Here is a 144,179-nt window from a genome sequence, read left to right on the forward strand (position 1 = left end):
CTGGATGGATGAAGAACTTCAAATTGGGAAAAAGCCAAATAAGGGTGTCGTATCCAGCAAATTGTTCATTTAGATAAAATAACTCAAAGTAAATCGCTAAAAGTATGTGTTCTTCCCAGTGACATCGAGTAGACTCAAGTTACCTGATATTAAAGGGGATAGGGACGTAGGGATATATGTGTTAGAGAAGAGAAATAGAACACTCTAAAAAAGCATATTTATTATAAAGAACTGCAGATATGGATACTGGTGCATACAGCTGATTGAAATCAAATAGAGAGCAAGTCTATTAAGTTTGGGGTAGTCTTACTGCCAGAGGAAGCAGGGCAACAAAAGGTGGATAAAACTGCATGGCCCACAAGGAGGTTCTATTGCCCTCGTTTTCCGATGAGACCAAGAAGAATGATACAAAAGGAAGAACTTTCCAGAAGGTAGAGTCAGGGCCACAGCGAACAATGGAAAAAGAAGTCCTTTCACTCTCTAGAGTAGACTTAATCAGGAGATATTTCCCACCCCAAAGAGGGAGGGCCTTAACCATATGTGCCCACCAGAATTTCAAAACTGCTACGGACCAGTGATTGCTATGTTTCATGGAATTTTTCTTTTCCAAATGGGGGTACTTTTCTCTTTATGCTGTGCTTATTTCATCATTGTATACTGGGAGCATGTAACAAACCCAATTTTTCTTTTTGAATTTAAAAAAAAAAAGTTTATTTATTTTTGAGACAGAGAGAGGCAGAGCATGAGCAGAGGAGGGGTAGAGAGAGAGGGAGACACAGAATCCGAAGCAGGCTCCAGGCTCTGAGCTGCCAGCACCGGGCCGGGCCCAACGTGGGGCTCGAACTCACAAGCTGTGAGATCATGACCTGAGCCAAAGTCAGATGCTTAACCTACTGAGCCACCCAGGGGCCCCCCAATTTTTCTTTTTGGCTCAAAGGCCTTGCATCAAGAGCAAGTATATCAAGATCTGTTGTAGAGATTGCTATGTATCCATCCTACCCTACAATACAGAGGAAACCTGATCCTGAGCTAACCTTTCTCATAGATGGGAATTTGGGGTGGCTCTCCTTTGACATGGGAGTAAGCTTAACCTACATTTGGTGAGCAAAAGGGCAAACTGTGGCAGACATTACATCTCTTCACCAGTATTTCAAGTTTTCCTTTCCTTCTACTCACACGAGAGGAGTGCATTTCCCTGCTCCCACTAATTTGGGTGTGGTCCCGTGACTTGTGTCCAATGAAATATGAGAAGTGATCCAAGGAGACGTATTTAAGCACCGCTACAAACTGTCCATTCTCTGATCTTCCTCCTACAACTGATGCTCCCAAATGGTCAATCTTCCATCAGCCTACGGTGCAGAGGGGGCATGGAAACCTTTACAGTTGTAAGCCACTAAGAATTTGGGACGGTTTATTCCCAGTGCATAATACAGTCTATCCTAGTGGATACTGGTATACAAGTTAAAATGTAAAGAGAAATAAAAGAATATAGAATATAACTCCAAACTGTTAGGGGAGAACAGGAATGGAAAATTAAAAATAAATCAAGAAGTCTCAGAATAAAGAACAGTCCTCTACACTGAAGAAATAAAATCTTAGGAAAAGCTTGCTACATTGCCCTTCTCTTACTTCGCAATAGACCATTAGAAACTGTCAATAACAATCAATCAAGAAGAAAGTACATTAGAATAAAAAAAGGAAAACAGAGAGAGAGCAACAGAGGGCAGCAAATAATATGGTAGAAATCAATTTAGATGTACAGTTGAACTTTAAACAACATGGGCCTGAACTGCGTGTGTCCACTTATATTTCTTACAGTACAGTACTGTAAATGTATTTTCCCTTCCTTATGATTTTAGTAACATTTTTTTCTTCAGCTTACTTTATTGTAAGACTATAGTATGTAATATATATAACACACAAAATATGTATTAATTGACTGTTGATGTTATCGGTAAGGCTTCCAATCAACAGTAGACTATTAGTAGTTAAATTCTGGAGGAGTCAAAGTTACATGTGGATTTTTGACCACGTGGGGGTCAGCACCCCCAACCCGTGTTGTTCAAGGGTCAACTGCATTAATCGTATCTTGGAAGGTTTCTGCATTAATAATCTCCAAATCTCAGTGACTTACGGAATCTGTTTGTTTTTCACACACATTGCATTCCAGTCTTTGGTTGGCCTTAGCTATTCAATCTGGAACCTAGACTGAAGGAATGGCTTCAGTCTGCCACAGGTATGGTGGCAGAAAACAGCTCGTTAGAACAACAATGACTCTGTATATACAAGCTTCTACTGAGAAGTAGTACATTTATTTCTACTCACTTCTAATTAGTAAAAAACAAAAACAAAACAAAAACACAAAAGAAATCATTAAGGCCAAGCATCTTAATAGACTTAGATGTCAATGGGGTTATAATACTTTAGTAGGGACAGGCTTAGAAGAGACAGGGATTGTAAGGAGGGGCTGTTAGGAAGGGTCAGGGACAATTTTGATAATAATCTACTATACCAAATATAAAACTGATCCCAATAAATGGAAATTGTCTAGACTATCCAATTTGAAGTCAGTGATTATCACACTGGATTAAAAATAATCCAACCCTCTGCTCTTTATAAGTGCCTCACAAAACACAAGGACAGAAAAAGTGTGAAAGTCAAAGCATGGGAAAAAGAGACTAGGAAAATATTAAAGAAACTTGGGGTAGCTATACTAATGCCATACGAAATAGACTTTAAAGCAAAAAGCATTTCTAGAGATAAAGATGATCACCACATAATGATAAAGGTCTCATCAGAAAAATATAACAATTCTAAACTTTATGGCTTAATAACATAGTCTCAAAATATATAGACAATTTCACTATCTTAGAGGAGGATTTTAACTAATTTCTTATAATAAATTAAATAGAGCAAAAAATACGGATATAAAGAATCTGAGCAACACAATTAACAAGTTAAATGGAAAGCAGAGAGAGAGAGAGAGAGAGAGAGAATACTGCACTCAACAGCTGTAGAATATATTCTTTCCAAGCACAAAATATTTATGATCATGCATACAAATGTCAGTAAATTTTCAAAAATTAGTATCACACAGAACACTTACTTAACAACAATAAAATGAAGTCACAAACCAATAACAGATGAGTAAAACTATTTGCACGTGTTTAGAAATGTTAACATTCATTTGTGGGTCAAAAAATGTGGTAATAGAAATCAGAAAATTCTCAGAACCAAATAATGAAGAATGTCATATTCAATATTTGCGAGTAGTCAATATTTGCCAGATGCTGCTAAAGTCTTAGTTTGGGAAAAATGGATAATTGTATGTTCCTAAGTAAACACAAAAGGCTCAAAAGTAACGAACTAATAAGCATTCCAACCTTAGACATTATGGGAAAAATACAGAACAAACTTTACAAGGCACAAAAGATATAATCAAGTATTTTATTAAGAGAGAAATTACATAATTACATAAGAAATTTGGGGCCAAACACATGCCCCTGGATGCCTGTTTCAGACGAATCCGCATATCAACAGTATCTTTTAAGGTCCAAATTTATAACTGTGCAAGAGAAGAAAAAGGGAAAACCTGTAAGGAAGGAGGGGCAGCAGCAGAAGCGAACGGAAGAAGCAAAGCAAGACTGTGGTTTCAGCTGGGTCTAGCCTCAGCCCCACATCTCCAGGAGCTCTGATGCACACAGCACACCACAGTCTTTCCCACCTTAGCAGGGGAGTGAGGTTTCTGTATCTCCATAACAGGCATTAGGCAGTCACTGTTTGCAGGCTGTAACAGGGATAAGTAATGCATAACTTCCAGACACCTCCTGGTGATGTTGTTCCAATCTACCAAAGGCAAGCCTCTTGAAAATGTTGCAAGTGCATTAGTAGCGTCGCATGAAGCAGCTGGAGGAGAATGCGTACACCAAGCCAACGAAAGCAAACTCAGGACGTCTGGACACAGCACCAACATTGTCTGCTGTGCTCCACCCCTTGAACCACTCAGGTCCACTTGCTTTACACATTAGGTTCACTCCATTCTTTGGCAACTTCTCCAGGATTCTGGTTGATTACAATTTCTATGAAAACTTAAAAGAGAAGTTAGTGGGATAAACTATAGCCTCCACAGCTGCCGTCAGTCCTGAGGTCAGAACTGACAAGGATGATTCCTTTCTTTACTAGCCAGTCTACATTCCCCTCGCCCTGTGCTTGCATTTCTGCTGGTCTAGGTGGCTTCCTGTGTGGTACTGTTACCTGAGGGGTCTGAGACTTTGGTTACCATGCTGTTGTCTGGCCACAGTTAAGCTCTGCTTGCCAATTTACAAGGTCTGGATTACCAAGAGTGGCTCACATGAGTGCTACATATAAATCTTCCCTGCTACCAGTATGTAGCAGTAACCTTGCCTTCCCATGAATATCAAATTCAATTACCCCTTCAAGTATGGTAACTCTTTTCTCCTCTTGCTGGTCTACTGGCACAATGAGCATAAAATGACCAGTGGCAGCCAATACCTTAAGTTTAGTGGAACTATTAATGTTTCCCTTATTGGAAGTGTTCCCTTTCTAGAAACCAGGACCTCTAGTTCTTCAACTGAAGAGCCCTAAAGTTTCAGAAACTGGAAGCAAAAGTTTCCCAAGTGGGTTGCTGGAACAGAGCGATCCTTCCCAGTCCTTGGTTCCCAGCAGTAACACAGAACCATACAGCTATCACTGATTTAAGGGGAAAATGGCAAACCTTTTCTTTAAAGTGCCAGTCGGTACATATTTTAGACTTTGTGGACCATACAGTCTCTGACCTGACTACTTAACTCTGCCGACGTAGCTTAACAGAAGCCACAGACAATATATAAATGATGAGTGTGCTTGTGTCCCAATGACATCATGTTTGTAAAACAGTAGCAAGCCCGATTTGGCCTCTGAACCAGTTCGCCAACCTCTGCTTTAACATATACGTATACTGTATCCTGAAGGAATACCTTTGTAAGACATCACCTTCAAACGGTTGCTTCGGCTGTGTCTCTTTGAGGCCATTCCATTGCTCTTTCAGGCTAGCAGCTTAGCAATGATGTGGGATGTAGCGGGATCAGTGAATCACAGAGACATGTACCCACTGCAGAACCACATTTTTTTCATAAATCCAGCCCTTTGATCTGAAGTGCCAGTATGTGGGAGATCCCATGTCAGTAAATCAGATACTCTGTGAGTCCTTGAATCAATAGAGGCGCTGACCAAGTTGGTAACAGGCAGGAAAGGTAAACGCACACTTAGAAAACATCTCAATCTTAGTCAAAATGAATTGCTGCCCTCTCCAGGGTGGAAAGGGTCTCACGTAATCACTAAGTGACTCCTCAAAGATTCACACACTAAAAGGGTCCGGAATCCGTCTCCGTGGCTGACAGGGAGGGTGGGAGCAGTAGCAAGGTCAGCTTTGATGAGGGACGCCATGCTTCTCTGTCCAGGCGGAGCCTTCATCTGTCCACCATGGCTACTCCATTCATGAATCCATCACATCGGCACTGTGGTGGCCCAAGACCAGGGCAGACTGATATCTGCACTGCAATCTGGGTAGATGGCAGCTGTTCAGTGATCTGTTTGCAATGATCTCCTGCCCCTTTACTATCCTCTTTCCAGGCAAGCATCAGAGCAGCCTCGCATGCAGGGAATAATCGGTCAGGACCTAGACACCAAGTGGTCTAGGTTTAGGTGCCAGTCAGTCAGATTACTGTCAGCTGCTTTATTGTTTGTTTTTTTAAGCAGCCTCACTGAGATGTAATTCACATGCCATAAAAGTCACTCATTTTCAATGTATAATTAATTTTATTATATTTCCAGTTGCAAAACCATCATCACAACCTCATTTTAGAACATTTTCATTACCCTAAAAAAACCCTCATGGTCCATTTATACCCATTCTCCATTATCATTCCCAGCACTAGAGAGCCACCAATTTATTTTCTCTCTCTTTAGATTTGCCTTTTTTGGATATTTAACATAAATGGATTCATACAATATGTGTTCTTTTGTGACTGGCTTTTTTCACTGAGTATGATTTTGTAGCTCATCCACATTGTAGTATGCATCAGTACGTCATTCCTTTTTATTGCCAAATTATATTCCATCATATGACTCTACCATATTTTGTTTATCCATTTACCAGTTGAGGGATATTTAGATTCCTTCCACTTTTCAGCTACTATGAGAAATGCTGCTATGAATATTCACGTTCAAGTCTTTGTATCAAGGTTATATGTTTTCATTTCTACTGATGATCTTAAGGAAACTGGATTCAGGCACCTTGAGGAAGGAAAGCCTCCAGTCCTATGTGAAGTTAGGCTTAGGTTTGTCCCCTGCTGCTGAGCTGAAGAGGCAGTATCCCCAAGTCCCAACTATTTCATTTTTAGGCAACTAAGGAGCACTCCCAGGATCACCATCATCAGTCAGGGCAGGGCATCTACAAACAGCCTACATACTTCCTTAATGGTGACACCTTCCTTTTTACAATCAGGAACAAGACATTTCTATATAACATTGCGCTGGAGGTTCTAGCCAGTTAAAGGCAAGAAAAAGAGTTAAAAATTACAAGAACTGGAAAGGAAGAATCAGGAGTGTTATTCAGAGATGCGGGGAAAAATCAAAATAATTTACAGATAAATAACTGGAATGAGAGGTGACTGTATTTGGAATCAAAACCAAAACATACAACTCAAGTTTTTTTATATATGCCATCAAAACCCAGCTTTTAAAAGATAAAGCCTAATTTAGCGAGAAGACTACATCTACAATAGTATATAAAAATGAGGTAGCTAGGAATAAATCTAACCAAAAAGGTGTGTGCCCTTCCAGAGGAAAACTGTACTACCTTCTTGAAGGACATTGAAAAAGGCTTCACCCGGTAGGAAGATGTGCTATGTTTATGTGTATGTGTGTGTGTGTGTGTGTGTGTGTGTGTGTGTGTATATATATATATATACACACACACACACACACCCAATATTGCAAACAAGTCAGTTTTCAAATTGACTTATAGATTCAATTCAATCTAGTTTTGGTTTTTGTTTATTTTGTTTTCTTGGTTGGTGGCTCAATAAACTGTTTCTAAAATTTCTATGAAAAAACAAAGGGCCAAGAATAGTTAGGACATTCATGAAGAAAAAGAATAAAGTAGGAATCTTGTATTAAATATCAAGGCTTATAACTAAGCTATATTCATGAGCCCAAATGGTACCTGTACAGAAACAGACAAAAACAGACTGACAAATGGGAACAGAGAACTTAGAAACAGACCACATATATATGCAAGCTTGATTTATGTCAGAAGTGATAAAAATGGATCAGTGGGTTAAGAGCCTTTTGATAAATGGTGCTGAAAAAACTGTTCATCCAAATAGTTAGATATGGAGCCTGGCTGGCGCAGTCTGTATAGCATGCAATTTTTTTTAATGTTTATTTATTTTTGAGAGAGAGACAGAGACAGAGAGCAAGCGGGGAGGGGCAGAGAGAGAGGGAGACACAGAATCCGAAGCAGGCTCCAGGCTCTGAATTATCAGCACATAGCCTGACGCGGGGCTTGAACCCACGAACCGTGAGATCATGACCTGAGCTGAAGTCGGATGCTTAACTGGCTGAGCCACCCAGGCGCCCCTGTATAGCATTCAACTCTTAATCTTGAGGCTGTGAGTTCGAGCTCGACATTGGGTATAGAGATTACTTTAAAATATATTTTTAAAAAAACCAAATAGATATGAAATTGGAAATCAATTTGTCTTCATCAGCCACAGCTAAAACTGTGGATATTGTATGATGCAGAAATTCCACTCCTAGGTACACCTGCTGAAAAGATTTGCACATTTTCACCAGAGTTTATGTAGAAGAATGTTCACAGCATTTTATACATAAGGAAAAGATAAGGGGGAAAATCCAAATGTCCACTAAGAAGAGAATCCACAAGTTACTTGTAATATATTCACACTATAGACATACACTAGAGAAAATTAATGCATGCAGCTCTATGAATCAAAACTTCTAAACATTAACCGGAAAAAGTACCCAAATAGTTTATACAACATGATTTCATCTATATTGAGTTAATAAACACATAAAACAATATATAATTTAGGAAAACTTACATCTGTGCTTAAAATATAAAAATAAGGGGAGTGATAAATCATCAAATATCTCAAATGCTGTGATGAGTGGAGGTAGGGGACTGGTTTATGCAGGGTAAGTCATGAAATCAGGTAAAGCACTTCAAATACAGTGGTGATACTCTGTTTCTTGGTTGGGTGGTAGGTCTAGAACTTTTTTAAATTGTTGCTTCTATACTTTAAACATATTAACATTCCTTCACATGCATTAAATTCAATATTTAATAAAACTGTTGCATACACATTATAGGGTCAGGATGGACCCCAATTCAAATCTGATTGAAACGTGGACACAGACACCAAGAAGGTATGAAAAGATTTATTAATCATATAATAAGGCTTTCTGGGGAGAACAGGGTGGTTCCCAAGCAGGCCCAAAAATGGCTTGAGAGAGCAGGAAAAGATCGGTGTAAGGCTTTTATGGTGACTAGGAAAGGTGACTAGAACAAGGGTTCCCATGCCTGCTGTGACGTTCCACAGGCACAAAGGAAAGACCACTTTGGCTTTCTTATCAGTTTGTTCATGTGTGGGACAGGTGGTGAAGAAGGAGAGGGGAGGTTTAAAAGATGTCAGTTAAACATTAAAAAATGGAGTTACACTCTTTATAACAAAAATATTTTAAACAAAACTGTAACCAAAGGAAACAAAAGGGAGATTTGCAACTGTAACAAAGGAAACAAAAGGGATATTTGCCATTTTGGAAGTAATAGATCTGTGTTGGAAGGAATATTACCTCTCCCAGAAACCACTTCTCCCATTCTTCTCCCAGGAATATTCCACTAGAGGAATAACTATGGTCAAACAAACTTTGTAGAAAATTTAAATTCTTTACTATTCCACAGAAGAAACTCAGTAGCAAGAGGAATTATTATAATAACATAAACTTAGATATCAAGTCTTGTGGAGTGAAAAGAATGAGAATTGCTCATGATGTTTAAAAGTTCTTGAGATTATGCAGTATTATAAGTATCAGCTGGGCCTCTCTGGTACCTGAGCTGAGCCCAAAAGGAATCATTTGCTTTACCACCATGGTAGTGAAGAAATTCTGCAACTCTTAACCCACTAATTGCAAACGAGTACCAAGCCTGAAGCCTTCTCCCCAAGTAAAGTATTTCCTTCCTACTGAAAAGATATAGACAATGAATTATAAGTACGTCAATTTTTGAGACACCTACTGGGTACAGCTGCAGACATAAAGATGAAAAAGATGTAATCTATGCTCTTTAGGGGCTCACAGTTTCTTGTATTACTTTTGTACCCTAAGGTGTGAAAATGTAGACTTACAGAAAACCTACGGCCAGATTGATGGCTCAAATGATAAAATAATTCATCAGATTGCTTTCAACGTACTTCAATACTAAGGAATACACGAGAACCATTACAAATTGTATCTACTGCATGATGAATGCTCGCAGAAGGAAATATACATGCTGAAGAAAATTCTTAATAAACAGGTTGGGAGTGAATGATAAGACCCTGAGAACACAGGTCAGTGGAGCTAAAGGTGAAGGAACAGATAGCTAAATTTCTCTGCATTTATAACGATGAAAAATGTGGGATGGGCAGAGAACAAGAGGAGAGTAAATTTAAACAGGAAATGTTTGAGAAGCTTTCAGGAACAGAACTGTATACCCTGAAATTGTAAGCTGTGGGCACAAATGAAATGCAAATCCCTCCATTTCCCCCATCTTTAGTACAGCGTTCTACACACCTACACACACCCATAAAACTTTTGAGTAGGGTTCTGTTGGGCAGAAAGAAAGAAGGGCCAAACATCTGGTTTCATCTACAGTATCAGGTGAGCACAATTATAATATTGTAAAAATACTTATGGGCCAAGTGGTATCCTAAGCTCTCTACATACACTAATATATTTAAGAGTTCTATAGTAACTTATTTAATAATGCTCAAGGCAAACCTATAAGGTAAGCAGTGATATTTTTACCATTTCCTAAGTGAGACATCAAAAGCACAGAGAAGTTAAGTAATTTGCCCAAGGTCGTAGCAGCAGCTAAGAGACAAAACTGGCTCTGGGTGGCAGCAATATGGAGAGCAGGTATCCAAATCCTAACCAGAGTTGGAGCATAACAAGCCAGCTCCCCCGCAACAGGAATGTTGGGAGAGTTGGCCGACTGAGGACCACAGATGTGCAGAGGAAGGTGAGAGGAGACAGACTCAAGATGACCACCGGACAGAAGTGCAGAGCAAAGGCCCCATGAGACCAGCAGTCTACACTGATGTCCCCCAGAACAGAGGGCCAGTTCTGACAATGTGTACCATGGCCCTGTCCTTTTGGGAACACCTGAGGGGCATGACTGAGGAAAGCCTAAGGTCCTACCATTTACCAGATGGGGCTGTTGAAGACCAAGAAGCAAACCGAACAAACTTCTCAGACGATCTCTACCCAGGACCCTTAACCACGGTGTCCTCCAGTACACTATATGCTCCCGGTGCATAAATGTATAAATATATGTGCGTACATTTAATATCATTTCTTTCCATGTAAGACATATGCCTTAACTCCTTTCTTGGGTGTTAGTTTCCTTTTAGATTCCTTTCATGTCCACACTTTTGTCTCCAAGCAAGTGACTTGGGTATTTTGCTGAAAATCTTTCCGCAAAGATCACCATTTTTCTAAGACAGCTTTCATTCCTGTTTGTTAATTTCTATCCTGGTGGCCACCACCCAGGTTCATATCCTTATCCCCTTATTCCTGGACCATCTGCTCATTGGTCTCTCAACTTCACCTTCTCCAACTTATTACTGCCCCTTTTGCCCTACACGTTTAGTGAATTTTCTGATTCTGAAATCTTCAAGGGTTTCCACTGCCAATGTGAAAAAGGTTTATGACCTTAACCAACTTAGTCTTCTCTAATTACCACTCCATTCTCTACCTCCCTTAACTGCAAAATACTTCTCAGAAGTTTTCCACATTAGCTGTTTCACTTCCTTACTTCCCATTCTCTCTTCAATCCACTCTAACTCACCCTTATCTCTATTCCTCCTCGGAAATGACTTTCATAAACCCTGACAACCTTCACATGGCCAAACTCAATAATCAGTTCTCTATTCTCTTCTCACATAAAGTCCCAAGCATCTGGCACAGGTGGATACTGTCTTCTGAAAAATTTTCTTCCCTTACGTTCTATGTATGATGCCATTTCGGGATAAAACCTGTATGGGTTTTGGTTTTACTCTGATTTTTTTACCAAGCCTCCTTTGAAGCATATACTCATTTGTCTTCTATCCTCTTCATACTTCCACCTTCTTAAGAATATTGATCTTGCCTTATATTTCAACATAATCAGCTGCTTACTAATACAAACATGCAAATACCAAGACCTCAGAAAGTTTCCTCTAACACAACAGACTATGGTGGCTCTGTGGCTTAGTTAGACCTGTTATCTTTCCTGAGTATCTGCTCAGTTGTCCTGAAAGTAACACTACACCTTTTCAAGGTTAAATTCCCAGAACTGATCACTTCCTCCTCTGTGCTGCCTATGTCATGCCCCTATGACTCTCAAAGCCCCCAAACCCTCCATTTCACTCACTGGCCTATAGATCTGCCTTTATCCACAGATTAGAATTTGAGAGTTCCTTGAAGGCATACAATGTGTCTGGGTGTGTGTGTGTGTGTGTGTGTGCGCGTTTCTGATAATTTGCTCAGTGCCCACGACTCAACAGCCATCCAAATAATTGATGGAAAACACTTGGATGAAATGAACCAGGCCAGGAGGAGCAATAAGAGAAGTTGATGGTTGCTACAGAAGCCTGAGAAACAGGAGAGCTGGCTGGTCACCCTGCCCTGGCTTGCCTCCAGTGAACATAAGCCTGTTCATGAGCTTTGAGTATCTGGCTGTTACAAGCACCTCTGGGGTGGGGAAATGTGCTCCTCAGAGGCCTCACACACTGTTCCCATCCACATCCTCTCCTCATTTGGCTGAAGAAAAAGCGCTGAGGCAAAAAGGCTTGAGTTGAATCTCAGATTCACCATCAACTAGGAGGACATTTCAGAGCCACAAAAGCCCATCTGTCAGATGTAAATGACTGTCTGGATTCAAAAGGCCATTGTAAAGCTCAAATGGAGACTCAGCTGACCTAGCAGACTGCCTAGGATATAAATGGTGCTCAGTAATGTTTGTTAAACCAACAAAATGAGATCAACCTGTTCTGTCTTCTATTTCCCCCATACTGGTGACCAGCACAACTCAGAAATCTTGGAACCTCACTCACTGAAGTTTCACGCTCTTTGTCAATGCCACTTCTAATCTGTCATCCTATCTGGTTAGTTTCATGTTCTACTCCAGCTCTATATGCCTCAGTTAGCATCCTCACCCTTCCTCATGTGTTTTTCATTCTACTGATAACAGAGTTTTTGGCTGATGCTAGTTTTTTACTGCTATGAAGTATGCGGCGATGAACAATCTCATTCACGTATCTTGATGCACAGGCACATGTTTCTGTTTCCAAATTGATTGTGCCAATTTATACCCCATCAGCAGTGTGTGAGATTTTTAGTTATTCCACATCCTTGCCAATTCCTACCATTTTCCTCTTTTAAAAAAATATTTTAGCGATTCTGCTACATGTGTAGTGGTACCTCATTGTGGTTTCAATTTGCATTTCTTTCTCTGATTAAAAGGGCTCAGCCCTTTTCACATTTGTATTGGCAATTTGGATATCCTCCTTTGTGAAAGCTTTGTCCTTCTACTTTTGATTCATAATTCATAAGTCCATTTTATATTATGGACACAAGCCCTTTATTGACTTTATGTGTAGCAAATATCTTCTCCCAGTTTAAAGCTTGTCTTTTTTCTTTCTTAAAGTTATCTTTTGATGAACCTAAGTTCTTCATTTTGGTATTACCCAATTTATCAATATTTTCCTTTATAGTAAACTGTTTTATATATATATCCTATTTAATAATTATATTATTTATAACTATTTATATATATATCCTATTTAATAATTATTTTTCTAGGGGCACCTAGGTGTTTCAGCCAGTTAAGCATCGGACTCTTGATTTCAGCTCAGGTCTCGATCTCACGGTTTGTGGGTTCAAGCCCCATGTAGGGCTCTGTGCTGACAGTGCAAAGCTTGCTTGGGATTCTCTCTCTCTCTGCCTCTCCCCACCTCACAGATGCGCTGACTCTCTCTCAAAAATAAATACACTTAAAACATTATTTTTCTGCTCTTAACTAATATATTATCTAATATTACCTAAAGTTTTAATAATCCCTTACATGGAGATGTATAGCTAATGAAATACTGATTTTATGTGGTAATAGGATAGGAATCATTTTTTTTTTTTTTTTGGCACATGCACATTTCTTTGTCCTAGCACTATATACCTAGAAGTTCTTCCTTTACCTTGTGCTCTATGTTTTTAATTGTTTTCATAAATCAGGTATTGATATGTATGGGTCTTCTCCCTGTAATCTGCATTATATTTTGACCTTGGCTATTTGTCTATCCTTGCACATATACCTTAATTACCATCTTGGGCAAATCTCAGCCCTTTGAATTTCCATCATAAACTTTAGACTTATCTTCTCAAATTTCACAAAATAGTTGCTGGGAATGTCACCAGTGTACATTGAATTTATAGATCATGCTGGATTGAGATACCTATATGATTTCGAATCCTATAATCCATGAAATGGTAGGTACATCATACATTTATTTTAGGTCACTTTTTAGCCTCAATAATATTTTCTATTTTAGTTCTTGAATGCCTTTTATTTGATGCAAAATACTGGGTATTTTTATGCTAATATATATGGTATTGTTTCTAAAACTAACTTTCTTTTTTTTACCCTGGTATATAGAAATACAATTGGGGGCGCCTGGGTGGCGCAGTCGGTTAAGCGTCCGACTTCAGCCAGGTCACTATCTCGCAGTCCGGGAGTTCGCGCCCCGCGTCAGGCTCTGGGGCTGATGGCTCAGAGCCTGGAGCCTGTTTCCGATTCTGTGTCTCCCTCTCTCTCTGCCTCTCCCCCGTTCATGCTCTGTCTCTCTCTGTCCCAAAAATAAAAAAAAGGTTGAAAAAAAAAATTAAAAAAAAAAAAAGAAATACAATTGATTTTTGTCTTTTGATCTTGAAATGCAAACTTGTTAAACTCATTAATTCTAAAAACTCATTTGTGGAGCTTTTTGGATTTTTCACACAATCACATTCAAATAATGACATTTAAAATTTTCTTTCCGATCTTTTAACAATTATTTTCATTTTCTTGCTTTACTGGATTGGCTAGGACTTCCAGTACATTGTTGAATATAAGTGGTAGGGATAGTGTGGGAATCCTTGATCTAATCTCAAAGGGAATGACTGCAACATTTCGCCATTAAGCCTGACATTTGTTGTAGGTTTTCTTATAATCTGGCATCAGAAGAAAAATTTTCCCCTCCATTTTTAGTACTATTGGTAGCCAGACAACCTAAAGATATTCCCTCACTGTTTTTATAGTTATTTTCCTTATCATTGGTTTTCAGCAAATTGTTTGTGATATGCACTTATGACTATTACTGCTATTACTATTCTGTATGTAGTTTGTAACAATTCTTGAATTTGCCGCTTGAGGTCTTTCATGAGATTTGGCAAATTCTTAACCATTAGTTTTTTCAAACGTAGCTTCTGCCCCATTCATTTTGGACTTGCTTTCCAGAACTTCGCTTATGAATAGGGAAAGGGTTAACATTAGGCGAGGAGAGATAAGGGAGCCTCAGGGAGGCAGACTGCAGGTGCAAGTGGGAGGCTGAAGAAGCGGCATATTCCAGACCTGCCTGGGCTAGGCACCATGAGTGGAGCCTCACAAACTCTCTGATAAGGTCAGGGACAAAAATCCTTGACGGCTACCGAGTCAGGACCTCTCTCACTCTCGAGAGCTTTATACTTTCCCTAGATAAACTCTTATCGCTTTGTTCACTCTCTGTTGTCTGCGAGACTCATTCTTCCACTCCTTCCACTCGCCTTTAACAGTTATATGTAGATTAGACATTCTCGTGGCATCCTCTTTGTATTTTACCTTCTCACCACTATTTTTCATCATTTTGGGTCTCCATGTTTTATTCAGGATATTTTTTTCAGAACTTTCTTTCAGTTCGGTAATTCTCTGCTCAGTTGTGCTTTGTTTCTCATTATTTTACCCACTAAGTTTTAAGTATTTGTTATTATTTTTTCATATTACAGTATCTTTTGGCTCTTTTTCAAATCTACTATGTCTTTGATAGTTCCAGTTCTCTGCCAAAATTAAAAATCTTGACTTTTATCATCTTAAACCTATTAACACAGCTTTCTAAGTCTCTGGCTGGTAACTCCAACAGCTACAGTACTCGTGAACCTAATACTTGTTGTTTCTGCTGGTTCTTGTTTATGTTACATGTTACCTTGTCTCTTTGTGTGCCTAGTTATTTCTTTTCAAATTTTATCTAACATTACATTTCCAAAATTAGATTTAATCTGTGACCTAACAGTGTTAACATTCTCCAGAAAGAATTTCACTTTTTCTTTTCCTGCCAGTGGCTAGAGGCAACAGTAATCCAAAATACCTTGATCCAAATTCAGGGACTGAGATAATGTGTGTGTGTGTGTGTGTGTGTGTGTGTGTGTGTGTGTGTGTGTGTGTGTGTAAGTTTATTTATTTTTGAAAGAGAAAGCGTGAGCGACGGGCAGAGAAAGAGGGAGACAGAGAATCCCAAGCAGGCTCTGTGCTGTCAGCGTAGAGTCAGATGCTTAGCTGACTGAGCCACCCAGGCACCCTGAGATAATGTTTTTTAAATTTTTTATTTAATTTTTTTAACGTATATTTATTATTTATGAGAGAGAGAGAGAGTATGAGCGGGAGAGGGGCAGAGAGAGACAGAAAGAGAGAGACACACACACAGAATCTGAAGCAGGCTCCAGGCTCTGAACTGTTCATACAGAACCCAACCCAGGGCTCGAACCCACCAACTGCGAGATCATGGCCTGAGCCAAAGTCGGACGCTTAACCGACTGAGCCACCCAGGCGCCCCTGTGGGGCTTTTATAAGGGCACTGATCCCATTCATGAGGGCTCCACCCTCATGACCTAAACACCTCCCAAAGGCCCCACCTCCAAAGACCATGATCACGTGAGGATTAGGTTTCAACGTGAATTTGGGGGGGAGATACGAACATTCAGCCTATGGCAGAAATACTCCCAGGGGAAAAACAACACCAAATTCCATACTCAGCTCTCTGGATTCCTTTCTTTTCTCCATTCACAGCCTTTATCTTTATCTTTATCCTTTATCTTATTATATCTTGTATGCCTCAAGTAGATTTTCTATTGTAAAATCGACCTAGATTTTCTGGTTTTCTCAGAGTTTGATCTGAATTACCTGGTCTATCACTATTGACTGTGGAAGCCCTGTAGTTATTTCTTTAGTTGTCGGTTTTCCCCCACTCCACTGTAAATTCCTTGGTCATTTCTGCAGCACCAGATCCTGTCAGCTAGCAGATGCTTTATAAACGTTTATATCAGTCTAGGTTACTGCTTTCAAGTGTGAAACAGATTCTTAGTGATCTAAGCTGCTCGCACAATCTGGGAAGGTCAGAGAGCCAACCACAGTCACTCTGAGGCCAGAACAAACCTGGCTCCACAGATGGTCCAGGGCAGATATGGGCGTTGCTGCTGACAGGCCCAGGCACTGCAGACTGTATCACAGATCTCACTCACCAACACTGGATTCTGGGCACTGGTATTACAGTGTTGCTGCTGCTAAACAGGAAGACCCGCAGGGAAATGGATGGAAATAGAGAGCGCGGAAAGCTGAGGAAGGGAGGGCAAGACAAGGGCATGACGTTTTGGAGAAACCTGGCTTTGTCAAGGAATTGACAAGGAATTCGATCTCTTTTCAAACACTGAGCTAGAAATCCTGTAGAACTGGAAAGTAGAGGTTTACTGATGCCAAAGTGAATTATACCATTTCCAAAGACTGAGCAGATGATACAAATGAATAAAAGGACCCAGAAAGATAGATTCCACTGTGACCACCCCAGCCCTCCTCTTCCTTGCCCTGTAATGCCCTGCTTGAGAAGACCATGATCTGTTTCACATATTCTTCTTTTCCAAAGTCCCCATACCCCTTACCATGGTCTGAGCAATTTAAATTCCACTGCTTTTCAAAAGGATTTCTTCAAAAAATAAAAATAAAAATAAGTAATAATAAAAGGATTTCTTCAGAAACTGCTATGTGAGCCAAGGGTCCCAACAACCTCTATGTCAGTGCCTTTCAAGTAGATTAGACTTGTTAATAAAAATTATTATATTTCTCACCTGCTTCGATACAGCTTTCATAATAAGAGTGTTTCTTCAGAAGCAGAGGACTCTGCAGGGACTATCCTCTGGTTTTCAGCCATCCTGCCCACAGGGCATTCATTCCAAAAAGGAAGGAGTAACTCTCAAGAGGCCTAGGATGGTCTGACTTCGCCATAAAGAACTCCTTTTTGTTGTTGTTGCTGAGAGACAAAGAGAGAGAGAGAATATGAATCTCATGGAGTCGGAGGCTCCATGCTTAGGGAGGCCCGACATGGGGCTTGACCCTGAGATCATGGCCTGAGCCAAAAGCAAGAGTAAGACACTCAACCGACTGAACCACCCAGGCACCCCAAGGACTTTTTTTTTTTTTTTAATACACTTCACTATTTGCCAAAAGATCTGTCAGCAATAAGAAATGAGGGAAATATCCGTTATCCCAAAGCCAGGAGACCACTTCATCTCATTGCTTAACTGAGTTTTATGAGGTTCCTAGGCAGTCTGGCATCTTCTTTTCCCATTTAAAATCCTTCTATAATTGTCTGCTATATTATGTCCGGGGATTTTAGTTGTTCAGAGGGAGTACCAGGGGGCACTCACGCTCCGTCTTGGTCAGAACTAGAAGTCCTCTCCCCATATATTTTTAAAGTGATATCATCCTAACACATAAATAAACAAAGGCCAAACCTTTCTTTTAGATAAATAAACTACCTCCTTTTTTCGTTTCTTCAAAATTACAAATAACACTGTAAAGAACATCTGATAAATATTAACTTTGCAGAGGTGGAAATGTGAGGTCAAAAGGCATACCCATTTTAAATTTTGATAAATGTATCAAATTCACCTCAAACTTATTAATACCAACAGTGAATGCTCATATTTGTAGACATCTTCACTAATCATTTCACTAATTATACATTATCAAATGTTTTAATCTTTGACAATCCAACACATAGAAAATACTATTTAAATTCTCACTGACTCATATTTCATTAAGTTTGAAAAGAATTTAAGTGTCCAGTGGTACCTTGTGGATAAGTTTTATCTCATTATTTAACAATTTAAAAAGGTTTTTTTTAAATGTTTATTTATTTTTGAGAGAGAGAGAGAGAGCGCGCGAGCAGGGGAGGGGCAGAGAGAGAGAGGGGGGGAGACACAGAATCGGAAGTAGGCTCAAGGCTCTGAGCTGTCAGCACAGAGCCCAACATGGGACTCGAACCCATTAACTGCTCGTTCATGACCTGAGCGGAAGTCAGACCCTCAACCGACTGAGCCACCCAGGTGCTCCTTAACCATTTTAGTGAGATGATGTATATAATGATGTATATGTAAAAGCTTATCATTTGCTTTTCAAACATATTTAAGATGTCTCATTTTTTTAATGGAAGATTATGATGATAATGTTGATCCTTATTTGTGAGATATTTCTACCTTTTTTCCTGTCACACTTAGATACGACTTCCCCAAAACAATAAAAATATTCTTGTGGTAAGAAGGATGATCCCCCACCACTCCCAAAGATATCCACATTCTAATCACTGGAAATTGTGCATATATTTTCCCACACAGCAAAAAGGGATTAAGGTTGCAGATAGAACTAATGCAGCTAACAGGTTGGCTACAGATGAGAAAATACTAGATTTAGAAAGTAGCAGGTCACTGATGATCTCAGCAAGGGAAACTGAGGAACAGAGAAGAAGCTGAAGCACCAAAATCCGTATGTTTTCAACAGCATTATCTGAGAAGGAAAGGAGAAAATTATTAGTGTGTCCCTGGTACTTTAAAACCCTCTTCTGAATGTTGTTCCATAAAGATTAGCAACATTTATCAGAGGATATAATCTACCTTGAAGATGTTATAGTAATTATGGGCTTTATGTAATAACATGCTGCTCTTTACATAATATTGCTACAAGGAAAAGTGGATGCATGACTTGAGTTCATTCCAGTAATTTTGCTACACTTATGAGCACTCAATCTAATATTTTCTGTCTGCCTGACTCCAACTATGCCAACAGGTTAATTAGTATATTTGACACACGACCAAAGATTTTATAATTTTATAATCCTTCCCAAACGCACACCATGTTGTGTTTACAATTAAATGGCCTTTGTCCACGGCCTAATTAGTGTAATTGGACTTAACTCCGATTGGAAGGCCTACCTCGCCGCCCACAGCTTTATCCAAATTATTGTGTTTATGGACAAGGCGGCCACGAAAAACAACCTGCACAAGGTCACGCAGCAAATCAAAGGAGTGGTGTGGATTCCAACTGAGGTCTAACTGGTTCCAAGGCCTAATCGTTCGTTATACCAATGTCAACTTGCACTCCCTGGAGCAATGGAACAAAGTCCTCATTCTCAGGGCACTCGGTGTAGAAGGGAACACAGAACACAAAAGAGTATCATGTGAGCAGTACTGACACAAAGAACAACACAGCCATCGCTTTGGGAATCCCTACCATTTGGCAGACGTTGGGCTGAATGCTTCATACATCCTTTGGTCAGCTACGTGAAATACGAATCAAATCCATTTCACAAACCAGGAGACTGACGCAGGGAGAGGCCGAAAATTGCACGATTATTAAGCAACCGCATCGAGTCCCCCGTGACCGCAGTCCGCAGGCTTGGCAAGTACCCACACCGGGGTTAAAATCTGGCTCTGACGTACGTTAATTTTGTTACCTCCGGCAAGGGTCACCCTCGACGCGGGCTGCCTTAAAACTCCCACTCCCCGGACCATCCCTCGAGCGCCACGGTCCGGCTCTTCCGCCCGCTGCGACACCCGTTCCCTGCATCCGCCCGCCCACCTCTTCCTCACGTCTCTCTGCTCTCACCTCGCCACCTCCATCACCAACAAGGGGCCTCGCACCAGCGCGTGTGCAAACACGACCGAGCCGTCCGACGCGGGCTCAGCGCGCCTACCGGATCTCAGCAGCTCGGGCTCCTCCGCGACGAGGACGCCGTACACCGTCAGGCCGGCCCGCAGCCGCCGAGCTCGCCGTCTTCTCCGGACCGACCCCCGCCAGGCGAAAGCAATCGATCCCTCGCCACAAACTGGCGCCTCCGCCCGGAAATGAAGCGGCAACGCTTTGGTTCCGGCGCCTTGGCCCGCAATTGGGATTTAGAGACCTGAATTGGGTTCGCTGTCGCGTTCAAACTGATCTGGAAAGGATACTTAACATACCCCAGGCTAATTCTTAGAACACTCCCTTGCACATAGCCTCCGTGGATACTTGTGGGATGGAGAGCTTGCCGGCTTCATTTAAAAAGTAAAAATTTTTAAGTGCTATGAAAGGTTAGATCGAATGGTAATCCGTGTAGTATCTTGCTATCATTGAGCTTTCGGTGGTAGTGCTTTTACTGCCAGATGGCTGTAATCCAGTCACCTATGAGTGTCTGTTTTCTCCTTCAGTAACCCTCCCGCACACCTTTCTGTGGGTCATCGGAAGGCCAACGGAACAGCGATGAGAAGATACCAAGGCTGGCAGTCCAACAGGCACACGAACATGTGCTTTCGGTAGCTTAGGAAGCAGCCCCCACGTGTCCCATTTGCCAGGGTGTCAGAGAAAGCCTCACCTATCAAGTACTGTTTGAGATGACATAATAGAGCGCAAGTGGCACGGAATAACATTTCCCAGGCTATCCCTGAAATCTTCCCTCTGTCCTTGCTTCTGTTTTGCCACTGAAAGGTCCCTGGTTTAACCCTTTATCTTCCCACCTATTAAAGTAGCCCTTAAGTGGTCACCAGAGGAGAAAGTCCTGAACTCCTGCTTTTAGGGCTGCTCCAGTAACACTCATGTTCACAGGACTACAGGGTCAAATATGGGGTGGGGGAGAGGAAAGAAACTTCATTGTGATTTTCAAGTCCATCTTTGACAATGCTGAACGTTATTTAAGATACAAAAGATGGTGGGATTCTTCTGCCCTTGCCTGCAGTGTTCATTCTGATTTTCTTAGCAAGAAATATCAATCAAGCCTTTTGTACTACAACTTTGAGGTCAAAGGCTGCCTTCCTGCCTGTATCTCCTATTTACTCCATACTCCGTCTAGAGGAGACAGCATTCCCTGAGTATTCTGTGAACTTCCACAACTACAAAGTGCACCTCCAGGGAAACCAGGTTCAGGAAGCCTCTAGACGCCACAGGCAGTGTTGAATTAATCCCTCCTCAGCACCTGGGACTCATATATATCACAAAGTACTCATCACAGTCTATTATTTTTAATGTATAAAGAGTGCCTTCACTATGCAGCTGACCTTTGAACAACACGGGGGCTAGGGGTGCTGACCCCATGTAGTTGAAAATCTGCATGTAACTTTTGCCACCCCTCCCCCACAAAAAAACTGAACTATCAATAGCCTACTGTTGACTGGAAGCCTTACCAATAACATAAAGTCAATTAACGCATATTTTATATGTGTATTATACACTGCATTCTTACAATAAAGAAAATGTTAAGAAAGTCATGAGAAAATATTTACAGTACTGTACTGTAAAAAATCAGCATAGAAGTGGACCCACACAGTTCAAACCCATATTGTTCAAGGATCAACGCATGTAAGGATATAAGCAACATGAAAAGAGGAGAGTACTACTGTTTGAATCTCCAACATCTATACAAGTCTCTAGTGTATGGCAAGTGCTTCATAAGTGTTCAATGAACGAATGATGATGTAAGTGATTTTAATAAAAGTCTTCTCTGCCGGTCCCTTTATCAAGTTGGTGCTGTGAAGGAGTTCTGTGGCACACTTCGTTCGTTCAAAAACACTTTCTCCCTTGGTTTGGAAGAAGCAGCAGCTGGACTGAGCCAAAGAACTGAGCTGTTTTAAAGCTTCTGGCTCTGTGCTGCCCACTAGAGGAGCCTGAACTATACCAAGTGGAGCCTGTTTTAACATTCTTCATTGAATAAACAATTTTTAGCATGTGTTCACCTAGCACTGTTACAAATGTCAAAAACAGTGTCCCTGCTCTCAGGAGCTTGTATCCTCACACATAGTCACAAATGGAGATATGCAGGCTTTATGACCTTTAGAAAAAAATAATGGTCCCTACCCGACCCTTTGAACTGCGAGTGAACAGGAGGGTTTGTTCAATTGGTAGTCAGGATAACTAAAGTTCAGCCCAGAATCATCTACTAAATCACCTGGGTGACCTTGGGCAACTCGTCTCTTTTCCTCTGGCTTCATATTCCTCTTCTGTAAAATAAGGATCTTATTCAAAGATGGGTGATCTTTTGAGAAAATTTCACATTCTCTTATTCTGACACCTTAATAAATGCAGGCCCTACATCAATTGTAGGAGAAACGGAGGCTTTTAGCTGGCATAAACTGATGAAGCGTCTAGATTTTTTTCTAGCAAAGAGCAGATGTTATTTTCTGGGGCCAACTGTGGCCTGAGTGCATGGATTGGCACTTGGCTATCTATGGGCTTCTCTGATCTTTACATACCAGAACTTAAGAGAAAGATCATGGTAAAAGCAATAAGCAAAGGAAAAGGGGGAAAGAGGGAACAAGACAACTGTGGTGCTTCTTGATTTCCTTAATGGGAAAGGAAGGAAGCAGATAGGGGACAGAAGGCTGCCCTTGGGGCCTTCACAATATTGTAAAGTCCAAGGACCTGCTTAGGAGTGGACACCTTTACACCACTTTTTCAAGATGTTTTCCCTGTGTGCTTCCCAATATACTTAGTCTGCTCGCCCAGGCCCTTCCCACAAAAATCACCAAACAAGCCTGAAGAACCTCCCTGCTGGGCCTTTGTTGGTGAAGAGCTGGGATTTCCGAAAGTGGGGTTTTCTCACACACGGTGTCCAGTGTAGGATTTGGGAGTTTCTTTTCTTGTTCCTCAATGCCTGAGGAAAACTTGATTTGCCCAGAAGAAATTCTCTAGATCAAGGAAAAGGTGATGTGCAAGGACATCATCCCTTTATGGCACAGGACTAAACATGCTCCTCGGCGATGACATGGACTGGTGACTCATGCTGCTGAGGGCAGACCTCAGAGCTACCTGCCAGGGCCACTGTCCCAGATGGTCCTTCCCCACTCAGGTGCCCACCATGTATGTCTGGGTATGTGTACATGTGTCTGTGGGGAGCAGGATGTTTGTGAAGCAGCAGGTGCAACGGCCCAGCAGGAAGCTTTGATTATTACTGCCTGCAGGCATCTGATGCTCAGGAGCCCTGGTTTCTGGTGTCAAGGTTTACGTTGGCAAGAAAAGGGAGGTGAGAAAAAAATAGGAGAAAGCGGAGCACAAAGCATGAAGGCAGAGGGAATAGCTGTAGAAAGGGAGTAGAGCCCAGCTGGTTGGCAGCTCCTCAGAACACCAGATGTGGAAGATTTTCTCATCTGTGCTTTGTTAGGACTCCTGGTTGTGGAGTGCAGGGTTTACGTGGTTCTGATGCGGTGAAGGCGTCCGCAGGTCCTTGGGGAGCCAACTCTGCACACAGAGGACACAAGTAGCTGAGGCGGCCGAGGCGATTCGCCCAGCCTGGAATCTCCTGGCCTCACGGGATCTAAAGGGAGAATGCAGAGGGAGAACAGTCAGGATTCAGGATTATGGGACCCCTGTAGAGAGAGCAGCCCTACGCTGGGGCTGGGCTTCACTGAGTCAGAGCTGCCAAATTCAGTCTTGTGTGGTCTTAGCACGCCCTCTGCTGGCGTTAGGCAGTGACTCTAAGGCTTTCTCACACCGGGATGCTGGATGGGAGCATCACAGACGTCTCATGCCTCTCAACCCTGTCGTCCTCGAATCTAGTCTCCACTCTCACAGTCTAAAAAATCCCACTGCAGAAATCTGTCGTCCACTTTCCCCCTATCATTTGCTGAGGCATCTAGAAGGTTTAAACATTGTTTAAGGGTCAAAAGGCAGAAAACCAGTTTAAAAAAAAAGTTTTTAATGAATTATTTGAAGCCATGACTTCAGACAGAATGTCTATCATCTGTAAGCAAACCATTTTTCATCTACTGGCCAATGATAGTACCAACCACTCCTTTATCACCTATCTTCTCTGCCTGTTTCTCTACTGAGTGCCTCGCATACTTCACCAGGTTAACTGGCTGAGACAACTACAAAACTCCCAATTCACAGGCAAGTTAACGGAGACTGAAGTGGGTTATGTAATCTGTGTAAGATTTGTAATCTGTTTGTCATGTTTGTAATCTGACAAACTGACAAGATTCCAGTTCAAGTCTATCAGTTTGTGTATTTTCCCACTGAACTTTGCTGTGTGCAGAAGGGACACAGATCATGCAGATCTTTCCATACAGGACTGTTACTGATAGATGTCTGTGCAATGTTATTAAAATACTGTTTTAGATGTGACGTTTTGTGAAGAACTTCGTTATTACTAACAATTGTTACCTATTTAATAGCTAACATCTGTCGAGTACTTTCTCTATGCCATTGTTCTAAGCTTTACATAACTAACTCACATCAACTCTATGATGTTGCTACTGTTATTCCCATTTTCCACATGAGGAAACAGGGCCACCAAGTAGTTAAATATTTTTCCCAAGACTATACATGTATATTTAAATTATAGAATGTAACGTTCCTCACTATGGCTCCTCACTAGTTCCCTGTGGCAGAAAAGAGCTTATTTTCTGTCAAGTGGTTTTCTGCATCTTGATAGGATTATGTGGTTTTTACTCTTAATTCTAGTGATGTGGTATTACGTACTAATTTTTTAATGTTGTCAATCTTGCATTCCTGAGATAAACCTCACTTGATCATGATGTATAACTCTGTGTTATTGGATTCGCGTGCTCATATTTTGTTGAGAGTTTTTACATCTACATTCACAGGAGGTACCAGTCAGTTAACTTTCTCGTTATGTCTTTGCCTGGTATTTTTATCAGGATACTAGTTTCATAAAATGAGTTAGGAAATGTTCCATTCTCTTCTACTTTTTTGGAAACATTTGTAAAGAATTGGCATTTGTTCTTCTTTTTAATATTTGGTAGAATTCTCAACAAAGCCATCCGGGTCTGGGTTTCTCTTTGTGGGTATTTTTTTTTTTAAACCAATTCAGTACCTTGTTATAGGTCTATTCAGATTTATATTCCTTCTTGAATCAGTTTTGGTAGTTTGTGTCTTTCTAGGAATTTGTTTATTTAACCTAAATTACCTAACTCATTGGCAGAGAATTGCTTATAGCATTCCCTTAAAGTTTTTTTAACTTTTAATTTCTGTAAGGTTGCTAGTAATGTCCCCCTTACATTCCTGACTCTAATAATTTGAGTCTTGTTTCTTTTTTTATTTTAATCAATCTAAAGCCTTGTCAATTTTGTTGCTCTTAAAAAAAAAAAAGAACCTTTGGTTTCATGGATTTCTCTATTGTGTTTCTGTTCTCTTCTGTTTACTTCTTTCTAATCTTTATTTACTTTCTGTTTGTTTTAGGTTTTGTTCTCTCTTCTTTTTCAAGTGTGTTAAGGTGAAAGGCTAAGTCACTAATTTGAGATCTTTTCTTGACATAGGTGTCTATAGCTACACATTTCAATCTAAGTGCTGTTTTGAAGCATCCCATAGTTTTGGTATGTTGTATCTTCATTTGGATTCACCTCAAAGTATTTATTATTTCCGTTTTGATTTCTTCTCCAACCAGTTGGGACATTCAATTACACTTCATTTTCATATACATGTAAATTTCCAAAATTTTCTCTATAGTTGATTTCTTACAGTCCTAGAACATGTTTGAAATTAGTATGATTGAAATCCTTTTAAATTTATTGAGGCTTGTTTTATGGCAAAAAGTTTATCCTGGAGAATGTTTCATGCGCACCTGAAAAGAATGTCTCCTTCTCTTGTTGGGTAATTCACAGATGTCAGGTCAAGTTGGTTTACAGTGTTGTTCAAGTTTTCTATTAACGTAGATAGATGGTCTTCTGCCTAGTTATTCTATCCATTATTAAAGGTGGAGTACTTAGGTCTCCCACTGTAATTATAAAATTGCCTTTTTCTACATTTTTGCTTCTTATATTATTGGATGTGTTGTTAGTTGTATATATGTTTTATAATCGTTATATCTTGACTATTGACCATTTATCATTATAAAATGTTCTTCTTTGTCTCTTGGAATAATTTTTGCCTCAAAGTATACTTTTCCTGATATTAGACAGCCAAAGCAGCTCTCTTTGGTTACTATTTGCATGGTATACATTTTTCCATCCTTATACTCTGAACTTAGAGTTTCTTTGAATCTAAAGTGAGCCTCTTGTAGACAGCATACAACTGGATCATGTTTTTTAATCCATTCTGTCAATCTCTGCTTTTAAATTTGTGAATATAATTCTTTTATACTTAATGTAAATTGATAGGGGCACCTGGATGGCTCAGTCAGTTAAGCATCCAACTTCAGCTCAGGTCATGATCTCACGGTTTGTGGGTTCGAGCCCCACATCAGGCTCTGTGCTGACAACTCAGAGCCTGGAACCTGCTTCGGACTGTGTGTCTCCCTCTCTATCTGCCCCCTCTCCCCCCCCACCCATGCTCTCTCTCTCTCAAAAATAAACATTAAAAAAAATTTCATTAATGTAAATTGATAAGTACCCTTTCGTCTATTTTTACTATTTTCTACCTGTCTTTTGTATTTGTTTCTTTTGCTTTCTTTTGTATTAGGAAGATATTTTCTAGTGTAACATTTAATACCTTTTATGATTTTTAACTACATTTTTGAGTGATTTTCTTAAAGCTTACTCTAGGGCTTACAATATACATATTACTTACCAGAATCTACTTCAGATTTATACTAATTTAATTCCAGTAAGATATAAAAACTTTCTTCCTATTTACCCTGATCTTTCCCTACTTTCTTGGTGCTATTATTTTTATACATATTATAGCTATGCATTTCACAAACCCAACAAACGTTATAATTATTGACTTATGCTCTTCTATGTATTTGGAAGAAGTTTCAAAAAATTATTTATAAACTTAAATACTAGCCTTCTTATTTATCATGTTTGGTTCTCTTCTTTGCTTCCTGTGGATTCAGTTATCTGGTATCATTTCCTTGCCCCAATAAAGCTTCATTCCCACTCCATTCTTTTACTGTATTATTGCCTAATATATTACATTTCTATATGTAGACCTCAAAATACATTTTATAGAAAGGGTTCTACTTGTTCTTAAACAAATTAAGAAGGGGAAAAATTGTAATTGTACTTTTTTTAAAAGTTTATTTATTTATTTATTTTGAGAGGTGGGAGGGGCAGAGAGAAAGGAAGAGAGAGAATCCCAAGCAGGCTCCATGCTGTCAGTGCAGAGTCTGATGTGGGGCTCGGACTCACAAACCGTGAGATCATGACCTGAGCCAAAACCAACAGTCAGATACTTAAGCAACTGAGCCACCCAGGTGCCCCTGTAGTTTTACTTCGTAAAAAATAATTACCCAATTACCTTTATCAGTGCTCTTTTGTCATTTCTTATGGATTTAATTACTTTCTGGTATCATTTCCCTCTCTCTTTCCTCAGTCATGTCTATTCTTTTTTTTTTTTTCTTTAGTCATGTCTATTCTATTGATGACCCCATCAAAGGCATTTCTGCTACACGGTTTTTGATTTCTAGAATTTCCCTTTAATTCTTAAAACTTCCATCTCACTGCTTACATTACCCATCTGTTCTTGCATGTTGTGTATTTTTTCCATCAGAACTCTAAACATCTTAATTATAGTTATTTTAAAGTATCGACATGATAAATCCAATATTCCTACCATATATGAATCTGATTATAATGCTTGGCCTTTTCAAACTGTGCCTTTTGTATTTTAGTATGCCTTGTAGTTTCTTTGTTCAAAGTTGGACATGATATCCAGTTGGACTGGGTAAAAAAAACTACAGTGAAGAGCCTTTAGGGATGTGGTGGTAATGTGAAGGGGGAGGGGAACATTCTATAATCTTATGATTAGGTCTCAGTCTTCTAGTCATCATGGTCCCACATGACCTTCACGACTACTTTTCAGTCTTCCTCCCCACATCCTCACCCCACATCCTCTACCCTTCTAGGAAGGCTAGAAGGGGCTGATGTCGGGTATTTCCCTTACCCCAGAGTTGGTTAGACTCTGGTAAAATCCAGTGTGATTAGTCTCTAGCAAAAGTCTCCTTTGAGGCCAGGCTTTTGTTAAAGAGAACAAAATTTAGGGGACATATTTCAGAATAGTTAATTTTTCCTCCCCCTACTGAAACCACAAGATTTTCCTCTAATATTCACTGCAAGAACCTGGTGGGGCCCCAGGAAGTAAACCTCATAAAAGTGTGCCCCTGGCCTGGTCTCTAGGAGTTTTTAACTCAAATTAGTCCATGCTCAGTCTCCAGTAATTAGGCAATTGCCCTTTAAGCATTCCTACCTGATGTGGCTTCCAGGTGGTTTCTCCTCCAGGTAACCTGTGATCCTCTGTATTTGCGTGTCTCAAATTTTCCAGTGGTGGTTTTGTTCTGTGTCCTCAATTCTCTCATGGATCAAAGAATAGTTGTTGATTTTCAGTTTTTTCAGCTTATCCTTTGTGTGAGGATGGGAGGTGTGACTTCCAAGGTTGCTATCTGTTGGACCGGAAACTGAAGTCCCCTATGCAGTTTTTAAAGAAACTGCCAAAGAATTTTCCAGACCACTTGTACCATTTTACATTATACCAGCAATGTGTTTGAGACCTAGTTTCTCCACATCTTTGCCAGCATTTGGAATTGTCCCTTTTTTATTTTAGCTGTTCTAATAAATGTGTAGTGATTTCTCAGTGTAGTCTAAATTTGTATTTCCCTAATGACTAGTGATGTCAATCATTCTTTTCAGGTGCCTGTTTGCCATTCATATACCCTCTTCAGTGAAATGTCACTTTATGTCTTTTGACCATTTTCTGATTGGATTGTTTGCTTTTTTACAATTGAGTTTTTGGAGCTCTTTATATATTCTAGATATGAGTCTTTTAGCAGATATGTGGTCGACAAATATTTTCTCTCAGTCTGGAGAGGTATTTTCTTAACATGTTCTAATGGTATCAATGCAATCATCAGGTTAAGACTTTGGAGACTGATTAGTAGTATTATAAGCAAAACCAAAACTCTTATCAGGCTGTGATCAGTATTATTTTTCTACATAGGTTTGACATAAAATCACTGTGTGATGTTACTTTGACTTTTATCAAAAGTATCTGTCATCACATTGCTCGCATCCAGGCTTCTGCAGGTCTTAGATTTTCTTCCCACTGAATATGTAGCAAGAATTCCAGTGGATGGCATTTTTGTCAAAAAGAAAAAAAGAAAGAAAGAATCCACTTAGGTTGTCTTAGTCTTAGTCTTAAGGATTTCTGGATTTCGTCCTTGGAGGAGGTCAGGATCTTCCCAAGGCCTGGGTCCTCGAATATTCTTCCAGTCATCAAAAGTGGAATCCTTTATTTTCTATACAGCCACAAAAATTAAAGCATATATATTAGTGTAGGAGGCATGTAGCTTTGATTAGGACATCACTGATTCACCAATGAATAAATGAGTGGAAAAAATCCAATTTTAGCAAATAAATCAACTGCATATCACGCATAATAATTGAAGAAATGGCATATCTCTTAGGGTTTGGAAGTTTTCTCGCTTGCTAGTCATGTTAATTAGACTATCTTTCCCCCCCATCAGAATAAAATTATCAAATTATAGAGGGTCTACATGCTTTATTTCCGAGAATACAAAGAAAGGGAAGAAGCTGGGAAAACAAAAATCCAACTCCGAAGGTTAAACGAACATAATAATGACTAGCATGGGTTAGCATGGGTAATGGTAGTAAGTAAGAGGGGAAAAACAAAGGTAGAGACCCTAGTGCCTGCTAGAAGGAAGAAAAAAGGCCAAGATGATTTGCCCTGCACATGAGAAATGAGCCTGAGCCAGAGAATGAAAAGACATTCCCCAGAGCTGCCATGAGCCAATCCCTTTCAGTCAGTAAAACCTAGTTTCAACCAGTCTGGATCACTGTACCTTCAGTGAGTGTGAAGTATCTCTCAGCACAGAGGTAGGATAAAGGGAAGAATATAAAGGTTTCTTCACCCTTCAACACCACTCTGACAACAAGTTTTCTACAACTGCTTTATCTGTTCTCGAATTACTGCTGAAATAATATAGAAAAAGAGACTCACAGAACACAGAATAGCTTATATCCAAAGATAGGAAAATGACGTAAATTTACATGGACCCTTGTAACAAAAATAAAAAGGAGCATTTCTCTTTTACTAAGAAGCTGTGTAACCTTGGGGCACCTGGGTGGCTCAGTCAGTCAAGCATCCGACTTTGGCTCAGGTCACGATCTTGCAGTTCACGATTTCGAGCCCCGCATCAGGCTCTGTGCTGACAGCTCAGAGCCTGGAGTCTGCTTTGGATTCTGCGTTTCCCTCCTTCTCTCTGCCCGTCCCCCACTCACACTGTCTCTCTCTCTCTCTCTGTCAAAAATAAACATTAAAAAAAAAAAAGAAGCGGGGCGCCTGGGTGGCTCAGTCGGTTAAGCGTCCGACTTCGGCTCAGGTCACGATCTCACGGTCCGTGAGTTCGAGCCCTACGTCGGGCTCTGGGCTGATGGCCCAGAGCCTGGAGCCTGCTTCCGATTCTGTGTCTCCCTCTCTCTCTGCTCCTCCCCGTTCATGCTCTGTCTCTCTCTGTCTCAAAAATAAATAAACGTTAAAAAATATATATATATTTAAAAAAAAAAAAAAAAGAAGACGCTGTATAACCTTGGGCAAGTGATTTAAGCTGTCTGGGCACTATTCCCTCCTAAGTAATAATAAAAAGGCTTGACCAAATGGTCTACATGGTTTCTTCAGTTCTCAAATTCTATGATTTCCAAAATAAGTAAAGGAAAATTTATCCCCAGACAAACCCTCCAGAGCCATCACTACTGACATAGTGCTTATAGACCAAGAAGGAGCAAGTTACAGGCTTTGAAAAACTAGTGGGGAAGCAGAGAACTGAACCACTCTCTAAATTCCACTTATAGGATGTCTGTATTAAATACATGTGGATGAACAAGATTGTACTAATTTAAGGTGCAGGAGAGTAAATTATTTTAAAGTTTAGTTATGAAATGATTCAGTTACAAAAAGGTCTGAAGAAAGAATAATGGCCTCTACCCAGGTAACGTAAGATATATGCTCAAGAGAACTGAAGAATAATTCTTCGATGGGATGCAAATTGGTAGAACAACTTCATGCGAGAGGGTTCCAAGTCTTCAAAGATCTTTGGTGAATGAAAGAGTCTCTGTGGAATTCTGCAAAACATGTACGGTCACTGAAGACTACACCGTACACGTGGTGGGCAAGACCACTTACGGCTTACCACTTAACCAACTGCTACAGAACTGAGTACGAAACGGAACCAAGAAGAAAGCAGTGTCAATACTGATTTTCAGCCCTGCTGGTGTGGGACCTCTCTTTAACACCCAGTTGCTCCTTTGGCATACAGCTGAGGCACCAAAAGCTAGTCTTTAGAAATAAGGATCATGCCAAGAGGAAGACCCGCGTTAGACTCAGTCCAACAGAGCTTAAGGCCAAGCTCTGACAAGATCCTCTGGGGAGGCAATTTGGAGAATGAGTCTCATAGGGTTACAGCAGTTTAGGGAACGCCAAAGTCTTTCCACAGATCCTCCCTCAAAAAGACAAAACCGAGCTCAAAATGATCAGCCAATAATTGAAGGGCCTGCTAAAATGAGAGTCAACGTTCTTCAATGTATTATTTATAATGTTCACCTTTCAAGCAAAAATGATCAAACATACAAAGAAATGGGAAAATATGACCCACAGTCAAAAAAACGAACGGACTCCAAGAAATGGAGCACACCCTCCTCGCCACATCCTATATTAAACACTTTGGTTTCTGATCAGATGGGTGGAAAATGACACCTCATTATAACTTTAACTAACATTCCTGTAAGTTTAATACCTCTTTATATGTCTAAGAATGATATTTATTTCCTTTTCTCTGTAGTCTTTACACGCTTTGCCCATGTTCCTACTGCCCACCTAAATTGTTAAACTTTTCCGTATTGATCTGCAGACGTTCTTCATATTTAAATTAATTCATCATGATAAGATAAACAACAGTTTTAGGATGTCTCATTTAACCAGTGACTTTATATACATTTTTTAAGCCTGAACTTTTGAATTTTTATATATAAACTCATCAATCTTTCCCTGTAAAGCTTTGGAATTTTGTATCACATTTAAATCAGCTTTTCTGACTCAAGACCACAGAAAAGAATCTCCGTTTTTTTTTCTCCTAGTATTTTTAGCATTGCTTTTTTACTTTTAAATTCTTGTTCCATCTAGAATTCATCCATTTATAGTATATGAAATATAGATCCATCCTTATTTTCTTTCCAAATGACTACATAGTTAGTTGCCCCGATACCGTACTGTTTAAGGTAAATAATTTTCTTCTGCACTGGTAATCATTTCCGTTAACCTTAAGAGAGAGCGAATCAGTCACTGACTGGGAAGACGGTTACAAAAGAGAGGCTGTATTAACATACAATACATATTAACGTATGTACCTCATACTCTGATTCCAATGACACTTTATTCATTTTCAGCTTTTTTTCTAATTCAGGATCAATCTGTAGAAAAGAAAGAGGAGCCGTAAGTTGTTCAAGTCTCTTACATTCAACTGTGAATGTAAAAAGTTATATAAGGGATGGCTGGGGTGGTGTGGCAGATGACAAACACGCGACAAAATCTCTCCCACCCGATCGCGTAATGACAGCTAATGTACTACCACCACTACTATAATTATCAGCAGCCTGTATTCGCCAGCACTCTTCATATGCTAGGCATTCTGACATACATTATCTCTTGTAATCCTCACTGAAACTTATGAGATAATTATTATGATGAAGATCACAAGTGAAGATAATGGGACACAAGGAGTTCGAATCACTTGTTGAAGAGGAAGAAACTGGCTTTGAAACTTGGCCCTCTGCCTCCAGAGTCCATGCTGTTAACAACCACCCTAAATGATAAGTAACATAAAATACAAACAAAATAACATAAAAATACTAATAAATATAGTGCTGCTCTTGAAAACAAAAAATAAGACCTTCAATACACCTGAAATAAAGAAGCATCGAAGAAAAAATTCAACAGGAGTCCACAGTAGTAAACAGGAGCTGATGCCATGTTACCTATGCGTGGCAAAGTGTTGAGGAAAGAAGAATGTGATCACTGAAATTGATAAACAAACAACAGAACCCAAATTAAAATAAATGGAATAGCAGAATAGTAACTGAACACAGCTTAAGACCATTAATACACTAGGGTGCCTGAGTGGCTCAGTTGATTGAGTGTCCGACTTCAGCTCAGGTCATGATCCCAAGGTCATGAGATCGAGCCCTGTGTCAGGCTCCACACTGAAGGTGGAGCCTGCTTGGGATTCTCTGTCCCCCTCTCTGTCTCTCTGCCTTTTCCCCCACTCATGCTCTCTCTTTCTCAAAATAAATAAACTTAATTAAAAAAAAAAAAAAGACCATTAATACACTAGAAATACCACTAGAATAATGCACAAGAATTGGGATGAAGGAAAGAAAAGGCCTATGATGAAAGCTACATCTAAAAGCCCCAATATAGTTCTGCTAGGGATTTCAGAATTAGAGAACAGAGAGAATGGAGGAAGGGATGTAATTAAATAATTGACCAGTCATTAACTGAGTAATATTTAGAAAAGCATGAGTCCTCAGCCTGAAACAACACAAGAAAAAATAACCACAACAAAACAAAAACAGCTATTCTTAATTGAGTAATAGTAAAGTGTTAGAATATTAAGAATAGGGGCGCCTGGGCGGCTCAGTCTGACTGTCTGACTTCAGCTCAGGTCATGATCTCGCGTTCAGTGGACTTCAAGCCCTATGCCAGGCTTTGTGCTGAGAGCTCAGAGCCTGGAGCCTGCTTCGGATTCTGTGTCTCCTTCTCTCTCTGCCCCTCCCTAACTTTTGCTCTCTCTCTCAAAAATAAATAAACATTAAAAAAAATAACACAGTCATTTGGCTTTCTCTTTCAGTGATGTTTGGACCATGCTGGCATTGGTATTGTAATTGTTCTCATTCTCATTATCTAAATCTTAGAAAACATGATCACAACATTAACAATGTTAAGAATGTTAAGAATTAAACTAGCTCTATTTCAAAGGAAAAAGAAAGACTTAATACTCAGGATTATAATGCACTTATATGCACACTTAGGTCATACTACTTGGAGCGATGCAACAATGGATGGTCCATTATTGTAGTTCGATGGTTGTTAGTATTAAGAGTCAGGAGAACAAAAAAGAACCACCACCACTAAGAATGGCGATAAGGTAGATAAGGGGTGTCTGGGTGGCTCAGGTCAAAATCTCACAGTTCATGAGTCTGGGTTCTCTGCGTCTGGCTCTCTGCGTTCCGCTCTCTACATCCAGTTCTCTACATTGAGCTCTCTGGTGTCAGCACAGAGCCCATTTCAGATCCCACTTCAGATCCTCTATTCCCCTTTCTCTCTGCCCCTCCCCCATTTGCGCTCGGTCTCTCTCAAAATAAGTAAGTAACCTTAAAAAAAACAAAAGAATGGCATAAACTATGCCCTATGTATTTCACACTAGAATTGAAAGCTAGTGCTTTCAGTTCATTTTTTTAGCCCACCTCTTGGATTCTGTACTTTCCTTTCCACTTTCCTTACCAATGACTGAAAAGCAGGAGTTTCTGTGTTCTGGGATGCCAGACTTTCAGTACTAAAATCAGGACATTTCCAGGCAAACTAAGATGGCCAGTCACTCCAAATCAATACTGTCTTTCTCCACCCTTCTCACCACTTCTCAGCTGAACTTATCCTAGTCTTTCTCAACGACATTTGTACTCTCAACCTCAGACTTGATCCCCCCCCTTAATCTCAGCAATTATGTCCTTTTGACTCCCCCTTGCTCTTGGTCTCTCAACCCTAATAACCCCAGTTAACCTCAATGAATGATCCTGTTAATCCCTCTCACATTCCGTCCACCTTATCCTCTTTATCTCGTCTGAACTCAATCTCACCCAAACACTGACTCTTGACTTCATCTGAGTTTGACTTCTGAACATCAACCAACCTGGACTTCTCAATCTCAGGTCTTGTCCTCTGATCCTTCTCACTTGAACTCTGTCCACTCAGCCTCCTCCCATAGACCTTGACCAACCGCATCCTCTCAACCTTGTTCTCGTCAACCAACCTTGTCCTCTCAATTGCAATGAACCTCATTCTATTTCACCTTTCTTCTCTTTACTTTAAGCCCATCTTCTAAACTTCTCCTATTAATCCAATCTCCCTCATTCTCTCTCCTTAACTCAGTGAATGGCATCACCATTTATCCAGTCCACAAAACCAAAACCTCAAGCTGTGCAAGACTTATTCATTTTTTTATATTATATACATCACATTAGTCATCAAATACTATCAATTAGCTGCTAAAAAATTTTTTCCTGGAACCCATTTATTTCTAACTTCATTGCAAATATTTTATTTCAAGTTTCATTACTGTCCATGTGTACTACTGCCAAAGCACCCTAACAGGTCTCATCTCTCCCCTTCCACCTTGCTCAATCCCCATCCATCTTGTCCCATCCATGGCCAGAGGGATTTCTAAAATGAACATCTGACGATATGCCCAATACTCCTCCTGTGTTATAGAATATCATTTTCAGCATTTAGCTAACACTCATCCAATTTTTTTTAAGTTTATTTTGAGAGAGAGAGAGCACGCACACGTGCTCAAGGGAAGGGAAGAAAGAGAGGGAAAGAGAGAATCCCAAACAGGCTCTATTCTGTCAGCATATGGAGCCCCACATGGGGCTCCAACCCACAAACACTGAGATCTATGAGATCTGTGAGAAACTGTGAGATCATGACCTGGGCTGAAATCAAGAGTCAGACTGAGCTGCCCAGGTGACCCAACACTTACTCATTCGTAGGGTCGTAATTCAAAGGTTAATGCCTCTAGCAAACCTTCTGTGATACCCCTTTCCCAAGTCTAAATTGTATGTCTCTAGTAATGTTTTATGCAAAACTCTAATATAGCATTTTACTGGGCAATGATGTAATTTGACTACATTTTTTTTTTAATTTTTTTTTTAACGTTTATTTATTTTTGAGACAGAGAGAGACAGAGCATGAACGGGGGAGGGCCAGAGAGAGGGAGACACAGAATCCGAAACAGGCTCTAGACTCTGAGCTGTCAGCACAGAGCCCGACGCGGGGCTCGAACTCACGCATGGCGAGATCGTGACCCAAGCCGAAGTCGGCCGCTTAACCGACTGAGCCACCCAGGCGCCCCTGACTACATTTTTATACTGGATGTCTTCCAGACTAAATTATGCCACAAGCTTTGTAAGAACTAATTTCTTGAATCTTTACCTATAGGATCTGCCACATGATAAATACATATAACAAATATTCAATTATTTTTCAAATATGTATAGTCATCCCACTTCCAAAAGTCAGATTATTATAACTTTCATCTTAAAGGGAAAGGGAAAAAAATTCCTTAATAAAATAAGTAGGATGCTAACAGACACTTTTTAATACAGTTGATAATTGCTCTATTACCCCACAGAAATCACACATTCTTTTTAAATTTAATATTTACTCTAATATCTAATATCTTTAAGACTAGTTGGAATTGGCGTTTCTCTTAAATCATAAAATTAACTGAGAAAACTAAATAGGCCTTTACTCTTTATTTTCCTATCGATAATTATTAATTAATATTATATATTATATATATTTCATTAGCAGACCTCAGTAATATTGGTAGTAAATCATATATATATTTCATCACACATATATATTTATATTTATATAGAATATGAATATTAAATATGTTATATATATTTATCATATATAAATAACTTGGAAAAAACTCAAATATCACAAATGGCCACAAACAAAAACTACATACTTCTGAAAGAATTAACCAGGGTGCTTATGTAACACTTGGCTTGAATTTTTAAGTAACCGTGTAATCACAGAAGGTGAGAATCCTAACACTACCTCGAAATAGTCATGTAACCTTAGGCAAGTTACTTAAGTTCTCTGAACCTCAGCTTCCTCAACTGTAAATTTCATATATATACACACACACACACACACACATATAATTTATTATTTATAATGAAAATAATTTTCTTTTACTGTTAGTATATCAGTTTATATATCCATATAATTTATAAAATTACTGGTATTAATATGAAATGGAGTAATAAAATGGGAGTGAAACTGTCCCACATTCTTCATTCCCTCCTAAATCCTAAAAACAACTACACCAGAGTTCATTTTATTGGAGAATACAGTATTGTAAATTTTCCAATGATGAAGAAGATTACTAAATTCTTTACATTTCATGATTCATTTCCAGATCATCACTCATGTTGTCTTACAGAATAAGGAAAAGTCCAAAGATTATATGGCCACCTTGAAAAGCAAGACAAAACTCAAACTGTTTAACACTGCATATACACATGTAAACCAGAACATACATGTACACAGACACATGCTGAACACCAATTACAGTCCTTACTTTAATTTTCACAGCATCGTAGCGGATTTGTGAAAACTCACGAAGACCAAAAGAACCTCCAACAATCAGCACCTAAAACAAAGAAAGGAAACAATGAAACAAAATAGAAGCGCAAAATTCAGTCTAGCTATAGATTATTTACCTAAATGCCAACAGTGACCGCTTATATGAAATCCGATAGATTATTTTTCCTGGTGAGTTGCCATTCATCTGTTCAGAGTAAGTGCAGTATATACCGTTACAAGAAAACATTTTAGCCCGTTACCAAATACCAGAATCAGTACCCCATACCTTCACTCGACCTGGTTTGGACAAGAAGGGAAGGAAAGTAGCATTAACATACACCTGGTATTCCAAGTCCTCTTCCGTATGTTGTTGAATAAAGATCCTAGGAAGCATTAATACTTATCCAAGAAAGGAAATAATTTCAGCTTGAAGATAAATGTAGTACAGTAATTACGGCATATTTGACTGATACTCGATGAAAAGGATGTATCTTTTGAGGTCTTTCCAGTAGTGCTGGGTTTCACAGCACTGAATTCAACATGTTCCTCTTCAGTATTATTTATATGTTTAGGATTCATATTTTGAAACATGGTCCTCTAGGTCCAGTATAGACATAGAGACAAATATAGAGTAACATGTTTGGGGGAAAGGCTACTATGGTACTTTCCATTCCAAGAAATAAAACAAAACAGGAAACCTCTAACTAAGTATCTAGAAGGTACCTCAACACTAGTGGTTTTAAGATCCGGCTTTGGTGATTTTGAAAAATAAGAAACAAAATCATACTGGCATTCACTGGCACATGCAGGTGACCTCAGGTTAGTGGCCACAATCACAATGCTTCTGAATGGATCTCCTTTTTGGGGCAGAGGAATCTATAGAGAGGATGGTTTTTACACATGCCCTGTGATCTACACAAATATAATTACTACACTACCTTTTAAGGCGGTTTTCTTTAAACTTTTTTTAAGGTCACTTCTCTCCTTTTGTTCTGCTAAAATGCACAAAGCTGGTATCTTCACCTACACCAACACCTATTCATTCCAAAGTAATAAACTATTATGTATTTAAAACAAAGTGGCTTTTGTCCACATGCTGTACCGAAATTGTTTCATTTACTATGACATCAAGACTTGCTGAAGCAAAATAACTTGCCAAGGTGGATCAGCAAGTAAGAGGGGTTGTTGGGCTGGATTCCAACTCTGGTTGGTGTTATGTCAACCTCAACCTGTATCTTCAAAGATGAATGAGATCTTCAGGGAACTCAGTGTAGGGCTGTAGACAAACATATAAACACCACAACTACTTTCAATGTGCCTTAAAATTATCAATTATAATTTAACGACCTTTTGAAAGCTGTTACAGTGTGGCAGGTACGGTGCTAACCACTCAATTCACAAGGTTTTACTGAACTCCTAACAACAACCCGGGAAGAATTAAACCAGTTCACAAACCAGGAAGCTGAAATATAGAGATGCCCGAAATTGTACAGTTAAAGTAAATACATCTATTTCGACGATCCACAGCATCGTCAAAGGGTAGCAACAGGTTAAAAAGGTAAGTTTAGTAATCACCCAGTGCTGGAATAAAAGCTGGTTCTGACCTCGCTCTCTGAAGCACATCCTGGTAACTCTTAGGGAGGGTAAAAGATCCCACTACCGGCGGGGGCAGAAGTCTAAGACTGCCTAGAAGCCTCTTCCTAGCCCAGGTTGCAGCTCCCCGACGGCCGCATCACAGACCCTCGCAGCCAGGATCCTGCCCACCCCGAGGCTCCACCCCTTTCGGAATCCGGACCCACCCCTTCCGGAATGCCGCCCCACACGTTTTCCTCCCTGCGCTCACCAGCATGGGGACTCCGTAGCGAAGGGTCTTGTTCTTGCGCAGGGCGCGCATCACCGCTTGTATAGACATGACTGAACTCTCCGACGCGCTTGGACGTCTAGCTCAACAGGCCCAGCGCGTCCTCCCGAATCTCGGCAGCTCCAGCTCCCTCCCCACGAGGAAGTCCTTCGCTCGCCTCCTTTCCTTGGCCTCCCGATACTGGGTCCTCCCTTGATAGGCCTCCTCCAGGCAAAAGCAGTCGATGCGTCGTAACACGCTAGCGCGTCCGGGCGGAAATTCGAGTGTCGGCGGTTTGGTTCCGGCACTCTGGTTTGCAATCGGGACTCCGGCGCGTAACCCTGTCTGTAGTCATCAGCAAATGATGTCGAAACCCATACCTCCCACGTTTGGGGTCTTGGCCAACGTCTTCTTACCTTCCCAAGCATATAGCCGCTCTATAAAGTCAGCTAACCAAAAAGAAAAAAAAAATTGAAGCTAGTACTACAGTTTCTTGTACTCTGGCTATTTGTAGGATGGGGAGTTTACCGGCTTGATAGAGATTTTTAGAAATAAATAAACCGCCACGAAAGGGTAGGTTGAGTGGCAATCAGTGTAGTACCTTGCTATCACTGAACATTTAATGCTAGTACTTTTACTGCCAGATAGCCTGTAATCTTCAGCCGTTTATGAATGTCCATTTTCCAATCACTCCGCAACCCTCCGGCACACATTTTTGCAGGTCATTCGAAGGTTCGAAGACAACAGCGATGAAAAAAATAACAATCCCTGTCTTAAAGAAAGAAGCTGGCAGTTTAATGGGCAAACAAATGAACGTGCCTTAAGTATGACGGTTGCTTAGGAAACAGCTCCCACATGCCATTTGCCAGGTGAGTCAGAGAAAAAGCCTCACCTACCGAGTACTATTTGAGATGCCATAACAGTATAAAATACAGGTGACACGGAGTAACATTTCCCAGGCTAGCCCTGAAATCTTTCCATCTGCCCCTGCCTCTAGTGCCACCGAAACGTTCGTAGTTGAATCCTTTGTTATCTTTCCACATGCTGAAGTCACCCCTGAGTGGTCTTCAGAAGAGAAATACCAGCTCTGCCTTTCAGCTGCTCTAATAATAGGCCCATGGGGTCAAATATGATAAAACAAACAGAACCCGAATGGTGGTTCTCAAGTCTGTCTTCCACACTGCTGAATCAAAAAGCATAAGCAATGAGATTCTCTTGGTTGGCTTTGTTCTTTGCCTACAGTAGTGACTCCAGTTTTCTTAGCAAGGAACTTCAGGCCCTTTGTAATATAGTATGACTTTGGCCTGCATTTTCTACCGCTCTTCTTCACTCACTCCATACTCCATCTTGGAAGAGATATTATTCCATGAGTATTGCATGAACTTCCACATCTTCAAAATGCAGTTTCAGGGACACCAGTAAGCCTCCCTTACTCCACAGGCAATATAAATTCTTCCCTCCTCAGAGCTGGAGTAGCCTTTGACTAATACATATCACACAGCACTATCACACTGTATTACCAGTCTTAGTGTATGAAGTCATTGTTGCTCTGAATAGCAGAAAAGCAAAATGAAAACAGGAGAGAAGGAAGGATACTTCAGAGTTTGAATTTGAACCTCGGGATTTACTTTTTGGTTCTGAGGCTGCGGAAATTAGTCAAACCTCTCCACCCCCTTTTCCCTAAAGAAGCATCACATGAACTGATCCAAGGGAGAGTTTGAAGTGATCAGGACAAGCTTTATTAAAGGGAGACTGAAAATTCCTCACCCCTATTTCTCCAATCTTCTATCACCCCAATCTGTCCAAGGAAGAAACTTCTTGCAAACTGGGGAGCATTTAGCCTGAGAGGTTAAGTCAAACTACCCAGTGGGGAGTGCTGGGGAAAAACTATGTAGATTCATGGGAAAGAGTCTGGAACAGTTGTAGAATGCAGGAGAATTTAGGATTGAAGGAATGGCCTTATAAACAATGTTGCTATGTTTTATGAATAGGGTCTCCTTCAATGTGATTTTGTTGTACTTTATTTTGAATTGTTTGACTTTTGTTGTTTGTTGTATATTTGTTCATTTAATTCATCTCTCTGCAGAGAAGGAACCAGATAGGGCCATGAGATTTCTTACAGGATGTATTGTGAAGTATGCAAATTTTGCATATAGCTTTCCTTCTTTCCTCATTCACTTCCTTTCAATATTTCAGAACTCATAGAGCATCCAGGTTAGTTCCGTATTATTTCTCCCACTTTCCCTCATATCCTAGATGTGAAGGGCACTCCTCTAAAGTCCAGGCCTTTTCTTACCTTCTCACTATATAAAACCTCTCCCTACTGGATCAGACATCAGTAAATGCTTACTGCATTAAGCTAGTAGTTAATAATGGATTAAGTCGTATACATATATTCTAGGTAATGCTGTAGCTAATAATCTGCTACCTTTTTTAGATAAAGCATATATTCAATTTAGGTAAATATAGGTCTTCAGTCTCTCATTTGTTCCATTATTTAAGTAAGCATTTATGAGATGGCTCTGAAGGAGCAACTAAATAGTAAAAATTACAAGTATGCTGGAAGATTGTCAGGGAGCAAAATTTGGAGCAATGGGAAATTTAAATGCCTAACAAATAATATTATATAGGTGGTAAACTCCATTGTCTGTGTTTAGTGCTCACCTTAAGCATTACTACGGTATACCTCAGTTTCTCTGTTAAATCCAAATAAGTGATATTTGTCACCCTTTTTATAATTCTTACAAAACCCACAAAATTCTTCATCAGTATGGGCTCTGTTGCCTTCTCAGAAACACGACTCAAATCCCATCTGTGCTTTCAGTGTTCATCAACAGTCACAGTGTTGATTCAGCCATCCCAACTGTCATACTTCCAAGGGGGAGGATATGAAAATGCACATCCAGGAAACAAGGCATCTCCACCACCCATGCCAGTCTTTTAGGACTCATATGTTTTTGATATGTAGGCAAGTTATGTTTTCCTCCAGTATCTGCTCTACCTTCACTTAACTCGTGCCAGTATATAGGAGCATTCATATCAAAATGACCAATCTTGAGAGCTTTAGCACTGAGGTTAAGTTTTAGAACTGTGGCCAAACTTAATGGCTATGGGTACCAAAAGATTAGTTACTTCATGAATCTTTGTTTGCTTTCCTAATTGACACCTAATATCTAAGTTGATTCACTCAAAAACCTTATGAAGTTTGGAAGAGCACGATTCCAGATCCATTTTACAGATGAGCACATTGAGGCTCAGAAAAGTTAAGAGGCTTGTACAAGGTCAAAACTGTGTGAAGTAGCACAAATGCCCCGACTAGAACTAAACGTCTATAGCATTTGACAATACTGACTATCTGATTCTCGAAATTTCCTCTGCCTGTGGCTTCTGTGGATGTTTGGCTCTCGCGGATCCTTGCCAACTTCGAGCCGTATAAATAAAAACTTCAGCCTTAGAAATCTTAGCTGGAGTCGTCAGCCTATTCCAGTTTTCTTCTCTATCTCAGTGACTCTCCAAGTCTAGTGTGCACAGAATCCTTGCGAGAGCTGATCAAAACACAGATTGCTGGGCTACATCCCAAGTGTCTGATTCAGTGGGTCTGGGACGGGACTTGAAAACTGGCTTCTCTAACAAGCTTTCATTCGTGTGATCCTTCTGCTGGTCTGGGGACTACTCTGTGAGAAACACTGCTCTGTCCTTGTTCCCACACTCTATCCTCTTTCCCTAGGTAAAGTCAATTATCACATTGGCTTCAAATTTTATCACACTGTGGATGACTTCTGGCATATTTCCAGCAGCATAAATGGTTTTCTAACACTTCAAAGTCAACATGCCACAAAGATTTCTTTTCCTTTTTTTCTTCCTTTTCCTTTTTGCTTTCTTTCTTTGTTTCTTTGTTTCTTTCTTTTTTTGTCCTTCCCTCCATTCCATCTAATTTCTCTGGCTATAACCACAGTGGCTGATAGTTGGCTACTCAGTTTCCAATCCAGTCAAATGTGAAATCAGTTAAAAGGAAGCCTCTGACATTATTCAGCTAGGAAAGAAATTGTTTCTCCCTTAATGCACATCTCTCTTGTGATAGTGATCATTAACATTATAGTTTTAGAATTACTCCTGTATTTGTCTTATTACTTTTTACAGAATATGAACTATGGGATGAATGTGACCATGTCTAATACACTGCTGTCTTCCCTGACTTCCTTTGTAGCCCTAAACCACAGTCCATGACTTTTGGGAAAACAAATAAAATGGCCACAGCAAAGGTGACAAGAACTTCCCGTACCATGCTTTATAGCGAAGACTCCCCGAGTAGTGATTCCTAAACCAAACACAAATCTGCTCTACAACACTTTGGAGAGAATCCAAGGTAAGTCTCCTGTACAAAAAAAAAAAAAAAAAAAAAAAAAAAAAAAAAAGTGTTGGAAATCTCTTCTGTACAGATTAATGAAACCAAAATATTAATAAAATCCAAAGTTAATTACATTGTCTCAAAGTGCAGTATTAGCTAGATTACAGCAAATTTCATCATGGAGAGCAAATCAGGAAAACTCTAACCTTCCAATTCCCATGGGACTAAAGCCTATCTGAAAGCTTTCTAAATATTGTCTATTTAACTAAGGCTTCCTTTCTGGGTAGATGATTGGGTGCTTTTGTGATATAAGTCAACGGTGAAATGGGATTTTATCTATTAAAATTTATGTTCAAAAAAGCTTTGTAGAAAAACGTCTATTGAGAATTGTAAAGACAAATGTTTGAATAAAGAGCAAGTAAAGTGTACTTTTATCTCAAGATAAATTTTTTGAAAAGGAGACCATTTAAAAATGGCCTATTTGTGTGTTTTAAGTGTTTGAGTAACATCTTTGTCCACCACTGGTTTAAAAAAAAAACATGGGGCGCCTGGGTGGCTCAGTCGGTTAAGCCTCTGACTTCAGCTCAGGCCATGATCTCACGGTCTGTGAGTTTGAGCCCCGCGTCAGGCTCTGTGCTGCCAGCTCAGAGCCTGGAGCCTGCTTCTGATTCTGTGTCTCCCTCTCTCTCTGACCCTCCCCCACTCATGCTCTCTATCTCTCTCTGCCTCAGAAATAAATAAACATTAAAAAAATTTTTTTAATTAAAAAAATAAATAAAAAATAAAAAAACACAACAGTTAAAAATCATTGTACAAAAAAAGTTTCCTATAAATCAAAACATAGTGTGCATCCAATAAAACTAAAACTTGACACTCGAAAGTGAACCTACTTCCTAAAGTAACCACTGCAGTCAAGTAACACTGTTTTTCAAATTTAAATTTTCCCAGCTTTACTGATATGTAACGGAGATAGAACATTGTATAAGATTAATGCATATACCATAATGATTTGATTAAGGTACATATTGTGAAATGATCACCAAAGTAAATTTAGTTAAGATCTATCACCTCACATAGTTACAAAATTTTTTCCTTGTAATAAGAATTTTTAAGATCTCCTACAACACTATTAATGAGACTATTAGTAACACTATTTTGAATAATCCCTAAATCATGAAGGATATCAAAATAACAATTATAATTCACATGGCAATTAATAAAAAGGAAAAAACATCATATGACAGATGACAGAAAATAAACTTTTGACTTGTAATGAAGAAGAAGAACCAAAAAAAAAAAAGTATAGAAATTAGTGAAAATAAAAGCTAAAATAAAAGAAATGGAAAACAAACAAAATGAGAAAAATGGATTAATATAAATCCAAAAGCTGGTTATTAGAAAGAATCAATTCAAAGATTAAAGAAAAAATATTTAAATCTGTTAGGAATGAGACAGAAAACAAAAACAGAGATCTATAAGAAAGTAAAAAAGATTTCACGAGAATTTCAAGTTCTATTACCATACATTGAACAGCAAGAGAAATTGATGGTTTTGTGATAAAACATAAAAGTCAAACATACCAATTACTGAGGAAATTGGAAACTTACCATTAAGAAGGACTAGACCCTTGGCTGTGATACAGGAAAAAACATTCATCTTAACTGAGTCTAGCCATAACTATCTTTCAAAAGTCCAGTGAAAAACTGGTCTTTCTAGCAAACAGCAGTGTGAGTAGATTGGGCGAGGTTTAACAACAGTGGAAATAAAATATATTTTACTTACTCCTCAACATCCATCACAGCACCAGTTCTTTTTAAAAAGGATAGCTGGGGTCTGGGTGACAGCGGCCTGCAGGTCCCTTACTGTCATCCAGAATTCTAAGGCTCTCTGCAGAGATTTGAAAAACAGCAACAAATTAAAGTATCAGCATCTTTAGTTCAGCATCCTTGGCTATGGAGTAGATAGAGTCACTTTTACCTGAGAACCCTCTACAAGAACCATTTAAAATTGCTTGGAACTATATAGTGAGTAATTACACATAGTTCCAGATTGCAACATGGGAACCTTGATAGTTCATGAGGCCCTTTATTTCTTGTTCTGTTTACCTAGATTTTTGTTTCAATTTATACTTTACATGGAAAAGTACAAAATTCAGAAAAATAAATCAGAAACATGAGAAAGCCAATAGAAATGTTTTAAAGTACTTCTCTTTAATCAGTTTTGTATCCAGCTTCCTTTGATTTGTGGAACTTATTATTTTACAGAGTATTTTAATATTCCTTATGATTGGGAAAGAATGCCAAGACGGTATATGCTGTTGGGAAGATGTGTAGGCTGTGCGGTGATTGAGGACACCTGGCACCATTTTCTGCATAGGCTCTTACATCACAAAAGAACACATAAACTATATTCATAAAATTCATCATGAATTTCAGGCGCCATTTGGGATGGAAGCTGACTATGCATATCCGTTGGAAACTCTGATTTTCGGAACTGGATTTTCCATTGGAATCATGCTTCTGGGTGATCATGTCATTTTTCTTGGGGCATGGGTGACCATTCGTTCGATAGACACTATTGATGTCCATAGTGGTGGTGACATTCCTCTCAACCCTTTAAATCTGATCTCTTTCATTGCTGGTTCTCAACATCATGATTTCCACCACATGAACTTCATTGGAAATTACGCTTCAGCATTTACATGGTGGGATAGAATTTTTGGAAGAGACTCTCAGTTTATTGCCCACAATGAAAAGGTGAAGAAGGTTGTAAAAAAAGACTGAGTAAATATCTCTTCTAAACCTTCCTGAAGGTGCTTTTCCTGAATTGAAGCGAGTAGCTAACATTGCTTCTGCGGAGCAGAAATGAACAAGCAGAAATGAACAACGGATACAGAGGACATTAACAACCTTGAACTATCTTCCTAGTGGGAACTTTTTCTACTCTACATAAAAGTTCTGTGTGTGTAGAAATAAGTAAATAGATATCGAAGTACGATTTTCACAAGGAAGTTTCAAAGGCCACGTTGCTAACCTTACAGAAAGGTTTGAAGTGATGGAAGAAGTATTCGTCTATGTCTTTCCCCCAATAACACCATATTCCTGAAGTTGAAATTGGTCTTTAAAATCTTTTAAATATATAGTGGTCATTTCAAAAACTCTTAGCAGGGTGTTGGTCTCATATTGAACTTTAAGCATCTTTTAGAATTTGCCTAAACATCAAAGTATCACGGGTTGAATCACATCAAATGACAGTGTGAGTGAGGCTGCCGAACCAGGAAGAGCCAGCACCAAGAACCTCCACTCTTGTCCTCAGCTGACCAGTTTGAGGGAATTCTCTTTCTTTGAGAAGTCCTTTTGGATTGCAAAGTACTACTGGTTTCCATAAACGAAGGCCTTTCTGAATTGTTGTAAGTGGAATATTTTAGCCTGAAGGTTTTCGGGTTACTTGATTTTTTTTTTAATTGAGCTTTATTTCTGCTGTTTACCCTTTCATTTTTGTAGGTTAAGTATCTTGAAACATTGTGAACCGACTTGCTGTATTTGCACTTTGAACTATTGAAATAAATGTGATTTTTTTTGTCTGATTATCTTGTTTCCAATTTTGAACATCAGCTGTCATTTTTATTCTTATAAGGAAAAGTACAGAAACCATTAAATTATTAAATTTTGTAATAAAAGGAATAATTCTTTTTAAAAAAAGGATAGTAGGAAAAAGGACAAGGTAGGAAATAGGAGACTAGGAGAGAGGATAACATCTCCCTTGAAAAGATACTTTATGGTCTCATACTCATTATCTAAAAGAATTAACCTCTACTTAGCACATCCACAGAAAAGCCAGATTTATTTAAAGTCTGAAATAAATTCCCTGACCCCCTAAAGTAATAGTGAGATAGAGAAAAGCTTTTAATACTTTCCCCACATCAGCAGTCTGTCATTCACTTTGTTCTAGCCAAGACCAGCTTTAAATGAGCCCTGTAGTGATGCTGTTACATTTCCCTATACTTGTACTCCACACCCCCCACCCCCACCTGCAGCCAGAGCCAGATTAAAATACACTTGTTTCCTGTATCCCCAGCGCCCTGAAACATTGTATTCCTCCTCTAGTCAGTTCTTCTTGGGGACTGTTGTATAGGTAGTTTTACTGGTACTTTAAAGGAATTTGCCATTTTGTGAATTCAAGGGCCTTTTCCTTCTGAATGTATGATCATAGGGCTTATATTAACTTCCTCTGACAGTTGTTTAAAAGTTTCTGAAAGCATCTGAGTTCTTACGGCCGGTCCTTTGTGTCCTCCATGGGAGGAAAGGTTTTTACTGTCTCTATATATTGGTGTCCGTCAAACAAACAAACAAAAAATACTATTTTCTGTGCAAACCCAGAATTGATACCCAGAGAAAATATTAGAAGGACAAGGGGAAGGATTGGAGACTAGAGCACTGAGGAGAAAAAGAACCAAATTTGAAAACAAAACGTAAATGCAGAAGAAGTTGGCATTAGGGTGGGCCGAGGGATGGAGAAGCTGATGTTAAAGGGCTAATTTGTGGAGGCTTCTGTGGCCAGGCAGATTGGGTTACAGGGAGCAGGTGCCAGATGGAGAGGAGCTGTGCAGGATGTAGCTGGTGCCCCCAGGACCAGACAAGCTTGAAAACAGAGGCTGAGAATTGACACAGAGGAAATGACACGGAGTTAACAATCTAGAAAAGAAGTGGAGGAGAAAACACACAAACTTTAAAGTTTATAGGAAGACCCTGAGGGGAAGAGCCTGCCATTTCTGGGTAACCAAAAATTTGGGAGGGGAGGGATCAGAGAGAGAGGGTGGAGTGTGGGGTGAAAAGGGTTTGAAGAAGAAAACGGGAACTAGATTGTGCTGGCCTTCGAGTATTTTGGACGGAATCCTAAGTGCAATGGGAAACTTCTAGGGGTTTTTAAGCAAAGGAGAGACATGTTTGAGATTTGTTTTTACCAGAATCTTTGGTCTAAGACAAGCAAACGACTAACGACGAGGGCAGTTAGAAAGCTAATGCAGTGGTCCAAGCAAAATTGGATGATGGTTTAGACTACGACTCAAGGAACAGTGTGACAGGCTGGGAATGGTCAGTACGAGATGGAGTAAAATGTGTAAAGCGACATGCCACTGAAATAAATGGGCACACGGACTATAGGGTACCCAGGGTCATTTGACATGGCTGGAGATGGACCATTTTCCTTTGCCTTAGATAATAGTTGCCCAGAAAAGCGAACTTAAAACTTCCTTTTCCATAAAGTGGTTTCTAATTAACCATTGACCTCAGATACAAAGTTTGAAACGCCATCGCACTGTGGTTGAGGGTGGATTAAAGTTGTGATATGAGAGAATCACTCCCCATTAACTACTTGGGGCCCTGGAGGGTAAATATTGCCAGACCCCGCAGGCAGTGGAACTAGCCATAATTTTAACTAGTAATTTATTATGGATTAGGAAACCAGCTAACCGAACTTGTTAGAAAATTATATAAAATAAAACTGAAGACTTTTTGCACATGGATTTGGTGATATTTAGTTGTTTGGGTTTAAAAAAAAATCTTGTTGCTGCTTCCGTCCTTCTTGGTTATTTCCTAGATAGTTCAGATTACCTTTGGATATCTCAGTCACGTCTGTAGGTTTGGGAGTAAAGGTAGAAATTAGAGGGACAGAGAGCCCACTATAGTAGTAATGGTAGTGTATTCACTATGTATTTTATTTTCTGTATTTTGATGTTTTGACATCTGGGGCCTTGCTGACCCAGAAGGGACTGCTCCTCCCAGGGTTAGCCGGTTTTTAGAGAGAGTAAACAGCTGACTCTCTCATGAGCCTACTTTTCAAATACAAACCAACCAACCCGGAACCTACGCTCCTTTGTGGAGCTCTCACACTCAGGGTCATTTATACACATGCCCTAAACACCCCAAGGCCAGGTACCAGAAAACTAGGGAGAGCTCCTATGCCACACAGGCCATTGCAGTTGTTCAAACTAGCCAATCCTAACCCTATATATCTGGTCTTGCCTGTTCCTTCCCATGCCACCATCGTGAAGGTTCTTGTCCATACTTCCTCCCTTTCCCTCTGCCTTATGCCCAATGCTAGTACTTCCCTGTATGGTCCCCATGGCATGGTGTGTCCCCTTCTCTTGGGAACTGTGCATAACGAACTATCTTTTCAATGTCGGTGGTCTCCTGATCTTCTGGCCTTACTATATCTCAATTATTCTATTAATATCCAAAATCTAAAACAGGAAAACTACCAACCCTTTCTGATTCCCTATCTTCTATCTGCACCCAAATAGGCTTCTAGCAAACAAATTTTCCATGAAAAAGTTATTATTCATTCTTCTACATTCTTCATTATTACTCATTCTTATATATTACTTATTATATATATTTTTCCTCTTAAACACACAAGGCAAGAGCAATGTGATGGAGTATAAGGAGCACAGACAAAGTTCTGGTCTGGCTTCAAATCTTGACCCCTATCCCCCATACTGTGAAGAGCTCAATCTAGCCTGTTGGAAGATGAGAGGCCATGTGAAGAATCAAGGCACCCTAGCCAATAGCCAGCACTAAACGGCAAAATAAGGCCATTCTGGACTACCTACTTCTGTTCCACCATCAGATGGATGAAGCTGCATGTGACCCAGGTGTTAGCAGAAGAAACACTCTGAAACCCACAGAATATCACTAAAATATTGTGTTAACCCACTAGGTTTTGCAGTGGTTTATTACGTAATTGACAACTGACATATCTTCTTAGCTCCTCAAGGGAGAAAAGCCATTCTGTACACACAACAACGATAGACTAGTCCTTGGACTTCAGGTCTGAACTTTAAGCCATGTGACAGAGCAATGATGACCAAGATAAACTGCCTTTTCTCTTCATACCAAGGTCAGCTACATGCAAAGTAACTTGGACCAAAGGTCAATATTCAGTTTTGACAAGTCCGTTCTCATTCTGTGGCACAAACCTATTTCTGCCTTCTACGTATCTTGTCAGGCTTTGGGGGAGTAGAGAGGGTACAAATAAGATAGTAAATGTTGGTAACTGTATGTGCCCTTATCCTTGTCTCCTGTATCAAAGCTAAGCCCCAAACTGGTCATTTAGATTTCTTCCTTTCCTCTTTCCATTGTTCTGTCAGAGATGCTATGCTGTTAGAAAAATAAGGACGTATTTATTCAATAGCCTCCAGAATAATGTGGAAAAAATATTGTAAAGGTTCACTGACAAATGCAACAAGTTTTTGTTGAATGCCAATAGGGCTAGGCGGTTAGATCTACTTTTACTTCATTTGCTATACCTGGTATCAATAGCAAAGCTTAGGAGAGATTATCAGCTATTTTAATGGCTTCCTTTACACATTTAATCTCTGGTGATATTCCCTAGGCACTAGGGTTTCATGTCCATGTGTCTTCCATTCCAAGTTGCAACAGGGCATCTATTTGATCTGAGAAACCGACAGCTGTTCAGATCCAGGCATCATAAGATCAAAGTAGAAAGGAAGCAAAATAAGGTTCATAAGGAAAATAATCTTATAAGAACTAACATTTTAGCCTGTGGGTAAAATGCACATATATTCAGGAATAAGAAACTCGTATTCAAATCAGCATTGCAAATACAGAATTAAATTGGAATTCAATTCAGAAATCTATAAACTAGTAAGAAGGGTCATCCCATTTGCCTGTGATTGGTTAATAAATTTAATGATTACAGTAAATACAAAGTTCTTTTGTAAATGACTCTGTTAATGATTGTCTTGCATTTGAAAACACACTTCAGCCCTCTCCCCCTGAAAAAAGAACATGAACAGTATGGAAAACGTTTAGGAACAAGACCTAATGTTTGTATAACTTCTTTAGACACAGCAATACTTTCTTTATAATAAAGGCTGATATGGTCCCAAGTGCATCAGGTAAGCAGACCAAGTGCTTTATAGTATGTGTGTGTATATATACACGTCAACATCAGGCAAGAGTCTATGGCAGTTAAGAACCTGGTTCCGATCAGAACAGAATTCCTTCAAATACTGTCCTCCTTCTGATCACAGTTGTCCTTTTGGATGTGAATGCTGGTCTCAAGATCTGCAGACAAAAGAGGAACGGCAAAAGGGGCCTATTCCAGGACAGTAACCAAATCTAAACCCATTATAGGTAAGAGGTTGAGAGCTTCGTAACTTAATCACCTACTTCTAGATGATGTTAGCAAAATACTTTAACATCAAGATCCCCAACAAATACTCCCCCCACGATCAGATAATGAGCCATTTCAGCTTAGAGTGACTGTATCTTATTTATCTTTGTATCCACCACCTAGTGCACACTAGACGCTCACTTGTTGAGAGAAACAACTCTCATCCGTCCAAAGATAAATTCTGACTAAAATTGACTAGAGTAAAATCTTTATTGGCTCCACGTGAGATTACATGAATACCACTCCCCCTCCATACTTGACAGCCTAATGGTTATGTTCCGTTTCTTTACATATTCCGTTTAAATTGCTATTTACACAATAAAAACAATGTCCAACATCAAAACACACACACACACTTCTCTAGTTTAAAACTACTGGAATTTGTTTCAGAAGAGCTTGTGTGATTGAATTTGATATTAGAGCTTTCACAGATGATTCTGTGGGATCTCCCAGTTTTGCCCAATGGCCTGCAATACCCTTCAGCTGTCAGCTCTTCCCGTCTCTGTTCAAGGCCCAAAGACAGAAGATACAAGTGGATGGAGATAGAAAGGACATTGTCTATGTTCATGTAGTGGATACATTCAAGTCACAAATATGAGATGGAAAGGGCACTTCTACAATAGACTAAGTCTTTGATCTGACTTAGATCTCAGATCTCAGTCAGTTTCTCTCTGAGCCTGGATTTTCTCATCTCTAAGATTAATCCTAGAATCTTTCTGGTTCCCTTTTAGCTCTAATGTTCTATGATTTGGCTCTAATTTATTTACTAGCTGCACACACTGAATCACTAATAACATTTTGCTGGCCAGTCCTTAGCAAATCAGAAGCCACAGAATGCTCCACTTCTCATTCCACATCCACACTTGGGCAGAAGCTCACAGTTCGGCTCTAAAAGGCCCAAGTGAGGGGCGCCTGGGTGGCTCAGTCGGTTAAGTGTCCGACTTCAGCTCAGGTCATGATCTCACAGTCCGTGAGTTTGAGCCCCGCGTCGGGCTCTGTGCTGACAGCTCGGGGCCTGGAGTGTGCTTCAGATTCTGTGTCTCCCTCTCTCTCTCTGCCCCTCACCTGCTCATGCTCTGTCTCTGTCTCAAAAATAAATAAACATTAAAAAAAAAAAAAAGGCCCAAGTGAAATTCTCATTTTAGACTGGAGCAATGCCTGCATGTGATTTGACTATTCAAGTTATTTAAGAATTTAAATGCCACAGAGCATTGTTTACTGACACTGCATACTGGAATGACCTGATGAACTTTATTTTACTGCTGCCTGAGTCCCACCCCCAGAGATTCTATTGAGTTGGTCTAGGTGCTTCCGGGAACCAGAATTTTATAAGCTTTCCAGATGATTCTAGCCTAAGAAAAAGAGGACAACTATTGGCATAGAGCAGCGATTCTCAAAGTTCACGGTCAACCAGTCACCTGGAGGGATTGTTACAACACAGATTACTCAGTGCTGTACTGTTTCTGATTCAGCAGGTCTGGGATGAAGCCCAAGAATTTACTTTTCTAACAAGGTCCCCAGTGATGCTGATGTTTTGACACTTTGATAACCACTGCGAATAAGAAATATCACTGACAGTGGCATCCGATGTCCTGAGTTAAATCCTGATTCTTCCACTACCACCTATGTAATCTTAGAAAAGTAATTTATTATCCTTCCTTTGGTGTCTTTTTAAACAATACTTAGATCTCAGAGTTGTGAGTCATAAACATACAGTGTACCAATCAGGATTTAGTACACTATCCAGCACAAAATATGGTAACAAGTATTAATTTCCTTTTCTATTGTACATGGCTAGATGGTGTGAATAATTAAGTTAAATCAATAGCACAGATTAAAACTTGGCAGGAAAAAAGAAAACAGAGACAATGGAAGCAAACGATGTCTTATTAAAATTATTCATATAAGATGATAAATACAGAAGTGTTTTAAGTATATGGTCTTAAAATACTTTCATTCAATTTTTAAAACTTGTACATAGTAATTTAGGTAGCAGGAATATTAGACACAATCTGTAAAGTGAAAGATCTATATAGATCATGAATTTTTTAAATGACCTACAATGGACTTCAATACTTCATCCAGAATAAAAGTTTTCTAGAGAATCAGGAAAGTTGAATGGCATACTTGCCTAAAACTTGAATCATGCCTAAAACTTGGGTCTTTTAATGCTGTTTAATTCCAGAAAAAAACTAAATTATTAAAGTGCATAGGAATCCCTATTATTAGACAAAGCAAAACTTCTACCAACAAGGGGATAAGTGTCCTATTTATTTTGAATGTCTCAAGGTCCTCTCAAGAGTTGATGTCCAAACCCTGAGATGAGTTCCGGGAGGTAAGCAGGCCCTTTGCGGAAGCTTCTGCACCAGCCTCCAAACGCAGGGCAGGCACCCAGCGTGGTGCCTCCACAGCGGGACTGGTTGAGGTGAGAACTAGAACACCGTCCGTACTCTCTGTGGGCCCTACAGGTACAGTCGTCTAAGTGAGTCTCAAAGGTACTGAACAGTTCAGGTGTAAGAGCCTAAGTCCTACTGCGATTGTTTAAAGCAAGTTTCTCCTTAGAGCAATGGTTGGCCCAGAGGAAAGGTCTAAGGTTTTTATTTTTAAAAGCCTTCCCTTTACACTCTGGCCTGATGTCATTATGTGACAGCTTTCTTTTTTGGAATTCCTGAAAAAAAAAAATGTGATGGCTGCCTGCACATCTCTGTTGCTACATCATGTTCTGAGTTTCTTTTTCCATTTGTTGTTTTCAACTGTTACTTATGATATACTTTTAACTTCTCATCTATTTATGAATTGCCTTAATTAGACTGTGAGCTCCTCAAGGGTCCTCAATTTGTCCCCTTTCTCCAGGGAACTTTCCCAAGTGTTTTGAGTCTCAGGAACTGTTCCCTTTTGCTGTCTGCAGTATAAATTTGACATTCTTTGTAAAAGTGTCTTAACAAAGCTGGTGTCCAACCAACAAGTGTAAAATATTGACTAGATTATCCACGCTAAAAGTCGGACACGGCTGGTTGCCTCAGGGCAGGTGTTCACACTATTGCTGTCGGGATCATGTAAGGCCTGTAGCTGATAGCCAGTATATCTGGAGGGCGGAAATGATTTCTTTTTAAGCTAGAGAATCTGTCTTGGTTCAGCTCTCCTTAGTTAGGGCCTTAAAACCAACATTCAGTAGCACATGAACGGACTGGTTCCTATCTCATTAATGTCTTTGGTATTCCTGAGCATCCATTCATCCATCTCCTTCTCTCAAGGTCTCCCCATGAAACATCCACCAAACTTCCCTATCCACTAAGATAAAACTCTTTTCTTCCCCTTCCCTGCAAAATGGTTTGTTCATTCAAAGCCACAGCCGGTGTTTAGATCCTCTCAAAACTACTTGTGATCCAAACCCTCTCAACTGAGTTGTAAGCGGAGCTGCTTCATGCCTGTCCTGACAGAGAGCGGCTCCATCACTCAGAATTTGCCTATTTCTAGAGACCAAAAGTCTGTTAGATGGCCTGAGAGGGTTCAGGTGTCACCTTGGAGGCACCGCCACAATCATGCCAGCTGATCCTTTAACAGGACTGTGAGGTACCAAAAAGGTCCCTAGGGCAGTCCAGAGACCAGTCAGATTTACCTTTGCATTTCAAAGATTGGGGAACAGACTGACTTACATGAAGCTGGATTATGGCATTTTACCTCCACTCCACCACAGCTATTGTAAGAAGAAATATTGTTCTAAGATTTCTGATTAGTTGCTTTGGTCTTCTCTTTTTCTTTTTGGGCATCTTTGTAAGGCTCACTCCCTCAACTTCTGCTACGCATCGCATTCTTCCATTCAGAACATCCCTTATAACAGAAACCTGAAACCACAGAGCCGCTTTCCACTTCTTTAATTCTCCACGAGGCATCACTATTATACTGTCATATATGGATGTGTATATGTGTGTGTGTGTGTGTGTGTGTGTGTGTGTGTGTGCATTTGCTTTTTTGAAAAAGCAAAAATGCTCTCCTCACCATCCTGTGTTTGATATAGGCACCCAAGTATGTAGTTAGAAATTAAATAAAGGCCACAAAAACTTCCCAAGGAAGATCATTAAGGAGAAAAATCCTCTCTTCTCTTGCAGCACACAGCTGGCCTTTGAGGCATGCCAGCTAAGGAACAGGTATCACCCGTGCTGATGGGAAGACTGGACCTTTCCCTCTTTGGGTTGTAGCTGAACTTCTATTGGTGGTCCTAGCAAAACAGATTAACTCCCCATTTGTTCCAAGCCAAGTCTTGTCTTCAAACAATGCCTTCACTCTCCCATTAGAATATAAGGACTTGGAGATTTGGGTGGCGAGGTCCTGGCTAGGTAGCAGTCTCTTAAAATGATGTGTTGGCTACACAGAGAGGGAAGGATATGGGAGAATGGCAGGGGAGGAGGGTGAGAGGGAGAGAGAAATGTATCTTCTACTGGGAGCACTGGAAGACAGCAAGCTTTTCAAAGTCGTTGCCGGTATCTCATGAAGGCCCATGCTGCTACCATGGTGAGGGCAAACACTGGCACCAGCACCAGAGCTATGGGGATACCACTCGGCTCCCCTTCACTTCGATGTCCTATAGGCCCATTCTGCACCTGTAACTGGAAGGAAAAGAAAAACATTACTCTAGTGACCAATGTGTGTTTACCCCAACTGAAATGTCCACGCTGACACATGACCCGGGTCCAGACCACCCAAAGCTGTAACCTCCAAGAACTATCTAGCGGGAGCCCTCTCTGTTTGTTCCAGGTTGGTACCTCAGCGTCATCAATTCTCTGGAAATAAGTCTGATGGGGAGGTGTTTAACCTTGCTGTGCTACTGACCTAAAAGGATCCGAAGGTAAGCAGATAACCTCTTTCTGTTTCTGTACTGCCTCCACCAAGCTCTATGTCTATCATATTAGGACAATGAAGACATGAGCTGAAGCCTATTGATCCTGTGGGGAAGCTAGACATTATTGGGCGGGGGCAGGGAGTGTCGACCTTCCTAGAAATGTTTACTTAGAAAGATTGCCAGTCATCAGAAAACAGTAAGAGCAGATCTGAGCAATGTTAACACAGGTAGGGTGCCATTTTGGGAAATACTTTGCAATTCCCAAAAGGCACCCGCTCCCTCCTAATATAGGGTCATGTCCTTCATCTCTACTTTCTAGCACTGGGCACAATAAAGATGAAATTTATATGAAACAGAAGTAAAAGACTCGGAGGGAAATAAGGAAAAAGAAAAAATCATATCCAAGTGGTAATAACCTTCCACTGCCTAGGCATTCCCTTTTGAGGCTGGTGGCCTTTCCTAATATTAACTTTTAATAGCTAACTTGCAATTATGAGTCATAATACCATCTTGTTTCAGTTCAATGGTATCGACCTCCTCATTGCAACCAGTGAAAAGTCTGACCATTCCATCTGAAAGGCAACACCGCACAAACTATGTTTTCTATCCTCTCTCCCACCTACCTCTACATCTTTCACTCATTTCCTGTTGAGATTTCCTGAGAAGGCATGCCAATAGTAAGATATGGTTTTTAGGGCTAGGCCAATTCTCTGACCAGAAATTTTATCAGGAGTTATTTATGGATGTTTCCTAAAATGTGAACTTTGAAAATCATTTCCCACATGCCTTCAAAAAGCAATAATCATACCTGAAGTGTATACCTGTGTTCGTTACTTGCCTTTATCTATTGCACAAAGCCTTCCATGCTTTAGAAACAGAAGAGCCAAGGCAGAAACAGCTGATTACCAATACTGTCGCTTATGGATCTGTTTTCGAATCCATCACATGCAGATTCTGCTTGCAACCATGGCTGTTTTCTCAAGTGTCTTTCATGCCTAGCCCCTTCCAATTTTGAACTATCTCCTGTTAGGCCCTTCTTCAGGCTCTGAAGCCTCACTCAAGAGCTGAGTGAGGCAGGACAGCATTAATTTAAGAGGGAGTAACTTTAAAGGCACACTGAACCTATGCTGTAAACGCACTCTGAAGTCCTTGGTGCTATGGAAAGAATTAGGTCTACCTGGCTTCTCCACCCATCATCCAAATTATAAAACACTAGGAACTAAGACGTGGATGCAGGGATAGGTGCTGCTTTGATGAAACTCCGAAATTCATTTCCTTTTTCCTGGAGTTCCCCTCTGAGCATTATAGCTTTGGTCAACAGTGTCATCAAGATGGTAAGAAATGGGGTTCATGGTGGTGACAGGGAAAAGCACATAGTGGGTATCAGAAAATCCACCATCTTTCGTTTACACTTTGAGTTTCCTTAATAAGTATGTTCAAGGGCAGACATAGGCTTCCCTCCCTACTGAGAATAAAACTGATGCCGGTTGTATTTTTCCCCATTTATTTAAATTTTGTTGTCACGCTTTATATTTAAGGCACATCACCTTGAAGCCAGGACCTAGGCTGCAAGCATACTGTTTGAATTTCCTTTCATGATAAGCGGAAGTCCCTGCAGACCCCTGCCTGTGCCAGACAAGCTCTTTAAAAAAGTGAGAATGGGAGGGGGAAAAAAAGCCAAACGCACTACCGAAGAGGCTTTATTCCCACAAAAGCCTGGTGCCAGCTCGCTGGCTGCAAATAACACCTACCCTGTGCTGTACTCTTAGGGACACAGCATAGCCTGCGTTACGAAAGAGGTCTACAGCATCCTGGTGCAGCAAGTTCTTTAGGTCTTGGCCATTTACCTGTCAAAAACAGCAAGAAAAGTAGTGAGAGAGGGAGAATGTGAATTCTCCTAAGTCAAAGATTTACATTCATGTGACTGGACATTTAAAAAACTACAGAGCAAATTCCAAGGGCTAGGAGAATGGGAATGTTACGTAGAACTCAGAGTAACTTTTGTCATTTTTAAAGCTATGTTTTCCTAGAACTGAGGTTCCATGGGCCATTTGAAGAGCACCAAGGTTAAAAAAAAAAAAAAAAAGTCTCTCCTTCACCTTAGCTCTTACTGCCTGTCTCATTTTGACACTTGGGTTTCTGTTACAGTATTTGTGTGTCTTCCATGAGCATCAGCCTGCTTCCCTACAGCCGACATGGTCTTCCGAGTTATCCTCTATCCTTTATATTCCTAATCCTTGGCATTGCCAGCGTCAACTCCGGAAATATAACTTGATGAAACTCTACAAATGTAACTCTACGAAACAAACCTACTAGCCCATTTTATTGGTCTTGTTCAATTGTGAACAATTTCCCTTGATTCCATGAATACTCCCATCCTTCTCCAATTTACTAATTTTACACTATTTCTTTGATGATATAAAGTCCTAAAAAATGTTTCAGTGTAGGTCAGTCCTACCACTTAGAGGTGAGAGGTGACCGGTGGTAGTAATACTTTTTAGCGTCAGGAGTGACAGTGTCCACAAGTGACATCTATCCGGTGCTGTACTCAGTGACACAGCATAGCCCACTCTATGCAAGATTTACACATCTTTGGTACACGTTGGTGTCCGCAACAGCAACAGCACCAAGAACACTTAATGTATTTACTTGGTAGGTTCTGTGCTGTTTGCTTCACTACGTGTGTACACGTACACACTACGTAATGTACTTCTCACAATAATCCTATGAGGTAGACACCATTTTTATCTTGTCTTCACAATGAAGAAACTCTACCCTAAGTCATAGTAGGTATAGGAGCTAGGGCTAGTGCTTTTAAATACTGGAAGGTTAAAGTGCCCTTGCAATTTACAGTTCCTTCTGTGCTATAATTCTTCCACCTTGACTATTCTATTCCACCTTGACTATTCTTTTTTTCTTCATTTATTTTGAGAGAGAGAGACAGAGAGATAGCACTAGTAGGGGAGGGGCAGAGAGAGAGAGAGGGAGAGAGAGAATCCCAAGCAGGCTCCGTGCTGTCAGCAAGGAGCCTGATGTGAGCCTTGATCCCATTAACCATGAGATCATGACCTGAGCTGAAATCAAGAGTTGGACACTTAACCAACTATTCTCTAACTATTGTCAGCTGAAGCTCAAGCCATTGACTTATTCAAGCCTCTCATCTTGTTACTATCTTCCTTCTCCAAGAGGTTCTCCATATAATCCCCTGCCAATGCCCTTGGTGAATTAATCTAACTAACAACACTTTGGTGTTACAGACTGTCTACCTTTCCATATTAACAGTTTCCTGCTCTATTTCCACTTTAGTCACCAACTGGCATATGCCTTTGACTTCAGCAATGGGCATGCTTCAGCTCCACTATCTCAAACTCCCGGACCACAATTTATACTCCTTTCACACTTCATATTCCTCTACTCCATGTGCTCATTATCCTCATCAAAATCTTTTAACCTTTTTAGGCTTTACTTGCATCCTTACCCATCTAGGAGTTCTTGCTGTTATTTCAACAAAGCACTTGGTAAACTATTCGAATCCCTAGCCCCTATGATCTTCTGCCATCTTTCCAGACCTGTACAACACACTGCATTTACTTTCCTTGTCCTGAGTTTAATGTTCCTGGGGAAAAATACACACACACACTTTCCAGCACAGATCCATGCTGGCTGACACTTGCTATATCCTCATGACCTCTCTACTAACCTGGTGAAACCCCTAATGAATTCCCAGCGGCAGCTGTTCCAGACCATTCCTACCATCAAACCCCAACTCCAACCCCATCTCTTCTCTCTGCAGATTCCTTTGCCTTATCTTTCTTGAGAATATGGATAACTTTCCACACACTCTCCATTTTCTTTCCACCTCGTTCCAAGTTTCATGACAGCCTCCCACTGCTGCTTTGCCCTTCTTTCTGAATTAGATGTTTCCTTTACCAAGGCCAAGCTATTCCCTCGTGCTCTTGATCATATCCCTTCTAGCCTTCTTATAGAACTTAAGTGGTCCCTTGCTCCTCTTGATTCCTTTATTATTGCTCTTGGCTCCTTCTCAACTAAAATTATCCTCATTTACACAGAAAACAATATAAATATTTCTTGAACCCACTATCACCCTCTTCCCATCTTTTCTCCTCTTCCTTTCATTGCAAACTTCATTTGAAAGCACTATCCTCCACTTCTTCAGCAGCCGTTCACTCTTTATTCCCTGGTACTCTCGTAACATAAGGTGGGAGGAGAGCATATGCTGTCCTGCAGTTCAGCAGTGACTTCCCATTCCCAAATCCTACAGCCCTTCCTGTCTTCAGACCTCCTCCCTTTTGCAGTTCTCTCCAATCTCAGCTTATGCATACGTAGCTCTCCTAGTTCTTGAATGATTCCTTTCCTGATGCCTCTTCCCTTCCTTCCTCTTTAAGGCGAGTAAATATTCCTCCATGTCAGTAGTCCTCTGTCTTCTGAACTTCTCTGCCATGATGACCTTTCACAATTTCACCTGTAATCTGCAACACAACTCCCAAATGTTTATCCTTATTTCTACTTCTGGATTTGCCAGTTTCTTGTTGGGTGCCTGAACCCAAATATTCTGTTAGATCCCAATCAATATATCCAACGCCTCCTTTTTTACTTCCCACAAAACCAGACTATCCCAACTTCCCTCTTCTTGCTACTACCATTCCTTCAGACTAAAACTCTGATAATATTTTTAAACTCCACTCTTTGTCAATCTCCACATAAAACAGACTATCAAATCCTATAGCCTAACATAGTATAATTCCTCGTACACGATTTTCTTTGAATTGCCTCTCTCTTTAGGCTGTGGATGCTTTCAGATGAACTATCATGATCACCTTCTCTCTGATTCACTTTCCTCTAGGCCCTCCCCCACTCTAACCTATTCAAACACTATGTCTCCAGATCAATCCTCCTAAAGTACAATCCTATGTATACCACTTTACTGCTTAAAAACAAACACAAAACTGGAGGCAGGGAGAATGATTTTTCATTCTGGTATGCAAAGTCCTCCAGGAAATGGCTCCAACCCACATTCCCAGTTTAATCTCACGTTATTCCTTTTCATAACTGTGCTCTAAGTCATATAACTCACTGTCCCTAGGACATAAAACATATATTCTTACCTTCATACCTGTGCCCTAGCTATTTCCACCATCTGAATACACTTCCCTTTTTAAAAATTCTATGTATCTAACAAGATCAGTCTTGCTGTCTATAATGTAGAAGTGAATATAGTTTTCTAGTTGATGGACTTTAATTTCATGCTACAAAGCCACCTTCTGATTAGTGGGTTTTTTTTTTGTTTGTTTTGTTTTTGTTTTGTTTTGTTTTGTTTTTTTTGGTAGCCATGCCACAGGGAAAGAACTTCAGGAGTCCTAGAACCATCACAATGAATTCTCAACAACTCAACTTTCCAGTTAATTCCTGGGGGAGAGAATAGGTGTGAGACTGCTGATTATACTGAGAAGGCTCCTGTAACTAATCTACCCCATGTGATAACTGTATTTTTCATTGTAAGGAAATAAGTGTTTTCTCTTAGAGACAAATAATGAAGCAGTCATGTCAACAAATGCCAAAGATACCAGAGCTCAGTATGAGAGCCAAGTTTCATAGTGACATGAATGCAAGTGGGAGAACTGAGTCACTACATGACATGCGATGGCAGGAGTACTGAGGTCAAAGTCATCTTTGCAATCACAGCCAACACTAATTGCTAGGAATCACTGCATATTTATCATCATGTCTGGAGAGGTCTCTTCATTTTACATGTACTAACCTATTTAGTCTTCGCGATGATCCCATGAGTTAGGAACCCCCCATGTTATAGATGAAAAACTTGAAAGGCTACGCAGCTTGTCCACAGGCATAAAGAATGGAAGCAGCAAAGCCAGGACTCAAATAGCCTGGCCGCAAAACCTTCACTTTAAGATGCAAAACCATACGGGTGCCTGGATGGCTCAGTTGGTTAAGCAGCCCACTTCGGCTCAGGTCATGATCTCACAGGTTCGTGGGTTCGAGCCCCGCATTGGGCTCTGTGCTGACAGCTCAGAGTCTGGAGCCTGCTTTGGATTCTGTGTCTCCCTCTCTCTCTTTCTCTGCCCCTCCCCCACTCCTGCTCTCTCAAAAATAAAAAAACAACAACACGAAACCATAGAAGTTTACATTGTAAGTAAGGATTTTATTTCAGGAACATATCACTATCCATCACATTGATGTTGTTCACTGAATTTTTACTGGTTTTACAGTTTCATTTGTTTCAAATGTTATACATTTAAAAAATTTTAGTTGTATAAAATATAAGTTGTTTATATATTTTTATTCATGTGCATATATTGAAGCAGCATTAAAATTTAAGAAGCTAAAATTTAGTCAAGTGCCACTTCATTGACAAGACCTTTCTAAAGAATTCTAGTGTGAGTGATTTACTTTTCTGTATCTCCATACTATTTAGTGATCTTAAAGCTCAAAGCGAACTCTGTCCTATATTACATCACTTTACATTGTACTGTAAATAACTTGGAAAGGCTGTACTGCAAAACTCATCATTATAACTCCTGTTATATCTAAAGAGTACTTTGAACAACACTTGAGTAGAATAAATGTTACGTGATCTCCTGAGGTTTGCTCATAGACTGCACCCTGTAAGAGCCCGACTGACCTATTATCAGTATTATACAATGCTGAAAGGCCTGGACTCTGACAGCAGCTTTATCTGCCAGTGACTCAGTGTGTAACCTTGGTCCTCACCTGAGCCTCCTTCTGCCAATGGGGAAGAAAGACATTGGTAATATCAGGCAAAAGAAGGTGCTAGACAGGGCACACGCCAATTATACCAATTATGCCTTTCAACTCTCCTAGTTAAGCCTAAAGGTATTCTAATATAAAAGGACACTTACTCTAATTACTTAAAAAACCAAAACAAAACCCACGGGGGCACCTGGGTGGCTCAGTTAGTTAAGCGTCTGACTCTTGATTTTGGCTCAGGTCATGGTCTCGTGGTTTCGTGGTTTCGAGGCCCACTCTGTGCACTGACTGCATATGGAGCCTGCTTAGGATTCTCCTCTCTCCACCCCTCCTCTGCTTGTACTCTCTCTGCCTCTCTCAAAATAAATAAATAAACTAAAAAAAAAAACAAAAAAACAAAACCCAAACAAGAGGCTTTTAGACATTCCAAGGGAATTTCTTTTTTAAACCATTTCTTATCCTCAAGGTAAAACAGCCCCATAAAACAAATCATGATTCTTTGTCTCATGACAAGGCCACCTCTAATCCAAAGCCAAACTGGCTTTCCAAAATTTGCCTCCTCTAAGCATTTTTAGATTCTACCTCATACTGACTAACCACCAAGTTCCGTAGATTTTACCCCTAAATGTATGTGGAGCTCACTCTTTGTCACCACCCATACTAATAAATGGAGGTTCTCGATACGTGATCCCAGAACCAGCAGCATTAGCATTCACTTGGGAACTTAAAAGTTAAAAGCAATCCATGCTTTCACAAGCCATCCACGTGATTCTGAGTTTGAGTTAATTCTAATCTAAACTAACTGAAACAAACTTTAGTGGTCTCTACATCCAACCTACTTACCCTATTTAATACATATGCTGTGCATACACAGATTTCATCAGTGATTTTCCATTTACCAAAGTAGTGATTTTCAAATATGAGTCTATTGACCCATCACAGAAGATAGTGAGGTCAATCCAGTGGGTCAAGAGCAGTATTTAACTTTAAAAAAGTGAAATTAGAAGAAAACATAATAGAATGTATCACATATAGAAGAGATATTATTTTCTTAAACTTTGCTTCAATTATGTCTGTATGCATGTGCATGTGTATTACCTACTATAGGTCATAACGTGAAACGTTTCAATAACACTTGCCTACAGTAATGCCTCTCAAAATTTATTCACATTTTTTATTCATACCCCAGGGATTGTGTTATAATGAAGATTTTGATTCCAGTAAGTCTGGGAGGGTTTCTGAGACTGCATTTCTAATAAGATCGCAAGTAATGGCCAGATGGTCCGTGGATCTCACTTTTAGTACCAAGCTACTCAACCAAGAAACCTAGAACCTTGCTAAACTTGCTACTTCAGCTTCCTTAACTCATGGCATAGTTTTACTGAACTTGAGATATGGCAGATTTGCAACATGCTAGAAAATTTTGCTGACTGAATGTTCGGAGAACTGTAATGGTGGTGTTCTAGTTAACATATAGGGAAACATACATGTTTTTCCCTTTAACTATAGTTGTTAGCAGTCTTCAAAATGGAGTTTCCTATTTTCTGTCTTAGGAAATTAATAAACTGAGTTAAATTTAGTTTTCTTTGATGATTAACAATTTTGAATAGCCTGAAAAAATTTTTTGAATTGCCTCAAGAGCTCTAACTATAGAATAATATCAATATAAATGTATAAAATGTAGAGAAGAAATGGACTCAATTTAATAAGCATTGACTTCTGATTATACTCTGGATATTTTAATTTCTTGCCAAGATCCTGAAATGAACTCTTTCAGTCACCAAATTAAGAATTATATTTGACAAGAACAAGAAATGGAGCTGACTAGTGGCCCAATCTGTGTGTACCATTTTGTTATACAAGGGGTTTGGTCAAAATGGAATATTCGTTTATTCAATGCAAAACTCAGCCACATCACCTTGAGCTCCTGAGCTTCATAAAAATGTAGAGTTGGCCAAGGACTGACTATTCTTGACTATCCACCTCCCTTCATTGAGGCAGACACACAAGGAAAATAAACCTAGGCAGTTTAATTTTTTTCAGAAAAATAAAATTTCCCCAGGTTCCCTGGTAACCTATACAAATATTAAATCACCCTCACTATCACATGCACAAAATAAACTTTGGTGAGGAATCTCCATCTCCAGCCCTCATGTCAACCTCAGCTCTATTCCGTCGGTAATATGTTTTTGTTTCATGGTGATCAGATGCAATAGGGCCTTAAATTGCATGGTAAGTCATGCAATTATTTAATATTCCTTGAAAAACATGGGCATAATCTGGGAAGAAATGGAAAGATTGAATTGTCAATAATAATTCATAGGAAACCTAGATCCCTTAATGATACTTCTATTAGTTATCCAAAATGAATGTGCTAAGGAAGTAACTCCAAAGCCAGTAATCGAGTACTTAAGTACATCAAAGGGATAAAGTGAGTTACAGAGGAGACATAACCATTTAGTGGTTAATGCCTAACAAGTTAACCTAAGGACAGAAAGGGGATAAGATGGTGAGGCAACAGAAGCTTATTTCTTAAGGAACAGGGTCTAGAAAGAAGAATTTTGGAGCAAACTCCTGGAAGGGAAACTGGAGTCAAATAAGACAGCCCCAGAAAGAACAGAGAAGGGTTGCCTGGGTGGCTCAGTCGGCTAAGTGTCCAACTTCAGCTCAGGTCATGAGTTTGTGAGATCAAGCCCTGTGTCAGGCTCTATGCTGACAGCTCAGAGCCTGGAGCCTGCTTCAGAGTCTATGTCTCCCTCTCTCTGCCCCTCTCCCGCTCACGTTCTATCTCTCTTTCTCTCAAAAATTAACATAAAGAAATTTAAAAAAAGAAAAAAGAATGGAGAGAATATACTGGCCTTGTCCTCCTGTACATGCTTTTTCTCTTTCTCAGCTTTCCTTTATTTCTCTCCATATCTGTCTTAAAATTTTGCCTTTTCTTTGCTGGGCATTTCCTCCCTCTTTTCTTTGCCATGTCTTAAATGGCCAAAACATAAACTTGAATCATTCTTTGTTATGTGTCTTACAGATATTTGTTTAATACTTAATATCTTTTATAGATCTTTGTAATATTTCTCATATTTCTTTTACTTTGATAAAGTAAAATCCTCCTTGCTATAAATTTTAAAAAGAAGCGAGTTGAGTTTTTTCGACATCTACTTTTTCTTTTCATGGACATTTATCTCCTACCATACCCTTTTAAAAAACTCGAGCGGACCTTCCAGTAATTTCTTTTCTCCGTGAGGCAATGACCCACATAAGTAAGGCCCCTCATCTCAGCTTATGTCTAATAAATTCTCTCATAGTGAGCTTTATGTCCTTTTTTCCCCTAATTCTATCCCCTATATTCAGTTTTTATATGAAACCATACATAAAATCTATTAATTCACATGCAACTTTCTGTTTAGGAGAACTAGTCTGAGCTCCTCATTTACCTCTTAGGAAGCAGTACAGTATACTGATTAAGAGTAAAGGCTCCAAATTCAGACAGACCAGTTTTAGCCCTCTGCCACCTACTAGCTGTGTGACCTTGGGCGAGCGGCTTGACTTCACTAAGAACTCTGCTTCTTTAGCTGCAAAATAGTCATAATAAATGTATCCACCTCGTAGGATTACCACAATATTAAACAAATTTAAAGTTCTCAGCATATTACTCAGCATATGGTGCTCAAAAACTAACCATTCTCATTCTTCAATAATCTATCTTTTACCAAACTTTTTTGAATAACATGGTTGTCCTCTTAACCCCTATACTTTTCAAATGTAACCCAGGCCCCAGTTTCCTGGAGACAATGTGGTAAATGGCACTTTAAAATGCATAGTTTCTAACTACATGCTATACCTTTAACAACTCACTCTCAAATTTTCCTTAATGTACCATTCAAGCTGATTTCATGTTTTTAGGATATCTTTCTCCAGGGAGCCATAGGAAATAATCTGCTTGTAAGCTTCTCAGGATCGTTTTGGGATAAAGGTATTTATCACTGTACCTCTCAAATTAATAAACAGGATCTAGCAGCTCAATGGACTGAAGAGGCAAAACAGTTGGTGAGAAGGACGAAAATAGGATGTTACCATCCATGACACTGTATTTATATTTTGGATCAGCCAACCTTTCTGGGCTTGCCTGGATTTCTCAACCTGTTCATCTGTTAAATATATATTGAGCATTGTGCAAGGATACAAAAAATTTAAAAAGATCCAGTCCCTGCCCTTGAGGAACTTCTAGAACATTAAAAAAACAAAAACAAAAAAACTAATGCTTACCATGTAGTGTCTTATTACAAAATATATAGCAGAGTGAAATGGGAGCACAGTGGACACATATCCAAATGAGAATGCATTCCAATTTCCAATTCTTAATAACAGGTGAGAAAGGATCTGAGTCTAAAAAGGACACTTTAATTCCTACCTTCCTTTTTTGTCTCTTTGGAGTAAAGGAAGACACACATTAGTGTTTCAATTAACAAAAGGGAGGTGACAAAGTATAACTGAAGAAAGACAACAATTGTGGGTTTTAAGTCCTTTTCTCCCATATCGGTCCCTCACCCTCCCTGTTCCCTGTTTTTTGAACTTGGGTAAGTAGCTTCATATTCTGGACTTACAGGCCTTGCTATCAAGTGAGGTATTATCCTCCTTGCTCCATGGCAGGGCTGGAAAAGGTGCCTGATCAAGGTCCCTCCCACCGAATTCTACAATCCAGAAATTTCCAGATCCAAAAAGGCAGGCAGAAATCTTCCCAAAGAAGGGGCCAAGGGTAAGAACTGGGGTCTAGGGAGCAAGGAACAGCGAAGGAGGCCGAAGCCAGTTCTCACCGAGAGGATCTTATCACCCTCCTGGAGCCGCCCATCCAGGGCCGCAGCCCCATTCTCTTTGATGCGGCTGACGTAGATGCCACTGTCGTTGGAGACATACTGCTGATCTGTCCCACCGACGATGTTGAAGCCCAGCCCTGAGAAAATCATGGAGGAGTTGTGAAGGAGAGAGTGGCGAAGAAGAAAGGGATTAGAGAAGAAGAGGAAAAAGAAAGAGGAAAGGCCTAGTGGGGAGGGGAGGCTGGCGAGTCAACTGTAACGTAACTGGTCAATAGACCCAGGCAAGGTCAATGAAAAGTATCATCAACAGAGGTCAACAGTACCCAGAGTTGCCCACTTAGACCAAGCTAGACTAAAAATACAAACAGGGTAATCAACATAGTTTGTTGAGTATGAAAAGAAAAATCTATACTAAACACAGTGAAAGAATAATGGTGATTCTTGTAAGATGTGCTTCTGTTCACATCTGATTTTGATTCTGCTGGTGGCTTTCAGAGGACCCAATTCTCAACTTGCTCGATATGAATGTAACAGGGTAAGCAGTGTTCATGAGAAGAAGCCATGCATTTAACTAATTAGCAAATGAGCTATTTTTTTTAATACTTATTTAAGTAATCTCTACACACAAAGTGGGGCCTGAACTCACAACCCAGAGATAAAGCATTGTGCATGTTGTTCTGACTGAGCCAGCCAGGTGCCCCTGAACTATTTTCAATTTAGTGGAGGAGAGATTCCTAACCAAACCTTCCCCTTCATACTTCTCTTCTCCCAACCTTGAGGACAATTTGTGTATGGAGGTGTTTTGGAGGAAATGGTCTTAGGAGTTTCATTTTTTCTTCTACTTAGCATGAAGGGCAGTAGTGTCAGGAACTAGGGAGGTAACTGAAGCTTCATGATGGGACTAAATCACCAAATTCACTCGTTTCCTTTTCTACTTTCAGTGCAAACAACTACATATTCAGGTAGTTTGCAAAGTTTTATCCACTGTAGAGAACGGACTACCCACTGATTAGCAACTCTCCATCTCGCCCCTCACCCTCACCCCTGGCAACTACCCTTTGACTCTTTGCTTCTGTGAGTCATTTAAATAGGTATAAAATTTCAGTTATGCAAGATGGAGTAAGTTCTAGAGATCTGAGGTACAACATGGTGCCTACAGATAATAACAGTGTTACCGTACTCTTAAAAATCAGTTAAGAGAGTAGGTCTCATCTGACCACCAAAGTATCATTTCCATGGACCCACCACTCAGCTGTTGGAAGAATTTCACTTTACAAAAACCACTTTTATAAAGGAAAGAAAAGGAAAAGAAAGAATATAAAAGAAAAGGAAAGAACCTCCTGGGGTTTTCTTTATGTCAGATACTGTAGAATTCATAGCCACAGCGAAAAGAGAAAAGGGTTTGGAAACAATGAAAAAACAAAAGTCTGGTGGCACTATTAGAAGGAATGGCCGTAATCACTAGCTTACTATTGGTTTCAACAGAAAAGATACTTAAGGAGACATACGTGGGCTTTCTTAAAAATTCTCCCCATTGATAGGATGAAAGCTTCCATGTAAAGCTCACAGTGTTAACACAAGTACTAGCAAATCAATCTGTGAGTGAAAGAAACACATGGCCAAAAGGAGAGAAGCAGCAGGAAACATCTCTACATAGCATACCTTGTGCACAGTCTCTGCAGGTAGAGAATGAAAAGGATTTAAGATACATGATAGAAAGCTACTTCTAGAAGATGACTATTTCAACTTCCTTGAAGGGTAGGGTATGAAAACTTAAGTTATTAAATGGTTTTTCTTAGAACACTCTTAATTTGTTTCATAGTGGGTGGGAGGTACTGGAAAGGGGATGGTGGGTAGTTATAACTATGAGAAAGGGGATGGTGGGTAATTATGAAAGAAGACAGAAAGGTAGGTGAAGCCTGATTGTTGAAGGCTTTGAAACCACTTCAAAACTGTGACTGGTTTGAGCAAGGTGGCTGAGGACAACCAGCCTCTCACAATACTAGCACAAACTATTTGGAGCAAATCTTTCAAATCTAACATCTTTACTAAACACTATAGATGACTGGGGATTTGGGGATAGGAAGCATGTGTTAAGCAGCCTAATGCAATATAATTGTTAGAAAGAGGAAGGAATTTGCTACTGTTATTCAAAGCTACAGAAGAGTGCCTAAAAAAAGGAGAGTGGGAGAAATCTAATCGAAATTTTCTATGAACACGTAAGTACAGTCTACTCTCACCCAGAAGTCACGCTTCAATGGCATGTTTATAAGCGATCGCTATGTCAGTTGTAAATGCACTACGCCATTTAACATGAAAACTCTGAGGCTGGCAGGAAGTCTCTTTCTTCATTAAGAGCATTTAGAGAACTGAACTCACCCATAATTCGAAGCATTGCTGAAATAAAATGGGAGTCACCAAAGCACTGGGCAGCAGTACTACCAATTCAAACCTGGGCCCTACATTAATCCCCAAGTCATCTGTTCATTAAAAATTCCCGATCATTTACTATGCGTCAGGCGCTGTGTTATGTTCTGAGGAAGACATAAAGCTAAACTGGATAGTCCCTGCTTTAACCACAAACAGAAATTTACCCTCTTGCCTGTCCCTTTTAGATTGTGCAGAGGCTAATCAGAGGCAGAACACCTGGTCATAAATTCAACTCCATAACTTATCACATGTGTGGACTTACTAAGTCAGTGTACCTCTAATCCTCGGTTTCCTTTTCTGTAACGTAAGGATTACAAGTTCTGCCCTCTCTACCTCAAAAGGTAATTGCTAGGGTCTAATAACATCAAATCTGAAAAAATCCTTCATAATCTACAAAGTAGTTACTGTAAGAGCAGTTGTCAATAAACAGTGGTGCCTGCTACAGCCCAAACTGGACAGTTTGATGGAAAAAAGATTAAAAAAGACACAGTACAAATGTGGAAAGTCCTAAAATATAAGAGGACAGATAAAAAGTCCATCCAACTATTAGAACAAGACTGGTTTGGAACTCAAACTTATTGAAATTAAGTATATCTATGGTGACCCAGACATCCCCATCATGAAGCGTTTCTAGCAAGGGTGGTATTTAAAATACACAACAGTCAGTCCAGCACACGTACCAATCAATTGCAACAGATGTCAGCTAGAAACAACCAGAAGGAGAAGGGCTCTCCCAGTATGTATCTGCTGATTACCAACTGTGTCTCAGGAAAATCTTCCATAAATAGGGTAGACCACCGATCCTAGTTTGTCTGGGAGTCTTGACGAATACCTGTTATAATTAAAATAGTCCCCTTCAACTTAAAAAGCATCTCATTTTGGACCACTGTGATCATCCTATCTATAAAGGATAATGTAAAAATGTTAACTGAAGCATGTTTTGTGGTAGGGTAAAACTGATGGTAATTTCGATGTCTATACTTCAGGGAACTGATAACTAAAATATAGTTAAAAGTCAGAAGCACTAAGTAATCATATCTAAGGTAACAGGGTTTTAAAATGTAATGTTGGTTATTAATAGCCCAATATCTCCTTACAAATTAGAAACCCATGCACACAAAACAGTATTACCTACTTACAAAAATGCATGTATGTATAGGGGCACCTGGGTGGCTCAGTTGGTTAAGCATCTGACTCTCGATTTCAGCTCAGGTCATGATTTCACGGTTCATGAGATCAAGCCTCAAGTCGGACTCTGCCCTGACAATGCAAAGCCTTCTTGGGATTCTCTCTTTCCTTCTCTCTCTCTCTCAAAATAAATAAATATTTTTTTTAAAACACAAAAGACAAAAGTACATGTATTGTTAAAGACACGTAAAGACACGTTAGAATGGGTACCTATGGGGGAAAGGGTACAAGATGAAGTTTAGGGATAAAGGACAAAAATCAAACCAGAGAGGGACCTTGCATTTACTGATGATGACAATGTGTTATGGACCTAAAGGATACAATTAATTCAGCTCTCAGCATCTATGATCCAAAAGGGGCTGAGGGAGAGGAAAAAAGAAAAAGACTTAGGACTCAATGGCTTTTTAAAAAGTGAGTGAATGAAGAAGTATTACATAGTGAACTCGGGTTATAATGTGCCAATAATTTTTTTTAAACGTGATAAGATTAAAATGCACTGCTTGGTCTCTAATTTGGAAAAGAACTCTAAATGCAAGAAAGTAAAGATGGCATAAGAATTACACCACCGTAGGACTAAGAGAGAAAGAAAGTACATCTTGTATAGGAGCTTTGCAAAGTCAAACAAGAAATACCTTCTTGTGGACACCCCCCAACCTGTCTCCAAGTCTGGACCTTGGGCTCATTTATGTATAAGAGCAGTAATAGCAGAAGCAACAGTTAATATTTACGGAGCATTTAATATGTACCAGCTACCATGCTATGCACTTTGCATACATTATCTCATTTAATCTTCTCAACAAACAGGTGAAGTGATTATTACATTTTACAGATGAATTTGAAGATGAGGCATGAAGAGATTAAGTAATTTTACAAAAGGTTAATCTGGATGTTTGATTCCAAAGTGTGAGTTCTAAATCATTTTGCCATACTCTATCGTTGTAGAAAATAGAAACAACTGCTTTAGGAAAAAAAATCTGCTAAGCAAGGCTGGCTATCTTGGGAGGCAACTTGCCTTTGGGCTGGCCAAACAAGCAATGTTGGAATAATGCTTGTAGAACAGTTCCCAACAGTAATATATTCCAGAGGAAGAACTGGTCATTCTGGAGTTCTGTCACTTGAATCACGGTCCCTAGTGCTTACTTTCAGACCAAAGAAAGAAAAGCCCTTCATTTATTTTAGATTCTTGTCTTTAAAATTTGTAAGTTATAAGGTAAAAAACAATGTTTAACCATATTGCTCTAGAAATAATAATTCTGGACATAATGAAAATGAAACAAAATAGTCCATTAACACCAATTCAAGTAGCCACTTCTTGAATTAGGAATACCAGATTAACAAAACACCCTTATTTCCCTCACTATCAGCATGCAGGTTTTTTTTTTTTATCCCAAGATAATCTCACTAATTTTCCCTAGATGTCAATCAAACTCACTGTTTAGTGGTAAAATATATGTAACATAAAATTTAACTTTTAGCCACTTTTTAAAAATGTTTATTTGTTTTTGAGAGGAAGAGAGAAAGAAGCAGAGAGACAGAATCCCAAGCAGGCTCCCCACTGTGAGCACAGAACCCGACCCAGGGTTCGAACTCACCAACCATGAAATCATGACCTGAGCTGAAATTGAATGGATGCTTAACCAACTGAGCCACCCAGTGCCTCTAGCCATTAAAAAAATTTTTTTAAATAATATTTTAATGTTTATTTATATTTGAGAGAGACAGAGTGTGAACAGGGGAGGGGCAGAGAGAGAGGGAGACAGAATCTGAAGCAGGCTCCAGGCTCTGAGCTGTCAGCACAGAGCCTGATGCGGGGCTTGAGCCCACAAACTGCAAGATCATGACCATAGCCAAAGTCGGACACTTAACTGGCTGAGCCACCCAGGCACCCCTAAAAAAATTTTTTAATGTTTATTTATTTTTGAGAGAAAGACACAACACGACTGGGGGGAGGGGCAGATACAGGGAGACACAGAATCTGAAGCAGGCTCCAGGCTGTAAGCTGTCAGCACAAAGCCCAATGCATGGCTTGAACTCACAAACCATGAGATCATAAACTGAGACGAAGTCCAACACTTAACCAACTGAGCCACCCACGCGACCTACCACTAGCCATTTTTGAATGTATAATTAAATGGCATTAAGTACATGCACAATGTTGTGCAACCATCACCACTATCCATATCCAGAACTTTCTCATCATACCAAACAAAAATTCTGTACCCATTAAACAGTAATTCCTCCCCTTCACCTTGGTAACCTCTATTATACTTTAGGTCTCTAGGAGTTTGCATATTCTGTATACCTCATGTAAGTGGAATCATACAATATTTGTTCTTTTGCGACTTGCTTCTTTTTCATTTAGCATAGTATCTTCCAGGTTCATCCATGTTGTAACATGTATCAGAATTTCATTCTTTTTAAAGGCTGAATAATATTCCATTGTATGTACATACTATATTTTGTGTATCTACTCATCTCTCAGGGGACATTTGGTTATTTCCACATTTTGGCTACCGTGAATAATGCTATGAACATTGGTGTACAAGTATCTATTTGAGTCCCTGCTTTCAATTCCTTTGGGCAATTATCTAGGAACTGAATTGCTGGATCACATAGCAATTTTTTAACAATTTGAGGAACTGCTCAAATGTTTCCCACAGTGGCTGCATCATTTAAGATTCCAACAAGCAATGCGCAGGGTTCAAATTTCTCCATATCCTTGCCAATACTTACTTTTACTTGTCTTTTAGATAATAGTCATTCTAGGGGATGTGAAGTGGTATATCATTGTGATTTTGATTTGCACTTTCCTAAGGCTGTGATGTTGAATATCTTTTCATGAGTTTATTGGCCCATATGCATATCTTCTCTGGAGAAATATCTTTCAAGTCTTTTGCTTATTCTGCATTGGTTTTGTTGTTGTTGAGTTATAAGAATTCTTTATATATTGGATATTAATCCATTATCAGATATATGACTTGCAAATATCTTCTCTCATTCTGTGTTATCTCTGTGTCTTCTGATGCACAAAATTTTTAATTTTGGCAAAACCCAATTTATTTTTTTCACTGCCTGTACATTTTGTGTCATAGCCAAAAAAAAAAAAAAAAACAAAAAACAAAAAAAAAAAAACACCAAACTCAAAAATGTAAATATTTTCCCTATCTTTTCTTTTAAGAGTTTTATAGTATTCGCTTTGGGGGGGGGGGGGTAGGGTGTAGGGGGACAGATAGTCTGCTCACTTGCTTATTTACTTATTTATAAGTTTTTATTTAAATTCCTGTTAGTAAACATACAGTGTAATATTAGTTTCAGGTGTGCAGTATAGTTATTCAACACTTCCATACAATACCCAGTGCTCATCACAACAAATGTACTTCTTAATCCCCATCACCTACTTAACCCATCCCCCGGCCCACCTCCTTTATGGTAACCCTCAGTTTGTTCTGTATAGTTAAGAGTCTGTTTCTTGGTTTGCCTTTCTCTCTTTTCCCTTTGCCCATTTGTTCTGTTTCTTAAATTTCACATATGAGTGAAATCATGTATTTGTCTTTCTCTGACTTATGTCACTTAGCATAATACTCTCCAGCTCCATCCATGTTGTTAATGGCAAGATTTCATTCTTTTTTTATGGCTGAATAATATTCTATTGTGTAACATATATTCCAAATCTTCTTTATCCACTCATCAATCAATGGACAGTGTTAGCTCTTACATTTCGGTATCTGATGCACTTTTAATTTTTGTATGAGATGTAAGGCAAGAATCCAACTTCAGTGCTTTGCATTTGCAGATCCAGTTTTCCCAACACCATTTATTGGAAACTGTCCTTCCACACAACGAATGGTCTTGGCACCCTTTCCAAAATCATTTAACCGTATAGGAGAGGGTTTGTTTCTGGCCCCCCTGTTTTATGCCACTGCTCTATATATCTGTCCTTATGTCAGGGCCACACTATTTGGAACACTGTAGCTTTGTAGTAAGGCTTGAAATCAGGAAGTTTTGAGTTCCCCAACTTCGCTTTTTCTTTTCAAGATTGCTCTGGCTATTAGGGGTCCTTTGACATTTCATATGAATTGTAGAGTGTGGTTTTCTATTTCTACAAAAAGGCTGATTAGATTTTGACAAAGATTGCATTACTATACAGAATGCTTTGATAGTATTGTCTGTCATCTTAACCATATTAAGTCTTCCAGTCCATGAATGTGGAATGTATTTCTACTTATTCATGTCTTCATTTTTTTTCAGCCAAAATTTGTAGTTTTCAATGTACAAATTATTGCCCCCTTGGTTAAACTCACAAGTGTTTTATTCTTTTTGATGCTACTGTAAATGGAATTATTTACTTAATTTCCTTTGCAGATTGTTCATTGTTAATGTATAGAAACTAAACTGATTTTGTGTGTTGAGTGTGTATCCTGCAACTTTACTGAATTTGTTATAAACCCTAACAGGTATTGTTTGTAGAACATTTAGAGTTTACTACATGTAAGATCATTTCATCTGTGACTAGAGACAATTTTACTTCTTTCTTTCCAATTTGTATGCCTTTTCTTTCTTTTTCTTGTCTAGCCATTCTGGTTAGGACTTTTAATACCATATTGAACAAAAGTGGTGAAAGCACACATCCTTGTCTTTGTTCTTAATCTTAGCTTTCATGCTTACATAAGTATGTTGTCAGCTGTGGATTCTTCATACATTGCCATCATCATGCTGAGGAAGTTTCCTTCAATTCCTAGTTTGCTTTTAACATGGAAAAGTGCTGAATATCCTTAAATGCTTTTTCTGTATCTGCTGAGATGATCATGTGGGTTTTTTCCTTCATTCTATTAATATGTTGTATTACTTTGAAGGATTTTTCTTTTATTGAATCATCTTTGCATTCATGGAATAAATCCCATTTTGTCATGGCCTATATTCCTCTTAATATGTTCCTAAATTAAAACAATGTAGCTCTATGATCACCCTAGTGATCTACGTGAACGCAATTTCTGATCACAACCACAGGGAGCAGGACCCAAACAGAACCAAGTTTATTTCTGGACTCTCTATCAAAATCAATCAACTGAGTTGATGAAATGGGGATTATGGTCTGGAGAGGGTGAGGTCGCTGGAAGCTGCAGGGCAAAGTTCTGGAAAGGAGGAAGGGAGGCAGAAAAAAAAAGAGATCCAGGTATCTTCATGAGTCTTTACAAAGTACTAGCCCAAACAGATGCTGAGTCAAACTCCAGAAGACTGGACAAACAAAAACTAGGAAGTTGTATGCTGGATAATTCTCAGAGTTCAAAAAGGGCAGGGAGATTTTCAAGTTCTGTCCAGCCAGAATGGAAATCCTCAGTGATTCACTTGAAAATTCTGTGGATACTCACTTAGAACATAACTCATTTGTAGAGATGAACTATCCCTGAAGTAAATACGACTTTAGAATCATCCTAGAAAAGGTTACAAACAGGCCTTCAGGAGGTCAAACTGATCTACAAGTTACTTAACTGCCTGCTAACACAAAGTTCAGCACTGTAACATTAACAATGTTCATGTAATAAAACAAAATGCAGACAGGCAACAACGTAATAGTCACAATATCCAGAATCTAAAAATTAACATGCTAAGAAGAAAACACGACCCATAATCAAGAGAAAAATCAATCATGAGAAACAAAACCAGAAACAATAAAGGATGAAACAGGCAGACAAGGATGTTTAAAAGGTTATTATAACTATGTGGAAATAATTAAAGGAAGTTAAACATAATGAAAAAATGGAAGATTTTTTTTCAAGTCTTTAATCCATTTCAGTTGATTTTTGTATATGGTATAAGGGAGTGGTTCAGTTTCATCCTTGTGCATGTTTGCATGTCTTTTGCGTCCTGTCCAGTTTTTCCAACACCATTTTTGAAGAGACTATCTTTTCCCTATTATATATTCTTAGCCTCTTTGTTACAAATTAATTGACCACACATGCATGGGTTTATTTCTGGGCTATTTTGTTCCACTGATGTATATATGAAAATGAAACTTGAAAAAAAAAAAAAAAGAAAACTCACAGATTTTGAAAACTACAATATCTGAAAGGAAAAATACACTAGATGTGATTAATAGCCAATGTGATACCACAAGACAAAAGATCAATGAGCCTGAAGACATAGAAGGGACTCACAGTAACTTGTAGGATAAAAGCGATATGTAACTGGAGTTCCAGAAGGAGAGGAAAAGGGAAACAAAAAACGTTTGAAGAATCTACTGACTCAAATTTGTGAAAAATATACACAAGCAGATCCAAGAAGCTCAACAAACTCCAATCAGAATAAACAGAAAAGAAAAAAAAAAAAACAAATAGCAAAGTATATCATAACCACACTGCTCAACACCAGATATAAAGAGAATCTTGAAAGCAGTCACAGGGGAAAAGGACAAGTATATACTAAGGAGCAAAGATGAGAATGACACCAGACTTCTCCTCAGAAACTATACAAGCCTTAAGTCAATGCAACATCATCTTTAAAATGCTAAAAGAGCGGTGAGTGCCTGGGTGGCTCAGTCAGTTAAGTGTCCAACTTCAGCTCAGGTCATGATCTTGTGGTTCCTGAGTTTGAGCCCCGTGTCGGGCTCTGTGCTGACAAGTCGGGAGCCTAGAGCCTGCTTCAGGTTCTGTGTCTCCCTCTCTCTCTGCCCCTCCCCTGCTCATGCTCTGTCTCTCTCTCTCAAAAATAAATAAACATTAAAAATATTTTTTAAATAAAATGCTAAAATAAAAATACAATTTAGAATTTCATGTCCAGTGAATACAGCCTTCAAAAGAAAGGCAAAATAAATATTTTTTTTCAGAAAAACAAAAGCAGGGAGAATTTGTCACAAGCAGATCTGCACTATGATAAATGTTAAAGGAAATCCTTCAGACGAAAGAGGAATAATACTGAACAGAAACTGGATCTATATGCAGGAATGAATACCACCAGAAATCATAAATACATGGATAAACACTAGTGAAAAGGAAAGGGATGGACACACACTACGCAGGTGAACTGGCCCTATGAATATTACAAAAAGTAGACTTCAGAATAAAGAATATTACAGAGAATAAAAAAGGACCTCTCCTAATGAAAAAAGTCCATTCACCAAGATGACATTAAAACACAAAATATGACCTGGGTGCCTTGGTGGCTCACGGTCAGCGGAGCATCCAACTCTTGATTTTGGCTCTGGTCATGATCTCAGGGTCATGGAACAGAGCCCTGTGTCAGGCTCTGTGCTGAGCATGGAGCCTCCTTAAGATTCTCTCTCTCTCCCTCTGTTCCTCCCCCACTCATGCTCTATCTCCCTCTCTAAAATAAAATAAAGGTTAAAACATTAAATAAAAACACACCAGATAAGAGAACTTAAATATTAATGGAGCAAAAACTGAAATGAGAAAAAGGCAAATAAAAAACGACAGTTGCAGATTTCAACACTTCTTAGCAACTGATAGAACAAAAAAAAAAATCAGTAAAAATACAGAACACTTGAGCAAAACTAAGAACCAACTTCATGTAATTTATCTTTACAGAACAGCACACACAACTATGGAATAAACATTCCTTTCTAATGCACAGGTAATGTTCACAAAGATTGACCAAAGGCTGCTCCATAAGTAAATCTCAATGAATTTCAAAAGACAGACTTAAATTAGAAATCAGCAAAATTGGGGCACCTGGGTGGCTCAGTCGGTTAAGCATCTAACTTCAGCTCAGGTCACGATCTCCGTTCATGGGTTCAACCTCCACATCGGGCTCTGCGCCGACAGCTCAGAGCCTGGAGCCTGCTTCAGATTCTATGTCTCCCTCTCTCTCTCTGCCCCTCCCCCCGCTTGCTCTCTTTCTCTCTCTCTCTCTCTCTCTCGAAAATAAACATTAAAAAATTAAAAAAAAAAAAGAAATCAGCAAAAATAATTGTATTAGTTTTCTTGGACTGCCGAAACAAAATACTACAGACCGTATGGCTGAAATTCTGTTCTGGAGGCTTGGCAAGTCCAATGTCAAAGTACCAGCAAGACAAATTTCATGCTGAGGCCTCTTCTCTTGACGTGTAAGTGGCCACCATCTCATTGTGCGCTCACATGACTTCTTTGTGAGTTCTGAGAGAGAGATTGTGCGCACATGCACAAGCGTGCACTCTCTGGGTCTCTATAAGGACACTGATTCTATAGGATCAAGGCTCCATCCTTAACTTCATTTAACTTTAATTACTTCTGTAAAGACCTTATCTCCAAATACAGTCATATTGAGGGTTAAGGTTTCAACATCTGAATTTCCCAGGGGGGTGGGCACATGGGGACAAACATTCAGTCCATAACAATAAGATATTGAAAAAAATCCCTCAATGTTTGGAAAACAACCTATGAGTTAAAGATGAAACTATAAAGGAAAACAGAAAACATTTTAATTGAATGACAATGATATCACCATATACTAAAAATTGTGGGATGGAGCTAAAGCAACATTTAGAGAGAAATTTATGGCTTTACATGCTCACAATAGAAAAGAAATAATTAAAAGGTATAAAATCAATGATCTTAAATTCTATCTTAAGAAGCTAAAAAAAAACCCCCACTAAGTTAAACCTAAAGGAAGAAAAGAAGAAAATAATAAAATAAAAGCAGACTCAATAACATAGAGGGGAGCCTGGGTAGCTCAATCAGAGTCCGACTTCGGCTCAGGTCATGATCTCACTGCTCGTGGGTTCGAGCCCTGCATCAGGCTCTGTGCTGACAGCTTGCAGCCGGAGCCTGGAGCCTGCTTGGGATTTTGTCTCCATCTCTCTGCCCCTCCCCCACTCATGCTCTGTCTCTAATATAAATAAAACATTAAAAACATTTTTTTTATTTAACAGAGCCAAAAGAAAGTTCTTTGAAAGGGTTAATAAAGTTGATGAACTGCTAGCAAGACTAATCTAGAAAATGTAATTTTACAAATTACCAATTTCCAGAATACAAAATGGATTATCACTATACATATCCTAAAGATATTAAAGGGATAAGGGAATATTGTGAATAATTATGGTATGTTAGATAAAATGGGAAAATTCTTTCCAAAAAAATCACAAGTTATCAAAACTGACTCAAGAAGAAACAGAATATCTGAATATCCCATCTATTAGAAATATCTTCAAGGGGCACCTGGGTGGCTCAGTCATTAAGCATCTGACTTTGGTTCAGGTCATGATCTTACAGTTGGTGAGTTCGAGTCCCACACTGGGTGAGCTTTTGCCCCACTTCTCCTTCCCCCACCCCCACCCCTCCTGGGACTCTCTCTCTCTGCCCATTGCTCACTTGCACCCTCTCTCTCTCAAAAAAAAAAAATCTTCAAGTGTATTAAAGATATTGAATTCATAATAAAAAAGTATTCCCACAGAGACAACTTCAGGCCCCAAGTGTTACATAAGTATGTTATAGCAAACATTTAAGGAAGAAATAATTCCCTTATGTAAAAAATTCCACAATACATTCAGTAATTTCACAAAATGTTTCTCAATCCACTTTATGAGGACAAGGTAATCTTGATACCAAAACATGAAACACAGGTTATAACATAACTACAGAAAAATATTCTGTATATGGACTCAAAAATCCTCAAGAAAATATCAGCAAAATGAATCCAGCAACATATAAAGGACGAATGTAGGGTTTACCTAAGGAATGTAAGTAAAGTGGTTTTTGCATCGGTCAATCAAATGAACAAATCCACCAGTTAATAAAGAAAAAAATCATGATTATTTCAGCACATGCAGAAATAGCAGGTGGCAAAACTCAACACCTTTTCATGATAAAAATTCTTGGCAAACTGAAAATACAAGGAAATGTCAATTCTGATTAAAAACATCTACAAACAGCTAACATCCCTAAAACTAGGTACAAGGAAAGGATGTCCACTCTCTCCACTAGCATTTAGTATTGTACTGGAGGTCATAGTCAACACATGGGGCACCTGGGTGGCTCGGCTGGTTGAGTGTCTGACTTCAGCTCAGGTCATGATTCTGTGATTCTGAGCCCCATGTTGGGCTCTGCACTGACAGCTCGGAGCTCCGAGTAGGTCCCATGCACCACTCCTGTTTCAATTTGCAGAACACAACGAACTTTTCTGACTTTTGCCAAATGGACACATTCTTCCGCTTTGGACTGAAACAGAGATACTGTAACACCTGTTAGTTAAATAGCCAATCCTGCACTAGATAACCACTTTAAACTCTGCCAGCACCGTTATGATTGTCTCAAAACAAGTTATGTCACCTTGTGGTTTTTACCTTTAAAAGCCTGTACTCCTGGCTCACAATTTAGGGCACAGTTTCCATTTCAGTTGACTCTGTCTCCCAGTGAAACCCCAAATCAACATTTTGCTTATTTTATAGCCTCCTCTTCTTGAATGACAGCTCCTTAAGTTCTCTCTGAAATACCTATGTAGGCACCAGGATAAACTTTTGCTCAAACACTAAGCGAATGTATATGCCAGGTCTCCACTGGATCATGTCTCCATTTGCCTCCTTGCTTTCAAAATGTTTCAATCTCTTCATTTTTTGCCTTATACTACAATCTGTACACTCCCCCACTACCCTCTTTTCAACTTGCTCCTACTCTACTGCTTCTTGCCCAAAATATGGTAATCTGTATGCTGTAGCAGGCATGAATACACCACAGTTTTGTACAAGGGGGAGAATATTATCTACTTTGTTTCCAAAACATTTCCTAACACATTTAGTATGGTCTTGAGTCTTATTCTGTGACTCTACAAGGAACAGAACTATCTTATGAAGGTCCATAGCTATTTTGGTTATTCTACCTCAAGGGAACTTGGTATATGCCTATTATAATTAATTATTCTCCTATTGAACTGCAAAATTCTTAAAAATTGGGATCTTTTATTCTTTATTCTAGTATCTATAATTCTTTTTTTTAAGTTTTTTTAATGTTTTTTTTATTTTTGAGGAAGAGAGACAAAGCATAAGCAGGGGAGGGGCAGAGAGAGAGAAAGGGAGACACAGAATCTGAAGCAGGCTCAGGCTCTGAGCTGTCAGCACAGAGCCCAACACGGGGCTCGAACCCACAAACTGTGAGATCGTGACCTGAGCCGAAGTCAGATGCTCAACCGACTGAGCCACCCAGGCGCCCCCTAATATCTATAATTCTTAATCACAGTGTAGGCACATAGCAAACACTAAATGAATGCTTTTAAAAACAGCTACCTTTATTTCCGAGTCTCCTGAAACCAACAGTTTGTTCTGGTTCTATCATCTTGGATCTTTTTCCTCAGTAAGTAATTTTGTACTTATTCAAATACACTCAGTGGCTATTTTTCTGCCTAGTCATGTGGATTTAAAAAATGCTTTTTTTTTTTTTTTTAAGCTTATTTATTTTGAGAGAGAGAGAAAGCATGCCCAGGAGGGGCAGAGAGTGGGAGAGAGAAAGAATCCCAAGCAGGCTCTGCACTGTCAGTATAGAGCCTAACACAGGGCTTGAACTCACCAACTGTGAGATCATGACCTCAGGTGAAACTAAGTACTGGACGCTTAGCCAACTGAGCCCCTAAAAAATGTTTCTATGGTTCGGCCTCTAACAGCTTGCCTTTCTACTTCTCCAAGGTAATTACTACATGTTTTCCTTTATATTATTCGTAAGGATTGTCTTGAAAAAATATTAATAAGAATGATCCTTGAAGCAACCTTAGATACTCATATAATATGCTCTTCTCACTCTATAAGGTTTTCTAGCTCTTGTATCTCCTTGTTTCTTACATCTTAGTTTCATATCCATTGTAACACATTACATCCACATTCTTTCCTTCTTTCTTGGAGTTAGTGGAGAACCCTGTTTGACTTTTTGAAATCTGAAATAGACCATGTTACTGGTTCTCTTTACTTAACAATATTCTATTATATTTGTCTGAGATTTATCAGTTTTCCTAGTCATTTCATGACACTTACTGACCACCCTGTGTCATGCCTGGCAAGGCATCAGGAAAACAAAAGAAGTGTATATCCTTTGAATCGGAAGAGCTCAGAGTGAAGTAGAGGGAGGAGGAGACACAAATAAGGAAGCAAATATAGAAATAAACACTAAGATAGGGATATGCACAGAATCCAGTTGGAGCATAAAGAGAAAAAAGAACTTTGTATGATGGTTGAAAGCCTGGATTTTTTTTAAAAATTATTTTTATTTTAGACAGAAAGAGAGAGAGAGAACACATGTGAGTGGAGGAGGGAGAGTGGAGTGGAGTGAACGCATGTGGGGGAGGAGGGAAAGGGAGAGAGAATCTTAAGTAGGCTCCACACTCAGCATGAAGCCTGACGTGGGGCTTGATCCCACAATCCTGGGATCGTGAGACCTAAACCAAAATCAAGAGTTGGATGCTCAAGTGACTGAGCTACCAGGGCACCACCCCAGAGCCTGGATTTTTAAGTCACACAGACCTGAATCCAATTCTTAACTCGACCCCTTAAAGAACTGTGTGACATAAGAGTCAAGGTTTTCTCATTTATAAAATGGGATAATAACCATTTCATCTATTCCTAGTTGGGAGTACATGAGACAAAGTGTTTAGTTTGGCAATACATGATGACAAGCACTCAATAAATGGTATATGATACTCCTAACAAGGGGGCAACTAGCCTATATAAAGCTTCCTGGAGGAGGTGATTCTTGAATTCAGTCTTAACCAATGAACAGGAAGGGGAAGGAGTCAAGATGCAACCTTAGAGAAAGGTTAAGTTTCTACACTAGCATTAAGAACTTGTCATAATCCAGTCTCTACCTCAGCAGCCTCATCTCCTTAACTCTCCTAAATGAACCTACCTTTCTATCCAGGCCAGTATAACTCACTGACCTCAGAATATGCTTAACTAATTTTCTTTTTTCTATTACTGTTTAGGCCACACCTTCCCTATGCCTGGCACTAGCCTATATACTGTCTATAAGACCAACATAAGTTCCATCTTCTTGTAATTGATCAGTCTGGACCTTATCAATGGCTCCATTCTTTGAACTTTTCCAGGACAAGGTCCCCACCACACTTCCTTTGCCCTCTGATGACATGCATGTTCATCATAGTCCTTAACCATCCTTTACACTGAGATTTAACTTTTCACCTGTGACTGTAATGTCTCCATGGGGACATATATTCCATGAGGGTAAGACTTCACATAAGCAAGAGAAAACAGGGCAGAGATACAGCACTTTAGTCTCAGATCTACTTGGCACATGAATGAACAAATCAACAACAGATCAGCAACAGTCTCAGCGTCACACCTAAAGCACATGACCCTGGATTTAACAGGGTTTCTTGTTTTTAGGTTCTTACCTTGATATGCCCTCAGCTCTATCAACAGCAAACTATAAAAACTTTCCACTGTGGATTGTGTTAGTCATTTAAGATGCCTCAAATCCTTAACGCATGATATAACCAAATAAAGGTCAGGAGAAAGACTGGCAGTCAACTCCTTAGACATGGCTACTATATTGGAAGGTAGTTGATGGAACAGCAGAATCAAAAGATCTAGGTTAAACTTACTGGCTTTAGAACTTGGGCAAATCTTTAACCTCTCCGAGAGATAATTTCCTCATCTAATAATGTGGATTAATCACTTAGCACTCAGGGTTGCTGTGAAGATTAAATGAGTTAATATACAAAGTAACTAACAGTGCCAGAAATATAATCCCTCTGTAACTATTTATTATTAAAACATTATACCAAGCCATCATCCTCTGCAAAAAAAAAAGTAGACACATAGAGATTCTCTTCCTTCTTTAAAGATAATAAATCAAGAGCAACCTGCTGAAACCTATTGAGGCCTCAGTCCTGAACTAGGAATCCCAATCCTAACACTTGGTGGGCAACAGAGCTGTCTTTGTGGCCAATCTCTACCTGTTACAGTAGCGGGGGGGGAAGCGACATTCGATCCCTGTGATACTTCTTAGAGTAACCACAGCTTTTCAAAATTAAAAACTCTTAATTTGATAAAGGAAAATATAGGAGACTTAGAGACTGTTACTGAGCTGAACTCCCAAAGACTGAGTTTCTTTGTCATAATTTCCCCAAGACTTCATTCTTTCCCTTGCAGTAAACAAGATCAAACAGAATAGGTTCATTTGCCTTCCAAAATGGGCCCAAACACTGAAAATATCCAAGACTCTCACCCTTGACGGAACACTGACACAAAAATGCAGAATACACATTTTTGCTGCTACCTGATTAAACTATCAGGTCTCTGCATAGGAAGCTGTACATGAAGAGTGACAATGTTTCCTACAAACAGAAATGCATATTTCGAACTAGAGGCTTTTCCTATTTCTTCTACAGAAGGGAAGAGCTCTACGTGACTGCCAAAGTTACTGGAAGTTTCTAGCGGTGATAAGGGACGTCCCCGTGTATCTTCATGACCACACAATAAAGAAAAGCTGAATTAGGCTGTACAACATACCAGGTAATTAGCTCTGAGAGGTGATAAACAGAAACTTGAAACATCCTCTTGATAACCGAAGCAACCAAACTTCAAATGACTGTTTTTAGGCCAGTTCCATCCTAAATTTGTGGCTCTATTCTCCTAAAAACATACGTTTATCAACTTACATGAGCAAGACACGAAAATGCTTCGGAAAATTAAAGTCACCTGGTGAACAAATATCCATTGTGAATAAAGGCACATATACTATAGTAATTAAACCACTTCTGAGGGAAATATATTAGCTAGATATAATTATTCTTCTAAATTAGTCCTCTGAAGTTTGTCCTAACACCAGTGACTGAGAAAAAAGGCAACACTAGGAACTATAGGTCTGCAAAATTAACAGGATCAGAAACTGTAGCGAATGGTGAGGTGAGCATTAGTCAACCCTGCTATGCAAACACCAAAAAAGCTGAAGTGATATTACACTGAACTTTAAAAATATTTAGTGAGTTCTGCTCTGCTATAGTCAGGAGACCCTGGAAATACGGTGGATGCCACAGCAAAAGGACTATGTCAAAGTACGTTAAATTCTTAAGCAAGAGACAAGAATTAAATCCAAAATCACATCAAAACAGTTCATATAACAACTAGGGATATTTAGGCTATAGAGGAAAGAGACAAAACAGGAGAACAACTAGATATCTTTAAATACTTGCAGGACAATCAGGAAAAGAACTAGTATTATTTTAACTGGCTCCAAGGACAAGTACCAATGGATGAAAAGTTACAGGGAAGCAGATTTTGGCTTAAAAATACTTTCCCACATAGCCTCAAAAGTCAATAAATAGTAAGCCTCAAAGGTCAATAAATATTAAGAGTGAGAGAAGGAGAAATTTACATAAAGTAGGAAAAGTGCATCTAAAAGGACTGGGCATACAGAATGTGCATTCAACAAAAGTTTAGGAGCTCACGTAAAGCATGACACTAACACATGCAGATTAGAATGAATTACATTTCCATAAGTTGACTTCCAATCTTCTACAGCAAAAAAAAAAAAAGTATGGATGATTGTGAAAACCACATTTTATGAAGAATAATCTATAAGTGGTGGTCAAGATACCGCAAAATTCCACATGAGTAATGATGATGGACTGTTCTAGATAGTGGTGAATGGAAAGGAGTGACAGATTTACAGCAACATTTCAGAGACAGAGCTCACAGTACTTGATAACTTATTGGAGGCTCCTGGAATAACAATATTTAGCAGGTTTTACTGTGCTAGTCTAGCTACTCATTTGTTAATAATAACAACGACAGTAGCAAACACACAGTGCTTAAGAGGTGTCAGGCAATGTTCTGAAAGTTTTACACAGATTAACTCATTTCATTCTCATAACCCTATGAAGTATATTCTGTTATGGGGCATCTGGGTGGCTCAGTTGGTTAAGCGTCGACTTGGGCTCAGGTCATGATCTCGCAGTTCGTGAGTTCAAGCCCTGCGCCAGGCTCTGTGATGACAGCTCAGAGCCTGGAGCCTGCTTCAGATCTGTGACTCCCTCTCTCTCTGCCCTTTCCCCGCTCATGCTCTGTCTCTGTCTCTCAAAAAATAAATAAATATTTTTTTAAAAATGAAATGAAGTGTATTCTATTATCCTGCACGTTTTATGAGAAACTAAGGCTTAGCTTACATCAGTAAAGTTAGTCAGCCAACCAATATCGAAGATCCAGTAAGAGGTTAGATACCAGATGGATCTACGTAGTCCCAAAGCTAAAGCTCTTAATCGATCCACTAGACAGCTGTAAAGGGGAGTCAACAAAACCCAAGGCATGTAGTAGTGTTAAGAGCCCAGGGAAGAGCGTGGGGTAAAAGAGGGTGTTGGAGGCGGAAATACGACTGAGGGCCAAGTGAGGATTTAGCTGTATCAGAATCACCCAACTTGCTTGTTTAAAAAAAAGAAAGAAAGAAAAGAAAAGAAAAACCCAAGCCAGCAAGCAAAACCCTGCTTTGAATCCAAATTCCTAGAGATGGGATCTAGGAACTTTTTTTTTTAAAGCAAAACCGAAAAACCTCGGGTAATTTTAAGGCGCAAGCAGGTTTGAGAAGTGTGGTAGCAGATCTCTGAGGTTTCTTTCCGCTTTAGCATTCCAGTTGACACACTAAATGAATTTCCCAAAAATGGAAGGAAGGAGAGAGGGATTCTAGCACCAAGAAAACGGCTGTGCCTTTACAGTCGACGCCGCTGATGCTCCCCTTTTTACTCAACAGTCTGTCACAGGCACAAGAATAAAGTAGGCAATGGAAGGGGGGGGGGGCTGGTTGTTAAAAAGCAGGCTTTGGGACAGGATTTTCTGGTACTATTAGCACCCGAAAAAACCCTTCCTGACTATAAACACATGGGATAATCCGACTGAAAAATGACGTGGGTTCCTCAGATCCCGCTCTGGCTAACGGTGGATGCCAACACAGTCTTCTACGTGCTCAAAGAGGTGCAGGAAACCTCTAGGCTGGGGCCTGCCTGCTCCAAGGCCAAAGGAATCGGCTCAGCAGGAGACGGGGCTACTCTGCAATGACAACCTCAAGCACCCTGCTCCCGGAGGCAACCTGTGCCGCACATACCCGAGGGTCCTCTAGTAAGATTGATTTCCTCCTCGGTGACCAAATAATCCACTCTTCCGTTCATGTCTTACTGCTCGTCGGGGTTCCCCACTGAATCGGCTGGGGCTCGCGCAGGTGAAGGTGAGCCAATCTCCGCGCGGCGCTCCAAACACTACACTTTCGGTTTCAGCGGCCCGCGGACCGGAAGAGGAAGTTGGGAGCGCTAGGCGCGCAGGGGATGCTGGGAGTCGTGGTTCCGGCGGCCGGCGCACGGGTCTCTCTCTCCGTCCCCGCGGCGAACCGCTCGGTGAGCGACGGCCCGGTTAACATTCCACTTTACCGTGGGGGGTGGGGGCCGTAAAGGTAGGAGACATGAATACATCGATTTTGTGAAGGAGAAGTTAAATGTAAAATCCTCACGCCTCAGAAAATCGTTACAAATGGGGGGGCGGGAGTTCTCTTATTCAGTATTCAGGATTCCAGACTGGGACGGGCTTATCAAGCAATCCGCTAATATGATTTCAGAGAATGAAATCTCACAGCCTTTTATATATCCAGGCAAATACAATCCATTACATACATGGTCTCTGGCAAGAGGACTTAACACAGTTTGCTGTATACATTCTTTGGTAAGTCACCCCTGTAAGTGATCATCTGTGATAGTTAATTGTCATTCAAAGGAAAAATAAAACTCTGACAGGCAGGTGCTTAAACCTGGAGCAAGGCCCCTAGCCTAACTGCTATGGGGGAGAGGGGGCACGATTTTCCTCGATATTTACATTTCAAAGAGAGTTGTACCTGACAAGAGGCTTTTTGGCTTTTACAAAATTTTATATACATATAAAAGAGAGAAGGAAAGATTTATAATTACAAGCTTGCTCAAAAAGAGTCTAAGGGCACCTGGGTGGCTCAGTCGTTTAAGCATCCAACTCTTGGTTTTGGCTCACGTCATGATCTCGCGGTTTGTGAGTTAGAGCCCCGCATCCGGATCTATGCTGACCGTGCAGAGCCTGCTTGGGATTCTCTCTCTCCCTTTCTCTCTGCCCCTCCCCCGCTCATTCTGTCTCTCCAAAATAAATAAATAAACTTTAAAAATTAAAAAAAAAATCTAAAAAAAGGGAGAGAAGGTAAAGGTTTCTTCTTTTTGGTAACAGGGAAAATTCAAGTTTTTATTTGGTTGTTTAATTCTTACAGTAAGACTAGTGGATGGACTTACTGTGACTTCAGCCCAGTCTTCCTGACTTTTGAAGTATACTTCCAAAACATGGCTCTAAGGAACCTTTACAGATCAAAAACATAAAAGCCTTAAAGGGCAGGAAGAGGACCTAAATGTGGGAAACAACCTGGAATTAGACCACAAGGATTTGTGGGGACCTTGGAGGGTTGAAAAGCACAGTTCCAATTAAGGCATTTGAGTTCACATTAAATAATCACACCGGAACCTACTGTGTTTACGAAACAAAACAAGAAAGAAGTAGATTCAGCAGACAAGCCCTCTTATTTGCTAATCCTTTGAGAAGTTAATATGGAATAATAGAAAGAACACAGGAGATGATGTTGGAAGACCTGGCCTCAAGTTTCAGTTCCATCTTCTTAAGAGTTGTCTGGCTTTAAGCAAGTAACCTAACATTTCCTAACTATGATTCTCCATCCAAAAAAAGGCATGGTAATAGATCTTTAAAATGTTGTGGAAAGGATTAAATGAGATGAAACTTTAAATATCACTTCTCACCTTCAAACTCAGATTCATTCCACCCTCACTTCCAAGCCTCCTTAACATGTTGATTGATTGAATGAATAAAATGATCATAATAAAAAGCAGAATATGATAAGTGAAAAAAGTATAAGTGAGATTGAAATATCAAGAGAGAAAAGAGAAAATAGAAATGGGAAAAGAAAATCACCAGTGGAGAAATATGCAACAAATGAACAAACAAAAGAGAAATAGACTGGTAGATAAAGGGGGGAAAAAACCCAACTATTGATTACTCAAGTGGGGAGGGATTGGAGGGTGAGCAAAATAGGTGAAGGGGATAAAGAGGTACAAAATTCCAATTATAAAATAAGTCTTGGGGATATAATGTACAGTATAGGGAAGATAGCCAATATTCTAGTAACTTTGTATAGTGACTGGTAACTAGATTTATCATGGGAATCATTTCATAATGTAAATAAATAAAGATGTACTATGATGTACACCTGAAACTAAAAGGATATTGTATGTCAGTTATGCTTTACTTAAAAACTAATTAGTTTGGGGCACCTGGTGGCTCAGTCGGTTAAGCGCCCGACTTCAGCTCAGGTCATGATCTCACGGTCCGTGGGTTTGAGCCCCGTGTCGGGCTCTGTGCTGACAGCCCAGAGCCTGGAGCCTGTTTCAGATTCTGTGTCTCCCTCTCTCTCTGCCCCTCCCCTGTTCATGCTCTGTCTCTCTCTGTCTCAAAAACAAGTAAACGTTAAAAAAAATTTTTTTTTAACTAATTAGTTAATTTGGAAGAAAAAAAACAAAGCTTCAAAGCTTCTTCTAGACTGCGGAAGGGGAGATCACTACCCTGTACTGGGAAGATTGCCCTTCTCACCTGAGCACACAACTTCAAAAGGAACACATAGGGCACTAAAAGAAAACAGGTCACCAAATAAATTTACGAAATGCTGGTAATAAGTGGGAGTGACAGATTAGGCATGTAAATTGCCTTTATACCTTAATGTAAGTATAGTTCTCTTAAAGTTTATTTTGAGAGAGAGCAAGAATCCCAAGCAGGTTCTGCACTGTCAGTGCAGAGACGGATGAGGGGCTTGAACCCACGAAATCATGACCAAGAGTGGGATGCTTAACTGACTGAGCCACCCAGGCACCCCATGTGTCTCTCACTATAAATCAAAAGCTAGGAAATTAAGCTTAGCAAGGAAGGCATGTGGAAAGCTGAGACAGGCCAAAAGCTAGATCTGTTGTGCCAATTATCCAAGTTGTGAATTCAAAGGAAAAGTTCTTGAAGGAAATGAAAAAGTGGTGTGAATGTAAGAAAGTGATACAGCCTTATTGCTAATATGGAGAAAGGTTAGTGGTCTGGATAGAAGATCAAACCAGCCACAACATTATCTTAAGCCAAAGCCTAATCCAGAGCAAGGCCCTAACTCTCCAATTCTATGAAGGCTGAGAAAGGTGAAGAAGTTTCAGAAAAGCTTGAAGCTAGCAGAAGTGGGTTCATGAGGTTTAAGGAAAGAAGCCATCTCCATAATAAAAGTGCAAGGTGAAGCAGCAAGTTCTGTTGTAGAAGTTGCAAGTTTTCCAGAAGACCTAACTAAGATAATTAATGAAGGTGGCTACACTAAACAATAGATTTTCAATGTGGATGAAACATCTATTGGAAGAAGATGTCATCTGGGACTTTTATAGCTAGAGAGAAGTCAGTGCCTGGCTACAAAGCTTCAAAGGCCAGCCTGACTTTCTTGTTAGAGGCTAATGCAGCTGGTGACTTTCAGTTGAAGCCAGTGCTCACTGACCTTTTCAAAAGTCCTAGGGCCTTTAAGAATTAGGCTAAATCTACTCTGCCTGTGCTTTATAAATAAAACAAAGCCTGGATGATGGCACATCTGTTTACAACATGGTTTACTGAATATTTTAAGCCTACTGTTGGGAGCAACTGCTCAAAAAAAAGGATTCCTATCAAAATAGTACAGCTCATTGATAATATACCCAAGTGCTCTGATGAAGATGTACAGTGAGATTAATGTTGGTTTCATGCCTGCTAACACAAGGTACAGCACATGGGTCAAGAAGTAATTTCAACTTTCAAGTCTTATTATTTAAGAAATAGATTTCATAAGGCTATAGTTGCCCAGATAGTAATTCCTCTGATGGATCTGGGCAAAATAAATTTAAGAACTTTCAGAAAAGATTCACCATTCTAGATGGCAGTGAGAACATTTGCAATTCATGGGAAGAGGTCAAAATATCATTAACCAGATGTTGGAAGTTAATTCCAACCTTCATGGATGAATTTGAGGGGTTTGAGACTTCAGTGGAAGAAGTAACTGCAGATGTGGTAGAAATAGCAAGAGAACTAGAATTAGAAGTGGAGCCTGAAGATAGGACTGAATTGCTGCGATCTCAGCATAAAACTTTAACCGAGGAGGAATTGCTTCTTATGACTGAGCAAAGAAAGTGGTTTCTGGAGATGGCATCTACTCCTGGTGAAGATGCTGTGAAGATTGTTGAAATTACAGCAAAGTATTTAGAATCTTATTACATAAACTTAGTTGATCAGCAGGATTTGAGAGGATGACTCCACTTTAGAAAGAAGTTCTGTGGTCTCTACAGTGATTCTACTGTGCTATCAAATGACTACAGGAAATTGTTTGTTAAAGGAAGAGCTCATTGATGCAGCAAACTTCATTGTTGTCTTCCCTGTTTGAGGAAAGCATCCTAAGACCTTGTTTGGAAAATAAGAACTATTGAAAAATGCACTAACCAACCAATCTGCTTCTATAGACTGTTTCCAGCCTGCTGTTCTGCTCTAGTGTAGACCCCGATCTCGAGCTGCAGCCTCCAACTAGCTTTCCAACTTCCAGCCCAGCCATCCTTGCTTACTGCAGACTGGTGCGAGCCAGTTCTTTCATCTATCATATTGCTACTATTTCTCCTGACTAATGGGGATTTTGTACAAGTCACTGGTTTTTGTACACTGACTCCTTAGTTTGTCTAAAGTCTGAAATCAAGGAGAGATTCTCATCAGCAACCAAGAACCTCTCCCTTTAGTCCTGAGCAGGTTTTTCTTCCAGTTGCAACCCAAAGTTTTACATGTCTTCCTGTCCCTATTGTTTATTTATATTTGTGCCACTAAATGTTTAAATGTTGTATAGACAGAATTTACCACCCCATAGATTCTCTAATTATTTAATACATTCTATAATAGCCTAAGAGCTATCTGTTTTCCTTTTACATTTCAAAAATCTTGACATAAAGCCAGCATATATTTAGGCTCAATATTAATAGTGAAATTGAAATGTGCATAATAAAACATGAAAATATAAGATAAATTCATTGTTGTCTTGTTTTAAGAAATTGCCACAGCCACCCCAACCTCGAGCAGCCACCTCCCTGATCAGTCAGCAGCCATCAACATCAAGGCAAGACCCTCTGCCAGCAAAAAAGATTAGGGCTCACTGAAACCTCAGATGATCGTTAGTACTTTTTAGCAATAAAGTGCTTTTTTTTTCTTGGTAATAAAGTATTTTTAAGTTAAGGTATGTACATTGTTTTCTTTTAGACATAATGCTATTGCACATTAAGACTACACTGTAATGTAAATATAACTTATGTGCACTGGGAAACAAAAAAAATTTTTTTTGCAATAATTAATTTTTTTCAATATTCACTTTATGGCAGTGGTCTGAAACCAAACCCGTAGCATCTCTAAAGGTGTGCTACCCAGGGCTCACAGGTAGCTAATGGTGGTACTTCAGGTGGGATAGCATTGCTGGTAATGAAATCACCAAAACAAGGTGGAGGTTGGAGCCAGAGCTGTGTTTTGCTGCTAGAGAAATGCTGACAGAGATTACAAACAGGAAAGAAGTCTCTTTTCCCAGATTGCAAACTCTTGCCAATGTTTCCAAGTTGGCAAAACCTAGCCAGAAGGTAGCTGTCAAGGGAATATGGGAAATGTAGTTTGTAGAGAGTCTCAGCGTCAGCATTAAAGAGTACTAGAGAAGGGTAGACCTGCTGCTGTGATACAAATGAATAAGTAGCAAAACACACACACACACACACACACACACACACACACACACACACCCCCAAACACACTTTTTAAAAAGTGTCACATTATAAATAGGTGAACTGGGGCGCCTGGGTGGCTCAGTCGGTTGACCATGCGACTTCAGCTCAGGTCATGATCTCACCACTTGTGGGTTCCAGCCCCGCATCGGGCTCTGTGCTGACAGCTCAGAGCCTGGAGCCTGCTTCCGATTCTGTGTCCCACTCTCTCTCTGCCCCTCCCTCGCTCATGCTCTGTCTGTCTCTCTCTCAAGAATAAATAAAACATTAAAAATTAATTAATTAATTAAATAGGTGAACCAAATAATATTAGCACACCTCTTTCTCTCTGGATTCTTTCTAGTGGAAAAAACAAAATGATCACTAGGTATATCACAAATTGGTACCAATTTTATTAATTTGGGAAGTACCCCAACCCCCCCAATATTAGTGCTTCTCATGAAACCGTGTCAGAAAATACAGCTTATATATGAGGCTAGTGTGCAATATACACTTTAGTAGCCTGCAGGTTTTCCTGAAGAGGTATGGCTAATGCTGTTGCTGCATCAATGGGGACTTCCACCTGCCTCTGGGAGGATGCACAGAGAGGGTTAGAGAACAGCTCGGGAGCCTTGGCATACAATGAATTGGCCTATAAAGTTGATTCCAAGAGGGTCAAACCCTGACCCATCAGATAAACTGTTATGTTCATTAAGCAGGTGGTTGTGGGGTTGATTTGTTTAACAGTGTAATTAGGCTGTCTGATTCACATACTATCCATAGTATAATAGTATAGTTCATATTGCAGATGTTTCATAAGATTTTAATTTCTACTTATAGGTATTTTGGTTATTTTAAATTTTATTCCTACAACAAGCAATTCTAAGTGAAAATTTAGAATCAGTGTGAGTGTCAGGAGAATAAAATTCTAGAAGGGGATCTTCTGGGTCAGAGGGTAGGTATATACTAATTTGTGGAAAATATTACCAAATTTTACTTCAAAGATCTTGTGTAGTTATCCCTCTATGAACATTATACGAGGATGCTGTTTTCCATTCTGGAATTATCATCACATCTCACATCCTTGCCAAAATGCTAAGTGGAAAATAATATTGTAATTTGAAATTTTCACTTATGAATGCTGTTGAGATTATTTGAAACATTTTTATGGCTCTTTATTTTTTACCCTTTTTTGTTTCTCTGAAAAATCTTGCCCTTTGTCCATTTTTCTGTTGGAATGTTTTTCTTTTTTCATATAGGAAATACTCAGTCTTACAAAGAAGTTACAAGAAGATGACATAGAACTTCCAGATACCTTTTACCCATTTCTCCAGTTTCTTATAATTGACCTCTCTTCACTTTATTCTCTCTCTTGCTCACTCTCGTGCATGTGCTTTCTTAGTATGTGAATATATATATACACAAATATACATATGTACACATACATGTACATATTCATGTACATACATATGTATCCTAGACATAGATTAATAGAAAGAAAGTAGATAGTGGGAGAAAAGAAAGGAAAGCAAGGAAAAAGACAGATGGATAGGGACATATATACATGAAAAGGCATTCTAGTATATAAGTTACAATATAGTTATCAAAATCAAGATTTTTAATATTGATACAATACTATTATCTATTTTGTAGATGTTCATCAACTGTTCCCTAAATGCCCTTTACATCTTTTTTTTTTTTTTTCCCCTGCCCAAAGTCCAAGGATCACACATTCCATTCAGTTGCCATGTCTCTTTAATCTCCTTTAACCTGGAATAGTTCCTTAGTCTTTCATTGTCTGTCATGACGAGAATACAGAACAATAATTTTGTAGAGAGCCCGTCGATTGTTGTTTAGGTACTGCTTTATTTTTAGAAGCAGTACCACAAAAGTAATGTTATGTCCATCTCAGTCCACGTTACCAGTAGGCACAAGATGTTGGTCCTATTATTGGTTAACTTTGAACACTTAGTTACAGTGTTGTCCACTAGATGGCTCCACTGAAAAGTGACTATATTTCCTTTTACAATGAATAGGAAGTTTATGGAGAATTACTTTAAGTAATTATTCTTTTTTTTCATCAAATTTTCACCCAGTTATTTTAGCATTCAATGATTACCCTCCATTGAAGCAGTTGTTAACTGGGAAGATTGTCAAATGATGACTTTTTTATCCATAATTCCACCTACATCTATTATTTGGCATTCTACTATAAGAAACAACTTTCCCCTTTCCCTTATTTCATTTATTTATTATCATCAGTATGGACTTATGAATTTCTGTATAATTGAATGGCTTATAATCCATTACTCTTATTTATTTTAAAACTAAATTGTCTTAGATTTGACCCATGGGAGCACCTTTAAACTGGCATCTTTGTCCTTTCAACATATCTCCATCATTCTTTGAGCATTTCATTACTTTTTGGCACACAGTGTTTTAGGCTCATCTTGTATTTCACCTGCTCCAGTCCTGGAATTATCATTTTCTCAAAGGATCTCTGTTTCCTTTGAGCAGACAATGGTATTTATAAAACAATATCTGGGGACTAAGTCTGCTCATTATTACTGGGGCATACTTGCTTCTAGTCCCTCTCAGAAGACTGAATTAGATAATACATTTGTCTCTATTGAAATTACTATATCCTTATCTATTGGGAGACAATTCTCCATGTATCTCTTATATTTGTATACATCTTACATGCAGATGACAGATATTATTCCAGATTATCTTTTCAAAGATCTTTGTGTAGTGGACCAGTTTGGAAGGTAAAAGGTCATTCTTCAGGAGCACCTGGGTGACTCAGTCGTTTGCTCATCCGACTCTTGATTTCGGCTTTGGTCATAATCCCAGGGTCGTGGGATCGAGCCCTATGTCGTCCTCCATGCTGAGCGTGGAGCCTGCTGAAGAATCTGTCTTTCCCTCTGCCACTCTCCCTCAATCTGTCTGTCTAAAATAAAACTTTTTAAAAAATGTCACCCTTCAGTGCAGAAGGCAGGTTTCCTTACTGCCTATTATAATAAAGATAATGTCTTCCTCCAGAGCAGAAATTGGGCAGATTTGCAAGCAGCCTATCATAAAAGACATTTCCTAAAGCTCAGAGTTCCTTAGCTCTAATGTAAAATCATTATATGTGCAGTATCCTCAGGAGCCCTCTGCATTGCCCCCATGAGACTTTGGAATAAGTTAAACTGACAAGAGCATGAAATTCCTGCTCCTTGCTGTGCCATGAGAAAGAAAGTCCTTTGTCTCTGAACCGGGCATCTCATTATCTTCTGCTACCATCCATGATATTTGTAGAGGTCGCTTTTAGGCAACAAGCTTGAGCAATAGAAACCTGAGTAAGGTAAAAGGGCCCATGGTGACCACCAAGCAGAATGCAAACAGGCTCACTAAGTGGTCCACCTCGAAGTAGCCATAGACTCTAACTGACCAACCAGGCACAGTTCCTAAGGTTACCAAAAGGAAAATTCCATACGTTCCCATACCTCCTCACTCTGCCCTATAATTGAGGTCCTTCACCATCACTTCTCACAGACCGTCTCTCCTTTGCTATCCTGCCTGCTGCTCCCTTGTGGTATATTCAGTAAACTTCTGTCTCTTGTCCTGCCTTGGGTGAATTCTTTCACCACCCACGCTGCTGGACCCTACCCAATTGGGACACCCCATATTTAGTGGCCCCCAATCTGATCAGAGTGCCCCACAAAACTGTGGCAGGCTAACTTGTTAGCTTGCAGATAGGGTAAAATCTTAGACCTATCTTATTTCTTGACAGTTTTTGGTGACTAAGATGGGACGCTAACAGAAACATGCTTTTCTGGAACAAAAAGAACAAAGTCCTCCACAGGCCAGAGTAGAGGATTAAAGAGGACTCCCCAGGATCCACTAGCGAATGCTCTTGATCACGTGGTGGACAGGAAGGGACTAAGGTTTCCTCTCTGCCCTACCTTCAATAGATGCTTAGAGGCTGAGCAGTGAGTTAGGATTAAAACAAGTCAGTCAAATGCTCCTTTGATTGTTGTTCATTCTCCTCCAAAGTAGGATGGGAAAGGGTTGTCATTATGACAATAGGGCAGAAATCCCTGCAGCCCTAGCCAAAATGCAATGTGGCTGTAGCTGCTGAGTCAAAGCCTCCTCAAAGCAGTAACAAATCATGTCCACAATAAAGAGGTAGAAATTGAGTGGACCAAAAACATTAGAAGCTAATTTAATTGAGCCTTAAGTAGAGTGGGTTAGGGCTTAGGGCAGGCACCTCTATCCTCTGTTACACTTTTGAAAGAGGATTTCAACTACCTCCATTTTGACCTCAAACTTTCTAATTGATCAAGTTCTTCTTTCTGGCTCATCTCTTAACTCAGGCAAAAGACCCTGTGAGCCAAGCATCCCCTGAAGGGAACTGATACTACCCCTTCAAGCAGTAAGGGCTGCACTGAACCAGCAAGACCCCACCCATGACAATGAAGACCTGACCTTTACTGCCCACCTGCAAGTACCTACTTACCTTTGTCCCACATTTTCCTGGTATAAACCTAGAAGTATTTTTGGCACTTTGGAGAAAGTCTTTGAGATGTTAGTCTGCCGTCTTTGTCTTCCAGTGTTGGGCTCACTGAGATAAATTCCTTTCTTATTTCATCTCCACTCATCTCTTTGCATTTTTTAAATAAGTTTATTTATTTTGAAAGGGAGCGTGAGAGAGCGTGTGCTCATGGGAGCAGAAGAGGGGCAGAGAGCAACAGGAAGAGAAAGAATCCCAAGCAGGGTCCATGCTGTCAGTGTGGAGCCCAACTTGGGACTCAGTCTCATGAACCATGAAATCATGGCCTGAGTAGAAATCAAGAGTCTGAGGCTTAACTATCTGAGCCGCCCAGGTGCCGCATCTCTCTGCATTTGGGTTTTGTCAGTGGTTAGTGGCTGAGCCTGGTCTGTTTGGGACCCCGTGAAACCAGGTGTTCTTGCACCCCTGCAATCCCTGATGTGGTCTGAAGTGGGGTTCAGGAGCAAATGGCCAAGAAACAATTCTTGAGACGTTTTTGGTGCAAAAAGGGTGTTTTTATTATAGCATGGGGACAGGACCTGTGGGCAGAAAGAGCTGCACTGGGGTTGTGAGGAGAGACTGATTATATAAGATTTTCTATCCTATGGGGGAGGGTGATGTTAGAGCTCCAGGAAATTGAATCTGTAGGGTTCTGGAGATTGCTTTTTTCTTGTAAATCATTAAGACAGTTGCAAACTGATGGAGACTCAGGCCCTGAATAACTGTGATCTCTGTCAGTTAACCATTTGCTTTTTCCTCTCCTTTTTTGTTGGGCATCCAGGAGTGCCTGAAGAATGTCACACATATCTCACATGGGGCGTGGTTGTGGGGTGTTAGCTTGTGCTGTGTCTTCAGCTTCATCCCTGGCTAACACTTCTATTGATTCTTCCCTATTGCCAAGGGCCTATGTGTTTTAGTCTGCTACTTAGAATACAACAGACTGGCACATTAATGCCACCCCTTTGGGGCCATGAACTCTGGAAACAAATTGTAGACACTGAACCATCTGGGTCACTCATGTAGTTGTTCCTGGTAAAGACCTATTCTCTGATGGGATCAGCAGGAATCAAACTGATTAAGCTTCGTATTACCTATCATACCACATATGGCAGAACATCTACCATCATATCCTGGGCAGGAATTACAAGTATAGAACACATCAATTTCTACTATACCTGGCAGAAAATAAAAGACTCTATGTTTCTGATGCAGAGGCTACCATTGTCTGCTAGACTTGTGATTCTTGTCAAAAGCTTATGTTTGTTTCAAGGTACGAGAGCCCAAGTTGCATGCATGCTATCTCTGCCTGCTCCTGGCAGACTGACTACATCAGGACTTTGATCCCTTCTTGGGGCTACCAGTGGTGCCTTGCCACTGTTGACACTTTTTGAAGTTACAGTACTCCTGTTTCAATCAGATCAGCTGACCTCGGCCACACATTTGTGGCCTTTGAAACTACTGTGGGTCACATTTTCAGCTTTCTGAACCATTTGCAGCCTGACAATGGGACACATTGTAGTGTAAATGCATGACATAAGCTTTTTTTTTTTTTTTACGTTTATTCATTTTTGAGACAGAGAGAGAGACAGAGCATGAATGGGGGAAGGTCAGAGAGAGAGGGAGACACAGAATCTGAAACAGGCTCCAGGCTCTGAGCTGTCAGCACAGAGCCCGACGCGGGGCTCGAACTCACGGACCGCGAGATCATGACCTGAGCCAAAGTCGGACGCCCAACCGACTGAGCCACCCAGGCGCCCCATGACATAAGCTTTTGATTGCCAAGGCACCCATTTCAAAGATATTCGTCTCAAATATATTGTTAGCTACACAAATAGATAAACAGCTAGGCCACTCCATCCATGAAGCTCCTCTTTTGCAAAGCTCTGGGTAATCTAGATAACTGACCACTTGAATGACAGTGCTTTTCCTTTCCCGCACTTTAATTCCTACTCTTTTAAACATTTTTTAAAAATTTGGGGCACCTGGGTAGCCAGTCAGTTAAGTGTCCAACTTTGGCTCTGGTCATGATCTCATGGTTCGTGGCTTTGAGCCCTGCATCCGGCTCTGTGCTGACAACTCAGAGCCTGGAGCCTGCTTTGGATTCTGTGTCTCCCTCTCTCTCTCTGCCCCTCCCACTCATGCTCTGTCTCTCTCTCAAAAATAAACACTAAATAAACATCTTTAATTAAAAAAAAATTTAAGTTTATTTATTTATTTTGAGAGAGAGAAAGAGCCAGGAAAGGGCAGAGAGAGAGAGGAAGAGAGAATCCCAAGCAGTCCCTGCACTGTCACACAGAGCCTGACTCGAGCCTGGAACTCACAAACTGTGAAATCATGACCTAAGCTGAAACCAAAAGTCAGAGGCTTAACTGACTGAGCCACCCAGGCGCGTGCTCCCCCCACCTCCCACCTCTTTTGTTTTAAATTTACCAATAAAGAGTAAACCAGTGAGGCCCTCCACCCCAATAAAGATAGAACCCCAGATCCATACACTCTCCCCGCACCCTAACCTGGCCATGTGCTCCCAGGTATCCTGTGTATGCATGCAGGACTTGTGAGTAATAAACCTCGCTTTTTGAAAGTTCCCTGATGGTTGTCCCTGAGGTGTGTCAGGCATTCATAATAAGAACCACAAGGGGCAGTCCGGCCACAACATTGGCTCCAGTGGGGGAAATGTCCTTGGAGAGTCACAAGGAGTAGTACAAGCCCAGGTGAATGCCCCCAGGCATTCTTAGCCAATAGCATCACTACAGGTAGGCTGAGACCTACACAAAGCACACATTTTATGCCTAAAGCCACTCATAGTGAACTGACAGTAGTTATTCAACAAACCGTCAACATTCCCAGACATGAGGTATTATTTGAGTGTTGGAATAGCCTCCAAGAACTTGACTTGGAGCGTAAAAGAAGATTTACGCTTCTACCTCCCTCACCTACTGTTGGTTCACACACATTATAAGATGATTTAATCACTTAATGAAGCTATCTCTGGAAAGGGATCATTGCCTCTTTATTAGAGTAGGCAGTTAGGCTTTCACAGGATGCCTGGAGGCCAGCAAAGGGGGAGTTCTGGCCCCCTATCAGGAGAGTCAGAGGACTGTGCAGGCAGCACTCTAAAAACAAAGCCACCAGAAGTTGGACCAAACCAGGCAGGTCCAAGACAAAGGAGGCCACAAACCCTGACCAAGTAAGGGAGAAAAGGCACAAACCTCGCTTCCAAGGAAAAAAAATCCCTTTCCCAAGTAATAAATATTCTACCCCCTAGTTGACAACTGTCAAGAAAAGATAGAAAACCACCAGGGGTGTGTAGCTCTCTCTGAGCGTACCTGTCTCACATCTCCAGAGTGTACTCCCACTTTAATAAACCCTTCACTTGCGTCACCCAACTGTTTTGTCTAGTCTGTCCTTGAATTCTTTCTTGCCAAGAGACCAAGAGCCTCTGGCGATATCCCGGGGACTAGCTGGGCGGAGACCTCAGGGGCCAAGGGTCTCCCCACACTGCCCAGCAACATCTTAACCACTTCTTCCTAGATTATGATAAGGATACAAGGGATGGGTGTTTATATAGCACTATTTGTAAAATCCTGCATTCTGCTGTGACCATTCCTAGGCATGATTCATCTTTCATTTCCCTGGTATATCACCCTGGCAGTGCTTCCTCTCAGTGCAGCCCGACTAGAAGGAGGCTTAGAGAATTTAAACCTAATTCTTTTCTAATATTATAAAAGTGCCCTAGTACCACTTCTACCAGCCCCTTCCAGAGAGAAGGTCTGGGTCTCAGTAGGAGATTTTACAAAGATTTTAGGGGTACCTGGATGGCTCAGGCAGTAGAGCATGCTCCTTTTGATCTCAGGGTCCCGAGTTTAAGGCCTATGTGAGGCACAGAGCCTACCTGGTTAAAAAAAAATTTTTTTTTAATTGGGGAATTTTTTGTTATCTACAGGGACAACAAAAACCAATTTTGTCATAGCAGAAAGAGAACAACAACCCTGGAACTATAGGAGGGAATACCTGTGTCCCAGGGAGTTAAGGAGGAAAGAGGGATATTAATGATCTTTATCTTTCAGAACTTCCATTTGAACCTTCCTCATGAAGGACATTGCCCTAATGCAGCTCTCCCAAACTCTTGCAGGAATCTAAAATTTAACTACCTACTGAGTCTGCCATCCCATAGCAGGCAGCTCTGGCCATGATTTGACTACCTTATCTAACCTTATGGAGAAGTCCATTGGAAAAAACAGGAGTGGCCCCAGTTCCTGCACCATGCAAAACACCAGACAACACCTTCAGATGCCTCCTTCATCCCCAAGCAATAGCTTCACTCAGTCCCGAAGGTGGGCAGATACCACCCCAATGGGTGAAGTAGACATGACAAATCAGAGAACTGTATTCAGTCCTTGAAACATAAGGACAATTTTCCAGTTTGAACGGAACTGGGAAACAGAAAGCTTACTGGCCACTAGAAAATCATACTGGAGGTACTGTAAACCTAATACTCTCAGATTTATTTATTTTTTTTTCAACGTTTATTTATTTTTGGGACAGAGAGAGACAGAGCATGAACGGGGGAGGGGCAGAGAGAGAGGGAGACACAGAATCGGAAACAGGCTCCAGGCTCTGAGCCATCAGCCCAGAGCCTGACGCAGGGCTCGAACCCACGGACCGCGAGATCGTGACCTGGCTGAAGTCGGATGCTCAACCGACTGCGCCACCCAGGCGCCCCTAATACTCTCAGATTTAAATGCCGTATGAAAGGACCTCAAAATGTTAAACAACATTTTTTTAGGCATTAGGTGTACCTTTGTGGTATAATTTTTGTGTATAACAGGAATTAACTGGCCTCCCTTCCCAAAACACTTTCATCTTAGGAATGATCATAGGGGTCTCCATGTGTTTAAGGAAACATGACCAGTAGACCATGTAGCCCTCAAATGACTGCAGAGTTCTCTCCAAAATGAGGATACTCTCATTCATTTGGGGAAGATTGCCAGACAGATAATCGACTTATCATTTCTGCACATGGTAATGGCAGCTTCCTTACAATGCTGAGAAACTTATTCCAGGTTTTAGCTAGTATGATCAATGACACCACCTAAGCATTGGAAGACAAGAAAATCCACCAGCTAGTTATGTTTCCGGGGAGGGCCCAGAAGGCATCTCTTCACTGAATAGGTAAAGAATGACTAATGAAAGGCGATACTGGCACGTCTGAGCAGCTCAATAGCGGCTATCTTCTGGTAGACCTGGGCTGATGCTGCCATGGACCTGGACTCCTAGTCTCATTGAACGAGACAGGATTCCAGAGAGGCAGGGGCCACAAGGAAGCATTTAACCATCAAAGGCAAAGCATTTGTAATTAATGTAACATTAATCAAATTGGAATGTCAAACCAGTAAACGTTCAGACACAGGGGTCTATGATGATGTCTCACAGAACATGATATTCCTATGAGAAAAATAGATGGGAATCAATCAGGGCATAGTGTGATTTATGCAAGCAAAAATCTCTAAAGAATGATGTTAGTAGCCACAATGGAAAATGATGAGCTTTCACCCAGTTGCCAGACCTGGACCAGTTCTCAGACCCAGACTGCTTGACTGAAGTGGAAGCAAGTCCTTTCAAAGAAAGACTCTGGAGGCAATAGTGCATGTATTTATAGAACTCATGCCCTCCCTCACTCCTTCCTCAGATGATACTCCGATCTTGGAGAAAGGGAAGTGTTCACATCTTAGCAGCGTTGTCAGCTACAGGGTATGAGCTGCCATTAATAACAAGAGAGACAAATGTTATGGTGATTGTCCCTGAGTGCGGGGGCATGTGGAGGCAAGGTAACAAACAGATAGCTGGCACAGGTTTTTCTCATAACCTATGCCGTGTCTGTTGTCATTCTCCTGGCCCTTCATGAAAAATTGACAGATGTACTTAGCAGCTGGCAGAATGCTTTCACTGGTTCCATGATAGAGGGAGTAAGGGTCACTATAGCAACAAAAGCCAAGAGAAAGCCCCTCAGACAGCCTCCTCTACCAGCATAGGAGCCATATGCAGCTAAGACAGTAGCAGAGATCATGTTTACCTAAAAGACTTAAGAATGGTGGGCCACATTTATTCCCATTCAAGATTCCTGTGTGGCCCCTAAAATAACCTCCCTGGTTGTGGCAGTTGCTTATTCTGTGACCCCCTCAGGTCACCGTTCAAGGGAGTAGTCCACTACAGGGAGCATGGATGAGCGGCAGTCTCCAGGTATCTTACCTTAGCAGCCATGAGAAATTAACCCCAGGCCCTGTTTCCCCTGGGAAGCCCTAGCCAATGTCTGAGTGTGTTGGCACTGAGCAGGGCCACTGCTGCCCAACACAGGAGGCTGTCAAGGGTCACCCTGGCTCAAGGGCTCCTGGATGAATCTGATTCACACCAACTCTGATGTCTGAGGCTCTTCCACTGTGATTCAGACTTTTTCTCCCCCCTTTCACAGAAGAAGTATTGCGGCCTGAAGTCTCTCTTGGTCTACTCTTACTCCTCCCCCTTTGTCCTTAGAGACGTTTCCTTCAACAAATCTCCTGAAGGTCAAGACATCTGTCTTGACATCTGCTTCTCCAAAGACAGTGGTGCTGTGATCTGACAAAACAGCTGGATGGGCTTGGGGACATGCTCCATCAACACTCTAACACTCTTGGCAAGGAGGACTCTGTCCTAAGAGGAATGTGAAGAAACAAAGATAATCCCTAGACTGCCCTACGTGGCAGGTAGCCCAATACTGAGGAATTTACCAATGGTGGCCCAGGCAAAGGTCCTGATGGAGGGCAACCCTCCCTCATGTGCAACGATTTAGGCATTTGGACCATACGGAAGCCACAATGTCTACAAGGATGGCAGAGTTGACAGGTTATGACTAAGTTGTGTCGATGAACTGTAAAAGGTAATGAGAATGAGAGGAACTACCCTAGTTTACTAAACGTTAAAGGCCATGTGTGAATGCCAGAAGGCTTTTTGGGTTGCTTACCGAAGGGCCCTTCTGTACTGGCGTGGAAGAGAGATCACAGCTGAGGAGCAATCTCAGGATCAGATAGGCTTCCAACAGCAACAGGGACTTTTACATGGTCATCCAGAACAAGTATGTTATGCTGGGGAAACTCAGGAGTTCGAAACATGAGATGGTGACATCTGGGTGGATAGCCCTGAAAATATTGGCTCTGCACAGCCATATGAATGCCCGGAGCTTGTCCCGCCACAAGAGACTGTCCCCACTTCTCTTCCTGGCTGCTGTGCCACACCAAGCATAACCCGGCTGGACAAGATGCACTGTGAGAGGAATGAGATTCCACCAAAGTAGCTGCAAGAATCACCCTGGCAAAGAATCACCCTGGCAAGGACACCATCCCAGGGGATGGGGCTCACGCACTTCTACGGGGACTTTCAGAAGCACACAGAAAGCAATCGCCCATCCTGGGCAAAGTGGAAATGCTTAATTTTCCATGGAAGTAGGCAGAACAAGGCTGAGAGAAGTAGGCATGCTACACTGCATATATCACGTGAGGCCAGAGGACCCAGCAGAATGCACTGGGAAATACACAGAGAACAGATCAGTGGTTGCCAGAGGACGGGGGAGAGGGGAGAGCAAAATGGGAGAAGGGGCTCAAAAGGTGCATTTTCCAGTCATATAATAAGCAAGACCTGGGGAGGCAGCATACAGTGTGGTGACTATAGTGAATGAGACTGTATCGTATATTTGAAAGTGGCTGAGTAGATCTTAAAAGTTCCCATCACAAGAAAAAACTCTTTTGTAACTATGTATGGTGACAGATGCTAACTGGACTTAACTGTGGTGAGCAAGCGTCTTGCAATATACACAAATATCGAGCTATTACACTGTATGTACACTTGAAACTGATATCATGCCACATGTCGATTACACCTCAATGAAAGGAAGAAACACGAACTGTGCTGGTGCAAGGAGAAGCATCACCTCTCAGGAGTTCTGTCGTGTCTCTCCTCCACAGTCCAGTTTGATGATAAGACAGATTGGCCCAGATCGGTGTTTGGTAACAACTATGGCGGTAATGAAGTCTCTGTAAGTAGTAGAGGCCAGGTGCCTGCTCTTCACAGGCCAAAGCTAGGGAACCACAATTACCATACAGTTTGTCAAGGTTGGAGAGGCAGCTAAGGGGAGTCACCTGTAGGGACTTTTGAGGTGGTAGGAAGCATAGCATCTCTGGTGGCAAACAGATGAGTGGTCACCAAAGAGAGTGCTGCCTCCCATCTACGATGGGAAGAAGGCAAAATTGGCAGAGCAGGAGGCTGAGAACGGTTGCCCCAGTAAAAAGTCATGATCCTTGTGCAGTTCCTGGAACAAAGATTATTTTCAGAGGCAGTAGCTGTTGATTGAAGACATTGCGGGGTTCCCAGGAGGAAGGACCTATCAATATCATGACACATGGATAATGTAATGATTCTCCCAGTCCTTTTCCCACAAAGCCTATAGCCCTATTCCTGACAGTCTGCCTCCTCATGTTATAATAACAATACAAAGCTGAACTCATTATACTAGAATACCTCAGGTTTAGCATAACCCAAGAATAATAATGAGAATAATGGGAATAATGGCACGTATTAAGTGCTTAACATGTTCCAGGCCTTTCTTGGGTGCTTTCTTTTGATCATGACAAAATCCTAGCAAAGTGCATTTCACCTCCCAATGGAATGTGGACCTTGAAACTGTCACAGCCTAAGACGTTGTCCAAGAGCACATATTTTGCAGGTGGTAGATCTGTTGACACTCATGTGCCATGACACAAAACTTCTTATGTTTCCACTGTATCTCCCAACTGTTACTTTAAATGCTATTTGTTTAGGGGTGCTTGGGTGGCTCAGTTGGTTGAGAGTCTGGCTCTTGATCTAGGCTCAGGTCTTAATTTCAGGTTCATGAATTCAAGCCCTGTGTTGGCCTCCTTACTGGGTATGAAACCTACTTTAAAAAAAAAAGGCACCAATAAAATGAACAAATAACAGAAATTCAGGATATAACCAATTGGAAAATGGTCCAATAACAAGTATATACCAGTGCAAACAGGATTGCTATACGGGCATGTATAAAACATTAGAATCCATGTCTTAATGAAATTAAGAGCTCCTAATGTCATCTATGGAATTAGTAAGAATATGACCAGACAGGAAATGTAAAATAATTTAAACACATAGACCCCTTTGTATTGCCAGGGCATTTTATTCCAAGGTGGCAATCTCAGGATAAGATTGTGTAATTATCAGAGTAATTATTTTTCATTGCTCCCAGTAGGTGTCAATATGATTTTCTCTATTTTGTGCATTTCAGTATTATTTACTAACAGGAATATTGGTGCTTCCACAGTTTATTTTTCAGCTCTCATCAAAACTTCTTTTAATTGGATAAGGCCACCAATGATTAATGCAAGCAGAAAAACAAACATACGAATAAACAGTAGAGCTAGTGCCTGGTGTATATTAATAATTATTTTGGGTGTGAGACCGACTTCTCTGTCAGGTGGGGGGCCACTGTCTATACTACCACCCAATCCTCTCTCGTCACACGATGGCGGTTTCCAACCTTTCATACAGTGACAATGTTTCTTGTTGTTGCACACCCCTCTGAAGTTGCATGTCTTGACATCGCAGTCAAAACCCATGTCTTCGTAAAAGGTACAATTCTGTTTCAAACAGTATTTTCCTGGGCCACATGTTGCACCCTCCACTACAAGCCCCATTTCTGGCGTATCTGTCCCATGGTGTGCGTCATATCCAAAGCATTTTTCTTCTGTAACACCTGGTATTATTATATGACGAAATGTAGTGTGCTCACCTCCACCAGGAATTTCATGGACATTACTACAGTGCAGCATTCCACAAAGAACATTATCTTCTTCACATTTAAAAGGTCTTCCTCCTCCTTGTGACACCCTCACTCCACAGTTGCCAAATCGGTCACCTAGTATATTCAAATGTTCATAACACTCTGGTGAAGCATCTTTAATTTGGAAGCCAAAAAGGGATTGACACTGCATGTCACGGTCACTACAGTTTCCTCTCACACAAACAGCTAATGCTGAACATGGGGTTCCGTCTTGGGTGTACATGTCATTTGGACAATTATGCGTTTTCCCATCACAGTATTCTGGCAGATCACAAATACCAAGTTGGTCTCTGCAAATCGTTCCAGGTTGAGCAAATTTGCAGTTAACACAGCAGGGTCCTTCACTGCAATCACTGCCACGGAAAAGGACACAATTGGTCTTACAACACTTATTCTTAGAACATTGTTTTAAGGAGCCACAATCACATTGTTCGTTCCGATCTACAATTAGGTCACCACAACGAGCAGCTACATAAGGAAAATTTCTGTATGGGACATTTGGTATGCTCAAACAAGGATCCCAACCAGAAATCCGGTGATGCAACATTGCATAAGAACAATTGCTCATCATATCCAATAAACCAGGTACTGGAGACATGACACAGTGTTCTCTTCGAAAGCAATGACAACCAGGTACATCATGTCAGATGCCCAAACTATGACCTACTATATGTGCTGAAATAGCTGCAGCTAAAAATATGTGATAATTTGTTACACATACATATGCTGCTCCCCAGTTGGGGTTGCACATTCCATTGTGGTGGGCATAATATAAGGCCCCAAAGAGTCTATGTCCTGTAAGAAGTATTGAGGTATCATGACGAATTGCATCATACAAAGCATAGAACTTCCACAAACCATATTCCGTTATAGCTGCTTGAACAGTCGAGAACTCATAAAAATTAATCCTGTCCATTCCATCCCATATGCACAAAGCACGTATGTTGACATCTAGGAGACTCGGTTTGTAAATGGTATGTAATATGTGGTTCAAAATCACTACATTTTCAATTATACGAGTGTAATTAGTATTCCGTACAGTTAACGTGTTAGAAACCGTGTAGTGAATTTTTAAATATTTCTTATGTGGCCACCACAAATAAACGGGGGCTGCCCTAGGAGCTCCGGAAAGTATTGCCTCTTCATATGCCTGATTTGTAGATTGTTCTTCAATCTTACACCTTTGAGACTCTGACGGTCTTCCTTCTGACACAAGTAGAGAAATCACATGCTCGAATCTGGAAGAAGCCTCCAATGGTTTTATTTCATAAGTGAAGTCATCCACCTGCAGCATGCCATGCAGACCCCCGTAGCAGGTGTCCAGTGTGCCCATGGACCCAGGAACCCCTTCCAGGTAGCTGTGGTAGTAACAGTCTCGAGGGACAAACGGGTAGTCCTCCTGCATGGCACCTTGATCATTGTCGGTGATAACAGGAAAATGTTTGGGCAGCAAGCTCTTCTTGACTTTCATGTGAACCACATGTCTTTGGCCTCTGAAGTGGATCTTATAGGGAAGTTGGCCTTGTCTCTCAGCTCCACTCACCCTGTGGGACACCTTCCTGGGGATCACAACTTCAGAGGAAGTGAAGCACCACCCCGGGAGGGCATGGGAGCAGCAGACCGGGGACAAGAGTAGCCAGAGCAGAGACAGCCAGAGATCACCTGTCAAGTGGGCCTGGGCCCAGGCAGGCCTCATGAGTGAGGGAGCCTGTGACCACAGAAGATGCAGTCAGGTGGGGGGCAGGCAAGATGATCCCTGAAACAGCAGCTTTCCTGGCAGTGGAGTCCTGAGGAGACCAGAGAGAGACTGGGGGCTGGGCAGAGGCCAGACAGGTGGAGGAGGGAGGGGAAGCTATTACATAATAATGGTGTGCTCATTAAGGAGAGGGGGGCGCTGTGCTCAGTGACTTGGGTGTCCTAGCACAGGGGACCTAGAGAAGAGGACAAATGGGAGGAATTGGGAACAACAGTGTGTATACCTGGGCTGAAAGGTCCCATGGTCTCTTGGAGAAGTCACAGGGGAAGAATAAGGGCATTTGGTGGAATTTTAAGTGAGCGAAGGACTTTTCTTTCTCAAACCTAAATGACATCAGGGATCAACATGTAATTAAAACAAAGGATGGAGGCTCAGTTGGTTAAGTGTCTGACTTCAGCTCAGGCCATGATCTTGCGGTTCGTGAGTTTGAGCCCCACGTCAGGCTCTCTGCTGTCAGCACAGAGTCCGCTTTGGATCCTCTGTCCCCCTCTCTTTCTGTCCCTCCCCTGCTTGTTCTCTCTCTCTCTCTCTCTCTCTCTCTCTCTCTCTCTCTCTCTCAAAAATAAACAAACATTTAAAAAAATTAAGGAAAAGAGAAAACAAAGGATGGAGAGGAGAGTGGATGCTTCTTAAAAGAATTTTGAGGAGAGAATTAGATTCTCTCATACTTCATAACAACTGAATGCACTTGGGTGATTGATGGAAAGAAGGAGCAAATAGAGGCCATAAGTAGAAAAATTAGCGTGTATGATAATAGTTTCTTATAAAGTTAAACTTCTATCCACCCTGTGTCCCAGAGATTCTGGCCCTAGGAAATTCCCCACAAAGACTTGTATGTGAATCTTCAGAGCAGTGTTATTCATGAAATTTATTCCACACACTGGGAATAAACAACCAGTCCTCAATAGCTGAATGATTAAAGAAACTGGCATATTCATCCAGGGGAATAATCCCTCATAAGTCAGAACTAACTTTTGATCCATGTAAGAACATGGATTTATCTCACAGGTATGATGATGACAGAAACAATTAGACCAAAGGAACTGAATACATGATTTAATTTGAATGAATTCTAGAATAGTCTAGAATAGGCTGTAATTTACGGGAATAGAATTTAAATCAGTAGTTTCCTGATGTGGCTGATGTGGCAATGGAGAAACGGAAGGAACTTTCTGGAGTGACAGGAAACTTCTGTATCTTCATTGAGGTGTGCTATGGATTCAATGTTTGTGTCCCTGCAAAATTCATAGGTTGAAATCCTAAGCCCAAAGGCGACGGTATTAGGAGCTGGGGCCTTTGGAACGTCTTTAGGTCATGAAGGTGGAGCCCTCACGAATGGGATCAGTGTCTTTATAACAGAGACCCCGGAGAGCTCTCTCACCCCTTCTGCCACGTGGCTTCACAGCAAGAGGTGCCATCTATGAAGCACGAAGCTGTTCTCACCAGACAATAGGTGTGTGGTTGACTTGATCTTGGACTTTGTATCTCCACAAGTGTGAGAAATAAAGTTCTCTTGTTTGTAAGACACACAGTCTAAGGTATTTTGTTATAGTGGCCAAAACAGGCTAAGGTAGGGTGGTGGTTATAAATCAAAAGTCATCAAGATCCACTTTGAAATCTGTGTATTTTATTGTATGCTAAGTATACCTCAAAAAAAAAAAAAGCATACGTCTTGTATGCTATGTATATTTCATTGTATGCTAAGTATAGAGGTATAACTGATGTACAATATTACATTCGTTTCAGGCATACACCAGAGTGATTTGACAATAAATAAAATAAAATAAAATAAAATAATCATTACATATTTCTCTTTCCACTTTCAAGGTAATCAAGGGAGAAGAGGGAAGTTACCATGTTATTAGACAAACTTCACAGTCTGTCACTGTCACCTTATATATGAAAGGATATTGTAATGAGACATATTGAGTATTCCTAGGAAACTACTGGAATGATAATCTCTCTCTCCTAAAGGACCCCCATGCTTTTTTTTTCCAAGTAAAAAAACAAATAGTATTTGGATATTGGCATCTTTATTCCCATTTACCAGAAATTGTTCAAAGAACATGAACGATTTATCTACTGATCAGAAAAAAAAAAGTTTTATAACCTGAAAACATGTTTACTCACTATGAGCTGTAAATTGATTAAATCGGAGATTTCGGTGAGTTTTTTTTTTTTTTTTTTTTAGCAGTAAATAAATATCCAAAGCTGCAAACCACTTAGGAAGCCATCAATTATGTATTTCCTACATTTCTGAAAACCTTTCTTCTGGAATCAATCTTTGTTTTTATTTTCAAATATGACTACTATAAATGACCATATTCATTAGCCTGCCACCTAAAAAGCATTAGCCATTAATTTGTGGAATGAACAAATAAGCAAGTTTTCTTGTGTTCTTGAAGTACAATATAGTTCCTTCACTTAAGTGCAGGATGCAGGAAGTATAAACTCCTAATGTGAATCCACCTGTACTCCACGATGAGGGCACTGAGGTCTAGACAAGGGCAGTGACCTGGCCAAGGTCACACAGCAAGCAGAACCCAGGTCTCTGACCCTCAGTTCAGAGAGGCCTGGGGCTCAGAGATAGGTCTCCTCTATCCCCAACTGGCAGAGAAGTGAACCTAGGACAAGACAGATACCCAACCTGGGGCAGTGGCAGACCTGAACATTTTGGAAATGCCCTGAGGACTCTGACTGCCTCATACACACAGCCTGGAATGGAAAGGTGTAAGATGGGCCTGAGGGAACAGCCATACCAGGAGTAGGAATGACTCTTGCTCCATGGCCCGGAGAGGGGACATGAAGATAGCCTGGCAGGGCTACTGGGTGGAGGTGGGATGAGCAGATGGCTATGGCTTTTGGGCCATCAACACTTGCTCAAATTCCACTACCTGAGTGTGACTGTTGCCACTGAGCCAGGGGTCATATATCCCCAAATCTCTCTTTCTTCACCCTGTCCATCATAGCAAGCTTCACCAGTGATTGGCTATGTTTCCTGCTTTGTCCACCTCTGTTCTTAGACTGTGAGTTTTCCAAGTCAGGTTAGTTCTTTGCTTCTAGCACCCAGCATGGGTCCCAGCCCAAATAGATAGATATCTGGTGAATGTTCAGGATAAACCAGAGGTATGAGTACTAATGGTAGAATTTGAGGCACACAGATATGGCTATTCCTCGTGGAGACAGTCCTCTTCAGGAGGACCACACACAGTTCTGGGCTTACCTGCAGAATTGAGAGGCACAGCTATCCCCATAGGGGTGGGGCCAAGGTGGAGGAAAGAGGGTGCCCAAGGGCTGTGAGAGGGTCTTGGGAGAATATGAAGATAGGTGCTCCCCTGGGCAGAGAGCAAACTGGCCCTGGGCTTGGACCTGGGTGTACAGCAGGGGGCAGGATGGTGGATAAGGTCCTCACAGAATTCAGTCCAGTGGAGAGGACAGATGACAAATGAGAAAAGCAGTCAACAGAGGATGCCAGGTGTTGGGGAGGACATTTCAGCAAGACATGAGGACTAGAAGAAGCTTCAGTGCAGGGGGGACAGCACCCTAGGCCAAGGGCACAAAGGCCTGCATGTCAGGAACCCCCAGTGCAGTGGTAGCAAAATGAATGGGGTGGTGGGCTGAATCTGGTGAGGGACACATGGGGCCTCTCAGAGGTGGCAAGGAGAGTCCCAAAACTTAGGGTGCTTGAAAAGATCCTGGGTGTCCTATCTTAGCCACCATCCTCTTGGGTCAACAATCCTGATATAGCTATACCTCCTAACTGGGCAGGGCTAGGCAGGTTTGGAATGCAGTGGGCCTGGAATATTCCCCTGGAAGTGGTGCCTCTATCATCATCACCTTCTTTGTGGCAGCTGCCCCTACTGACTGCCCCCACATGTCAGAGTGTCATGACCAGGTGGTGGAGACAGGCAGAGGGCACCAAAGGACCTGCCTAAAAGTCACAAGGGCAGCAGCAGGACTCATGCCTGCATACCACTTCAAGGGGTCCTTACTCAGGATTTGGGGGCAAGGTTTAAGTTACAGCTTTTAGCTTTGCCCAGGACAAAGGCTCCTCTCACCTATGTTCTGGATCTAGTAGGAGTCTGCCGGCCTGCAGCTTACAAGTCACATGCGTCCTTGGCTCTGGCAGGTGCCTGAACCAGCCTCCAGGGCCCAGTGGCCAGGAGACCTACACCTGCCCAAACCCTCTATACTTGAGGCTCCCCCTCTCCAGCCTGTAACATGGTGAGCCCTTCCCCCCCAGGTAGTGCTCTGCAAGGCTGGGCTGCAGGGATTTAATTTTATTTTATTAAAGTATAGTTGACATACAATGTTACATTGGTTTCAGGTGTACAACAGTGAGATGACAAGTACATACAACACAACATCTATGCTCACCACAAGTGTAGTTACCATCTTTCACCATACCTGGGCTGCAGTGATTTTAAAAATCACAATTTGCAAAGCTCAGTGTTCCTTGAAAGGCCAAGTAAGCCCCAGAGCAACTCTCCCTATCCCCTTACCTTACTCCAATGGGAACAGATCACCTTGGACAGGGTCTTGTGTCAGGGTCTCCAGTAGCTTGATGTGGTCTGATCCTCTAAGTCACTGGCAAATTCAGAGATGGAGAGGAATTGGTTCCAGCGAATCCAGCCTTCCCAGGCCCCCCCAAAGATCAATCGGAAAACTGCTATCCATGGATAAAAACAGATTTGGGAGACTCCTAGAGTCCACGTAGAAAGTTTTAGCAACACTGGGGAACAATAACAACAACAACAACAACAACAACAACAACAACAAAACTCAGAATAATCATACAAGAAGAGAAGTAAGTCTTCATTTTGCCTGCATCATCCCGTCCCACGCCAGCATTGTTCAGCACCAAGGAAGGACTTCCAAACTAGAAACTTTTCCTCTTACCAGCAACAGAAGAACAGAGTGAGTGAACAGCTTCTCCAGCCTCATGGGGCAGTGCACAAAGGTCCCACCTTAGTTTCATTCCACCTAGACCAGCAAAGTTAACACATAATGAGCTGACTAGAAGCAAGGAGGAAAAGAAGAGGCTGTTATTAGCAGACACACAGTAGGAACAATGGTGGTTTACAAATACCTGCTTTGCAAACAGACTCAGATTTGGCCACTCATGAAGCCAGCCACCTACTCAGACTCCATGGACTCACTGTGGATCTTGCCAACTTTCTCCCTCCAGATATTTGCACTTACTGACACCAGCCTCCTTGTTCTCTCCCCCTGTCCCCAGTGGAGACCAAGAGGACCAAGAGCCATGCCTGCAGCCAAATCACACTTCTTTAACCATACAAGTATAAGTGCTGGAGTCCCATCAGCATTCCAGCACTTGGGCTTAGCCTCTTTAGCTGTACCTGCATACTACAGGCCTGATGCCCATCATTGGCCTCCACTGCAATGTGCACGCCTAGGGGGAGAGTGGGTAGCCACAGGTGAGTGCACAATATCTAGCCCTTCCCCCTACAGCTGCTTGCAGGTCTGGACTAGGCCCTGCTTCTCTCATTGGCTGGTACCACCATGCCCACCAGTAGCTATTCTCTCCAGCTGTATACCTACACACCCCCAGCCCAACACCCATCACTGGCCTCAGTGTGGTGTGTATACTTGGGGAGACAGAAACGCCTCAGAGCTGTCAGTCAGTCCATAGTTGGCCCCACTCCTTGCTACCTGCCCTGGTCCTCATCACTAAAAGCATGTCTGCAAAAGGCATCTGCCACTGCATTGGCACCTACAGCTTTCCCCACAACTGAGGGTGTGCACATCACTGGCTCTGGTAACCCTTACTGCCTTCCCTGGTCCCTAGCTACCAGACCTGGAGGTACCACTAAGGAACTCAACAACTTTGCAGCTCCTGTACTTGCCAAGGACTGCATAGTTGGCAATGCTGTGAACTTCAGTGGCCTAAGCTGAGGAGACATCAGGTCCCCCCGCCCCCAGACCCAGTGAGAGCCATCACATATTCCCATACTTGGCACCCAGGTCACACAGCATGATCTCGTGTGCCATCCACCTGAAGGTGAAAGGCTTCCCATACTAAACTCAGTCCATGATGTCTGGAAGAGGTGACTGCATCTTCAAATGTACTGACACCTATGAAAGTCTACATGGATCACGAATATTCAGGAATATGTGTTTCCTCCAAAGAAATACAGTAAACCTCCAGTAACTGGCTCCAAAGAAATGGAGATCTAGGAATTGTCTGACAAGGAATTCAAAATAATTGTTAAACAGGTGCTCAGAGAATTACAAGAGAATACAGATAAACCATTCCATGAAATCAGAAAAAATAATGCAAAAACAAAAGAAGTTCAACAAAGAGAGAAAACAAAAAGGAACAAAACAGAAATATTGGAGCTGAAGAATACAACACTGATCTGCAGAACAGAGAGCTTCAGCAGGAAACCTGGACAAGCAGAAAGAGAATCAGTGAACTTAAAGACAGTTCAATTCAAACTAACCAATCAGAGAAGAAAAACATGAATGAAAGGGAAAAAAGAAGGCCTACAGGAATTACAGGACATCATCAAAAAAAGAAAGAAGGAAGGAAGGAAGAAAAGGGGAGGGGAGGGAAGGGAAGGAAAAAAGACAATGTACACATCATTAGAGTCCCAGAAGAAAAACAGAGAGAGAAGGGGTAGAAATTTATTTAAAGTAATCATGACTGAGAACCTCTCAAACTCGGGGAGAGATTTGGATGTCCAAGTTCATGAAACTAATATGTTGCCTCAAAATCTCAGTGCAAATGTTCTTCTATAAGATACATAATCATTAAACTGGTTCATAGGGTAGGCATAATTTTAATTAAAAAAAATCAGTATCTTCCACACTGGTTGTGCTGCACCACAGTCCCACCAGACACATACATGAGTTTCAGTAGTTCCACATCCTCACCCAAACCAACGACTCTTGCACATGCCAGGGGATGAGAAATAGTATCTCATTCCATTTGCAACGTGCATTGCCCTGATAACTAATGATGTTATGTGTCACTATTATGTTTATTGGACACATCTATATTTTTTGTTATGAAGTGACAGTTCAAGTCTTTCTTGCCCATTTTTGTATTGGGCTATTTGTCTTAGTGTTGTTGAATATAAGAGTTCTTCAAATACTTTGGATACACATTTCTTTGTTCTTATGTGTTGTGCACAAGTATTCTCTTCTGGTTTAAGGCTTCCTATTCGTTTTGTTATGGTGCCTTTTAAGGAGCTGATGCTTTTCATTTTTATGAATCCCAATTTATCATTTTTGTTATCATTAATACATATTATGCCCTAAAAAAAATCTTTGTTTAATCTGTTACTAAGAATATTTGTCTTATTAAAATTTCTAGAAAGGTAAGCATCTTAGCCATTACATGTAATTGTAAGATCCTCCCCCCGTTAATTTTTGTGTATGGTAAGGATAGGAGTTGAGGCTAATTTTTTTCCTATATAAACATCCAGTTTTCCTACCACTTTTTGTTATAGACTATGCTTTCCCTATTAAATTATCTTGGGGCATGTATTAGTTTTCCATTGCAATTGTAAAAATTACCATATCCTTGCTGCTTTAAAATAGGAAATTTATTTTATTTTTTTCCATTTAAAAAGGTTATTTTATTTGCATAGTATTTTTGTAAAGATTTTTTTAGTAATTTTTTTTTCTTTTCAAATTTTTTAAATTCCAGTTAGTTAACACACAGTGCGATACTGATTTCAGGAGTAGAAGTCAGTGATTCATCACTTACATACAATCCCAGTGCTCATCATAACAACTGCCCTCCTTAATACCCATCTCCCACCTAGCCCATCCCTGACCCACCTCCCTCCATCAACCCTCAGATTGTTCTCTATCTTTAAGAGTCTTCTATGGTTTGTTTCCCTCTCCCTTTTTTCTTTGTTTCTCCTTTCCAGCTGTTTATCTGTTTCTTAAGTTTCACATAGGAGTGAAATCATATGATATTTGTGTTTCTCTGACTGATTTATTTCACTTAGCATAATACCCTCTAGTTCCATCCACCTTGTTGCAAATGGAAAGATTTCATTCTCTTTGATGGCTGAGTAATATTCCATTGTATATGTGTATATACATAGATACCACATTTTCTCTATCCATTCATGAGTCAATGGACATTTGGGCTCTTTTCATAATTTGGCTATTGTTGATAATGCTGGTATAAACATTGAGGTGCGTGTACCCTTTCAAATCTGTATTTTTGTATCCTTTGGGTAAATATCCAGTATTGCAACTGCTGCGTTATAGGGTAGTTCTACTTCTAACTTTTTGAGGAACCTCCATACTGTTTTCCAGAGTAGCTGCACCAGTTTCCATTACCACCAACAGTGTAAGAGGATTCCCATTTCTCCACATCCTCACCAACATCTGTTGTTTCCTGTGTTGTTGATTTTAGCCATTCTGACAGGTGTGAGATGATATCTCATTGTGGTTTTGATTTGTATTTCCCTGATTATGAGTGATGTTGAGCATCCATTCATGTATCTGTTAGTCATCTAGATGTCTTCTTTGAAAAAGTGTCTATCCATGTCTTCTGCCCATTTCTTAACTGGATTATTTGTTTTTGGGTGTTGAGTTTGATAAGTTCTTTATGTATTTTGGATATTAACCCTTTATCATTTGCAAATGTCATTTGCAAATACCTTCTCCCATTCCAAAGGTTGCCTTTTAATTCTGTTGATTGTTTCCTTTGCTGTGTAGAAGATTCTTATCTTGATGAAGTCCTAATAGTATATTTTTGCTTTTATTTCCCTTGCCTCAAAGATGAATCTAATAAGTTGCTATGGCCAATGTCAAAGAAGTTACTGCCTGTGTTCTCCTCTAGGATTTTGATGATTTTCTGTCTCATATTTAGCCCTTTCATCCATTTTGAATTTATTTTTGTGTATAGTGTAAGAAAGTTGTCCAGTTTTATTTTTCAGCATGTTGCTGTCCAGTTTTCCCAACACCATTTGCTGAAAAGACTGTCTTTATTCCATTGGATACTCTTTGCTGTTATGTTGAAGATTAGTTGACCATATAGTTGTAGGTCCATTTCTGGGTTTTTCATTCTGTTCCATTGATCTATATATCTGTTTTTGTGCCAGTACCATACTGTCTTGATAATTACAGCTTTTTTATCATCATACCTGTGAGATAAATCCATGTTCTTACATGGATCAAAAGTTAGTTCTGACTTATGAGGGATTATTCCCCTGGATGAATATGCCAGTTTCTTTAATCATTCAGCTATTGAGGACTGGTTGTTTATTCCCAGTGTGTGGAATAAATTTCATGAATAACACTGCTCTGAAGATTCACATACAAGTCTTTGTGGGGAATTTCCTAGGGCCAGAATCTCTGGGACACAGGGTGGATAGAAGTTTAACTTTATAAGAAACTATTATCATACACGCTAATTTTTCTACTTATGGCCTCTATTTGCTCCTTCTTTCCATCAATCACCCAAGTGCATTCAGTTGTTATGAAGTATGAGAGAATCTAATTCTCTCCTCAAAATTCTTTTAAGAAGCATCCACTCTCCTCTCCATCCTTTGTTTTCTCTTTTCCTTAATTTTTTTAAATGTTTGTTTATTTTTGAGAGAGAGAGAGAGAGAGAGAGAGAGAGAGAGAGAGAACAAGCAGGGGAGGGACAGAAAGAGAGGGGGACAGAGGATCCAAAGCGGACTCTGTGCTGACAGCAGAGAGCCTGACGTGGGGCTCAAACTCACGAACCGCAAGATCATGGCCTGAGCTGAAGTCAGACACTTAACCAACTGAGCCTCCATCCTTTGTTTTAATTACATGTTGATCCCTGATGTCATTTAGGTTTGAGAAAGAAAAGTCCTTCGCTCACTTAAAATTCCACCAAATGCCCTTATTCTTCCCCTGTGACTTCTCCAAGAGACCATGGGACCTTTCAGCCCAGGTATACACACTGTTGTTCCCAATTCCTCCCATTTGTCCTCTTCTCTAGGTCCCCTGTGCTAGGACACCCAAGTCACTGAGCACAGCGCCCCCCTCTCCTTAATGAGCACACCATTATTATGTAATAGCTTCCCCTCCCTCCTCCACCTGTCTGGCCTCTGCCCAGCCCCCAGTCTCTCTCTGGTCTCCTCAGGACTCCACTGCCAGGAAAGCTGCTGTTTCAGGGATCATCTTGCCTGCCCCCCACCTGACTGCATCTTCTGTGGTCACAGGCTCCCTCACTCATGAGGCCTGCCTGGGCCCAGGCCCACTTGACAGGTGATCTCTGGCTGCCTCTGCTCTGGCTACTCTTGTCCCCGGTCTGCTGCTCCCATGCCCTCCCGGGGTGGTGCTTCACTTCCTCTGAAGTTGTGATCCCCAGGAAGGTGTCCCACAGGGTGAGTGGAGCTGAGAGACAAGGCCAACTTCCCTATAAGATCCACTTCAGAGGCCAAAGACATGTGGTTCACATGAAAGTCAAGAAGAGCTTGCTGCCCAAACATTTTCCTGTTATCACCGACAATGATCAAGGTGCCATGCAGGAGGACTACCCGTTTGTCCCTCGAGACTGTTACTACCACAGCTACCTGGAAGGGGTTCCTGGGTCCATGGGCACACTGGACACCTGCTACGGGGGTCTGCATGGCATGCTGCAGGTGGATGACTTCACTTATGAAATAAAACCATTGGAGGCTTCTTCCAGATTCGAGCATGTGATTTCTCTACTTGTGTCAGAAGGAAGACCGTCAGAGTCTCAAAGGTGTAAGATTGAAGAACAATCTACAAATCAGGCATATGAAGAGGCAATACTTTCCGGAGCTCCTAGGGCAGCCCCCGTTTATTTGTGGTGGCCACATAAGAAATATTTAAAAATTCACTACACGGTTTCTAACACGTTAACTGTACGGAATACTAATTACACTCGTATAATTGAAAATGTAGTGATTTTGAACCACATATTACATACCATTTACAAACCGAGTCTCCTAGATGTCAACATACGTGCTTTGTGCATATGGGATGGAATGGACAGGATTAATTTTTATGAGTTCTCGACTGTTCAAGCAGCTATAACGGAATATGGTTTGTGGAAGTTCTATGCTTTGTATGATGCAATTCGTCATGATACCTCAATACTTCTTACAGGACATAGACTCTTTGGGGCCTTATATTATGCCCACCACAATGGAATGTGCAACCCCAACTGGGGAGCAGCATATGTATGTGTAACAAATTATCACATATTTTTAGCTGCAGCTATTTCAGCACATATAGTAGGTCATAGTTTGGGCATCTGACATGATGTACCTGGTTGTCATTGCTTTCGAAGAGAACACTGTGTCATGTCTCCAGTACCTGGTTTATTGGATATGATGAGCAATTGTTCTTATGCAATGTTGCATCACCGGATTTCTGGTTGGGATCCTTGTTTGAGCATACCAAATGTCCCATACAGAAATTTTCCTTATGTAGCTGCTCGTTGTGGTGACCTAATTGTAGATCGGAACGAACAATGTGATTGTGGCTCCTTAAAACAATGTTCTAAGAATAAGTGTTGTAAGACCAATTGTGTCCTTTTCCGTGGCAGTGATTGCAGTGAAGGACCCTGCTGTGTTAACTGCAAATTTGCTCAACCTGGAATGATTTGCAGAGACCAACTTGGTATTTGTGATCTGCCAGAATACTGTGATGGGAAAACGCATAATTGTCCAAATGACATGTACACCCAAGACGGAACCCCATGTTCAGCATTAGCTGTTTGTGTGAGAGGAAACTGTAGTGACCGTGACATGCAGTGTCAATCCCTTTTTGGCTTCCAAATTAAAGATGCTTCACCAGAGTGTTATGAACATTTGAATATACTAGGTGACCGATTTGGCAACTGTGGAGTGAGGGTGTCACAAGGAGGAGGAAGACCTTTTAAATGTGAAGAAGATAATGTTCTTTGTGGAATGCTGCACTGTAGTAATGTCCATGAAATTCCTGGTGGAGGTGAGCACACTACATTTCGTCATATAATAATACCAGGTGTTACAGAAGAAAAATGCTTTGGATATGACGCACACCATGGGACAGATACGCCAGAAATGGGGCTTGTAGTGGAGGGTGCAACATGTGGCCCAGGAAAATACTGTTTGAAACAGAATTGTACCTTTTACGAAGACATGGGTTTTGACTGCGATGTCAAGACATGCAACTTCAGAGGGGTGTGCAACAACAAGAAACATTGTCACTGTATGAAAGGTTGGAAACCGCCATCGTGTGACGAGAGAGGATTGGGTGGTAGTATAGACAGTGGCCCCCCACCTGACAGAGAAGTCGGTCTCACACCCAAAATAATTGTGAAGGTAAACAAGGCAGTACTTCTACTGACTCTTCGCTTAATTCTTTTTGTGACTTCAATCATCATTGGTAGGTTTCATCATTTAGAAGAGATACCAGAAGAGGAGAGACAAAGAAAACCCCCTAAACGCAAGTAAATACTAACTGGAATGCACCAGATGGGGAAAATGACAATGGCATATATAAGGAGAAATGATCAATAATGTGATAATTACACAATCTTATAGCCATTCTGAAATTGTCATCTGAAAATAAAATGGCAATTTAAAAAAGTTCTGTGTGTTTAAATTTATTTAACGTTTCCTGTCTAGTCATATTCTTATTATTATTAGAGATGATAGTAGAGACTCTTAGATTCATTAACAAGAAGACCAGTACTCTTCTAAGATGTGGATTCTAACATTTTATAGATGCCTGCATAGCAAATCTTGTTTGCTCTGGTATGCACTGGTTTTAACGAGTTATTGGACCATTTCCCAATTGGCTATATCCTAGACTATTGTTCTTTGTTCATTTTATTGATACTGTTAAACAAATAGCACTTATTTATTTTTAATTTTTTTTAAATGTTTATTTATTTTGGAGAGAGACAGAGTGCGAGTGGGGGAGGGGCATAGAGAGAGGGAGACACAGAATCTGAAGCAGACTCCAGGCTCTGAGCTGTCAGCACAGGGCCCGATGCAGGGCTCAAAACCACAAACTGTGAGATCATGACCGGAGACGAAGTCGGACCTTAACCGACTGAGCCACCCAGGCACCCCTAAACAAATAGCATTTAAAGTAACAGTTGGGAGATACAGTGTGAACATAAGAAGTTTTGTGTCATGGGACATGAGTGTCAACAGATCTACCACCTGCAAAATATGTGCCCTTGGACAAAGTCTTAGGCTGTGACAGTTTCAAGGTCCACATTCCATTGGGAAATGAAATGCACTTTGCTAGGATCTTGTAATGATCAAAAGAAAGCACCTAAGAAGGGTCTCGCACATGTTAAGCATGTAATACATGCCATTATTCCCATTTTCTCATTATTACTCTTGGGTTTTGCTAAACCTGAGGTAGTCCAGTATAATGAGTTTGGCATTGTATCTTTATTATAAAACCATCATATGAGGAGCCATCTATTACTGACTGATGTATCACTGCTTAAGGCTTCTGGTTACTGAAGTTGTAGTAACTCACATACAAATCTTAGGAAGTGTCTGAACATAGCCTGTCTGTAAAGTACAGGGTGGAACTGTCTGATACATGTACAGAGAAAAAACTTACACTAAAGGAAACAGGAAGCAATCACTTCAGAAATCATGCTTGAGAAGGGGGTCTCGTAAGTGACGTGTGGTAGACTTGTGCTATGTAAATGCCTTAGGCTTCAGATCCAATTTCTTTCCAAAAATATGGTGTCCAGATGAGAATAGCACCAAAGGGTAGAGGAAGGATACAGCAGTAGAGAATCAACAAGAGTGCCACTCTGCACGGTTGTAATCAGTCCATTTTTTATAGAGCTCTTACTCAGCACTTCTTGTCCAGATAGCTTATCTGGTAGAGTGATCTGGTTCCCTGGTCTCAGTGGCGTGAGCCCCTGTTTACTGTGCCCTTGTCAAACTTGTGTTTCTGCATTTGCACTGGGCACCAGTATCTACTATCTACTAATGAATAAATCATGGGAGTAAAAGGCCCAGCATAGGGAATATAGTTAATGATATTGTAATGGATTGTATGGTGACAGATGGTAGCTTCACTTGTGGTGAGCAAATCAGGATGTACGGATAAATAGAATCACTGTGATGAGTGACAGGCTGCAAACACCCCCACCCCCACCCCCACCCCCACCCCCAGGGGGATATGTATGTTATTCCTTGGGCACTCCTGGCTGCCCAAGAACAAAGGAGAGGGGGGAAACAAATGGTTAACTGACAGAGATCACAGTTCTTCAGGACATGAGTCTCCATCAGTTTACAAATATCAGTAAATTATAAGAAAAAGACAATATTATCAATAGTCTAATCTCCAGAAACCTATAGACTCAGTTTCCTGGAGCCCCAACATCACCCTCTCCTCCATAGTGATGTGGGGAACAAAGGCAAGAAGGAAATGGCAGGTAAAATTAAATTTTCTTATAACCTGCAGCCCACTGACAAATACTTGAGGTTGGCAGAGTAAAACGTATCTCCAGGAACTCCCTACTGTCTTAATGTTAATGCCTTACTAGAGGAAAAACACCTTTAGCTTGACAATAGCAAGGCCTCAGGAATTTTAGAAGTCCTCTTTAGCATATCAAAGTCCCTCTGGAGGTCTCTCTTTAGTCTTTACCTTCCCCAATTCCATGAGTATATAACTAGTTCTTCACAACTTCAGCACAGCTCTCCCTGCCCACGGGTCCTGTTCCTATGCTTTAATCAAAATCACCTTTTTGCACCAAAGACGTCCTCAAGAATTCTTTCTTGGCCATCAGCTCTGGAACCCATGAACACCCATCACCCCTAAACTTCATCAACTGTGTTATACACCTGAAAGTAATGTAACATTACTCAAATAAAAAAAAAATCTTTTACACCACATTAAGGGGCATCTGGGTGGTTCAGTTGGTTAAGCATCTGACTCTTGATTTCAGATCAGGTCGTAATCTGTCATAAGATCAAGCCTTGCATTGGGCTCCATGCTGGACTGGGCATGGAACTTGTTTAAGATTCCCTCTCTCCCTCCCTCTGCCCTTCATTCCCTCACACTTTTCGCTCTCAAAACAAACAAACAAAAACAACCCACATTAAGATACCACTGCATAGCTACTGGAATAGTAAAAACATTTTAAGACTGACAATAACAAGTGCTAATGAGGATATGAAGCAACTCTCATCTATTGCTGGTGGGAGGCAAAACTATAGAGTTCTTTGAAAAAACCATTTGGCTGTTTCTCATCAAGGTAAACATATACTGGACTATACACTCAGCAATCCTACTTCTAAATATTTATCCTAGTGCATTGAGAACATAAGTCCATACAAAGATCTGTATGCAAATACTAATAGAAGCTTTGTTCATAATAGCCCCAAACTGGAAACAATCCAAATGTCAATCAATAGTGAATGAATAAGCAAACAGTGGTATATCCATACAATGGACGGCCACTCAGAAATAAAAAGGAACCAATTCCTGATTCATGCAACAACATGGGTGGATCTCAAACTAATGCTGAATTAAAGAAGTCAAATCCAATACACTGCAATACGGGATGACTATTTTATATGACATTTTGGAAAAGGCAAACCTATGGAGCCAGTCAGTGGTGTCAGGGGTTGGAGGGAGGGGGCTGACTGCAAAGAGGCAACAGTGAAAGTTTTTGGGGTAAAAAATGTTCTACATCTAGCCTGGGATAGTGGTTTCATGACCACGCATATTTAGCAAATTTTACTATCTACAAATTATACCTCAATAAATCTTTTTTTCAATAAATCTTTTAAAAATAACAACAGCAACAACAAAGAGTCTTCCACCTGCAGTGTGATGATGATAGCGGTTATTCCGCATGCCAAGCACCCTGTGGGGATGTTATTCTAACTGCTAAAGATACCAGGCCCAATTATATACCTGGAGATTTGGGGAAGTGACCACTGGCTTGGACTATAGACCACTGAATTCACAGTAAGCTGGATATCAGCTAGGATTCCACTTATTGCCTGAAAATCATAAACTTTGGAGCTCTGAGTATCCACGTCAATGCTGAAATTTAGTCCAATTACCCTGGGTATTTCTCTTTAAAATAAAAAAAGTGATAACTGACATAGTTGATTAATATCTACCATATTTGTAAATATTTTCTGTTCATTATGCTTGTTCTTTGTCTTTCACTTTTTTTGTCTTCTGTGGTTTTAATTATGAAAATTTTTCTCATTCAAATGAAGTGTAGAAACCTCAGTTTCATTAAGCCCTTTTGCCATTCCCTTTTTGGTGTATTTGTCTTAAATATTTCCATGTATATTTCCACCATATACATTGAGAATTACATTAGACAATATTTTTTTTCAGCAATCAAACATAATTTAGTAAATTCAAGAAAAGGAAAGTCCATTGTGTTTATTCGTTTTTACTTCCATTCTCCTTCCTTAGGGCTGTTGTAAGATTCATTGTTTTACAATTTATTTTCTGCCTCAAGAATTTGCTTTAGCCATTGTTTTGGCTGGTCTGTGACAACTTCTCTTAGTTTACCTTAATTTGAAAATGTCTTGATTTCCTCTTCATTCCTGACGGATATTTTTACTGTATATAAAATTCTGGATTATTATTTTTTTTAACTCTTGTGGAATATTTTGCTGCTTCCTTCCCACCTCCATGGTTTCTAATGAGAAATCTACTATTTTTCAATTTATTTTTCCTCTGTAGGTAATATTAGGCAAGACGTTTCTCTCCGCGCATTTTCAAGATTTTTTCTTTGTCTTTAGTTTTCAAATTTTTATTATGATATGTCATAGTATGGATTTCTTTGGGTATATGCTGTTTGTGGCTCTCTCACATCTTGAATCTGTAGGCTATTTTGCAAAATTTGAGAAATCCTCAGCCATGAATTATTTAGGTAATTTTTAGCCCAGCCCTATTTTTCTCTTTTTTTGCAACTGTGATAAACCTGAATGTTAGATCTTTGTTATAGTCCTACAGATCCCAGAGGCTTTTCATATTTTTTCCAGTCTATTTTCTCTCTGCTTTCCAGATTTGGTAACAACTTTTCTGTACATTCAAGTTCACCATTTGTTTCCTTTGTTCTATTTTGTTGTTGAGCCCATCCAGTGGCTTTTTGGCTTTAGGTTTTGTACTTATTTGTTACAAAATTTTCATTACTTTGTTTTCTCTCTCTTATACTTCTTTGGAGAAACTATTTCTGCAAGTTTTTGTTTTTTCAACTGTTTCCATCATATTTGTTATTGCCAACTGAAACATTTTATGATTGCTGCTTCAAAATCCTCATCAGATACCTCCAACATCTGTTAGAGTTGGCATATACAGATTGTCTTTCATCGTTTAAGTTGAAACTTTCTTAGTTTGTTCTATGTTAGGTAAATTTTCATTTTATTCTGAGCACTTTGGGTGCTATATTTTGGGGCTTGAGATATTATTTAAATATCAGGCCCCCCTCTGATATTGCACTAGCAGTGGAAGCATTGCATTGTTATTGCTAGTGGTGATAGATGTCCAGGTTTCAGATGACATGCCAAGAGGAAGGAGAACCTCATACTGATAAGGTGTGGAAGTTCACTTTCACCCCTTTTGACCTCTTCTAATATCACCCTTGCTATGAGGTTGAAGGATGCCTCATTACTACTACCCAATCCACTAACACTGCCAAATGAGGACCCCGTTACTACATGACGAGAATGAAAGCCCCAGAACTCTATTTGACCTTCTCTGACACCATCCCAGTGCAAGGCCTGAGACAACTCATTAGAAGTGGGTGTGATTGGATATTTAATCCCTCATGTGGCTCATGCTAATGAGGATGCATATAGAGTTACAATACTCCCCATGACATTTGGTTGGTGTAGGACAGTTATTTCGTAAAAGGTTTCTGTCCAGGCTGCTCCTTTCCAGGTCCTTTGGTTAGAGAGAGCAAACTTGTCTTGGAGGCTTTTTTTTTTGTCTGTGTCTATTGCATTTCAAGGTCATAGACTTCTCCAGACTGCAATGGGGGTAAAAGAAAATGCGGAGACACATCAATAAAAGAAAGGACAAGAACCACATGATCCTCTCAATAGATGCAGAGAAACCATTTGACAAAAAAAAAAAACAACAACAGCATCCTTTCTTAATTAAAAACCCTCAAGAAAGTAGGGATAAAAGGATCATACCTGGAGATCATAAAAGCCATATATGAAAGACCCAACGTTAATATCATCCTCAATAGGGAAAAACTTAGAACTTTCCCCCTAAGGTCAGGAACAAGACAGAGATGTCCACTCTTCACACTGTTATTCAACATAGTATGGAAGTCTTAGCCTCAGCAATCAGACAACACAAAGAAACAAAAGGCATACAAATCGGCCAGGAGGAGGTCAAACTTTCACTCTTTGCAGGTGACATGATACTCTATATGGAAAACTCAAAAGATTCCACCAAAAAACTGCTAGAACTGATTCATGAATTCAGCAAAGTTGCAGGATATAAAATCAATGCACAGATACCGGTTGCATTCCAATACACCAACAATTAAGCAACAGAAAGAGAAATCATGGAATCAATCCCATTTACAGTGACACAAAGAAAACATAAAATACCTAGGAATAAATCTCTAACCAGAGAGGTGAAAAATCTATACACTGAAAACTATAGAAAGCTTATGAAAGAAATTGAAGAAAACACACACAAAAAAAATGCAAAAAGATTCCATGCTCCTGAATAGGAAGACCAAATATTGTTAAAATGTCGATACTACCCAAAGCAATCTACATATTCAATGCAATCCCTATCAAGATAACACCAGCATTCTTCACAGAGCTAGAACAAACAATCCTAAAATTTGTATGGAACCAGAAAAGACCCCGAATAGCCAAAGCAATCTTGAAAAAGAAAACCAAAGCTGGAGGCATCACAATCCCGGACTTCAAGCTGTATTACAAAGCTGTAATCATCAAGACAGTATGGTACTGGCACAAAAACAGACACTCAGATCAGTGGAACAGAATAGAGAACCCATAAATGGACCCACAAACATACAGCCAACTAATCTTTGACAAAGCAGGAAAGAATATTCAGTGGAATAAAGACAGCCTCTTCAGCAAGTGGTGCTGGGAAAACAGGACAGTGACATGCAGAAAAATGAACCTGAACCACTTTCGTATACCATACACAAAAATAAACTCAAAATGGATGAAAGACCTAAATGTAAGACAGGAAGCCATCAAAATTCTCGAGCAGAAAGCAGGCAAAAACCTCTTTGATCTTGGCCGCAGCCACTTCTTACTCAACACATCTCCAGAGGCAAGGGAAACAAAAGCAAAAATGAACTGTTGGGACCTCATCAAAATAAGAAGCTTCTGCACAGCAAAGGAAACAATCAGCAAAACTAAAAGGCAACTGACGGAATGGGAGAAGATATTTGCAAACAACATATCATATAAAGGGTTAGTATCCAAAATCTATAGGGAACCTATCAACCTCAACACCAAAAAAAACCAAAAAAAACCCAAAACAAACAAAAAAAAAAACCCAAAAATAAAAATCCAGTGAAGAAATGGGCAAAAGACATGAACAGACACTTTTCCAAAGAAGACATCCAGATGGCCAACCGACACATGAAAAAATGCTCAACATCACTCATCATCAAGGAAATACAAATCAAAACCACAATGAGATACCACCTCACACCTGTCAGAATGGCTAACATTAACAACTCCAGCAACAACAGATGTTAGGGAGGATGCAGAGAAAAAGGATCCCTTTTGCACTGCTAGTGGAATGCAGACTAGTGAAGCCACTCTGAAAAACAGTATGGAGGTTCCTCAAAAAATTAAAAATAGAACCACCCTACGATCCAGCAATTGCACTATTAGGTATTTATCCAAGGGATACAGGGATGCTGTTTTGAAGGGACACATGCACCCCAATGTTTACAGCAGCACTATCAACGATAGCCTAAGTATGGAAAGAGCCCAAATGTCCATCGATGGATGAATGGATAAAGAAGATGTGGTATATACATACAATGGAGTATTACTCAGCAATCAAAAAGAATGAAATCTTGCCATTTGCAACTACATGGATGGAACTGGAGGGTATTATGCTAAGTGAAATTAGTCAAGAGAAAGACAAATATCATATGACTTCACTCATATGAGGACTTTAAGATACAAAACAGATGAACCTAAGGGAAGGGAAGCAAAAATAATAAAAGCAGGGAGGGGACAAAACATAAGAAACTCTTAAATATGGAGAATAAACAGGATTGCTGGAGGGGTTGTGGGAGGAGGGATGGGCTAAATGGGTAAAGGGCATTAAGGAATCTACTCCTGAAATCATTGTTGCACTACATTTTAACTCTCTTGGATGTAACTTAAATGAAAGAAAAGAAAAAAGAAAAAAAAAAACAGCTGCATCTTAAACTCAACAAGTTGTGCACATTTAATATGTATAGCTTTTTGTATGTCAATCATTCGTCAATAAAGTGGTTTTAAAAATTTAAAAAGTTAAAAAAAAAAAGAAAGAAATTGCAGAGAAATTCCTGCCATGTTGTTCCTTAGGTCCCAATGTCCTTAGCTGGTTTGTATTCTTTGCTCCACCTTTCTGAACTTTCTTATGTTTGTTTTATACATAAAGAATGATGTTTTAACTTATAGTGAGCAAGAGCAATAGGGGTAAGAGTGTTTATCTTTTCTGAAAGCAGAAGTCCTCAATGCTATTTTTAAAGGAAATGGTCTTCTTCAGCAAGAGAAACGATCTTCTTTCAGCAAGGGAGATCAAGCCAAAACTACTTTTGGAAGCTTTCAATCCTTCCCTACCTCTAGATCTCCCAGGATACCATCCTATCAGAAGCAGGCACTCCAGTCTTGCTATCAAAACTTTTCTAGGATTAAGCATCTGTAGTGTCCTATACTCTCATTTCCTGGGATAGGTTTTCCTAATTTTTAAAAATATTTTTATTTTATTTTTGAAAGAGAGAGACAGAGTGTGAGCTGGGGAGGGGCAGAGAGAGAGGGAGACACAGAATATAAAGCAGGCTCCAGGCTCTGAGCCATCAGCACAGAGCCTGATGTGGGGTTCGAACTCACAGACCATGAGATCATGACCTGAGCTGAAGTTGGACACCCAGAAAACTGAGCCAGCCAGGTGCCCCAGTTTTCTTAATTGTTAATCATCCTCGGCATAGGAGCAAATTTTACCCCCCCAGTTCAGTTCCAGACAAAAGTTTTTAATGCACCTTTCCTGAGACAGGGGTTGTCTAGTTCTACCTGGATGAATGAGACAGTTTATGAAAAGGAACCTCCAAGCAAGTGTTAAAAGGTGGAAGAGGAACAGTAATCCTCCAGACTGAGAAGGCACATTGAAACAGAAAAATGAAGGAAGTCGTTCCACACTGTTTACACAGCAATTCTCTGCAAAGTCAGGACCCTAACCCACAGATTTTATAAGACAAAGGGTAGTTATCTAAAGTGGTGCCATCTGTGCACCAGAGGAAAGATGAGAAGGCTTCTTGCATTCTGGTCAGAGTGTACATTAACCTCCATGAGGCCTGGAACACAGAGCCCCAAGGGAGTCATTGCATGGACATGAACAAGATGGAGGGCCAAAGATGGAGTCAGTGTTGTCAGCACTCCTACAGCAGATTTCTGAGAAAACCAGCATGAATAGAAGAAACTTTTTCTGAGATGAAATTGAAAAGGACTATCATCAAAAATGCTTCCAATTGATAGTTGTAGAGTTCTTAATCTCCTAGTTAAATTAAAAGGTGGCAAGACTCATTGGCCAAGAATCCTTTTAAAACAGAATCTACTCAGTGTTAGCATTAGTATTTTACTGAATTGATTTTTACTCTATGTAATGCTTACATAGTTAAAGTCATCTTACAGATTATATGTTTTGCCAAACACTATGTCATCAATTCTCTACCAAATGATTTTGAGTATATTTTTCTCAAAAACATGAAAGGAGATACAATTTTTAAAACTTGTATATAAAGCAAAAACTCAAAGCTATAAACTCTATAGTAATTTGGTATATGGTAATTATATGGTAATTATAAAGGGAATTATATCAATGTTGTCTAGATTATTTAGAAAAATTTGATACTGAATGTAGAATTTGATCTTGACAGAGTACAGAGTCATGATACAATTTAGTTCCATAGTGAAAAGTGATTGTACAGTCTAGGCCAACACAGTAGCATGAGGAAAATTATGAAGCAGAAATGAAGCTACATTGTAAGAGGACATAGAATGGAGTAGAGGAGGCTAGCCAGTTCTAATTATATTGAAGTTGCATAGAATTAGTGGAGCCAGAGCATCCTTGACAGCCAGTTGTTTCTGAAGAAGTGAAAGATCCATGTTGCTAAGCAGGTGAATTTAGAACTTAGTTACCTGGGAGATAAAAGGAGGAGGGCTTATGTTTTCCTTTGTTATGTGAGGTCAACTACCAACCTTTGCTCATCGATAAGTGTGGTACAAACCATTAAGAAAGAAAAGACCATGGAAATAACTGTTTATTGTGTTGGTAAGCCATCTGTTAAGTTTGGTTTTCTGCATGAGTGGGGAGCCAGAGTAGGACCATGGATAATGTGAAGTTTCTTAATTTTTGTTTTGTTTTCCTTTTTAAAGATGGAAGAAACTTGAGCATGGGTGGGGAGTAAGGTGCTGCAGTAGGGTGATCAACTACTCCAGTTTTCCTCAGACTGAGGACATGCCTGGGATGTGGGGCTTTCAGTTTTAAAACAAGGACAGTCCTGGGTGAACTAGAATGAGTTGGTTACTCTAACTGCCAGTAAAGAACAGATGAAATAGAGTTGAAAGTAGAGAACATTAACAGAATCAGTCCACATGCAGGTAAGAGATGTGATGTGGAACAGAAGATGAGGGGCTACTACCTGAATTTGGGGGAGAATTACTTTTCCACTGAGACTGGGATATGGAGTGGGATAGAAGAGAGGTAGAAATGCGTATGGATTCAGATAGGTATGTAACAGTGAAAATCGTAGAAAGCATTTCATCTTTAGATTTGGCATCACTAGGGGCGCCTGGGTGGCTCAGTTGGTAAAGCGTCCGACTTCGGCTCGGGTCATGATCTTGCAGTTTGTGAGTTTGAGTCCTGAGTCAGACTCTGTTCATTCTGTGTCTTCCCCTCTCTCTGCCCCTCCCATGCTTATGCTCTGTCTGTCTCTGTCTCTCAATAATAAATAAATGTTAAAAAAATTTTATAGATTTGGCATCACTATATATATATATATATATATATATATATATATATATATATATATATATAGTGTGTTGAAGAATAAGAAATCCATTGTATATTGTGATTCAGTGGCCACACATATACAAACACCCCCAAAATTTTGGCACCATCTGTATGAGTTGCTAAGGGACTTCTGGGAATGGCCTCTAATATTTTTATTCAATTTCCTTTAAAAACATCCTGCAGGTCATGATCCATTAAATTGATTTTATGACTCTCTAATTCAGACATTGGTGACAGACAGATGGGAAAATAGTGCATTCAAGCATGATGGAATAAGAGAGGAGATGCACAGGTAGAGACGTCTTTAGGAATTTGACATAGCTGTAGGGAAAGAAAGAGTTGATAAAACATATGGAGGAGGGCTGTTGTCTACTTTGAGATTCCGATAACATTAGAAAACAAAGATTTTTAATGACACTGCTTCACAGTATTAATGGAGGGTGATGTTCCTTTAGGAATTTGGGTGTCTGAGGTCCTAAGAATAATATAAGGAGGACAACGAGTATGGCTCAAAGATTCTTTGGAGAATTTCCTTTTGTTGTCTGCTCTCAAGATGAGCTCGAAGTATAATAGGACATGGTTTATAGAGCTCAGCAGCCTTCTCTCCAACACTCTTTTGGCCCTTCTCACTTTCCATCCTCCCATCTACAATGATTCCCACTCTATAATAAACAACAAACATACAAAGAAAGCTATGAAGAGCAAATCTAGAAGTCAGGATTTCACCCAATTCAGAGATCTTTATCCTTGGAAGTTTTCATATAGTTGAGTTTGTCTATGAACTTTGTTGTTCCCTTGTGGGCTACTCGCACCTTGGAATAAAGTGTTTATCCACTGCTCACATGGGTCCAAGCTCTCTAGGCAGGTTAACACTAAGAATATTGTTCAGATCAATACATCCTCCTATCTACCAGCACACATATAGCAAATCTAGAATAAATAATAAACTAAAATAATGTATATTAAGAAGGAAAAGATGAAGTCTACTTGGTTAACTATTTAACTCTGTGACTGAAAGGCAATCAGAATGAATGGATTTTTAGCTACTGACACTACACACAAATGAGGAAACCCAGAATATTAGGGATGTGTAAATGTAATGTCCTAGAAAATGAAGAAAAGAGCAATAAGGCATAGGAAGGTTTGAAATATCAGCTGATTTCTTGTCTGCATTTCTTAGGATGGAGAACCCGGACAAACTATTCCAGTTCCAATTGTGGATTCCCTTTTTAAGATCTTCACACATATTGTTTTGAGCATCCCCCTGCCCCCACTGCAGTAGTGCATGCTAGTTTTGATAGAGAAATGGAAAAAGTATGTGACAGAATTAATCCAAGTTTTGTTTTGTTTGTTTGAAAAGAATCCAGCCTCACAACTTGTTATTGGTAACAAAAAATTACATAAATTATTGAATTTCAGAAAAACTTTATCAAGTTTTTTATATATGAGTTACAATATTTCAAGGCATTTCAAATTTTCCTGTGTAGGGCTAATTTTGAACACTCATATTGATGAGTTTCATAAACTACATTGCTTAAAATCTCCCAGGGGTTTATGGAGGACTATACATTAAGAGTCCCTAAATCATAACCTTTATTAGTCTTAGATTAATCTGGTTCAGATCATAATTATAATGGTCTGATTGCGTGTCTGTTTTCCCACAAACTCAGTGCTTCTTAGCCTAATTTTTGTCATTTAGCTGAGACTATGATGAAGTCTACAGACACTCTCCTCAGCAAAAGAACACAAAACATTTACAATATTAAATACAATATTATAGGCACCTTAAAGCTCATTCTTGTGCCTGCCACAAATTTCTGCCCTAAACGGATAATTTATTTAATGCTCTCTATTTTTTAGTTCTCTAGTATCTAGCACAATGTCTGTACTTCATATACTTCAAACACATAAATTCTTGTTTAACACATAAGGAAAGAAATGCATGAGTGTTGCTAGTCAGACTGCATGCCATGTACAGAAATTATCCACTGTCAAAAGCTGTCAGTAAATATATTTGAGCAAACATTAGGAATTTCCCCAATCCTAAAATTCCAATAACTCTGATGATGTTGCCTCAAGAAGACAGAGTTCCTTTTCCCAAGCCTTTGAACTTTATAGATTCTCATTTTCTCTTTATAAGGCATTTTCTTTTGTCTTTGACATCCTTCTACAGATAACAATGCTGTTCTCCCCATTCCTTTAGAGGATATTAGCTTTTTAGAAATCTTTTCCTCTTCTAAAAATAATCAAATACGAACACATTTTAAGTAGCATTCATCCATAATCCAAGTACTTCACCACTCCTCTCCCCTTTTTTCATTTTTCACTGTATAAAGAACTATAAGGGCATCTGGGTGGCTCTGTCAGTTGAGCATCTGACTCTTTGTTTTGGCTCAGGTCATGATCCCAGGGTGGTAAGATTGAGGCCTGTGTCAGGCTCCACACTGGCCGTGGAGCCTGTTTAAGATTTTCTCTCTTTCCCCCCTTCCTGCCCTTCTCCCCAACTTGCATGTGCTCTCCGTCTCGAATTAAAAAAAAAAAAAAAGAACTATACTAGGCATTATAGGGATACTAAAATGAGTTAAAATCATAAATCTGGCACTCAGCAATCTTGCAGTCCACAGAGCTGTGAATGAAGCAAACACAGCGAGGAGACAAGTAAATAACTTGCCATAAAGAAAGATTAAAGCAAATCATAAGACCAATGCAAACTGACATTAAGAAGTGTATTGTTTATGATCTCTCCAGTTTTGACAGTCAAAGGGGAAAGTATCAGTAGTTATACAGGGGCAACAGGCATAGGCCAACAAGGTCTTGGACAAATTGAGATACAGAGTCACCCTACTCTTAAGTCTCTTTAGTTTGGCGTTAAGTTTTTATTGTGGAGATTTTCATACCGCCTACATGGGTTGAGATAATTGTATGAAAACCCAAGTACTTATCATCAATCTTCAACCATTATCAACATATGGTCAATACTGTCTTATTATACCCCTCTAAATTCCCACCCCCATCTATTGAAAGCAACTCCCAAGCATTTTAATTCATTAATCACTTTTTTGTCATTCAATTCTTTCTCATTTTCCTTATCCAATCCCACCACCTCCCCACCCTTTTATTTTCACTTTCAGCACCGCAGCTGATGTCCATTTCTGCCAGGACGCAGATCCTTAAAGGTCAGCTCTACACAATGACCAATTAGGAGGAACCAGAACAGCAGTGCCTCACACTCTTTTTCCCTGGACAGATGACTTCATAACGGTGGCTGGTGAGGCTGAGGTGGCCATGAGAATTGTTCTCCTGCTGTTCTGGGTTGGAATGTCTCTATTCCCTTCCAGCTTCTCCCAGGCTGGGCCCTCCCAATGCCTCAGCAACCCAGAAGTTGTGGTCCCCTTAAAGGTGACTGGCAAGGGCAGAAGTGCAAAAACTCCAGGCTGGCTCTCCTATAGCCTACAGTTTGGGGGCTGGAGACATGTTGTCCATATGAAGATCAAGAAGCTCTTGGTTTCCAGACACTTCCCGGTATTCACATACACAGATCAGCATGCTCTTCTCCAGGATGAGCCTTTTGTTCCCGACGACTGCTACTATCATGGTTATGTGGAAGGAGTCCCTGAGTCCCTGGTTTCCCTCAGTACCTGTTCTGGAGGTTTTCGAGGAATGCTGCAGATAAATGACCTTGCTTATGAAATTGAACCCATCAGGCACTCTACCACATTTGAACACTTGGTTTATGAGATAAACACTAATGAGACACAATTCCCACCTATGAGATGTGGCTTAACAATGAAGGAAATTGCACTCCAACAGTTGAGATTTGAAGAGGCTAACAAACCAACTCTGAAGCAAAATTCTAATGATAAATGGTGGACCCACTCATGGTTTCTGGAGCTGATTGTGGTGGTAGAGAGCAATTTCTTAGTTTATTCTGAAAGCAACTTCTCAAAGGTACAGGAGGATGTGTTTCTTGTTGTCAACATAGTAGATTCCATTTATGAGCAGTTGGGTACTCATGTGATTTTGATTGGAATTGAGATTTGGAATCAAGGAAATGTTTTCCAAATGATAAGCATAGAACAAGTTCTGAAGGATTTCTCTCAGTGGAAACAAATCAGTCTTTCCCGGCTACAGTATGATGTTGCACATTTTTTCATAAAAAATTCACTTATAAGTGTACTTGGTATAGCCTATGTTGCAGGAATATGTCATCCTCCTATTGATTGTGGGGTTAACAATTTCCAAGGAGACTCGTGGTCTCTTTTTGCCCTCACTGTCGCCCATGAATTAGGACATACTTTGGGTATGCAGCATGATGAAGAATTCTGTTTGTGTGAGCAAAGTGGCTGCATCATGAATGCTACCAGAGTTCCAGCAAAGAAATTCACCAATTGTAGTTACACAGATTTTACAAAGACCACTTTAAACCAGGGATCATGTCTACACAATATTCCACATCCAGGGGAAGTCTTTATGCTTAAGCGCTGTGGGAATGGTGTGGTTGAAGGAGAAGAGGAATGTGACTGTGGATCTATAAAGCAGTGTCAACAGGATCCCTGTTGTCTGTTGAGCTGCACTCTGAGGCCTAGGGCTGCTTGTGCTTTTGGGCTTTGTTGCAAAGACTGTAAGTTCATGCCATCAGGGAAACTCTGTAGACATCAGGTCAATAAATGTGACCTTCCAGAGTGGTGCAATGGGACATCCCATCAGTGCCCCGAAGATGCATATGTGCAGGACGGGGTTCCCTGTGGTGACAATGCCTACTGCTATAGAGGGAGGTGTAACAACCATGAAGAACAATGCAGGGAGATTTTTGGTGAAGGTGCAAAGGGTGCATCTCAGAGTTGCTACAAAGAAATCAACACTCTGGGAAACCGTTTTGGCCACTGTGGTATAAATGGCACGACATACCTAAAATGTAATACCTCAGATATCTTTTGTGGCAGAGTTCAATGTGAGAATGTGAGGGTTATTCCCCATCTGAGAGATCACTCTAATTTGCAGCAAACTCACGTCAATGGTGTCATCTGCTGGAGTGTTGACTATCATGTAGGAATGGACACACCTGATGTTGGGGAAGTAAAAGACGGCACCATGTGTGGTCCAGGAAAGATCTGCATTCACAAGAAGTGTGTCAGTCTGTCTCTCTTATCACAAGTCTGCCTGGCTGAGACCTGCAACATGAAGGGGATCTGCAATAATAAACATCACTGCCACTGTGACTATGGGTGGTCCCCACCGTACTGCCTGCACAGAGGCTATGGAGGTAGTGTTGACAGTGGCCCAGCATCTGCCAAAAAAGTTTTCTTGCTGCTAGTTGTGAGTCTTACTTTGTCTGTTTTGTTTTTACTATCAACTGCTATATTTATGTACTTTAGAAAACATTTTGGTCCCAAGGAGACTAAGGCACCGTCTTCGGGTTAGGAAAATGCCTCTAATTTAATATCCTGTGCATTATTAAGTTTTAGTCTCTTGGCAGGGAAAATGTTACTACATGCCCAAAACCAAGCACATTACTGACAATTTACAGAAAAATGCAGGAAACTTCCCTTTTGTCAGTATCAGAAGTATCAGAAACATTGCCATTAAGCAAAGGTAATTCCTAACATCTTCCTATCTACTGTTCATTGTTATAAGCAGCAAATAAAGCTCCATTTCCCCCAAATTTATCCTCTTTGTGTTTCTTGAGCACAGATGTGATTCATGGGAAATGCAGGAGACAGGTATGTGAGAACACAGACTTCATTTACTTCCAAAGCAACTTTTCAAAGGTGCAGAGAATGTATTTCTTGTTGACACAGTGGATTCCATTCATCAGCAGTTGGGTACTTATGTGATTTTGAGTGGGATTGGGATTTGGGATATTGGAAATGTTTTCCCAATGATAAGCACAGAACAAACAGACTGCCAAGTTCATGCCATCAGGGGAACTCTGTAGACATCAGGTCAATAAATGTGACCTTCTGGCATAGTGCAATGGGACATCCCATCAGTGGCCTGCAGATGGGTATGTGCAGAATGGGATTCCCTGTAGCAACAGTGCCCACTGCTATCAAAAGAGATGTATAAAGGAGGAGAAATTACTCAAATGTTTCTAACATTCTGCTCCAAAATCTGAAAAGAAAAATGATAATAATGTTTGTCCCACCCAACCTCCTGGGTTTATTTGGTAACCAAAAGAGAGAAAGAAATGAATTTTTATTAAAGTGTAAACAAATTGTTTGTTTAATAAAAACTCCTGACCCTCTTCTTTCTGTCCTTCCTGGCTTTCTTTGCTTTAATTTGGCAGTTTGGGTATGCTCTTGAAATATTTGTTTTGAATATCAGAACTTAATCTCTATGAGGTCAAGGTTGTTTTTGTCTTTTGTTGTTATATCCCAATACCAAGAACAGTGCCTAATACAGAATACCTTCCCGGATGAAGTAATTAATTTGAATGAATTAATTGCATGAAATTTATTAGGAAGTAAAAATAATACTTTGGTCCTCTTTTTAAAACCAATGCAGCTCTTGCTCAAAATTAAATTTTAAATATTTAAAATACATGCCATTTATAATGTTCCCTTTGGTGCCTTCCCAGTTTCTTTGTCCTCCAATTTTTCTTCTCAGTCCATTTGGAAATCCTGTCTCTTGAAAATACACGTCTAATCAGACACCTTCTATATATGGTCCAGATGATTTCTGAATGCCTCTCTTTGTAAATTGAGTCAAACAACCTTTATAATATAATTTTCCATTATGCTTTGCACATATTGCATCCTCTGGCTATTTTCTGTTTTGAATATACTTGGCTGTGTCATGATTCTGCACACCTATACATGCAATTTCCATTGCCAAAATGCTGCTTACCATCCTCCCCCACTCCCTTGCCCTTGGAAACTCTAATTTTCCTCTTAGAGGTCAAACATCTTATCTTTGGAAAAGCATTTCCTTGTGAAATATTAGATGTTCTACTTGTGTACTCCTGTCACTTTGTAGTCATCTCTTTGATGCACTCTAGAATAGATGAAGAGAAAGTCTAACAGCCAGGGACAGAAAGAAGAAAAGGATGTCTAGTGGAACCATAGAAACAGGGGAGGATGAACCAAGAAGACAATCTGATTAAACCTAGTTTTAGAAGATAAGTCAGAGAAAGGTTCACATGTTTTAAGCATATATGTTCACATAGAGACAAGAGGCAACTGCTCCAATTTATTGATTCTCTTTTAAAATTGAGCATTTGGGGCACCAATTGACCATTTGGGGAGCCTGGGTGGCTCACCACATCGAGCTCTGTGCTGACAGCTCAGTGTCTGGAGCCTGCTTCGGATTCTGTGTCTCCCTCTCTCTCTGCCCCTCCCGGGCTCATTCTATCTCTCTCTCAAAAATAAGCATTAAAAAAATTAAAACAAAACAAAAGAAGGTTAAATTTGATTACAGTCAAATTTACCAATATAATATTCTTTATTTTTAATTTGAGAGAGAGCACACAAGCTGAGGAGAGGGACAGAGGGGGAGACAGAATCTTAAGCAGGCTCCACGTTCAGCACAGAGCCTGATTCAGGGCTCAATCCCATGACCCTGGGATCAGACCTGAACCGAAATCAAGAGTCAGACACTCAACCAACTGAGCCACCCAGGATCCCCTATTAATCTAATATTCTATTTACTGGGTTTTATATTTTTGCTTGAGATTACTTTGAGAGAATCCTTTTTATATTTGGTAACATGTTGGCTTCAGTTTTAATGGTTAAATCTGGATTTTATTTTGCTATAAGGAGTGAAATAGGACTCCAACCATATATTTTTCAATTGGCTAGCCAGTTGTTCCAATATATTTTATAAGCCATTGTTTACTGTTTTACTGGTAAATTAAGATTTTGTATTATATTTTAATGTTAATTTGTTAGTCACATTATTTTACTTGTAAGTTTTTATAAGAAGCCACACCTTTTGCATTATTTCTAATTTTAGGAAAACTGCATTATTACTTTGTTAGTTGAGTTCACTATGGCTGGATATCAAGATTAGTGGGTAGAATTTAACCTCCTTATAACAAACATATAGTCTTTTACCTATTGTTTTAATCTGGGTCCTCCAAAAAGCAGACAGACCAGGATTTAAGTGGAGTTAGTTTATTTGGGAAGCACAATCAGGAGTATATTAATGAGCAAGTTTCCACTGTGGGGTCATCCCCTGTGAACTCTCTAAGAAGTCATATGAAATATACTTTGGAATATGCCTCCGTGGTACAGGAGAAAATATTCTGGAAGAGAAGTGAAATAAAGATGTTTCATTTATTATTATTTGGTGTTCACTGGAGCAGCACTTTTAATTTTCTTTAGGAACTTTTCCTTTGCATTCACAACTTGACCATTTGGCACCATCGATCTAGCTTTTGGTCTGTCTCAGATTTCAACATGCTTTCCTCCCTAAGCTTAACCATTGCTAGCTTTTGATTTAATATGAGAGATGTGCAACTTTTGCTTTCACTTGAACACTGAGAAGCCATTGTAGTTATTAATTAGCCTAATTTCAATATGGTTGTGCCTTAGGGAATTGGGAGGCCCAAGAGGGAGAGAGGTCAGTGCAACAGTCAGAAAACAGAAAACATTATCAATTAAGTTTACCATCTTAAATGGGCATGGTTCACAACAACCCAAAACAATCACAACAGCAACATCAAAAATCACTGATCACAGACCATCATGACAAATGTAATGAAAATGTTTGAAATAATATAAGGATTACCAAAATGTAACACAGAAAACTGAAGTGAGAAAATGCTGTTGGAAAAATGGAGCTGACAGACCTGCTCAGAGTTGCCAAAACCCAATTAAAAAAAAAAAAAAGTTCTCTGCCAAGTACAAAAAACCCAAAGCAAACAAAGAAAATGAAGTATGCCTATATACATCCAAAATCTTGCTTCAAAGCTATGTTAACTCTTCTTTTCACAGTATAATAACAAAATAATTTATATTTGAATAAAATATAAAACCCAGTAAACAGAATATTTGATAATTTGACACTCCTCAGAACGTCACACTGGTCCACCATATTGGTGGAAGCATGCTAACCAAATCTGGGGAATGGCAAGTATTGTGAATCCATGTCACAGTATGGGAGAAAAGCTACACAAATATTTAGGGGCCTGTCACACTGGGGATATTTTCAGGGGTACAACAGTGGGAGTACACTAAGACATTCCTTTCAATCTAAAGAACAAATTAATAAAACCCAAGTCTCCTATCACTGATAAAGAAGCATACTGCCTGATAGGATAAGTCACTCTGGCCCCACCCCTTCTCCTTCTCTGCTTCCTTCTCTTTTTCCCTCACCTTGTTTCCCTTCTTTCTCTTTGATTTTCTGCATTCATTTAAACATAAATCTGCAAAAACACCTACAAAAATTTCTGGGCCTTTAAAAACTTCATTGAAATGTTCCTGAAGATTTCAAGTATATGTAAAAATGGAAACAGTATAATTATGAGCTCATATACTCCCAGTAGCCACATTCAACACACAAGATTTTGCCACTCCTGCTTTGTTTATCCCAATTTTTCGGCTGAAATATCTGTAGAACAAGTCCTAGATTTTGTGCTATTATACTCCAATTCACTTCAATATGCATATCTAGAATAGCTTCTATATTTTCGAGGTGGTAGTAAATTAAATAATATATTATCTGAAAACAGA

The 144,179-nt window shown here is 40.1% G+C and overlaps 3 protein-coding genes, 2 long non-coding RNA genes and 1 pseudogene across 8 annotated transcripts; 4 read left to right on the top strand and 2 right to left on the bottom strand.

Annotated features, from left to right (window-relative positions):
- Positions 1-3,433: 3,433 nt before the first annotated feature.
- Positions 3,434-39,941, bottom strand: LOC106974465 (cytochrome c oxidase assembly protein COX16 homolog, mitochondrial). 3 transcript variants are annotated; one of them, XM_053224624.1, is made up of 7 exons: positions 39,801-39,941; positions 37,953-38,024; positions 32,932-32,994; positions 28,763-29,807; positions 20,258-23,930; positions 17,443-17,624; positions 3,434-4,088 (listed from the first exon to the last, which is right to left on the bottom strand). In XM_053224624.1, exons 1-4 carry the CDS (start codon positions 39,867-39,869, stop codon positions 29,685-29,687), a joined length of 327 nt encoding a protein of 108 aa, XP_053080599.1. In that variant the 5' UTR covers positions 39,870-39,941; the 3' UTR covers positions 3,434-4,088; positions 17,443-17,624; positions 20,258-23,930; positions 28,763-29,684. The 3 variants fall into 3 exon arrangements, with proteins under 3 accessions (XP_053080599.1, XP_053080600.1, XP_014927203.3); XM_053224625.1 differs by having other exon boundaries at positions 3,434-5,561; XM_015071717.3 differs by having other exon boundaries at positions 3,434-5,677.
- A 100-nt stretch (positions 39,942-40,041) lies between these two features.
- LOC106974373 (methylsterol monooxygenase 1-like) lies at positions 40,042-47,645 on the top strand (annotated as a pseudogene).
- Positions 47,646-52,532: 4,887 nt separating this feature from the next.
- SYNJ2BP (synaptojanin 2 binding protein) lies at positions 52,533-89,575 on the bottom strand. The gene is made up of 4 exons (XM_015071716.3): positions 89,385-89,575; positions 68,743-68,879; positions 58,933-59,028; positions 52,533-56,948 (listed from the first exon to the last, which is right to left on the bottom strand). The coding sequence occupies exons 1-4, from the start codon at positions 89,446-89,448 to the stop codon at positions 56,808-56,810; spliced, it is 438 nt and encodes a 145-aa protein (XP_014927202.1). The 5' UTR covers positions 89,449-89,575; the 3' UTR covers positions 52,533-56,807.
- Positions 89,475-100,110, top strand: LOC106974463 (uncharacterized). 2 transcript variants are annotated; one of them, XR_001430153.3, is made up of 3 exons: positions 89,475-89,670; positions 89,922-89,992; positions 99,477-100,110. It is a non-coding gene; the product is annotated as an uncharacterized LOC106974463 (long non-coding RNA). The 2 variants fall into 2 exon arrangements; XR_008299499.1 differs by having other exon boundaries at positions 89,648-89,726.
- LOC128316069 (uncharacterized) lies at positions 90,950-94,609 on the top strand. The gene is made up of 2 exons (XR_008299500.1): positions 90,950-91,615; positions 91,849-94,609. It is a non-coding gene; the product is annotated as an uncharacterized LOC128316069 (long non-coding RNA).
- Positions 100,111-133,620: 33,510 nt separating the features above from the next.
- Positions 133,621-140,737, top strand: ADAM21 (ADAM metallopeptidase domain 21). Its single transcript, XM_015071715.3, has 2 exons — positions 133,621-133,767; positions 137,640-140,737. Exon 2 carries the CDS (start codon positions 137,794-137,796, stop codon positions 139,927-139,929), a length of 2,136 nt encoding a protein of 711 aa, XP_014927201.1. The 5' UTR covers positions 133,621-133,767; positions 137,640-137,793; the 3' UTR covers positions 139,930-140,737.
- The last annotated feature ends 3,442 nt before the right edge of the window (positions 140,738-144,179 follow it).

This window comes from Acinonyx jubatus, chromosome B3 (assembly GCF_027475565.1).
Source record: "Acinonyx jubatus isolate Ajub_Pintada_27869175 chromosome B3, VMU_Ajub_asm_v1.0, whole genome shotgun sequence".
Lineage (NCBI taxonomy): Eukaryota > Metazoa > Chordata > Mammalia > Carnivora > Felidae > Acinonyx > Acinonyx jubatus.

Coding starts and splice junctions, on each gene's coding strand:
- ADAM21 (XM_015071715.3), top strand. CDS start 137,794: ATGAGAATTGTTCTCCTGCTGTTCTGGGTTGGAATGTCTCTATTCCCT.
- LOC106974465 (XM_053224624.1), bottom strand. CDS start 39,869: ATGTCTATACAAGCGGTGATGCGCGCCCTGCGCAAGAACAAGACCCTT. Junction 32,995..37,952: donor ACGATGCTGTGAAAATTAAA/GTAAGGACTGTA, acceptor TCTTTTCTACAG/ATTGATCCTGAATTAGAAAA. Junction 29,808..32,931: donor CATTGGAATCAGAGTATGAG/GTACATACGTTA, acceptor GTGGCTGTATAG/AAAATAAAGGATTCCACTTT.
- SYNJ2BP (XM_015071716.3), bottom strand. CDS start 89,448: ATGAACGGAAGAGTGGATTATTTGGTCACCGAGGAGGAAATCAATCTT. Junction 59,029..68,742: donor AGGGTGATAAGATCCTCTCG/GTGAGAACTGGC, acceptor TGTTTTTGACAG/GTAAATGGCCAAGACCTAAA. Junction 56,949..58,932: donor CCCTAAGAGTACAGCACAGG/GTAGGTGTTATT, acceptor TTTTCCTTCCAG/TTACAGGTGCAGAATGGGCC.